Here is a 121,896-nt window from a genome sequence, read left to right on the forward strand (position 1 = left end):
GCTTACGTCTTGCTTAAGTCTTAGATTTAATTAGATCTAATTTTGTAGGTAATATTGATGTGTATTCCAATAGCTTGGAAATTTGTCGCACGATTCATTCTAGGAAGACTACCAAAGTACTTAGACCTCACAGCATTTGAGCACAGGGAAAATTTGATCAAAATTGCTAGCAATGATAGGAACCTTGTTGGTGATAAGCAGATGATTCATAAAAATCTAGCTCACTACCGCAGAGATAGCGTTTGCGTTCTATATAGCAATTAAGTAGAAAGAATTTCAAATACATTCATATCAAATAATTGCTTTGCTTGGTTATCATTACTTAAATCATTTTTGTTAATGCCAATCTACTGCCAATGGTTGGCATGCCTTAAATATTTAAGATGACGATTAGAAATAAATGTTTGTAATTATTTTATGCTTTATGCTTTAAGAGCTCTCACAAAGTTATGAACCATTAATGCCAGCAACTATACATAAAGACTGGGAGTCAAAAAATTAGAATTGTAGGTGTCAGTTATGTGCCAAATTAAGTGGCCGACCCAATCCCAAGTACTTACACATTTACGGCAAAGCTATCAACCGATATTTTTTGTAAGAAAAAGACAAGACAAGTGGCTAGGAAATGACATTCATACACAGATATATGTTTATTTAAAAAACTATAAAAACTTGTATTATTCGTAGATTTAGATTAAGTTTAATTTATGTCAACTTAGATGAAGTTTTTTCACTGCAATTGATGATTAACTTAGGACTCTTGTCGTCCATGTAGCAAGAGCATTCGTTGGGGCAATGTACCTGGGCATTGCAATTCCTTAAAGCAACTTTATATTCACTGGGATATTTTCTCTTGAGGAAGTCAAGAAATTTGGTGAATCTGCAGTCGCATTGCCAAGGATTTCCAGACAGTTGAACCTCCGGCAATTGAGATATGAAATGTGTAACATCGTCGTCCAGGTACGTTAATTTGTTGTCCCGAATATCCAAAACCTTCAGATTGGAAGGCAGTTGGTCAAGATGAAGATGGGTCAGACTGATGTTCCTTAAATGCAATTCTCCCAGAGTGGAGTTCCGCAGAGAATAAGTTGGAAGGACCTCCAATCCGTTATCATTCAGCAGAAGTGATGAGTCTCCAACTATTTGAAGTGGTATAAGGGGGAATGTTTTTAAAGATTTCATTGTGCAGTTAATTACAAATTGATTGTCATCAACACAGCAGGAGCAGGCTTCTGGACAGGGTCCCTTTAGATGATAGTAGTGCACAGAATTATCTGCGAAACGATAATGGAATCTTAAATCGACTAGATTTTGGAGGTTTGATAGATAATTCAGAAGTTGTTTATTCTCGCAGTTGCATATCCATTTTACACCAGTTTGTACGAGTGTTATTGCTTGCTTCTTTAGAAAATCTACCACTTCCGGGTCCAATGAAGTTATGCTATTGTTCCTTATATCAAGCCTAGTGAGGTTTTGAGGCAACTGGTCTAGTCTGATACTTGTTATTTTGTTATTGGCCACATAGAGTTCTCTTACATTATTATATCCTGCACTATCGATATTTGGCAATTCAGTTAACACATTATCTTGAAACCGTAAGATCGTGGTTTCCAAGGTTGGTATGGGCAACTCAGGAATACCTGTTAGTTCTTGGTCATCGCAGTTAATTAAGAATATTTCCTGGTAATCGTTTATTAAACAGGAACAACTCTCCGGACAGCGCTTGCCATTTGTGCCAATGTTAAAATAACAATCCTCTCCCCTCTTATCGCAAATAAGGAAAGATATAGTGGTGTTGGAAATCGTTTGGGCATAATCATCTATATGTTGTTTGTTTACAAAAATCACTTTAAGCTTTTTATAATTTTGAAATAAATTAATATCTATTTTCTCCTCCGATATAAAGCTTAAAATTTCCAAATTGTTTTGTAGGCTGGTAAACCTGAAAAATTTGAAGTTCATTATGAATATATTAAACAATAACAATAATAGTTTCATATTGGGGGTAATAAAATAACACCAACCTGAAAAAATCATTGAAATTGAAAGTACAATTCGAAACAATTATCATTGACAAGTTTGTCAAGTTCTCAAAAATATCTGTGCTAAGATTTTGTAAATTTATGTTTTCAAAGTAAACAGATTCTAGCTGTTTATTTTTTTGAAATATTTTCTTATCAAATTGCAATATTTTGGAATTTTGTAATCCAATTTTCTTTAAATTTCGCATTTCAGATAAATAGTTTTTTAGAAAATCTAAGCCATCTTTTTTGTTTTCCAAATTCACCAGTGCCATGGAAGGTCCGTGACTAGCATCAAGATCATTTTCCTCTATGAATTGGCCATTGTAATAGAATGATAGTTTATCTAAATTTAGAGCATTCATATAGTCAATGGATCTTTGAAACATATCTTCTTTTATTTGTTCTTTAAGTGAATATTCGATGTGTAAACTCCAGAAATCTCTTGTTGTGTTTGTGAAAAATAGTCTTTTAAGACATTTAAAGTTTCCTACAAATGATTTCCAAGTTATAGTAATTTTACGAAATTCTGAAATTTCAATCTCGTATTTGTCGGTGATCACGATGTATCCATTATTGGTGCATGTTTTATTGTTCTCATTGTTCGTAGTCTCTATTTTGCACTCATTGTCACAATAATCAAGACAATAATCGTCTCTGATTTTATCTATATCTTGTGGGCCATTATTTTCAGCATAATGCTGGCAGTGTACGATAGCCAGAAACAGGCAAAATATATTATTTATAATTTTTAGCAACATTTCGCAATGCGAACTTAGAAGCAGCTATTTCAAAAACAAACTAAAATGAACTCTTGGTGGTGCCCAGCAGCTCGTATCACATTGGATTATATGTATATTCAAAATTGCGTTGATGCTTTATTTATAATAAGTACATAGATTATGTTTGTATATAAAGAGACGAGGGTTGGTTTAATCAACGCTGTGAAATTAAGAATCATTATACCATACACCCATAGGGTGAAGTGGTGTATTATAGTCGCAAAACTGTATGTAACAGGCAGAAGGAAGCTTTTCCGACCCCTTTAGACCACGTAAAATTCAATAATACTGATTTTCTTTAAAACTGACATAGCGAAAGTCACCAAATATGGTACTTAGATTTGTTTAATACTATTAAAAGTTTTGCAACGCCCATAATTCCGCCTCAATAATTTAGAAAAAACCGATTTCCTCCCACAATTTTTGAACTGACCAATTCGGCACACTAGTTAGTCATTCATTTCTACCAATATAACAAATTTGATTTAAATCGGACTAGAAACAAGCGAAATATACGTATAAAAGTGTTTTACTAGGCGGTCCAATAGGCCGTAGTTGGCCGTTGGCTAGTGGCGGCCCTATAGTGCACGTCTGTCTGTAAGGGTGCGCGAGATAGAATATTCTATGATGATACGATACATTTGGTCATCGAATTTTAAAATATTTGTTTCACCTGGTGCATGGTATACCAAAGTCGGCGAGACGACGTACTCACTTCATTTTCTATGTTTACTTTTATGTATTAAAATCAAAATGTATAGAAACACTTTTCAGTTTTTCATCGAAGAATAGTCCGAAAGTTACAATTACGATTACTAAGAGTAAACAAGACAACATTTTCGTGAATTTCACTTTTACTTTTCTTTAGTTAAACAATTTCTGTGTCACACCTCGCGACAGTTGATTTCTTAAACTCGCGAGAAATAATTTGATAACCTTTTCACTTTAAATAGAAAATTCTTTCATTTGCTTGAAATATTTCAATGTATTTCATGTATGTATATATATATTTTCATACCGTCTATTTATGAAATAATATTTCAACTTATTTGCCCATTTGTAAATCACCTCAAATTCAGTAATATGTAAATTCAATTTCCATTGTATCAAAAGGACATCCGGACAGTAATATTTATTGCCCATTAAATAATTATTATCTAAATATGCAGAAAATGTAAATTTATTAAATCATTGCCAGTTAAAGATTTATATAAATATTTATGTACATACATATATCATCAGATATCACCCACCCCCCAGATATTTACATATGTATATATGTACATATCTAATCCCCACCTCGCCCTTTCGATGTAACACAATAAATTCCACAAATATTGATAAACTAAAAATATTGGTGAAAAACAACAAGGATTACCCAAAAGTGACAACCATAAAATTGCATTTCTATGCAAATTGAAATGTAATTTTAATAAAAATTTCAATGAATTTTATGAATTTTAAAGGAAAACTGCAACATGGGAAATTCCGGGAGCAGATATGAAAATAGAGTTGCGGGGGGCGAAATTCCATTCACATGTGTCACATTAATAGGTAAATAAAGTGAATTAAAATTAAATGTCAATTGCCAAAGGGATTATGCCAAATGCAAAATGAAATGGACAATGAACTGTAAACACAAATATGTAAATAAAATCAGACAAAAAGCATCAGCAAACTTGATGGACACCGAAGTTTGTATTCACTTGTAGATAAATGTTTACTAAAATACAGAAGGCTCATAATATTATTCACTAACTCTATAACCAATACAAACATATACGTAACAGGTGGTATTTTTTTTTAGAGGTATACAACTTTCTATAAAGATAACTGGGAGCGCAGCTCTAATTCCAATTCCAACTGAGCAGACTTAAGCCTGAATAACGTTTACAAATAGTGGAAATTTACATCGAATACGTAACTCTATGGATCGATCTATGACTATACTATATACTGCTTTGGACAATATTCATCCACTATGAGCCACGTACTGAGCAAACCATCTCCGGAAGATACAAATATAACAATTCAAAAAAGTGACAAAAAATTTGACTTATAGGATGGCCTATTGAAAACGCAGCCACGATGGCAACATGCCCGAAATTCTATTCTCTAAATGTTATTGAATTCGAAAAAAAGATACGGACAAAATTGTAATAATTGTATTTGTCTTTGTTTTTTTTTTTAAATACAATTTCTATAGCTTAATGAAAAAATATGTATGTAGGTATGTAATCGGAGAAATTAAGAGTTCCATTCAGACGATTATTCAGTGAGAAAGAAATATCTGTCTATATATTGAACCTTTATGAAATTTAAGTCAAAACTTCCCTTTAAACCGGCTCAAGGTCAATAGAAACAAGATTATTTTAAAGACTTATCTGTATGGCTATGGCAAGAACCACCAAGTTCTATCATCAGCAGATTTTACTAAAGAATTGCAAAATTGCGATTAAAATACCATAGTTTTAAGACTAAGACTAGTGATGTAAAGTTCAATAAAAACATCGATGTCTATGTTCTTCAATTGTTTCAATGTTAATAGTCGATGTTGTTTTAAAGCATCTTTTATCTCAATGCATCGATGTATGTAAGACGTTTTTTTGAATTAATAAAGTTCACTGTTTTCTAATAATCAAAAGATTTTATTATAGTATTTCAAATGAAACTTAAATGAATACGGTAATAATAAAATATTGAAAGCCGCTGGTCTCATTTCTTATTGTTAGCCTTATGTTTCAAAAACTATTTGATAATGTATTTATGGGCTTTTCTTTCCAAAATTTTCGTCTACCAGATTTGGGCTTATTCAATTTATTTTATCTGTCGGTGAAAAACTCTTTACCTTATCTTTTTTGTCTATCTGAAAGGAGTGCGCTTAAAGTTATAGCTTAAGTAAGGTTTGAAAGGGCTTTTTAAAGACAAGTTCATTTAATTATATGATAAAATTTGATGAGTGACAAATAAAACTGATGTCTTGGTGAAACATCGATAAATCGACATCAACAAAAACATCGGTAAACATCGAGAAGATGCTTCTCTCATCGCTAAGAGAACATCGATGTTCGATGGATCGATGTTTTTTTACATAACTAGCTAAGACTACTTGGGAATTGCAAATATATGAAGGGAAAAAGATAATTTAGTTAAAATGCTTGACACATTAGAATTAACAAATACCTATTTCAATGCCTAGACCAAATTGCATTGTGGAAGTGAGAGATATCTTAAAAAAAAGTAAATTAGCTTAGCAACCTCGCCAAAGTTGAGATAGTTAGGTATATTTCCACTCGATAATATACATCTTATAGAAGTTAAAATCCTGTAACATAAAAAATGTAGTAACAAACATTCTGCCAGGTCACTTTGTTGGACTATTCGAAGTGAGATAAATGAAGAGGGGAAGGAGCAACCACTAACTGTCAAATCTGTTTAGCTGACTTTGACAGCAGTCGAATAGAGTCGGGAAAATAAATTGTTTTAGTTATATACAACTTAAATTTTTGTGTTTTCAACATTTCACCACTTGACTTGTAAATGGGCGAAAACCACAACAACGACAACAACAACAACAATAAAAGGGAACAAGTGTTGACCCAGTTATTTAGCACACAAAACACAAGTCAACAAAGAAATAAAAACGATGGGAGATTTTTTTTCATCTCCTAGTCCTCCAGCTCTTCCAACTGCTTTTCTCGGGTCCTCTCGCTAACGACACGCTGAAATGTATGCTATGATGGCAAATATGCTGACATAACCATAGAGCATAAAAATTAAAGATATATGAGAGTTGTAAGACAAAAACAGATAGAAAGAGAGATAGAGAGAAAGATAGAGAGAGGAAGAGAGAGAAGTGTTGTTGACCATAAAATGGCAGAGAAAGCCAAGATGTGGCCCAGCATGATGCCCTTGGGGAAAGTTTCCGACTGAAGAAAGAAACTTTCTTTCCTCATCCTGGGCATCCTGAGTATTATGGGTGTGTAAAAGAGAGACAGAGATAGCATGCTGGAACGGAGCAGAGGAGTTTTGTGGCCAAGAAATATGATTTTGTTTGAGAGTTGAACAATTTATGAGGAAGTTACGCACATTAAACAACCACAGATTACACTAAGCAATGTTAATAAAGTTCAGACTTCAAAAAGTTATCCCCAAGTATGTAAAATAAATTGTGTGAAAAGTAAATTTTCTTATGCAAAAAAAAAAATTACTAAAATCTCAACGGCTACTTCAACATGGGAATACAATGGTCATTCGCAGTTAGAACAAAGAGTCTACCGAGAAAAGAAAACTTGGATGTCTTTTTTGGGGCAATGTAGAGACAATGAGACAACAAATTAAAAAAAAATGAGCTTATTTATTGAAAAGGAGAAAAATCACAGCCATGAAGGTTTGTTGTATTGGCGCTGGTTATGTGGGCGGTCCAACATGTGCGGTAATGCCACTCAAATGCCCCGATATTGTTATAGCTCTGGTGGATAAAAGTTCCTAGCGGATTGCCCAGTGAAATTTGGATAAATTGCCTATTTATGAGCATGGCCTAAATGAGGTAGTCAAGAAGTGCCGAAATGTGAATTTATTTTTCTCCACCGACATTGAGACGGCGATTAAAGATGCGGATCATATCTTTATATCAGTCAACACGCCAACAAAACGATGAATACCGCAATCATACCGCACCTTAAGCAATATTCCTATAATCGATACCTTATAAATCAAGGATCGAGAAAACCAACGGCAATATTAAAACCTTAACTGGATTAAGCATATATCTTCTCTACTTATGTGGTTCCAAATTTAAAAAAGAAACATAATATAAATAAATAAAATGTACAATTTTTATATATCTGTTTATGGATATTAGATGAAGATTATCATAGAAGACAGAGCAAAATGTAGAGACTAAGTTAAACGTGAATAGAACAGTAATAAAAAGGTTTGAAAAACAAAAAATACTTTGTCACAATCATAATAATATAATATAGTGACGTTAGGATTAGTAAATTTCTAACGAAAGCAAAAATACTAAGCACAGAGCGATGAAAGATTTAAAAAAAGTGAATTTGAGTAGGAAAGGAGTCGAAGAATTGGTATCCCAATTTTGAAAAAAACTGAGTGAACTATTTTTAATCCTTTCTTGTTAACGGTAACAAAAACGTAAGGTATGAAAATTGTTAAGTCAAAAGTGGACAAAATGAATAAGACCGTGGTTAAAAGGTGAGTAAATCGATTATTCAAAATAATGACGAAATTAAGACATCATTTTTTTAATTTCAAATTTAATTGGTATAAATTTCCCTTGAACTTCGGAATGTGTCAAAAGTTTACTTGTATGGGATAATTCAATTTTCGGGACAAGTGAACTTTGCAAATGTTTTTTGGTCGGACTCATTAACAACCCAAATCAAACTAAAAATAGTTAGCTGTCGGTTCAAATGTCTAAATTCTCTCAAACACATTGTTTGAGAACTGAACCTTGTTTTTGAACCCCTTGACCCTCTTGACCCACTCGACACCTTACCGACTCCTGACCTAAGCCAACCTACAAAATGATTAGTTCTACATACTGGCCAAAACAAAATAAAACAAAAAAAATGGGGAAAAAAGAGAGCACAAACCCAAACTAAACGAAACTAAACTAAAAATCTATTATAACTTTTTTTACCACACACAAAACGTCAAACTTTTTCTTCACTTTTCCTTCCTCACTTCCTCACTAGACCATTTCACGAAAAAAGTTTTTTAGTTTTGGCATTTCTGCTAGATTTTTTTTTTTTTGGGTTTTGGCCCTATGCTGGGAATGTGCTGCCAATTAGAAGTTTATGTTAGCAGAGTTTAACTTGGGGAATCAAATTAATTTCCCTTCTCTAACTGAATTTGTCTGTGTGTGCGTGCGTGCGTGCGTGTTAATCAAATTTTCGGAGAAGGGATAAGAGAAACATGAGGAATTGTGAGAGAGAGGCTTAAATTTCTTGCCTTTTGGCCATAGCTGGGCTCAGCGATAAGCCCAGAAAATTTCACTCAGTTTATAATAATTAGCTGCGTGACCAACCAGACAACCTGGCAAAAAGTTCACACTCCTCCCCTGAGGTGTTGGTTTTTGGGGTAAATCACCAACAAAGACCAAATAATCCTTAACAAATGTTGCATACTTTAGGGGTGGGGAACTTTTAACAATGGTATGCTAAATTAAAGGGTCAAAGGATTGCAAGACCCCAAAGTGTAAACAAAAAAATTAAGAAAAATTATTGTAAAGTTAAAGGCAAAACTTCATTCAACAACTGTTAAGCAATTTTTTAACGTTTTTTGAATCCAAATTTTAACTAAGCACCCATAATTTGTTTTTAAAATGTTTTTCTAATTTTATTTCAACAACTTATGCTAGAAAAATAGTTTTAAGTAGGATCGCAGTATGAACAATAATAAATATAACTTTGAGCAAGAGTAGGTATCGATAGAATATCGATATGAATAGATGTACGATGCATGAGATATCAAAGTCAGTCTGTGGAATCGAGTCTTGAGAGTCTGTCAGATATGTAAAGAGTCGAATCAAGTTTGTTGAGGAGAGAAGTGTGTGTGCCGTGTGTTAGAAGAGTGTACTGAAGAGTGAAGAGAAAACGATGATAATTAAATAATTGACCCTCATTAAATAATACTAAAATATTATAATAAAATAATAAAACAAGCAAGATTTGTGTTCTAAACAAAACTACAGACAAGACTTATAAAGTAATGCCACAACTCGGGAGACTCATTATAGAACTCCCACAAGTATATGTTACTTGGTCTTAGAATCCAAATACTAATATGATATAGTTTAAGTTCAGGTAGTATAAGTTAATAATACAAATAAGACCCGAATATGTTAACCCAGCTCGACGTTTCCATATCCTTCTTCACAATTTCTTTGCTATGACCAATTGTTCGTTATTAGATATTTATCGTCTTTCCTATCGATCTTTGAAAATCAGGTTCAGCAGGTTAAGATATGTTGTTTCCCCATTTAATATAGCTATTTTCAAAACCAATTTCCGAGAAATAACAATTATTAAAAGAAATATTAAGGCATTGACAATGGATAGTAGTCTTTCTTTCTTTCGAGATATTACAAATAGATAGATAGACCGAAAATAAAACAATTATCGTTATGTTTCTTCAAAAAATAAAACGCTAATTTCAAATGCTATGGAAACATTTACCTTGCTAGTTAATCAATCTCTTTATTAATAAGCCTAAAGCATTATTTTTCAAAAATTAAAGAGCTTAAGAACTATATATAAAATTCTATAAAATTCAAAAAATTTCTTCCGTCTCTTTTTCCTGTTCTTTCTGTTCAGCCCGTTTGGCAATTGCCTTCATTTGTGTCTGAAAACTTGGCAATGAAATATGCGTCTGCATAGCCCGACTCTGAATCACACTCTCCAACACACTCGAGTGAAACCCCATTAAATGCCACTTACTAGCTCTAATAGTTTGCTTAGGCCAACACACACACGTACACAAAGACACACACACACATATAAACATACAATATGTTGTCCGTTTATCCCCCCATTTCACCCATTCCCAGGTTGGCTAGCTCCTTTACCAGTTCCAGTTGCCATCCTTTACCACATTAACCTCATGTTTTACGACGACTTGGCAGGCCGCATGAGAAATTTATTTACATTTCATGGTCCTGGGGCAACATGTTGCAGTGTGACTATGAGGATACATACATATATTATATACATATACCATTTCTGCCTGCGTGTGTGTGTTTGCAATATTTGACACAAGTCCAAAGTGGCAAAGCGGGCCAACAATGCATAACTCAAAGTGCAGGCAAACAGCAGTTGCCAGTTGGTAAACAGTCGAACAGAGCAATTGCCAGTGATAAAGAGAGAAAGAATCAAAATAGAGAAAGAGAAGTAGAGATACACAGTGAGAGTAAGAGAGCTATTGATGTCCTATCTCAAGAACTTTTCCCATATTTTCAATTTCTTTTCTTAATGACAATTAATGATATCATAAATTTCCTTTATTAAAACAATTCACTTTGATGTGATATATTTTATAAGGACCAACCGAGTTGAAATTTAGTGCTAATAATAAATTTGATTCAGCAGAAACATTTATTACCTAAGAATTTGCGGATTTTCAGTCCATCAAAAGTATGTACATATATGTGGGAATTCAACCTTATCCCGAATGAGCCCTCAGAGTTGTGGGAAGTCTATTCACGCATTGTAATTATTAACTTATGGAAAATTATGGTTAATTATTACATAACTTTACACCGTTTTCTCTTAACTCTTTGCACACACTTCGAACATACGGCACATACACTGAGGCAACTCTATAGATCAACTCTCCAGACTCAACTCCACAGACTGACTGATAGACTCTCTATTACTCATGCATCGTATATCATATCATTTCGATATTCTTTGAATACAGATTGTTCATTAAAGTCATCTCTACTACTGCCTATACTGCGATCCTACAAATATTATTCGTGTTTCTAATCAACGTTCAAATATAAACCAGAGGGCCGGGGCTAACTTCGACCGCGTCAAAGTTTGTATACCCTTGCAACTTTTAGCCATCAAAGTGGAAAAACATTCAAGCCAAAAAGGCTAATGTTTGCGAAAACAATCTTAGCATAGGAAAAAACTAAGATATTGATCAAAGTCACTGTTTTCCACCGACCGTTCCTATGGGAGCTATATGATATAGTATCCCGATCTTTATCAAATTCAGCACAGTCATTAACAGATATACTAAACTAACAAATGTTTAATTTGAAAGCAATCGCGTCAAAAGTAACGAAGTTATTGACAAAAGTCACTGTTTTCGAAAGATCGTTCCTATGGGAGCTATATGATATAGTCACCCGATCTTGATCAAATTTGGCACAGTCGTTTATATGTGTAATTAACTCACCAATATTAAATTTCACGACAATAGCTCAGAAAATAACGAAGTTATTAAGAAAAGTCACTGTTCGTGACTTTGCCATTTGTATGGGAGCTATATGATATAGTGATCCGATCCGGCTGAATCCGAGATATACAACGCCTGCAGTATATACAAGCCTACATGCAAAATTTCAGCTCTGTAGCTCTTACGGTCTAGGAGGAGTTTGCGTTGATCCAGACGGACGGACAGACGGACAGACGGACAGACGGACGGACGGACGGACGGACGGACGGACGGACGGACGGACATGGCTATTTGAACTCGTCTCGTCGTGCTGATCAAGAATATATATACTTTATATGGTCGGAAATGCTTCCTTCTATGCGTTGCACACTTTTGACCAAAATTAATATACCCTTTTTGCAAGGGTATAATGAGGAGCCGCTTAAACAGCTGACATATCTGACACAACATATGTCTAACTTATATCCCAAATGACAGTGCCGGATTATCCATGTAGCAAATGTTACGGTTCTTTAGGGGCCCGCGTTTTCGGAGAATTGTAAAAAGTTGTTTTGTCACTAAAAGATTGATTACTTGTTCTGATCAAAATAGGATAAAGGACACAAAACTAATTGTTAAAATTGTGAAAAGTTCACAAAATTTTAAATTAAGTGTTATTTTGCCAAAATTTAACCGATTTTCGAAATTGAAATCTCTTTTTAATGCTTAAAACTTAATCAAAAAACGGACAAGTTTTCCCCAAAAAGAAACTATATTATGAAATTAATTTTTGACGTATTTCCAAAAAAAAAAAATTATACCATAAAGTAAATTTTTGAAGTGTTTGAAAAATGCATTGTTAAATTTTCGTCATAAAACAAACGTTTTTTTTCAAAGTATAATTTTTTTTTTTTTTAACTTTCAATAACTATTTTTTTTTTTTAACTTGTTTGAAATTTATTATTTGTTTCAAAAATTACGATTTGATAAAGTTACATCTAAGCCGGAAAGCTTTTATTTTGTATTTTGCTGGAGCCTTCAGCAAATTTGTTTAATCCGGCACTGCCTAATGATAATAATAAAGTTTAAAAAACAGTTGTAGATTTAGATAAACTGATATTATATTACTATATTTTCTTAACCAACATTGCCAAATAAAAAATAACCTGTACATATTTGGATTATCGAATGCTTCTTCACATGGTAAGACTGACGATTTAAATTAAAGTTTATACATATAAGGCTAATAAGTAATTCAAATAATCGTGTTGCTAAGCGATATGGATGCATTTGGGATGTGTTTGGCATCGGTTAGCCAGATTTAAATATGTTTTTCCTTTTTCTTTTTTTGGTTGTTTTCTTTGTTCCTTGCTTCAATAAAAATCCAATGCCATAAATTTCATCATCGAGCCAGTCGGATAGCCGGAAAGAGCAACGTGTGAGTCTGCCACGCCCTGATTTTGTCGCGTCCTCCCTCGCTGGATTTTTAATTGCGCCATAAATCAAATCTAGGAGATAAATGGGCCAACAGTTAAAGGGCTGCTAACCAAATGGGAGCCATAAGCTGATAAGAGAGAGAGAGCAACTGACTTTTCAGACGGAGAGACAGGAAGGAAGTGCGACAGATGAGAAAGGACGTGCTGGCTGGGGGCTAAGGCTTTAAAATATGTCAAAGTGCTGACCATTTACTGCAGAATCCACTCAGAGCCTCACATCCCACACCCCAGACCAGTCGCGACGCTTCCTACCCATCCGATTCTCTTCATTCATTCGTTTAATTTTAACGACAGCGTTCAACGTAATCAAGCCTCTAATTAAGTTGATAAACTTTGCCTCCTGACACGTCAAAAAAAGAGAAAGAATCGCAAAGCACAGCACAGCACACAAAAAAATAAAAAAAAAACGAAACCAAAATCCATTAAGTCGTGGTGGAAGCTTTGATAATACCCTGTATTGATCAGAAAGTATTGACAGTAGGTGACTATTCACTGAATTAGTTTTCAATGGCAGCTGTAGACATTAAGCTTCAAAAATTTCACAAAATATATCACATTAGAATAGATATAAAATAAAAAAAGGACTTAGTTGTTTTTTAATGATTACATTTAAGGATCGATTATAGGAAAGTTGTTGTATGATATTTCTTTCAAAGACTCTTAAAGGACCATAGATAAGTTTTACAGGGTTCAATGATTATTGAATGGGATCACGGGTTAATTTAAACTTTTGTTCATTTAATTAAACTTTGAAGCTTAAAGAGCACTTTGCATCATTTAGTTTAAAGTTAATCCATGAGTCTAGGTCAGAACAATGAATAATTACCTAAATTAACCAATGATGTAGTTTTAAATGTAACGTCAATAGACACAACCTTGACTCTATAAACCACGTTTATATATCAAATACTTTTCTATCTCTCAGCTCATTGTCCTTTAACGATATTTTACTGAGTAGCAGTTCAATTTTGTTCACAGCTATACATATACTCGTCGTATCCCATTAAGTATAGGGTATGCAAAAAAGAAGAAAAATGGCAAACTAAATTTTTCCGTCAGGCAGACGAAAGTCGTCGGCCATTTCACGCCACAGTGAACACTTTGCCCTAACCCCCTTTCTCTCTCTCACCCACTTTACTCTGCCATTCAGAACTAAAACTTTTTGGAGTTAGTTTTTTTCTATCTCTATATATACTACATATATATATGTATAATATATATATTTTTGCTGATTTCCGGCAAATGTCGCCTTCTGTCTTTTAGCGGTCGCTGCAAAGGGGAGACATGGGTCTATCGGTGTGGGGGGCGGAGGAACAGGAGCATACGGCGGATCCGCCTTCTAATTTAATTAAGTGCGGCGACGCGGCGCCTGTTTGTTTGTTTGTTTTGTGCGCCAAAACACAGAAGCAAAAATAAAAAAAAAGTTGGCTAACAAAACAAAAAAAAGAAAAAAAAAACTTGCGAGATGGCAAAGAAAACTTCCTCTACAGCAGTTGGCGCGGATTTAATTTGCTGGTTTTATACTTTTTAATTACTAGACAAACAGAGTTATATATATAAGTATAGGGAATGCAGCAGAGGGAGGAAGACAGGATTAGAGCTTAGAATCAGTCATTATATTCCTTTTATATTAATTTATTTGCCGTTCTTGGCGATGACTGAGCAAATATTTGACATAATAACTTTTGTTTGCCATCTAAAACCATGTACTCGGAATCCTTAAGGTAATGAGGTAAATTCATTCATTGAAATTGTTGTCAGATAAAGGATTATAATATTTGAACTTTAAATTTTAATAAATCAAAAAATTATTAGACTGAAGAAAACCGTTGTAGCTATTAATCTTACCATTCCTATAATGTCATTTTTATATAAGTTGCCTTATGTAATAATACTTAAATGAAATTTCAGTTATACTTTAATTCTTTATTTTGAGTTTGATATGTATTCTCCAATACATTTTTCAAACTAATAAGATCTAAGTGGAAATATTAAAGCAAAAATGTCATCATCTCTGGCTCATACTATAAGATTTTGAATATGGGCAATTCTACAGTATCAAAGGGTACATCTGTACGCGTTCAAAGTATAAAATTTCAAATCAAAGCACCTTATTATTTTGAAAAAGGGCAAAACTTAGTCCCAAGCTTGGCACAAAATTTGAATTTGGATGTTTTTGCTTTCTAGAAAACCAAAAAAAAAAAAAAAGAAAGAAGTAATTCGCAGGCTACAAACTTTCCTGCTGAATTGCCGATATAAGTAGTTTCATAATACTATTAAAGATAGGGTACGACAATTGATTAGATCGAAGAACTTTAACATATGGATGGTATAGAAAATATCGATCGAAAACTGAGGAATATCTCATAATGTAGGAATATAGAAAAATATCATTAAACTAAGCATTATGGAAAATGCATAACTCATATATAGAATATAGAAAAATGTTAAGAAACAAGACTTATTTATGAAAATTTAAAAAAAGTATTAAAGATTTCAAAATGTCTTATAGTAAATAACCAACATGATCTTCTATTATATTTTTCGTCATGATTCTATCCTATGTTGTTTTAAAGAAATACAAAGAAATTTGTCTTCACAAATACTTAAGTTTTCAAAATTTCACTTATTTAGTTTGACAATCTCGTTCGTTTGTTTAAGTGGGTGAGATTAGAAGTTTAAGTTTGCTGAATTTCAAAATCTTTACTTTATTCTAACCAACATAAACGTGTCTTCAAGTATCTGTAGAAGTTGTTCAAGCCAAGGAGGACTATGACTTTTCAATGCATAATTATCTGAGGAAATTAGCAATTAGAGATATGACACGACACACAAACGACCACCCATTCAATTATTGATTAAATTCCATACCTCAGTACAAATCCATTAGATGATAATATTTCCGTATGTCAATTGCAAAGCGCTTAACCCTTGAGGACCATTAGTTCTGCCATTAGATGAGAGTTTTGTATTACAAAGACAAGAGACGAGACCAGAACAAAACTGACCCAAGCTTAACTCCCCCCTCAACGCAGAGTTTGGTATAATTTTAAGGGGACAGAGAGAAACGGAGCAACGAGGATAAAGAAAAATAAAGTAAAATGCAAATGGAAATGCTTCTATTCGGTTCTCTTATATTGAATAATTGAAGTATTGCTATATCAGAAGAGCGTCTGCCTTCAACAGATACCAGATACTCAACAAGTTTTCCACCCATTTGACAAAGGGAAAAGCGTGACAAATTGTTGTTGGTTATCAAACCACAAGGAGAAGAAAAAGCTAAAAGAAAAAAACAAAAAAAAAATGACACCAGACGAAGAAAAATAAAATGAAAATGAAAATCCCAAAACGAGCCCAGCCCATAAATCCAGCTAGTGAAAATTTGTCAAGCTTTTTGGCCTTGCCAATTGATTTAGACCAAAATCCAATTGGCTAGAAACAAAATAAACCTAAAAGAGGAGAAAAAAAAACAAAATTCCAATAAAAAACGAGAAAACGTACAAAACGAAGCGAAAACTTACGCAAGTCCGTTTACTGGCCGTAAAAGTTTTAGCAGCACTTGCCACAACAAAACAGATTTTCCCGGCCCTAACAAGCAAAATAAACACACAACACACAGCGAACACGAATCAACAACAAAACCAATAACAACAACTCGAGAGCGAACAAAACAAACAACGAAAATGCATCTGCACGTGAGCGCATCTTAAAGATACAAATTTTGTGTTTTTGTTGTCTTTCGGCTTCCTCATTTGATGGCACTTGAAAATTTTAGTTCACTTTTGGTATTTACTTGTCTGTCTCTTTTTCTCTCTCTCTCTCTCTGTTTTTCTGTCTCTGTCTCTGTTTGTCGGAAAGGTAACTTTAAATACGCGCCAAAAAAAATTAGGTGAGAATACCAAACGAATCTTTGTTTTGTATCTTTCAGTTGCATTCAGAAGTCGTGCGAACTGTCGCACATCATTTTCCATTAACTACATTGCCTCCCCACCCATTAATAAGGAGAAAAATGCTTGAAGATTAGCAGGAAAATACCTTGAAAAGAGACAGAGGATGAATCGAATAATATATACTCTAACCGGAAAATATGTCAAAACTTAAATACAAGGCAAAGTAATGAGAAGCTTCTCAGCTGGGAAGACAGGAAAAAAGATGACAAATTGACACAATAAAAGATGGAATGTTAATATATAAGAATCTATGATCTAGAGGAACCAGAGAAATATTAATAAATATATTTGAGAATAAAAGAGGTAGGAGCCTAAATTATTTGGTTTAATTTCATTAAAAAGATTCTTTCTATAAATCATATAAATTTGTTCTATGATATCATTCATAGTGACAATCAAAGATCATTTCTATATCTCATGAACCGAATAAAATTGAATTCCTTGTCAATAAAAGAACTTTAATGAAAAAGCCATAAAGATAACAAAACTAGAAAAATTTGGAAAATTAGAGATATGTACCTCTTATTATACAGTAGGTAACTTAAAAAAAATTTCTTTATTTGTTATGGGTACAAACTAAAATATAACGTTCCTACTGTTTAATAGGAGGTAACTCTATGCGGTTTATTAAAACCGAATTATATCAAAAACTTAATGGTTTTAATTATAGACCATACTTACTTAAGTTTAATTACATTTAAAAATCTATATACAAACAGCTTAACCAAGTATCGGCAACCTTTTGAATTTAAAGATTCGAAAACTAAATTTAACTAAATTTAAAGCTCTGAAAAATCCAAGAAATTGGTTTCCCAACCGTAAGCTAAGTCGTATTACATTTTTCAATCAATTTCCATCCAAGTTACTCAACAAATTATGTAGTTTTATTTATGTATATTAACGTTTTAAATAAAAGAGTTATTAAATTAAAATTTGACTTAAGTTCAAAGCAAGTAAACAACTTTCCGTGTATTATGAGTAATTCGTTGAGATATAGAGATAGAAAGTTATAATAAAATACTTTAATTTGCTCAGATATAAAGATAAGATAATATTCTCTTATTAACATTTTTCTATTCCATTTTTTCTTTGTTATTGTACAAAATAGTTCCTAATATTATCTCATCTATCTATAAGTCCAAACGCTGTAGCTAGCTTTAAGCTAAATATTATAATGAAGTACCAAATTAAATGAAATAATATTCATTCAAAAACAAGTTGTCATTACTTGACAAAAAGGAAAAATAACTTTAAAAAAATTGTGCTTCAAATAATAACAAAGTTAAATGATAAAAATTAAGTAATCATAAGTTATCTTTGTATAATTCTTCTTACCTCCCATATCGATAACATCAAAATTATTGGCTTCAATTTCGGCAAGTTTCAATTATATTAATGGAAGTTTCAATAAGGTTAATAATAAGCTGAAGTGTTACCAACTTCATCAGAAATTCATGGTACTACTGTTATAACTTCAAGTAAATATTTCTCATGGCACACATAATAAAAAAAATAACAAATACCCACACACACACACGCACACTCACACATAGTCAAAGAAAGGAGAAAAAAGAAACAGCTAATAAATCAAGCAAATATTTGGGTCACGCTTCCGTAATTTTGTCGAAGACTGATAAGGGGGTGGGGTATGAGAGAAAAGGGGGGCGGGGTCAGGAGATGGAGTGCAAGTGAAAGAGGTGCAAATGGACATCATGGACAAGTGGTTACTTAGCGAAGAAAAATATTTGCTTGGAAAATTGCTTGTAAATATTTCTTGTATTTGGAGAGGGCAAAATGACAACGAGTCATCGATGGAGTCGTATATGGCCAGACGATGATGATTTATGCACACACACATAGACACACACACACACACTCGCACACATGCACAGAAACTTGACCTCGAACCGTTTCAAAATATATTTCTATATCAATAATAGAAATCAACTCAATAAATTCCCAAAACAAAACAACAATAATAAAAAAAAACAACACTCACAACAAAATCTGTGAGAACTTTAACAATTTTTCCCCAAATATTTTTGGTTTGGGAAAAGGGAAAGCTTTAAGTCGCTAAATGTCAACTTGTGTGTGGTTGGCTGGAAAAGTGCACTTCCTGTCGGCCATTTGTCGAAATGAGCTGCCTAGGATTGCGGCGGCGGGCACAAGGCAAGGCACAGGACAAACAACTGTAAAATGCATTTGGACATGTCCACGGGGACTAGATAGACAGACGATGGGCGGTGAATGTGGGTCGAGGATGAGGCGGATGAGGTCGCTTCTGCCATAAAAGTAAATGGAACATTCTACGAATCCAATTCATGTGTGTCGCTGTGGGTGTAGATGTCTGCACGTGTGTGTGTGTGTGTGTGCGTGTGTGTCAGCTGCTAACTTTAAAAGCTAAAAATGTTTATAGAAAACTCGTTACACAAATCGAATAGAAAATTTTCTCTCTTTCTTTTTTCACCCACATCCACACCCTTTGACCCAAGGGCGAGCAACGAGCAAAAGCAAAGTCACTAATTTCCAGTCGTAAAAAACTTCAATTGCATTTTTCAAGTGGAAATGCAATTTCTTTTGAGGCCGACAAATATCAAAGGAAATAAAACTTTAAAGGCAAAAAAAGGTTCAACAATAATTGTCTTAAGAAATTTTTAAATACAATCCATGTAAGTTCCTTTTGGAACTCCAAAAAAAAAACATGAAGAGCATACAACAAAAGATTATCTCAAATTTTGTTTCGACAATTTAGCAAAGTTTGTATGGGAAATTACAGATTTTGAAACTTGACAATTGTGCCAAAAAATTAGCACAGGGGCGAGGGACGAACGAAAGGTCCCCTGTCAAACATATTCTAAACTATTTATCTACACATAATAATAGAAAAGGAAATGAAAATATCTTCTTTATACGCAGAATAAAATGTGTAATTTCAGTATGTAGTATTGAATGTAGTATTGTAGTGGCCAATAACGACCTAACAAGCATCAAGCTGAGTCCGGATGAATTTGAATTTAAAATCAAAATCAAAAGGTAATTCTCATACAAACTAAAAGAATAGAGAACTCAAAAGTTCTCTAGATCAAAAGTTATGCTTCTTATCTTAAGAAATTTTTCGAGAAACCTTGAGCCCACTTGGCAAACAAATAAGGCTTTAAGCAGATTTTCCGAAATATTTATACATTTATACTCAGTGCAGACCTACTAAATCTACAATTCTGTTGTTTTCGAGTTTGAACATCGGAGTACGTACACCGACGAGCAAAACTGTGACACCAGTTTGCAGTCTTCAGTTCGGTATCTCATAACTCTTTTCAGAGTTAACCCATAATGATGATTCTTTTACATTTGATTTTGTAACTATTTAACTATCTTATGCAAAAGTTTGAAGTCATTTGGTCATCCAGAATATAAAGGGTAAGCTAAGTTGAAAGAAAATCCAAATGTTACAGTTTTGCTCGTCAGTGTTGGTGGCTTTTCCCCCTCCGATGAACCAATACTGAAAAGTAGTTCCGTCGGATATAATGAAAGTGATTGTGGCTAAGGAATATTTTTCCGCTTTTTTCGAAACATAAGCTAATAAAGTTCTGCCGACTACCTCCCTGCGGAGTTTAACTCTGAAAAAATTGCAATTGAAGAACAACAGCCTGATCGATCTTTATTTACAACAATTGCCTTCAAGTCTCGCAGTGCTTGAAATAAAGAACAAACCTATTGTCGGTCCTGGAGGACGATTTCACAGAAATTATATCCCATTTGCCTAAGATTCAGCTGTCTGGCAATTTTTGGCAATGTAGTTGCAAGTTCATCAAATTTCTCGGCTATCTTAGGACAGAAAATCCGAATGACAATAATTCTTCTTAAAGGAAATGGTGTGCACAAGAACATTGTCCAAAAGAATGCAGTTGCTGCAAGGACGACAAGAGCCTGGAAATTATCATCAAAAGCAATTTAAGAAACTGAAAAAAAGACTTAGCCGGCTGCTTTAAAGTGTGATTAATCTAAAATTCACACAAATATGCAAATTGCATTGCAAAAAACCATTATGATCTCATTTGTATATGTAAATCATATTTTTAAATCTGCAAATATGATGTATTTTATATATCTGCCCACTTATTTAATGGATGTCTGCTACTTTTATCGTCTAAAACTAACAAAGTTTAGTATATCTTATTGGGGTTCAGTTCTTTGTATTGCAATCTATGCAAATGTGGACTATCAGCAGAAAACATGACATTTAAAGAGATATATGTAAATAAACAAACAATAATTACATATGTATGTATATAATTTTGTGCCATAGAAACTGGGATTTGGGGAATGGGTAGAAGTTAATCCACTCCATGTGGAAGGTTCAGGTCATATTTGGCGAGTTGTTGACATACTGTTGTCCAGCACATTGCTGGCCATAGGGTTTAGTAACCTTTCAATGCTTTTGCAATTTAGAGCAATATATATATACTTACATATGAACAAGTAAATGCAGAATATCTATGAGAAAGTTTTTGAGTTATAATTTATTTAAATTGGGGGATTAATGTGACTTATTAAATCGTTTCCTGGCGTATTGTTTTTAGTTACCTGTGCACTAACTATTTTAGTTATTTCAATGGCAATTTTCTCCAATTTCAATAAAATTTTGTCATGCTTAAAGCATTTTGAATGCAGAAAACCAGATCTGCAATCAGCTTTCTGTCAACTGTCAAATGAGCGGCCAGTCCAGAGTTGTTGGAGTAGTTGGACATTTCAATCAATTTGGGGTTGTGTGTGTGTGTGTACCTGGGCTAAACGAGCACATCTAACGATGTTGTCTTCATTGCTAATCACTTCACAGAGTGACGACTGAGGCCATACTAAACTAGAGACACTAAGATAGCAGCTGCTTGTCAGTTGCCGGCTGCTGCTGCTGTTGCTGCTGTTCCATTTGCCAAATTATTCACTTTGCTAGTGATTTTGATTTATGCAACTGCAACTGCTCCACTTCTGCTCTAATAACTGGTATGCAATCGTATGTAGACCCATAAATCTTGAGGTTGTCATCGGCCAGATCGTGGCGGGTGGTGGCTTGACATCAAACTGAGAAGAAACGTGCCAAATATCTAATCATATGAATCATCATTCGGTCAGGTTGAGACTGGCTGAGAACACTTTAAACGTTTCTGAAGAGAAAATCTTAAGGAAAATGCATATCTCTCTTGGCCTCGGAAAACTATTCTCTTCTCTAACTTTCATAGATACTCTCTTGCCAAGTGGGTATAAACATTTATATCAGAAATATATAAAAAATAATGTGTTTTATTTAGGTTAAATTTTGAAAGCAAAAAAATGGCAAAAACTGGAATTTGAAGTCCAAGAAAGAATCATAAAACGGCTCAAGCACATCAAAGGGTAAGTTGGTAGGTCATAAAAAAGGTCATATAAGTGATGGATGGAGTCCTTTGGCCTACAAGCTTATCCAATTGGCGAACGTGGCCTAATGCTCATAATTACTTATGTAAGCCGTTAAAAAAACTCAAAAGAACGCGACTTTAAAAGCTTGGCAAAAGAAGTTGATTTATATAAATTACTTGGGTCAGAGAGTGTTAATTTGTACAACTTATTGTAGATCTTATTCAAAGACTTTCTAGCTGACTTTACTGGTTTTCTAGGTGCTTTTTCCAGAAGATTTATAAAACTATTCTAGAACTAGTTGTAAAAAGTAGAACCTACAAAAATATAGATTAAAAACTGACCGAAATCTTTCGATTCAAAGAAAAAGACAAATATCATACTTTGTTTTTATCTATGTAAGGATATTGTTTGGTTGGTAAGAATGTCGTCTAAGAATCAAAAAGGGTATAGAAACTACAATACATTAGAAGTCGATGCTCTTGGAATTGTAACTTTCCTTAGGTTTTTGTTCTACATGCAAATTTGATGCAAAAATATGTGGAAATTTTCTTATTTTTTTTCTTTCGATTTTTCGTAAAACGAAACTAGCCACGCTAGTGCAATGTGACAAATGCACTTTGACTACTCTGTTACTCCACTCTATCTCTCTCTCTCTCGCGCTCTCTCTCTGTCCCACTCCCTCTGGATGGGCTATTTGCAGTTACTGGTAGAAGCTACTACTGTTGGGCTGCAAAAATTTATGGCGTTTGCATGTCTGAATTTATCTGCTTGTTTCACATGCAAATGTTGCCGAGCAGCAGCGAACGGCAGAGGAACAGAGTTTCCATCTCGTAATGGTGATAAAAATAGAAACATTTTACAAGCAAAACATGCCAACTGCTGGATTCAACCAATACATACAAAGAGATGTATATACAGATAGGTAAAGGTACATATGTATGTATGTACATATGTAAATATATGTATCAAAGTATATTATATGCATTCATAGTACAACAAGTATTTGCCATGACTCTTGCGTTACTTTTAACTGATTTCTGTTTTATATGCTTTTTGTTTTATTTTTTGTTTCTTCTGTTAACGAAACCATGTCACTGCCTGGCCCCAAAAGGATCAAAGGAGTGCACGGAGTGTATGTATGTACATATGTGTGTGTGGTCATATCCACAGTGGGTTGAGTGCACAAGTAATGTGAATCCATTGGGAATATATAGAGATAATGTACTTTATTATGAATATATGGAAACTTACTTAGTATTTCATTTGTTTAGATTTCCAATCGTTCTTCATATTCACATTCATTTTTAAATTAATTGTTTATTAAAATTGTTTCTGACATCCAATTGGCTATGGTAAATGTTTATAATATGATTAAAAGTCTCTTTCTAAAATGCTTTCCTTAAATTAAAACAATTATTAATATTGCTCTAACTAAAGAATATTCTCTTCAGATTTTTTGGGCAATGATGTCTTAGACCCTCCAAGAAAGTACTTCTGATCTTGGAGGATAGTGTATAAGGTTTTGTGGTTTCGATATTTAACCATCCATTTCATGTTTCAAAAGAGATGTTCCTTTTTCATGCAGTTCGATTGACATTTTTATCGACATTTTTCGAATGCAACACTGAAAACTTGGAATTGAAAAGATATTTTGATTACGATTTTATATGCGTTCTCTTTTATGTTTCTTTTCCGAAAGACAGAACTTGTTTTGCTTAGAGACCATTTCAAAACTACAAAACTCCACAACTGATCTACTTCTTGAATTTCGAAGAATAAGAAGGTTATTTCTTACCTAGTTTAAAAACTGCACTCATTTTCGATACATTCCATGAATTTTGACTGTTCTATTCTCTATTCTACTCTCAATCGTTCCACCAAATATTAAACTATAAATGAAACAATTTATACTCCAAAAAGCATTTGAATTGGAAGAATATTGTTAAATTTTACTATTCCGTTGTTTAAGTAAATTGTTTCAAGTGTTTCATCTTCTGTAGATCCCTTACGTTTTCACCTAAAAGAGATTGAGATTGTTTTTATTTTATTTAAACAGTGTATATATTGCAGTTTATATTTTGCATACAAGTCTTGTGAAAGTCTTACTATATCGATTTCAGAATTTTATGATTAATAAAGTGTTTCATTTTCAACCATTCCGGTCAAGACATATTATCCCTATACATATTTTGGCTTTAATAAAAATAAAATATTTATTAGACAAAATTTATTTTATTTTCTCATGTTTCGCTTTGCAAAATTCCATTTCCAATTATTTGAATGCCATGGATTGTTGCTGGTTTTGCGGCTTTGTCGGTGGCGGTGGCGGTGTGGCACAGCTCGCCATGTGGCACGTTGCTCTTTCATCATACGTGTTCATTCATAAAAATTTTATATTTATTTGCATGCGCAAAACACAGACAAAAAGCCCAAAACGAACCGAACCAAACCGAACTCATGGCCTCAGTACGTAACTACCTACCTACCTACCCACCTTTCCTCTGCCTCAGCCATTCGAGGTGCTCCCCCCTCTTCTGTTCGCCCACTGAGTGTTTTGACCTTGAGCTATGGATGGAGCAGATGGATGAGTCGACCGAGAGGCAGCTTAAGTTGTTTTTTTCCACTTCCTCTTTTGCTTTTTGCCAACTGTTTTAATATTCCTTTAAGATTACGGATACGATTGCGACTCCCTCCTTGAGGGTTCTCTCTGTGAATTGTTGGCCCATTTGAGCGATTCCTTAGTACACATTGTATATACCTACGGTTAGTGTTTTCCTTTTTTTTTTGTTGTTGTCGTTGTTGTTGTTGTTTTTGGGTCGTCCATAGCCAACGGTTATTTGCTGCCACCTACGTGACTCTTCCCCTTGGCTATCTCTGACTAGGTCGTTGTGTGTGGCAACAAGTGGGGGAGACATAGGCTCCAAATCCGTATCCGAATCAGAATCCATTGGTGCAAAAGTGGAGCAAACTTCAAAAAAAAAAATAAACTAAACTTGTGTAGTTTGAGGCGGGGCTCAATATGTAACATTCACTTAAAGGCAACCTCTCGCCTCTTCTCTATGTATTTTACAACTTTAGTCGAAGTTCTTCTGAGGCTTCAAAGTTTTTTTTTTTTTGCTTGTTCGTTTTGCATTTGACAAAATCCAAATCCGACAAGTCGGTGGGCGAACAATTTGTGTAAGTTTTCAATTGGAGAGGCCGCTGCTCAAGTCAATTGGGGATTATTATGGATTATGGTGGACTTGTTGCTGCCAGCATTTTAAGTTTCCATAAAGATTTTGAACAACTTTAACACTAAAAGAATAATATATTTGCAGTAAGCACACTTAAATACACTCGGGACAACTTATTTGACTGGAAAACTATTTAGTTTTCGACAAAAATTTGACATTTATCACTCAAGATATGGAAACAAACTTTAATAAGAACATAAGTTTTTTTTTAAGAAAATACAAGTGTCAATTTTAAAAAAATATATTAAATATAGCTACATTTTTTTATTTTTTTGATAAACAATAATAAAAAAATAAATAAAACTTATTTATTTATGAAATAAATGACATAATTTGTATTTAACTCGCTTTAACCTCGAGTCGGTAAAGCGAGTTACAAACAACTTAAAGGTCGCTAAATCCATCAACTAATTTTGATAAATTATAAGTAAAGTAAAGTTAAGTAAAGTTAAGTAAAGATAAATAAAGTTTTCTTTAAAGTTTCCTGAGTTTACGAATATATAAATTTAAATATATTACAAAAATTAAATTCTTTTGAATGTTAAACTTTTCTCAACAATATTTATTTATCCTTCATAGTTATTCCGTTTTTGCTTTATTTATAGTCAAAGGCGATTCAAGAGTTAGAAAAAGAGGAAATTTGCTTCCAATGCATTGGGGCAAGTCAAGGAGTTCCGAAATTCGTTGGTTGAAACATTTAAAAATTTGTGTATTGTATTGTGTGGATAAAAAAATCTTTATAGCAAGCAATGTTGTTTGTAGCAATCTTAAAGTTATTAGCCACACCAAAATAAATTATTGAAGACTTTTCCAACCTTTGACGTACCTTAAGGGGCAAAACTCGCACATTTTAGAGTGCTTGATCTGCCTATGTTACACTGCTAATCAAACAGACATCGAGCAATAAGTAATTTTAAGCCTAAAAAGGTCACAACAAATACAATATTATGCTAAAAGGCTCGAAAAATGTTGAAATATCAAACAAAGATGGAAATATTTTCTTTAGACATGACTAAATAAGAGGCAACAAGCTTATTCCTTCTAGATACGCCAACCGTGCAAATTCTTCACGGTGTTTCAAAGCTTCCAAAACCATATTCTACAATCAAAGCGTAATTCTTCTTTAATCTAACCCTAACGCCAAAAAATGTAAAAGAAATTATAAAATATCAATCTGAGTTCTAAAATCGGGATGGACAGTAGTCCCAGAGAGAAGTATCTCTGCACCAATTAAGTACCTAAAACGAAGATTATCTTAAAAATTTTGATTATAAATAAGTTTTTAAGGATTGATTTAGTTTTTCTGTTTTTCCTTGATATTTGAAGCCATTTAAATTAAACCTTTTTAAGTAAAAATCATTATTAGGAAACAAATTTGTCAGTTTCGAAATGCTATAATTCAAGGTCGCTTAGCCAATAGCTGAATAGGCTTATAGTACTAACTAATCGGAAAACTCTTATCGTTTCCGCTTGATTTTGCATGCTCAGCTAATTTTTATGTTGCAATCTTTCGCCTTTATGAATAAGTAGTACGACATAATTAACCGCTTTCAGTCAACTTTATCTCGGATGCCTGACATTAATATCCCTTAGTCACCTTAGTCATGTATCTCTGGTCTAATCCATCTTCTTCTCAACTGTTTCACACCTCGCGTTTCAGATTTTTTTCTTGCTTTCTGCTTTCTGGTCTTGGTATCTTTTTTTGTTTCACCTTTGTCCTACATGCACTTAAAGTCGGTTTGTCTGCACTACTAGCTCTACCACCTACCTGGCACACTTTGTAGTCACTTTTTATGACAAATATAACCCCAAAAAGGAATGTTACTTGGACTGGGCTGGTCTGGGCCAGCCGACCACGCCCACACCCACACCTACACCCATGTTCCACCAAAAGGACTCTGTTGGCCTGAGACAAATGCCTTTGGCCAGGCAAAAAGGGAACCCAAGCTGGCTGTCTCGTTAAAATCAGCCCAGAGACTGACTGCCTGACTATGGGGTAACAGGGTGCGGGGTATAGGGAAAGAGAAATAGATATATATGGCTGGCTTTCCATTATATACAGTGGGGCGCTATCTGTCGGCTTACAATATCCTTGTTTCATTTTTATTTTCTTGTTTTATTTTTCATCTTCTTGTTTCTCTCTTTTTTTTCTTCTTCTTGTCTTGTTAACAACACCAGGAGGCAGACACTTCTGTAGCAAGCAGCAGCTTCCGCTATCCCTTTCCATTCTATTCCATGGCTTTGCTATTCTAAAGTTTTACGCGTGTCCTCGTTGCCGTCGTTGTCGTCATCGTCTTTGGTTCTCGTTGTCGCTGTGTGGCAGGAGAAGATGCTTTCGAAGCCGCCAACACCGCGGAGGCCGCCGCTTAGTGTCTAGTAAAATGGTTTTTAAAGATGAATGTTTAACGGCTTCTGCTGATGGCTGCGGATGAACTCAAAATGCTGCTACAACTACAATACAATGTATGGCCATTGATGATGGAGGAATCTACACACAGAGTGTAAGAGGTGTATGTTTTTTTTCCCATATTCTCTATTCTCTTCTTCGTTTGCGGAAGTGCTGGGCAGGCAGATAAACAGATTCCAAGTGCCGGAGACTTGACAGAGGGGGGTCAGCCAGTGAGAGCACTGGAGGTCAAGAAGACATGGGAAAGTTCACAAAGGAGAGACTTCAAAATCAGAACTGATACATCTATGGCAAGAACAAGAGTTCCTTTATTTAAGCTAAAGAACACTTACAGGTTTAAAGGTTTTCCTTACAAATCTTTCGATCTGACCATTTTACAATGAGGAAATACTGTCAAAGAAGTATTAAAATGATTACTGATAGACCTTAATCCATAAGAAACAACTGCATATATAAATTTCTTCTTCTTTCTTTTTGTTATTTTTGTCTTTAAAATATGCAGCCACACTTTTTTAAGCAAATTTTTAAACTTCTAAACTTTTGAAATTGCGATAAATACTTTTGATTTTTCTTTATAAATATAAACACCAAAGTCAGGCCAATTCCTTTCAATAGAAAACTTTAATAAATTCTCCAGTTGAGACTTTGAAATAGGTAGCCACACTTATTTGGCTATATAATTTTTCCGACTGCTGATATCATTATTAATAGCCAAGATTGAAGCGTAAAGTTCTGTTGTTGTCTTTTGGTTGACTGGCATGCTGCTATAGAATAAGTTTACTATATTTTAGTTCACTTTATAACAGTTTTTCTATAGTTTACTTTGCTCCTTCGTTTTTTGTTTTTTGGACGTTTTCTTGTTTGTTGTGCCACTCCCACCCCAAGGCATTCCTTCGTGGCATGGAGACAGACACACTTAGTAAAGAGATATCAGCTTGGTGGAAAATTGTTAAGACACGCCCCAAAACACACACAATACACTTGGAGTTACAGCTTCATTTTTCGAGATTGTCAAGAAGAAAAACCAAGCAAAGCCAACAGCCAAAAAACAAAACGAATAGAAAATCGCCCTCAATTCCACCCACATTCCCTCCCTCTGCCCACAAAGTGTTTCATCTACCGCTGCTCTTGACTTTGCCATTTCGTTATTTTTGCTCTGCACTTTATTGGCAAAATAAGCAACATCGCTCTTTCCTTTCCCCTTCCCCCATTGTATCTCTTGCCTTCTTGGCCTTTTCCTGATTGATTTGCCTCCATTTACAGAAATTATAGAGTCAATTATAAATGCTAATTGCAAAGAGATCAAATTTATTAGATTTTCCTTCATAATTATGTATGCTCCAAAACTTGAAAATTAAAGTTTTGCAAAGATTTCGACGTTTATACATAAATTATTTTTACTTGTGATGAAATTTAAGACAAGCAATTTAAACAATTAACAATTTTTAATGGATAATTACAAAATAAAGTAACTTTAAACAAACTCATGGTTGAAGTTGGAAAAAGTTTTAACTTTTTCCCTCCACCTCAAAATAAAAAACGAAATTTTGCAAAAGTTTCGATTCTACTTGTGTTTTGCTTTTATTTTTTTGCGTGGTTTTAGCCAAGAGCGGGTTTTTAGTCAACTTAATTAGTAAGTTGATGATTTTTTAACGCTTTATCGAGCAGAGTTAATGATTTCATTAAAATTTGTGTGTTCATGGGGGAGTTTTGTGGCAGTCTGTAAATTGCATCATGATTATTAAATTGCCTCTTGCCAGAGAGAGGGCGAGTGAGAGGGGGGAAAGGTAGCAATTTTTGAGCAGTTTTTGGTAAACTAAACTTGTTGAGAAGTTGAGAATGTTGCAAATTGCTTGGCTTATGGATAATTTTAACTTGAAGAGAGCAAGTAATAGGAATTAGGAAAATATTTATGCATTAACTAGGTTAAAACTAAAATTTCACAAACTCTGCAAGTATTTATGAGTTTTGAAACTCAAATTATTCTGCTTGGTTAACCAATTTACTAAATGCAGAGAACAGCTGAGACATTTCATTTTAAATGAACTTCCTTGTCGGTGATTCCATTAGATAGTGTCGATCACAAAATTTACAATCATTTAATACTCTTTCAAAAACTTTAATTTAGTCACATTATACCTCAGCTCTGTTATGTCTAACTTCTTTACATAAAAGTCTTGAAAATTCGAAGTCTGAAAAATTCGAAATGACATCTAGAGAACCTTTAAATAAAAGACGAGTTTACAAAAATCTGAGGAATAACACGATGGCGGAATCCGTTTTATTTTCTTGAGCACAGTTCCCGAGGTATTCGGAAAAAACTAGTCTTTAGGCGTCTTTTAAATCATGATTCAAATATTTATAAATATCTCGTGAATCAGAATAAATTTGTATTTTTGTCTATTTTTTTAAAACTCAACCCTTGAGTGTGTTTTTTAAGCGTTGAGGTGAAAGATATTATGATGACGATAAGCATAACAATATCAATATCTTAAAAAAACACTTGTCAAATTTTTCGAAATACATATCAAACTGCATTATGATTGATACTTTTGGTAGAAAATACATTGTTTTAATTTTATATATTTTATGACACATTCGGTATAACAATAACTTTATGAATTTAATTCTTTTCCCATAATGACACATTTGCTCAAAAAAACCAAATGTTAACTCTTATATCAAGATGAGTCAGACGACACACTTTTCTGACTATCAAACTCTTCATTTAATATACAAATAATATTGTATTTGTAATATTGATATTGTTTTAAAATGTGTAAATATTATATTCTTTTAATGGGTCTCGTTTAGAAAAACAAGGACAAACCGGTGCAGTTTTTCTGAATGATTGCAGGGACAAATCCAACAAATCAAAAACCATGAAAATTGGTCCAGCAGATCTCGAGTTATAAGTGTTTGAAAACTTTCTTCTTTCTTCTTTTATATATATTGATATGAAAAATAACCAGGTGAGTAAATACTTAAAATTGTATTTATAATTTACGAAAGAGATGGATTTCCTAATAGACTATATGTCTAAATTTTTTGGCTACTCTCTTGAAAGTATTTTAATATATATAAATTGTATAAAAATTGAGGTTGTTTTGCAATAAAAAATTGAAATTTAATTAATCCGTGAAGAATTGATTTAATTATTCGCTTGAGCTTAATATTATCAGTTTCTTTTGAAATAAGTTTTTTGAAAGGAGTTCAATTAGCCTTTGGCTATACATTAAATCAGGTTTCGATTTGGTTTTGTATTCAAAATATGCATTAAAAATCAAATTAATTGTTGCCTTTGTTATTATTTTTTATCAAATAAAAACTTTAAAAATTAAATGATATACAAATTGTTTCCGCAACTAAACCTTAAGCATTTGAGTAAGCCATAATACAGCAATCTGTTTAGAGAAATAAGTTTTTAATGCTATATAGAATGTACACTGATGTATGTTTGGCATTTAACCTATATTTCTAAGTAAATGGATTATAATTTCTTTTTATTTTCTTTCCATTTCTTTTTCTCTCACTATAAAATGGTTTAGCCTCATTAAGACTCAATGCAACTGTTGTCGTCTCACCAATTGAGCGTTAAATTCCACACATAATATAATTTTTATGATTCCAACGTATATAGCTTTATAGCTTACTACCTTAACGGCCTCCCTCTTGCCCGTTAAAGAGAACTCCTCCCTCCCTTTCACTATCTTTAACATCATGATATGTCGATTTTCTGTCTCTATGTGTTTTTTGTTTTCTTCTGTGTAGTTTTTTTGACTATCTCCATTCGAGCTGTGTTTGAGTTTGGGCTTAGCAACAATCAAACAACATTTAACACATTCAAAAGAAAGTATTTGTGGTAAACAGGGAGGGTGAATCCAAGGGGAATCGTATATATGTATACTAACATAAGATATATGTATATATATAGAAGAATTAAGTTAAGGTTAAGGTTTCGTTTAGTAAGAAAAATGTGATCGCTTTTGACAAATCCTATTTGCACGCTTCAAACGAAAATCAATTTGACGGGATCATAAAAATGAAAAAAAAAACAGAAAATGTTGGTTTTTTTCCGTTTTCATTATGCCGCATCTTCATTTTGTGGCATGTTGCATGTGTAGGCCTGTGTGCAACCCTTTTATCATTGATCATGCTTAAGGAATAGGAGCTGACTACATTTTTTATGATCATGCTAAGAGACACACACAGGAAATCTTATGGGTGACTCATTCTGATATGAAACCCTTTTTAATGGTTATTAGTAGGAAAATTTGTTTGCCATATACATAAGACAACTGCTTAACATTGGTTTCCCTCTGCCACATTCCATGGAAATCACACACTTTAAACAATTTTACAAGTTGTTTTGTGGTTGGTTAAAGCAAGTTTCTCTTTCTGTTCTTGAGTAACTTTTAATTGCTTGAGGTAGGGAGAGATGAAGTTCGTTTTCTGTTTTTTTCTTTATTGTATGAAATACGCAGCCTCATTATTATTATGTAATGGATGATGACTCTGCCCACACACATAAACACACACAAACACACACACCGCCACCAGCACCAACAACAACAACAACCATCGCAAGTCACCGGCAGAACTCTCGAACTCTCATTGACACAGCCAACGAAGAAGCATGCCCCAGCCATGTGGAAAGAATAGGAAAACTGTTGGCGTTTGCCAAGATAATCAACATCATTATGAAAGATGATGATGATTCAGAAGATGATGATGATGATGATTTTCCTTCTTAAAGGTTGGTTAAGTAAAAACAATTGCAAATTGTGTGGGGGTATTTCAAGAGTTCTATTATAACTTTTCAAACACCCAAAGTAATAATTGAAATTCTCATTCAATTTTAGTTATGTTTTTCAACACAATTTGTTGAAATATTTCAATCACTTTGAACAGCCTACAAAAACCTTTTTGTGGGTAAAATAGTTGGTTTTTGTGGGTTTATGTTTTGAAAGTATATGTAATAACGTTTTATGTTCCAATTGGTTCCCAGGCCATTTTGTTTCAAAAATGAAAACAAATAAATGTCAATTGGTATTAATTTATGTTTTGGTAATAAGGAAAATTAGGTTAAAAAAAAAACAAAAACAAAAAAACATAACATTAAACATTAAAAGTAGAAATATCTATAGCTAAACTATATTTATTTACAAAAACTATTAACTTATATATGTATATGGTAACAATTACAAATAAACTACTTAATAATTATATTGTCTCATTAAAATATATTACCAAAATAATGTATAAACTTTAATATACATATGTACACTTGTATTCAAAAATGCTTTAAAGTTAAAATTAAAATACTAGAAATTTGATTTAAATTCGCAGATTTAAGGCATGACTTTCATTTTTGCCTATATCTACATTAAATTGCATTGAAAAAGACAAAATCAAGTTCTTAACATTTTAAATGTCGTTATGTTTGTTGTAAACAGATTCTAACATAATTCGTATTGTCTTATCAATGAATTGTTGCTAGCAACATTTGAGGTAAATGTTGCCAGCTGCTGTGTTGTGGATTGCAACATTTGTGTTGCTAGTGTAAAAAGCTAGATGCAAATGTTGCAGAACTGGCTGACTTCTCTCAACATTGCGCATCAGTTTTCTGGCCATCAGATTTTCAGATTCAGTCTTTATCTGTAATTCGTCGTGTTTTGTCTCGTTTCTCAGTCTAGACGGATATTGCCACAAATATTGTGAACAAAATATATAGCAAGTGCTTTTTTAATTACTCATAAACAACAAAAATAAAAACACAAATTGTGCATCTTCGTACTCAAGTGTGTATGTAAGAATAAAAAAACAAAAGATTATGTGTGTGTGTGTGTGTATGTGCGTGTGATACTCTGCCTAAAAAAGAAAAAACATAAGAAAACACAAAAGAAAAAATTCCTTAACTGAAAAGCTCACTAAAAAATTAAACTGATATTTTTCAGCAATTCGAAAATATATAACTTTTAAGTGAAAATTGTTTTCAAAAGAAAAATAAGTACAAGTACTGGATAAATATAAAAAATAAAAAAGCATATTTTAATTTATAAATAAAGTGATTCTTATTTAAAGAATGTTGAAAATGAAAATGAATATTATGAAATAGAATTCTAGGATATTGAAAATCACAACTATGTTTCTTCTAAAAAAACTGTTAGTGGTTGTTATTGGTTTAAAATGTTTATTTGTTCTTAGAATAAAATAAACTTAACTTAAATTAATGACTAAATTTATTAGAATATGTGTTTGACAGAATGCTTATTTTTATGAAGATTTTCTTTGACTTTTTATTGTTCAAATATAACAAATTGTGTGGAAATTTCAACAAAAGATTGAAAACATTTTGATTGAGATTTTAATTGCGTTTATTCAGTTGGTCTTAGCATGAGTCACTAGTATAAATTAGTCATTCTAAAATAAATTCAATAGTATCGAAATTGAACTTCTATTAATTTGTTAACCCCAATAAATATATATACCAATGCCAAAGAAAAAAAAACTAGTTTTTATGAAATTATTAAAAATGATTCCGTTTCAATTTATTTAATAATGATAACTTCTGAATTTTCATTTAATTTTCTTTGGTTAAGAAAAACTATAATAATAACTTATAGTTAAATAACAAATTTAGGTTTTTTTTTTATTTTTTTCCTTTAGTTTTATTAAACACATTTTTTAATAGTACAAACAAAAAATGGTCAAATTCATTTAAAATCAATGCAATTTTAAGTTAACAATTAATATAGATCAAAAAAGCGGAAAAGTGAAAAATAAAATACCAAAAACAAATAAAAATGTAAACAATTTCAAGTGCTTTTATTTCATGGATTATGAAATACAATTTTAAGAAATTAATTGCAAAAGTAATTTTCAGTCAGCATATTAATAATTGTGTGGTTTTTGTTTTTTTGTTAATTCCATTTCATTCACAAGTGTCATCAAGTGTCAAAAGCGATTGATATATGAGCGGGATATATGTGAATATTAATTGAAACAAAAGAAAAATGTTGTAAACAAGAAAACAAAGAAAAGCTGCAAGTGAAATACAATAAAAGAAAAAATAAATAAACAAAGGCAAAAAAAAAAACAAAAGAGTGAGAGAAAACCCAAAATCAAAACTAAAATCCATATCTAAGTCGATATCAATAAACAAGAGGAAAAACCAAGCCAAATGGCAAAGCCTCCATTAAGGGGCGGCATGGGGCAGCTGCTGCTAATAATTCTGTTCTTCCATCTGGGATCAACGATGACCACCACAGCTCCGGCTCCGGCAGCAACATCGTCGCCATCTCTGATGAATCGTAATCAGCAACGTTTGCAACAATTGCAAGCAGCTCAATTGGAGGCAGATGGGCAAAATAATCATCATCATCATCAGTCGCAGCCTCATCATCATCTCAGACATGAGCAACACTTGCGTGCCGAACTGGAAGAGGCAACTGGTAGGCTGGGCAATCGACAGCCGCCAACGAAGCCAGCAATGGAGAATTGGCCACAACTTCAAGGTCAACAGCAGCATCATTTGCGTCATCACAATCGTCATCACCTGAACTGGCAGCAAAGGGTATTGCCCTCTCTGCATCTAGAAAGAACCACAGATGGACCCCTTTTACCGTCGACCCCTCATCCGTTGCTGAATCATAGTAGATATTTCGATCGAGAGGGTATCTATCCATCTTGGGCTGAGCCGCGATCGACTCGAGCCCCTAATTGGCGACAGGAATTGGACTCAAGCGATGACGACGATGATGATGATGATGATGATGATAGTGACTCATCGGAGGATTATGATGAAGATGAAGACGATGCAGAATTAATCAATATGCCACGCTATTCCCTCTTCAATCAGAAGCTCCTAAATCAAGATCATCCAGCCAAGACCATCCATGATGATGACGATGATGACTACGATGCCTATGATCAAATTGATGAGGTGACTCCGTCTCTAAGCCACAACAAGCATCCCAGTGTGGCTAATCATCAGGATAAAACGTCTTCGAAGCGTTACATCTTCGATTGGCTCTTCAAGAGAGATAAGCCAAAGGAAAAGGAAAGGGAGAAGCAAAAGGAGCTAGAAAAGGAAAGGGAGAAACAAAAACAATTGGAGAAGGAGAAAGAAAAGGAAAAGCATAGGCCAATGACCACTGAGAAACCCCATTTGGAGCTCATCGATGCCAATTTGGAAAAGGATGACAGTTTGCTGGATGCCTCCGAAATTGAAGATTCCGATTCAGTGGAAAGTTTCTCATCAGAGAAATGGAATAAAATAGAGCATGATCATCATTTGAAGCAACAGAAGCATCAAAAGGAACTCAAAGCTCTCCGAGATAGCAACAGGAATACCCCATTAATAAGATCTCGTTTGAGTGATGATGATAATAATGAGGTAAGTTGTATTGGCATTGCCCCATATATGTATGTAGACCCAATTTTTTTTTGGGGAGGTTCTAGATGATTACAAATGATGTCATTAGCTATTGTTATAGTACCCATTGATGATGACATTGCTCTCCATAGCAGCAGCAGCAGATACTGATAAGCCAAGCTGAGTCTGTCCGTTCATCCGACCGACCGACTGACCGACCCATTCGAGGCTTCGTTCAATGTAAAATCATATATATAGGTATTTCTATTTGCGTGTGCGTGTGTGTGTGTGTGCTCGTGTTTTTGTGTATTTGTGAGCCCACAAAATGACCAACCATGACCACACACATATTTTAGGTTTTCATGATGGTTAGTCAGCCAAATAACCATTGAATAAATGCCAATTTACATGGAAAGAAATTTCAACTACACAACTTCAACAATTTGGAACATGAAAAATATTAATTGACTAGAATTTGAGTTTGTTTACAATGGAAATAAAATTCGATTCAATTTGTTGAGATAGGCAATTATTGATAATACATTTGAAGTGTTATTTTAATCTGTACGAAATAAATCAACTCAATTTTTGTCAAGTTTTCAATTGGAAATATTGAGAACTTGAAGAACACTTTGGCTTAGACTTTAAAGTAAAGGGCTAATTTTATAATTAACTCATCTCTCTGGGGCCAGCTCTTTAAATTTTTTGATTATTCTACTAAAATTATGATTGTCTTGTAAAAGTGAAAATTATTTTAAAGAATTTCGATAACTTATTAAGCAACTTTTGGTACATATTGTTTTCAAAATTTATAGAAAGCTTTATCTTTTATGTTGTATTATTTTGTTTAGCTCTGTATTTTTTAATTTCGAATTTTAGACTTGATATCAAGGTTTTACAATTGAAATTTTTGTATTCTTAATAGTTTTGTAGTTTCCCTGAAGACGGAATATTCAAAACATTAAAGCCTAAAGTTAAGCCTAAGAAAGCGTATATTTAATTTATCTCTATAGGTTCAAATATTTAAACCCCATTCTAGAGTAATATTAATCTATAGAGTAATAGCTTCAACTACCAAAATTTAGTTTTTTAAAAGTCATTAAACCCATTACCAACTAATTTGTAATATCATTTGGCCCAACTGCAAAAGATTATCGATTTAATTTGGTAAATTCTGTTGCCATTCTGTTACTCTACAATAGAAAATTTTATTTATAAAACTGAATTATTAATATAGGTTAGTCAGTTTTGAACAGTAAAACTGTTAATCTCTTTCATCAAACTGTTCTAACTATTCTTATTTTACCAATAAGTTTTATCTGGTTAGATTATGACCGTTTTGAAATTTAAGTCAAACATTGCATTTCAGCTGGGTTTAGGTTTTAGTATATTTTAATCTTTCTTCTACTAAAGAACTTAATCAAAATTTATTTATATTAGCTGCCAAAATTGTTGATTCAATTAAACTTTCAAATATTCGAAAATTTGATAAGAATACCCTAAAACCAAACTTAAAACCAAGCCGAGTATATGAATAAATGTGTAAAACCAGAATAAATTTGCCTATGCTACAACATTAGTAATTTCAGATAGTATATCTAACTAAAAGCAATATGGAATTATGGTAATTTTAATTATTTTTTAAGTTCTTCCTCCATAATTGTGTTTCGTAATAATGCTTTTAATATGTTTGAGCAATTAACTTGAGTAGATTAAGATTTTTATTATTTTTTATGGGGTTGAAATCAAATTTGGAACTCAATAATTCAGTTAATCAGTTAAAATGCTGCTAAGGATTATAAACATCATGTAAATAGATAATTTTATATTCTACTAATAATGTTCAACTATGAATTATACTAATATATACTAATTATAGTCCAATATTATTGTTCAATTTCTTCGAGTGTAGATATATATAGCATATGCTAACTGACATAACTAACTTGCTGGCCGTCTCACTGACAGACTGACTGGCTGACTGGGCAAACCAACTAATACAGTTTGCATTTTGGCTTACAACAAAAGCAACACTAACAACGTCCATTACAACGACTTTTCCCCTCTCTCTCTCTTTACCACCCTTTCGATGGGTTTTCTGTTCTCTTGTCAAATATTTACACAATGTATGCGCTGATTTCTGTGCCCATGTCTCTAACCCCGCTCCCCTCTGGCTGCCCCATGGCCCGCTGGTGTTGGCCATTGCGGCTGGGGGGCTAACTAATTGAAACCAACTATGGCAAACAACAAATTGTTGCATTTGATTTGCTTTTGCCTTTTATTTCTTGCCATTCATTTGTTGTCAGCTTTTTAATTGCATTTCATTTTCGTTTAACATACGTTTGCCCAATTTTGACCAAAAAGCAAAGTTCTCAATGCTTTTCCTTTCATTTTGACCACCTCGAAGCGAATTTGGCAAAAAAGGGAAAATTTAATTAGCCCTCAGAGCAAAAGCAAATACAATGCACTCGACAAAGAGAATTGTGGAGTTGAGGGAGGGTTGAAGGTGGGGGCAGGGTAGAATCAACAGGAGAAGTTAACTAAAATTGAATGTTAAGGGAATTCTGAGAGGGGAAACGGGGGCGGGGAATGACCTTACTTTACTGAATTTTTATTAGCCTTTTATATATGCACTTCAGTTGGCTTGTAACTTCAGTTTCGAGCATCTCAAGAGCGTCTCAATGTAGAATTGGACTATAAATGGAAATTACTGTGATTTCAGTTTTATTTTGCATACTTATTGCAAACGACGACAACAATTTAAATGCCATAAATGTTAATTAAATACAAAGTTTAGTACAAAAATTTAAATAACGTTTTACTTGATGTGTCCATACACATAGTTTTCATCTCTACCCAATATTTACTTAAGTTAACCGTTACAATTTACTTCATTATTTCAATATTAGCACATTTCAACGTGTTCACATGATTATACATATTGATGACATGTTTTGGGTTGAATGACATTGTGACTTACCTACTTTCATATGCAATCCACGTAAATCATGGTACCAGGCTGTAAGTGCAGGTAACTTTGCCCACTAAAGTATGCAATAAGCAGTCATATTTTAATTTTTTCTTATATATAGAATTAGCTTTTTGAAAGATGTGAAGTAATATTGGCGTATTTTTAATCCTCTATGCAAACTTTGTTTATCAAAAAATTGTTAAGTTACTAGGCATACGGTAAAGTACAAGTTTGTTGAAAACAATGAATGGTTCTTCAGGAACTTTTTACTTAAATGGGCCAAGTTTCCCCGATTCTCAGCCCTAGATCTATTCTTTTGGCCTGGATAGTGCTACCAAGTCGGATACTCCCATATATTTCAATATCTGAATGCTGTTTTGCATTTGCATTTCCAAGCCCTAGATCCGCCTATAGCCTGGATATCGTCAGCGCGACTAGAATTCCTATATGTATGTATGTGTATTTGAAATTCTCAATGTAGCGTAAGTCATGGCTTTTCGATTACACAATGCCTTGCTCTTTAATGAGATGAAAATATGAACTCAATGTTATTTCTGAGCTTTTGTTACTCCAACTTTATCATTGAAAAAGTAGGTATAACACATTATATATTCTTGTTTGAATCATTCATTTAAGTAGTTTTTAAAAGAAGGGAGTCAAAAATAATTTTGGCTGACCAGAAGATCTTTTATTTATTGCTGCTTTAAAAAGAGCTCTTAAAATTTTCAAAACGTGCTGGTAGTTTTTCGTTTTTAAGTATTATTTTCGTTAATATTCCTATGTAGGAATATCGGCGATATTATAAAACAAGGCCAATATTTTAAGCTTTTGATCTTTTTGTATCTTTCTTTTTATATGGCCTGTTTGAAATAACTTAGTCAACGTTTGAAATCAAAGATAATTTGTATGTTTTGTTCAAACAAAATTAAATTTTGGAAAATTTAATACTAATAAATTTTTAAAGTATTTTGAGAGAACTACCAATGGTAAATAAAAATTGGTTTCCTTTGGTTTCAAATATCATTGCTTATAATTAGCAAACTCTGCGAATCGTATGAGAATTTTAAACTTAGAATATTTTTTGCAAAAATAAAATATGTCAAACTTTATTGTAAAACTTATGATTTTTCAAAATTTGCCTCGGTTTTTATAAAATGTTCTTCTGGGTCGAGTGACGTAGGTGGGGACACTGCATTTTTATTAAACGATTAATTTTAACGACAAATTTTGAAAGAAAAGTAGTCCACGAAGTAAAACGCGGTTAAAAATTTTAACTAAATAAACCTATAAAACGTATAAACGTTGCATTTGAATATATTCCTTTACTCTATTCCTACATAAAAATATATATAATTTAAAAGCTTTTAAATAATTTACAATGAAAAACAACAAGAATTTGTGTTCCACTGGTTGAACTTTTCACAGAAATATCCAGAAAGAAAAAAATGTTGTCTTAGAAAGAAATTAAAACATTTTAAAGAATGCCTTTTTTTTAGCATTCATGATTTTAATATGTACATATATAAGTTTATTGCACTTTTGTCTACTTAAAGACGTGTAAAAAATGTGTGCCATGTTTTTGCATTGTTTAGTTAAAAAGTAGAACAAATATTAATTAACCCAAATGGCATTGTTGTTGTTCATTTGAGTATTTTAAGATCTTAATCAAGTGCTGAATTATTAACAAGAAGTATTAAAGCATAATTTACGCATAATTATTATTAAAAATAATTATGAAAGTGCGTATTGAAATACTTTACACATACACATACATACATACATACATGTGTATAAAAAATGCAACACAATTAAAATCAACTTGAATTGTAATAAATTAAAATACACTCCAGAACATTGTAAAACAGCGAGAATATGAACAGCTGAGCAGCAGGCAAAGTGGCGAAAAGAAGAATGAGGAGAGTGCGATGGGAGAGGGAGAGGGCGAAGGAGAGTAAAAACAACAAATATATGTACAGCTGCTTGTTAAACAACAAGAACAACAGAAAAGAGAGGGCAGGTCACAGTCACAAGAGAGGGCGAGAGACAATGGCGAAACAGGTGAATTGCTGTTGTTGTTGTTGTTGCTGTTGGCGCTCAGCCATCAGAATGACAAGGCGCCACAGTACACACCTCCTACGGTCCCCCGCCCCTTTATGCCTCGATCTCCTTACCACCATGTTACACATGTCGGGCAAATCCGTTTCGTCCATTCCCTTCCGTTTCAGACTCAACTCTTCTTCCTGCCCCCATTTATCCCCATTTCTTGTTGTTGTTGTTTTTTTTTCAGTTTCGAACATGAATGAACATGTTTACATGGCCGTAATGTATTTTTTTGTTGCTGTAAATTCTGCATTTAATTGCAAACTTTATGTTTTTTTTTTCTTTTCTGTCATTTGCATGAATTTTAATGGGAAAGAATTGTAGATTTAACAAATAGTTTTGCAAATCCTTTTTTATGTGTTTTTGTTAGTTAAGTCTAGTTAATTCCCTTGATAGGCCATTTGTTGGCCTGTTTTTCCATTTGTTAACAATTTTCCATTTAAATGCAATTTCCTATACTCTCACGTGCCAACCCTAAATCCAGCTATCACCTCAATTTCCTTTTGCGATTTTGAGAAGTTTTTTTTGCAATTTGCCGTGTTTGCAACCAAATCCTTTACACACAAATGCCAAATGCCGATTGCCACGCCCCTTACGATGGTATGTGATTGCATTGCACTTGTCATTGTTTCTTGTTGTTTTTGCTGCTGTTGGCCATAAGCTTTTAACTGCCCATTTCTATCTGTTTGGTCTGGTCGGGTCTGGTTTGGTCTGGTCTTGTGTGTGGCGGCTTCTTCCTGCTGTTTCTTTTTGTGGTTCATTCCATTTCTCGTTTCTTTTTTTACATTTCTCAAGCTGCCTTTCGGCTAAATTCATTCTGTGTGCTTGGCCTTTTGTCCAGTTCTTGGCAGGAGGCGCTTAGCTTAGCTGTCCCTCGTCTGCCAAGATTTTAACTGTTTGCAAAGCGACCTCACAGAGGCAAACAAAAGATGACTGCAAAACAAAGCGAACTCATCAGCCCCCCATGAAGATCTCTGATGATCATTGTGAGATGCTCTGTGGAGTGGCAACAGCGGCGGTTGCAGTTGACCTTGAAATTGTGGGCCAAATGACAAAGACACAGAGGAAACCATATTAGCTAAACAATCGATTTGTCTTCATTATTTGGAATTTGTTTCAAACTACTTTAACTTTTTAGCACGCAACATCTTTCATGTTGAACAGAAGAGACTTTTACTAAGTATGAAGTGAATTTATAATAATACAACACAAATAAAGGAAAAACATTGACAATAATATCAATATTCATTAAACAAAGTAAATTGGTTTTAAAAAATATTAAATGACGAACTTAAAAAAGAAATATTTGTTTACTTTAAAATCAACAAATATTCCAAATGTTATGTTATATTGAAGTATAAAGTAAAGTATCCCTTTAAAGGATATTTTTGGTTGGCAACCTGTTTTTTAAATAAAATTATCAATTGAAAACGAAAACGATTATTGAAATGATGTTGTTTTTTAAATTAAGAACAAAGAAAAAATTGAAGTTTAAAAAAGTAAGTTTTTTCTCTGTACGTGGGCTGTTTGTAAAGTTCTCGGCCTCCACAGTTAACCTAAAAAGAGGGCATACGTTTGGCGGCATGGACAACTCACTCGACACAAGATCATCTGATTCTGGATCAATGTAATTTCTGTACCCACCTCAACAATAATTTTTACATCTTTTTTAACAAAAAGGCGGCATCTTAAAGACCAAAATCTGTTTGTTGCCCCAAGGAAACGCACTTAACTTAAACATGTACGTAAATTCTCCAACGCAACTGTATAATTACGTATACGCAATGATTTTTTATATGCATCATTTCCACTTTCTCAGCTGTTTGCTTTACTTATAAATACCAAGTTCAAACTTCTTAACAAATAACAAAATCAGTCATATACAAGGATTACATATCCGTTTCAAGAGTTTTATTATAGTTTTGAGGAACGTTTTTGGCTTATCTAATTAGATCTTAAATGCTATTAGGACTTATGATATGCATAGTTAGCTTTTTCAGCAACTTTTGGAACAGTTTCAGATATTCATAATAATTAAGGTGTTTTATTTATACCAATTTACGATTGGATTTTGAAAGTGATAATTTGGTTGTCAAAAGATTTTTACTTACATTAAGTTTAATATTAAATTTATTTGAAAAATTTATACACAATTGGCAATTGTATCCAATTTCTAGAGGCAACATTAAGTTGGAATACTTTTTCTCTATTAAGTATAGATTTCATATATACTTATAATATGATGATTGAATGGAGGAAAAGTATTTCATCTTAATATACGCTCTCCAAATTGAAGACAATTGGCAATTGTTTAACAAAATAGGGATAGTCCAATTAATTACAATTTTAAATATTTTTTTTATATGAATTATCTAAAAATTTTGTTGGAGTTTAGAATTATAGCAAACACCTATATTTTTTGTATTGAAAATCTTTTAGGTTCTGATAGTCCTTTATTACATTTTGTTCTTACTTCATTAAGTATTATATTGTTTTTAAGACGCTTTCTGAATTTCCTTTTTTTTTACTCTTGCTCCCCTATGTAATGGAATTCTTTTCGATAGAGTATCTTAAGTTCTCTTATAATTTGCAGCACTGTGTCCCCATTCACCTATACTACACACACACACACATATATACAGATATGACTGGGTGACACTCAGGTTGTTGGGAGTGTTCACGGGGCTACAAGTACTTCTAATCGCGGCTGTTAAATGTTTTTAATGGTTTTGCAATTTGGTGTCTTTTTGACACAAATACCTACATAAGAGCTAAGAGACATGGTCCTCACCGGGTGTGAGGTTCATTTAAAGGTGTCTTTTTCTTTCAGATTTATGTTAAAATCTTCTCTTTTTTTTTTGATGACCAATACATCAATGTTTAATGTACAATAAAGACATTTTTCAGACAATCTGTGTGACCTTTTATGTGGGTGAATAGAGACTGGACACAAGGGGAGGGGAGAGACCCAAAGAGATATTATCATGCCAGGTGTAGGTATTAGCCCGATGATAACCCAAAACACAGCAGGTGACATTGAAAGGGAGAAGGTCGGATCGAATGCCATCAAATTTGATGTGTTTTATACCCTCGAAAAATGGAAGGTATTCCAAGATTGAAGACATCTAGGTAATCAATGCAAATAGTTTCAAGGATCCTTGGTATATCAAGCTAAAGTATTAATGTCCTTAGTTGAGTGGAATAGTCCTGAGATACTCTTAAACACTTTTTTTTGGGGGTTGCAGAGTATCTCTTTGTCGATGTTTCAAACGTAACACATGGAGTTTTTATTTCGGTGAAGTTTTAATTTATGCGTTTCGTTTGATGAATTAGAATGCATACACAGATAACAACAACTACAACAACAACAACAAAAACACTAACTAAAACAACAATCGACAATATTTGAACAACAGTGTTTCTGTTTCTCATTTTGTTGTTGTTGTTGATGTTTTTGTTGTTTTTTTCTTCTTTTTTTCCTTTCAGTTCAATAGTTCAGTTTTGGCTTCATTAAATTTAGATGCATTTGTTGTTTTTGGCTTGTTGTTTTGTTGACCCACATGGCGACCATGACATGATGATGGAGGGAACCTGGACAGAAAATCTCTGTTGTAGTTGTGTGTGTGTTTGCCTAACCCCTTTGCCTTTCCCCAAGTCATTCGGGTCCTCCTCCGCACCTCCCCCTCCCCCTCCGTCCACCCTGTGGGCTGTTCAACATCATTCCTGACCACTGACACTCCGCCGCATAGCTTTCAATTTATCTTTTGCGGTCTTTTCGTTATATTTTTTGTCGTTTCTGGCGCATTTTACCATGCAACACTTCGAATAGCATTTCATTCGTTTGCCTGGTCATGATTTATTGTTTGACTGTTTTTTCTGTCTGGTTTTGTTTTGTTTGCCGTTTGCCTGTTGTTTCTTTGACAAGCATGTTATTTTCCATTTCGCCTTTTTCAATTTTTTTTGGCTTTGTTTGTTGTATTTGTCACTTGCAAGTGTTGCGTGAAATAAAGGCAATGTTTTGGCATCAGGAGTGTGCGGTTATTGGATTACAAACAAAGTGAGAAATTCGAAAAAGAACTGACCTTGATGTTCCTGATCCCAGCTATTGGATTTGTCTAATACTCAAAATGGGTAAAAGAAACAAAAGTTTAACTTTTGTAAATGGTTAAATCGTAGACTAGATTAATTGTTATCTCGACATTTTGGTGTTAATATAAAAACTAGAGCCAAAAGTTAATGCTGAATGCATCGGAACCTTTTTTGCTACTCTTTCATATCCCCCTGTTTGTGGTATTTCAGTTTTTCTGTTCTCAGTTGTTTATGTTTGGTATTCTCTAAGAACATGTGCTATAGGTTTCCAATTTGAGAGACAATACTCGATAATGACAAATTTTAAGAGTTTTTATGATGTTCGAAAAATTTCCAATCAATTACTTAGTTGCTGCGATTAAAACAAATTGGACTGCCGTTTAAAGGACGTGATTACGACATATTAAAAAGGAAATGCGCTCGCTTTCGACTCTTTTTTAAAAACTTTTCTCTGAAACCAAGGAGGAGAGGGGCGAAAAGGCTCCACGCCCTTGGCTCGCTCCCAGTTCCAACATCAAACATCCGCATAGCGCTCATCTGCGCCAAAAATATTTTTTGACAAGTGAAAAGTTCCATTTTAGATTCTGTAAATCGATCTAAAAATATTACTAATTGAAATAATAATGTATTTTTCACTTTTGCTAATTCAAGAAGGGTTTCTGAAGATTATCCTTATCTTTCTGATTAAGATAGAAGGTCTTAAAACGAAAGATTAACTGATATAACTGCACCAGAAACAATTCGAACAAATCGAACAACCAAAATGATTTATTATAAAAGAAGTGTATTTGCTTAAATTGAAATATTGTTGTCGATATAATAATTCCCTTTTATTGAATTTGATAGGTTCAAATGGCAACTGCTTGAGGTAGCTTAACCTTATTAATTTTAAACAAAATTGAAACGAAATGCAAAATATACTTTGTTTGCGCTAATTTGCTAAAAGTTTTATTTTAAACAAATCTTAAATGGCATAGAAAACATCTCTTAACATTTTATTAACATAATTTACATAGTATAATTTATAACTTTTTCTTAGAGGTTCTCAGAATTTATCTTATCAGTAAATAAACTACATCTAGTCGCCCAAAGACCTTGAAATACCATCAAGTGTCTCCTATGCTATACATTGAGTCATTCGATTATGAATCATCGTTGGATTTTGAGATTTTTCAGTTCTAGAAGTTGTCTTAACGCACTCGAAGTAATTATTAATAGAAACTGGCCTTGACTTTGTTTCGTTTTTAGTTTTGTAAAAATGTTGTAAACTTAAGCAAAATGCCAGAATTAATTATAAATCCAATTTATGGTCGAGATAGAAACTTTTGATCTTTATAAAATCTTCTTTAATTTATAGGTATTACCCTAAATGAGGTGGGTGGGGGGCGGTGAAAAGCGAAAGTGTTAAAGTGTCAAATAACAAATGCAGCTGCCTTTTTTATTTTTTTTTTTTTTTTTGACACACCCTGTTGATCAAATAACCGTTATAACACCTTAAAACTCTCTCAATAAAATTAAATTGTGTAATAAAGAAAAAAATCGCTGACAAATGTATGACGCGAAGAGGGGGGAAGGGGGGCTCAATCAAAATGCTCAAAATGAAATATTGATGAAATTTACTTGATGCATTGTCCGCATGTCAAACGCAGTTTGTGTCCGCCATAGCCAACTTTAACTTGAACTCCACGTCCAAGTCCATGTCTCTCTTTTTCTCTCTCCCTCATGCATAATTCAAAAGGCGCCGCACGCGGCTCAAGACATTGAAAAATTTCTAAATTGATAGAAAAATGTGAAGAGAAGAGACAAACAAACAAACAAACAACAACTGACTGACTGTGTGTCTGTCTGACTGACTACTGGGCTTTTCCTTTAATGCCAAATCTTGACATTTGCCATTCAGCAACAACTAAAAACAGTTGGAATGTCATAAATTTTGAATCGTCGCTAAAGATTTATGATGTGTCTTTCGGTCATTCTCTCGCTTGGGGCTTCTCTTGTGGTGCTGCTTATCAATAAGTTTCGTTTTAAGCAGAAATTGAGTCATAAATATCCACGACATTAATTAAGGCCCCGCATTCACATGCAAATGTTGCAGACCTCCAAGAGATCAGCATTAGGCGAGGGGGCCCAACCACGACCACGACCACTAAGTGCCGCAATCACGACTTGACTCGCTTGTCAATGGTTTTTTTTTTCTCTCCGAGAGTTATGTTTATTGATTTAGCTAGACTGTCAAAAATGCACTTTGATTTGACTCTTTTATTTTTTGCCCCCACCTGCCTGACTGGCTAAAATGACACGAACCATAATTAAGGCGAACAGTGAGGCAAAAGGCTATTGAAATGTTAAAGGATCAATAAATCAAACTTAACTCGGCTAAATGGATTTTATTGAAATATTTTTTGGAGCATTGAAAGGGAGCTGATAAGTGACCATGATAAATGAAAACAAGTTAAAGAAAAAGTTTAATATTTTATTGCATAAAAGCCAAGAAAAAGTTATTATATAAGGTATAGTCATCAGCCGCGGTTCTGGCGTGAGTAACCGAAGTTAATCGAAAAAAACAATAAAATAATTTTTGCAACGTTTCTAGTACTTCAATTTGACCACTTTATACGCCACTCGAAGCAAGGATAAGCTGGGAAAACTATGAAAATCTAGAAAGCATCTGCGATTTTTTTCAATGCTATATTTGAGATCTGTTCTTAGACTTGAGTTTACAATGAAATCTAAGATTTAACTGCTTCGAGGCTTTGAGTTTGGTTATAACTTTAAGTGTGTCCTTTTTAACAAATCTTAATTGGAAAAATAGAGTAGATAACTTTATTTAAAGCTTTATGTGTCTAAGAAATTATTTTCATTTGATCATGATCGTGTTATAGAATAAAGACCACTGATTCTCTTAATCGGTTGGATAACTTTAGCGGGAAATAGTTTAGTCGCTTTTAAATGAGTCTTTCATTTCCTGAGAGTCAGTCAGTATTAATGGAAATGTTACTCTTCCTTTAAAAATAGTTGGAACTATCGCTGGCTTAGTATTAATATTGTTAGACATGGAGTCCTAAAGGCAATATTGTAAGCACTAATCAAACAATTCCTGGCCTTCTGACAATCTTCAGTAAGCTCATAATCAGGAGGTGATAATTTACTTTCATAAATTAGTGGATAGACGACATATCAACAGGATATGGGACTCAAAAGTTTGAACTATGTATCCTATGCTGAAGAGATCCTCAATTACCACCACTGTATATTTAAGACCATTTTATTGGAATATCTTAGTCTATTTTCGGGAGTACATGATCAATGAGGATCTCTTCAGCGAATTTTTACATTGTAATTTACTTTTCTAAACAGTATTGTAATTGACTACTTCGCAACTTAACTTGTTTGTAGACACGCTGTCAATAAAAAACGTCCAATCTTTTAGAAAAGTAACTGGCGATATAATCAATATAGATATGGGGATGGAATCAACGCTGAAGTAAGTTATTACTGACAACCAGAATCCTATTAATCCAATTACTTGGTTACAAATATTTGTGAGCACTTATAAACTTACACAGAAGTATGTCTTGAAATTATTTGGCAAATATATAGACAGAGAAAACGAAGGAACACCTGAAATGATGATATCTACGGTTTTATCTTTTAAATACAATTACCAACAAAAAATAGAAAACCAAATTTCAATAAGTGATTTAGAAAGCGAAGAAAATCAATAAGCAATAAAAAAGAAAACGTCTTAAATTTGTGACCACCCTGTATATGTATTTGGATTTTTCTTATTGAAGTACTTATATTAGTTAGTTTGCAGAACTGATGATTCCACGATGAAAGGAACTGTATGATCTAATCATCAAAACATTTTCTTTGAAGAACGGCGACGTTTTACAAACAAAATAAACATAGATTAATAATGCGTTTCAATAATAAGTGAGCAATGCAAATATATTTTTTACGACTGAGGCTAAAGAAAATATTTGCTTAAATGACTTGTCTATAAAGAAAGAATTCACTGTATATATGTATGTTCATGACAGATTCAGGAAGAAATTGCCACTCTGGCAGCTGACCTACTTCATCTTTATCTCTAAGCTCTAAGCTGGTTTCAAGTCAAAAGAGCAGTTGCAATTATATTTTTTGCTCCCCTGCTGTTTGTGACATTTTCTAGCTAATTTCCACTAGAGGGTTTTCATATTGTGTCTGTGTGTCCTCTTGGCCATGCCCAGTTATTGGCAATCCGTTTTGGTGTCCCCCCCCTCTTTTTGCATCTTTTTCCTTTGCCTTCTCCCACATTTTCTTTACGCCTTCAAGGCCTTTCGCCCAATGTGTATAGTATCCATTTATTCCGTTTTTGTTTCCTTCTATTTACTTGCTACTACAATTTTCAATTGCACAATTTTGCTTCTATTATCTTACCATCTTTGTCTCCTCCATATCTTTTGCTCTTTCTGGCTGGTTCTCCATTGCAGATTGCTTCTGCAGATTCTCGGGTCGGGTCCCATAATTTATAGCTGCTTCTAATATAAATTTCAAGAAATTACTTTCCAGCTAACCGAAAAAAGCAATATAAATTCTCGCGCAACTAATTGGCATTGTCGTCATCGTCGACGTCGCAACGTTGCGATGTTGCGAGCTCTCCAGAGTCGTGCAGCTTTTTTTTTCGGGTTGCTGTTTTCGGAGGAACAGCATCAGTTATTTGGTTGTCACGGGTAACAATCTTAAAGCTCAATGTCTTTATTAGAATCTGTCGGTTTGGGAGTGTGAGTATGTTTTTTTCTTCTTCTTCTTCTTCTTTCCTCTTCCATAAAGCATATATACCACACATGCGGTGCAGAATTCTTGGAATACCGCGAAGTCTTTCTGCGTTGCTTCTGCGGCCTCGTCACTTTATAAATCATCCCAAAACTGAGATAGCAGAAGAGTGGTGAAGTGTTGGGAGTGGGAGAACGGGTTAGTGGGTGGAATTTACACTCATACACTCACACACTCACACAGTTGCAACGACAGTTTGCTAGTTAATCTGACAGAAAACTGTTTGTCAGACAATACAGCAAAAGCCGTGGAAAGAAGGCAAATGCATGATGGAGGGGGGTGGGAGGATAGAAGACGATGTGTGTACATACATATCTTTTGAATCTCTTTGCTGAAGGCATTCGCAGTGGTTTTTCTTTAAGTATTTCTTGTAACTTAAAACACATGTCTTTGGTTGTTGTCATCGCTTCTTGTCTTGCCCTCTGCCCCTCTTTCTTTCAGTCTGTCTCTCTGTGTTTGTGTTTCTATAAAGCTCAGTTTTATAAAGATGCCGACTTTGTGATTGATTTTGCTGATGATGTACCCCATCTCCATCTCTTTCTTCTTTGTCTGTGTCTGAGTTCCACTCATTGAAATGCAAGGCGCGGAACTATGGAGCCTACTAATAGATAATGGGGTCAAGGTGGTGAACCAACGATCATGTTAGAATGTCTATTCTGTGTGTGTGTGTGTGTGTGTGTGATATAAGAATCAAATTCTTTCAATTACGTGACCAGAGAAAGGTACAACAGTTGAATAATATTATGTCATATGGCATATCTTGTAAAAAATTGAAAAAAAAAATTCATTTGATTTATTTTTTATACCCTTTGAAATTATTTATTTGTTGGAAATTCCACAAATTTCTGGATTTTTAACATCGAAAATATGTCATTTTCTGACTGTGACATTCAAAGTTGCTTCACCTTAATAGTTTAATTTATTTATTGTTCATATACCTAAAAACATATTGGGTAATGGGCAAATTAATGTACAAGAAACTATAGAAAATCGTATTACAACTGTTTGCCAAACAAGTGGACCTTTTTTATGGAGATTTTAACTAGGAAATCGTATCTAACTAGCATTCCAATGGGTTGTGACTGGTTCTAAGAACAACAATCAGACACTGTCCTTGAGTGAAAAAGTAAATCTTCGAACCTTAATACTAGTAATAACTCATAATAAATGTGCATTTAAATTTTGGTGATAAAGGTAATAGAAAAAAAAAGGTGTGTTAATCTAAAGTCAATAAAGTTAAATTTTGTAGGGTGTACCTATTATTTTCATCATGAGTGTATATTATCGAGAATAATTGTGAAGATTTACGATATTTAAAAAAAATCACGATACTAGTAAAATTTTGGACTATAGTTAAACATTCTATAAATTACCACTAAATTTGTTTATCACAGCTATTTATTATTCTGGCCAATCGAAAAAGTGGACACACTATGAATAAGGGTATAAACTATTTTTAAGGCTGCCAATTTTTACTGAGACTTATTTGTTTTACTTCATGATACTACCACATACTTTTGAGAATCAATTTTCTGATCGTAGAACTTGTCATTTAATGTTTATGTGGACAACTTTCAAATTCTCATATTCACACCTATTAATCTGACCATGAGTGTATGTATTTAGCTTTGTTACTAAGTTTTAAGAAGTTTGTCTTCTGTTACTATAGGCATTATAAAGAGACGTCTTGTTTTTTAAATCTCTCATATTTTGAAAAATTTGGGCTAAACATTATAATTCTCCCAATTTGTAGGCTGGAAGACATAATAACACTTTAAGAATGCATAAACAAAATTGGAATCGCAGTTTGGAAAACTTAATCTAGAAATCTTTCTTTTATGTTACTGCGTACATATAATTAATGATCCTAGTTTTATTTTAGAATCCAAATTTTAAACTAACTCATATTTTTTCAAAGATTTACTTATTACAAATCGTAACTCATTACAATTACAAATAATAACCTATCATAAGAAATTGGTAAATTGGTTAAAAAGAATAATTTAACAGATTTGGGATAGGTAGAGCCATGTTTTAATAGCAAACATACAGTCTGAAATTGTGAAAAGTCTTAGTCTAAATCTATTTTCAGCAAAAAACTGAAATATCTTCCATTTCAACATAAAACATTTGCTTAATGGTTACGTCTTGGAAAACATGACTTCCATTGTTTGGGTATGGGATAAATTGCGATTGATTAACGTGAAGTCGGTATAGACGAATGGACTAGGAGTGCAGCTTACGATGGAAATCAAATCCTTTGCTTCCATTGCATTCTCTGAAAATTAATTCTATAATTCAAGCTATCGGCAAATTCCCTTGATGGGCAGCAATACTGCCTGACAGCATAATTTGCATACTTTGCCAAGTGCAACACGAACTCGACTTCACATTGTCTTGCGATACGCTTCAGTTGCTCACATTCTGCACCATTGAGATGCTGCACCTGCTGTGTACCAGTCAGCAGTATCATCTTTTCCATCATCATCGTCGTCATCATCATGATTATCATCATCATCGTCTACCTGTCCTCTTGAGAGTGGGAGTCGAGGTGGGGTAAGGGGCAAGGTGGGTTTGCCTCATAAACTAAACGATATCAGAAAAGTCAAATGCTTTGGCTTTAGTATTTTTTTTTTTTTTTGCTTTTGTTAATCACTTCATCAACGTCAAATTGCCAAATGCAAAATACGAAATGCAAAACTCCAACAAATCAGCCCCAAAGCAACTACATAGAAAGAAAAAAAATCTCAGCATCATCACGGAGCAAACGTTTTGCTGTTGTTGGTGTTGGCCTTCGTGTGCACCGTGGGGCAAGAGAGTCTGGGTCTGAAGAGTCTGTCTGGCAGACTGCTGCTGTGGGACCTGCTAACTAATAATTGCCAACAACAACTGCAAGGCAAATAAATTTGCACAGAGTTGCAAATCATTTGACATGCGGCTGCTGCCGATGACTTCTTTTTTGTCTCTCTCTCTCTACCCTCTCCTTCACCATATCGCACTCTTTTTCTCTCTCTCTACCTCTATCTCTGCTTTTTGTTGGTTTTTCTTGCCCCGCGATGATGTCATATGCAAATTTTTTCTTTGCTGCCAGACAGATGCCAAAATCCCATAAGCAAATCCATTGGCCAAAAATGACAAAGGTGATGCCAGTTTGCAATTTGTTCGCCAGTCCAATGGCATTCGCCCTAAATTGGCACATTACAATAATTGTTTAACTAATAATATCTTGCATCTCTATCTCATTTCAGGTGAGTCGAATTCTAACTTTATTGGAATCACAGATTATTGCAAAGTAAGCATTTGAAAAATATTATATTGATTTTGCACTTTTCAAATTTCAAGTAATTTAAATTAAAGGCCTTTTTTGTAAGAAATTGTTTTCAGTTTATAAATCTGAAAATTGTTGTGTAAAATTAAAAGAGTTCGAATCTTTTTAGATATTTGTGTATTTATTTGCTTTTCAAATAAAAAAGACTTGATAAGGTCAATAAGACACTAGAGATAAAACAAAAACAATTAGAAAATTATTTATTCAATTATTTTCCCTTTTAACCCCCAGTTTAAACTTTTCATTTTATTTTGAAGTATTGAAAAATATTTCTGATGTTTTAAGAAACTATTTGCAGCGTTTCTGATATAGTGATTCTGTTATGAACATCCCAATTAGTACAAAATTATGAAATAAACTCTTTTACATCTAAACCAAACCCAAATTTTAAGAACAAACGAGACATCAAGAGCTATCAAGATATATAACTATATATAAACTTTACTAGTCATTTTTATTTCCGCCTCTTAGTTCTTTACTAAATGACCTCTTTCATAGTCGTTTTTTTCGAAAGACAAATAAGATTGTCCAATATTTTATGTTAAATCATTTGATTTGGAATATTTTTTACCTATGTAGGACTGAATCCACTGGACCAAAATAAAATAAACTTGACCAATTAACTTTTTATATATTAGCTTGTCATATTTATTTATGATCAAAAGAAGATATTATTATCAAAAGAAACTAACCGACTTATTGAACACTTTTAATTTAACGAGACCAACACAACCTCTTCGTCGATTGTCAACCTATCGATATATATTAAACCAATATCGTTATCGGCATTCTTATATCATTATGGGTTCTCACGCAATCCTACACCTATGTAAGGCGTTAATTTCTGCCATTTTTTTTTAGAAAATAAAGTATAACTAAAAGATAATGGTAAAAATGTTAGGTTTTTTTTTAATAATTGAATATTAATGAACAAAATCACATTTTTTTAAAACCCAACAAAATCTGTAGGTACTTAAACTTAATGATTTTTGGTGTGTCAATACTATTTTGGTCCACTGTATCTAACTCTAATACATTAATTTTGAGCATTGAAAATTATATATTTAAATTAATAAACCATTTTGACTCTCCCCAATTTTCGAAGCATCTGTCTTTAATACTTAAGCTTCTTTTTAAATAGAAAAACAGTTCGAAAAAATATTCGCTTGTTGAACTAAAATTTCTTAATAGCAATCGATAGAGATAAGATGTTATCACATTATATTAATGGGCCACCTTCATTGTTTTTCATCCTTGACATCTTGGAGCAGAATATACGCACCACTCATTGTTAGGCCATGTCCTTGATGTCCTTGGCAGCAACATCTTCAACCAAGCGAACTATGCAATTTGTAACATGCTAAACATTCGCCTCATTCTTCTTTCTTTGCCAACTTACTGGCCACAGGCCTAACGACCCATTAGTCACGTCAAATCAACACAAGAGCCAACATTCGATACAAGAGTGTGGATGTAAAGGCAACAACTAAAGCCAAAGTGATCGTGACCAATTGTTGATATTGGTCAATCAGAAGTAGGAGAAAAAGCAGGAAAACACAAATATTTGCCAAATGTTGACTCGTTTCTAGTCCTGTCATACTTGGGTTAGCTATCTGACAGTCAGCCATTGTGAGTTTCTTCCATTAATTCTGACCATACATAACCTCTCTTGCCCTGTGTATTTATATCTCGTCTTGCTTCGTATAAATTATTGCAATCAAACGTGACACTTCAATCCATCGGACTGTCACACGGACTCTTCGTCAACCAAAGCAGAGGCCATAAAGTAAATTAAATTTATCTTCCATTGATTTGACAATTGAATTTGCATATTAACGTCCCACATATAGATTTTCGGCTTACATATTGCATTTGGGGATTATGCACTATTTGTCCTTTTTGCATATACAGGTCGAGACCGAGTTACGAAAAGAGCCGAGACATATGTGTCCGACAAATAAACACACAACAACGACAATGAGAACAAGCACGACAAAGTCCACCTCCATTTTTCGCCCACAAAACAACAAGCTAAAACCATTTAGCCCATACGAAATGCGAAACCGAATACCCATACCCAAAATCCAAGACCAAACTCAAACCCTCCGATCCGGACCTACTACAATGCAATGTGGCTTGGGTCGAGTTGGTTTTAGCGTGTGCTACACTGTTCAGTGCGCAGAAAAACGAATTTCAAGATTGGGAAGAGTATCAAAAAACAACCTCTCGAATGTCTATTCAACTCTGTAGATAAGAAATAAGAAGTTTAAGCAAAAAGTTTAGACTTATATTTGTCAATGACAAAAAGCATGAGTAATTCTGGCAATTGTTTCCTTGAATGAGATTCAACTTAGGGATCTACAGCTAAATATAAATTATCAACTATATATAATACCCTTTTAAGAATCCTAGAGTATTTCCTATTTCATAGTTTACCAATTTTAGCTCCTCCCATTTATGTTTTCTTTTATATTTCTGTTGTTTTTTATTTCCTTTTTTTTCGTGGAGGGTAAACTGCATTTTTTCTCGTACCAACAGAGAGCCTAGTGCATGCTTTCAGCAGAGTCCTGCGTCCTTCGTGCTTTCTGTGTGTGTGCGTGTTTTTTTCCTTCTTTGCTTTCAGTGCGCTGCGTGTTTGCAGGCAAACAAATAGAAAGCACCAGCTCTCACAGTTTGTCAGACAAACCCCTCAATGTGGAGGGGATAATGGTGGGGCAGAGGATGGGGTCAACTTGCCACATGTTAGACATTCTCGATGGCACGCTGCGGACAGGCAGCAGCAGCAGCTGGTGCCCTGCAGTTGAGGGAAATTGAGTTTTTGGCCACGACTTGGATTTATTTGCATAGCCCAAAAGAATTTAAAGCTTCATTTCGAAAAGGACCAAAACTAGATGACATGGAAAAGAGCAAAAAATGATGAAGAAGAAGAGTCTTAGGTTGCATCTGGCATGTGTGGCATGTGAGCAAACTTTAATGTCCGATTGGTCAGGTCGCAGAGCCAAGGAGTCCTTTGTTGGGCCCTCTAAGCCCCTTGCGGCCAGCTTATGAGCTCTTATTGCTAGGGAGTTTCTAGTGAGTCCTTTCTGAATCTTAAGCCCAGATAAAGCTGAAGTGTAAATGCCCCTCATAATGGCTTGTTGTACCGTTGTCATCCTTGACAGCTGCCCCCTGCATTCCCTTTCTGAAGCCGAGGAGCCACAGCGGTGTGAGAGTTTGGTCAAACAGTAGCAGCATCAGCAGCAAAAGCGGTGAATCCTTTATAAAGCCTCATGCTTATTAGTATGCAGCTCTGTTATTTGCTTCTCCTATGCATGTCCTTGTCCATGTGTGTGTATATATGTATGTGTGTGACTGCGCGTGGGTGTGTGCGTGTCCGTGTCATGTTTGAATTTGCTTTAATTAATTTTCAGTAAGCTTTTACACAGCACTAGCACACAGCAGAGCCTGTGAAATGGAAAATATTCGTTTTACTCAATTGCAACACGATTTCCAGCATATTTCGTTATAAATGCGTCACTAGCATACAATTTAAAGTTCTCAATGGGACATTCCAAAAACCAATTTCACCCTGAAAAAGTGTTGAAATTGTGTTGCATACTTTGAGGCTCGATTGTCTTATGTTATATTTCAGAAAAACGGCAAAAATAAGTTTCTATGCAACAGATATTAGACAATGTGTGTTTAAAGCAAAGTTTTTTTAAGGTTCATTCCTTTATTTGGAGGTTTTTCCAAAAAAGGCTAAAAAATTTGTTATGAGAATAAGCCAAATACTATCAAGAATAGCTTTAAAAAATTTGTCAAATGTAACAGATAAAGCGCAATTAATCCTTTCAAAGTTAGGGTACTTTACTCTTTTAAAGGGAACTCTCAATTTGCAAAAAAAAATAAGTTCTCAGTACTTTATGGGATATAAAAAAGTAAGGTCAATGCAAAGATTTACAAGTGTAATCCCCATCTAAGCCTATTGTGCTTTATGGCACAATCAAATCACCTGAATACCCTTATTTGACTTCAGCACTTTTTGAGGGTGACAATAAAATCAACTAACCCACACACAACCATTCAACCTACCTATCTATCTATATACCTAACTGCTTCACTCAATTTTTCACCCACTCGAAAAGCACTTGTAAAACGCGTTTTGGGCTGAAGTTTGCTGCACTTTGGCACTGCATTTGCCGAGCAATTTTTGATTACATTTCAATCTACTTTCTCACTCCAACTCTATGTCTCTCCGATTCCCTTTCTGTGCAATAAAAATATCTTCTAAAATGGGTCACGTGCGCATTTGAAATGTGCAAAAAACCAAAAAAAAAAAAAAGTGCAAACGCAAAGCATTTCACAAGTGGGCACAAATCACAGCACAAGAGAGCGCGAAAGGGAGACACAAAAGGGAGTTTGGGGAGGGAGACACACCGAGAGGGCAGGAGTCGCCAAAAAATGCAACTCAAAAATCTATCAAAATTAAATTTCAATTGCAAAACGAAATGGAAATACTTCGGGTATAGATAGAAAATTGTCGATTGTCCTCCATTTAATGCGATGGGAAACCTTCCTGCAGTTAGAGCAGAGCAATTGCATTGAGTTTATGTTGGTTTGACTTGATTTTTCCAATTTGTGTGACGAAAAATGTTTCATTTGTTGTTGTTGCAGTGCGTGAGCTATGGCGAAATATTTGCTCTTTCCTATCATATATATATATATATCTATATGTGTTTGAAATGCACAGAGAAAATCTGCTTAATTTTGTGTTTTTCGATGCGCAGTCTAAAGTGATGTTGCGAGAAGTTGTGATGGCGAGGGGGGCAGGGGAAAGTACAGACATACTCATTTTCCCAAAAGGGTTGGAACGTTGTAACCCAAAGGGGTAGAGGGGGCTCCGAAATATGAGTTGATTAGGTTGCCATGCTTCACATGGATTCGAAAATATGATTGATGTGTTCTGTGGACCAGAAGTTACCCAGTTACCAGTTACCAGTTGTTTATCTGGTTAAAGGAATTTCTCATCACTCTCTGGCGTTTGTATGTGGAGAAATGCTTTCGCCAGAAATGAGTTGGAAAGGAGGAAGAGAGAGTGAATCTAACATATTGATTAAGACAGCTCAGAGAAGTAAACAAATGGCTTTAATTTACTGTTTACTCTCATCTGTTCAATATGAAAACATTTACTCGTATTTATTATTAATTCTAATGGAATTTTATCTATGTTAAAATTATATGTTGGAAATTCTATTATACGACAAATTGCCAAAAAGATTTTCAAATTTTACAATATCAAATAATTGAGTGAACTTAGGTCGAGTTATTTAGATGGATACGAAATAAGTTTATTCGAATATTTACAGATAAATGTAATAAGATTATACATAGCCAGAAATGTCTTAAAGGAATGAGTAAAAATAAAATTTTACAACTTTCGAAACATTTGAGAAATGAGATACACTAATTATAAAGTAGACAGTAATGAAAGAGATTAGTAAATTTCCCTGAAGACTTGCAAAAACTTGCACATTAAGTTAATATAAGTCAAAATAGATTCACCTCACATTCATCTTCTTCGTTTGAATACTGTTTGACATCATTGATTGGTCTAAATCTATTCTATCTATGAATCTATCTATACTCATTTATGAATGTCTCAATATCCATTTGAACATACCTATTCAGATTTTTAATATTAATGCAAATGTACCGCGGAAATTATAAGCCAAAATTTGAATTGCAATATGGATATAACCATAAAAATAAATCGAAATAAATTAGAACTAAGAAAAAAATTAATGACAAAAAATGACAAATTTAAATGTATTAAGTAATGATTTAGTAGGGCGTGATAGTTAGTTTATTAAGGTCTTAGATTTTAGAATAATTTGGATGATACCTAAGATGATACCTAAGGTACAAAAAAGGTGAACTTGGTTATTGCTTTTAACTTCATTCATTTGTAATTCCCAAGGAGTTTTAGCGCTAAAAAGCGAGAGGTAAGGTAACTCCAATTATGAAGACTTAAGCGTATTCTGCTGATAATGATGTTAATCATTCATTTTTCTCGAAAAAGTTAGACAGAAAGCTTGTTTTTCTTATGAGGTGCCTCTAATTTAATAAACTTACTAGTAAAATTGACGTTGAACGTGCAACTCTCTCAATTGTTCTTTAATAGAAAACGTAATCAAGTTGTTGATTGAAACAAAGACTTGATACTACTTGAATAGCTTTCAATTCAGAAAAACATCTTCATCTTTATACTTGCTTAATTATACTCAGTTCTTTTCTTCCCTGCCAACTTATTGTTTATATCTTTTGTTGCCACTTTTGCTTGACTGCTTCTATTATTCATAGTATCTTGAAAGATTTCATAAATAGATGCCAATCTATTTGTATATGAAATGATTATTAATCTCCTTGAAGACTACCGATTTTTTTTTGTTTATTTCTTTAGATAAGCTCTCTGAAGGTTTGCAAATATTTTTATATTTTGTCTCCTTATCTACAAGCTCTTCTTGCCCTCTGATAAGTTATCAGAAATTCCATTTCTATTTCCTCTTTAGAGCAGTTTGCTACTCTTTTCTTTTTTCTTTTGGCTTAAACTCACATGTGTTCTTGGCCTCCCCTCCACTTGCCTCTTAGAGTCAACAAATCCTTCCTAGTTGCCCACTTAAGTGGGTGTGTGGGTGTGTAGGGAGTTTGCGTGTGTTTGTGTGTGTATGTGTGTTGTCAGACTTAGCCCGTTTAGGGTCCATTTATAGCAGCTCATTAATCAAATTGGTGGCAGAGAAATGAAAGAAACGCAAACCTAGTGGACATTTGCCCCAGAAAGTGTCAACTATGTGGGTTAGCCTTTTGTTTTCCTGGTGTCTTGATTAATTATTTAGTTAGTCTGTATACGGGAAAAAAAAGAGTTGACGAAACTCTCCAATTAAAAATGCTCACGAAATACTTTTCACGCCCCAGCGATAAGAGACACGCGAATTGTTTGGCTGTTTTATGTCTCTTTCGATTTTCCAATTTTACTTCTTCTGTTTTGTTGTCGGTTTCTATGAGGAAAATGTATTGAAATGCCCCATCGATACACGTTATTGCCACTTCAGTGATGACAATTTCCTCTCGTCATTGTTTGTTTTCCCCCTGACAGCCACTTGAACACTTTGCCCCCCCTCGCCCAACCACTTTTCTCCAGCGTCTCATCCAATTCATTTCTTGTTTTTTTTTCGTTTCGCCAAACTTTTCTGACTGCATGTGACTGCAATGGCAAATGCAAGTTTTTCTTCTTATCATCATAAATGTCGCGTTTCGTATATGTATATATGATTTTCTTTTGAAAAGAAGCGAAATAAATGAATGGCAGGGAAAACAGAAAAGTTTGTTTTTCTTACTTTTCAAATGAGTTTTGTTTAAATATTTTAAACAAATGCATGGAATACATTCATACATCTATGGTAAATACATACATAACAAAGGAAAAGTTTTCACAAACAATTTTTCATCTTTATTTGCATTTCAAATATTTTTAGCAATTTTGCTTAAATTTTTCAACCACAATCGAATAAAATAAGTTTCAATGACGAAATCGTTTCTTTGGTTTTCTTAATAGGTAGTTAAACGCTAATACTAATTACAATTACTTTGATAATTATTACTATTAGTTTTGGAATTAAAACTCTTGATTTGGTCATAGACTGGAATTAACTTATTGGAATAAAAACTCTCGTTTTGGTCTTAGACTCTTAGTCTTAATTCACACACAAATTGTATTTTACTTAATGAATAATTTTGAATAGACAAACAAATCATCATATGAATCTAATGTTTTAAGTTGTTTAATCACAATTCTTCTGATAATAAAATGTTTTTTTTTTATATTTTAAATAAAGTTTTTCAATTTAATGAATTCCAAAGGAAGTCCTTTCAAATTATTGCTTCAAAAGTCGTGTATATTTTCTTACTTCCATTAGTTATTTTCATAGAATTTTAATAAGATTTTGTCCACTTTTGAATTGAGCTAGTTCATATCCATGAAAACGATAGTTTAAACCGTTCTAAAGGTCTGAAGAACCACAACAAAGCCAAAAGGAAAAACAAGAAGGCTACCCAAAATTCGTTTTCAATGATCAAAATTTGTAACTTCCTATGGCTAACAGTTTTGTGTGTTTATTCTTTAAATGAATTTTTATTAAATTTCCAATGAAATCGTTTCGTTTGAATTGCACTTAATGAAAACGATTTTAATCGTCTAATAAAAAGGGAAAATTGAAAAAGGGTGCCACACAACACACAACACAAAAAGACGGCCACGAGGAGTAGGAGGATGACTTGCTTCATTTTGTAAAGATGTGTTGTTTAGTTTGAGATGTATCCTGTGTTTATTTTTACAACTGAGCTGAGAGGACCTTTTCTCCTCTACCTGTGGCCCATTCAACCGCTGTACGCTGTATGTAGTCCATCACTTTTGGTCTGGTCAGGCATCAACTTTAATCCAATTAGTTAAACAATAGAAGACAAAGGCATTTCATTTTAGGTTCTTCTTGGTGTTTTTGTTGTGCCTGTGTGTGTTTGTGTGTGTCTGATGGTCTGTTCCTCCCTCAAAACAATTCAACATACACTTTTTGGTGGTCATGTGGTTGGTCTCTAACAGTCGTTCAGTCTCGTGCCCCTTTACATAAGGCCAAATCAGGCAACCAGCTAGCAGGCAGGCAGCCGCAAAAACCGGCTTCAATCTATTCTAGACAAAGGAGAAGAGGTAGTACTTCTGCTGGCTGATCGTTTCGGGCAGATCTTTTGCCCTCCTTTATTGTTCGCCATTTTGCTTAACTTAATTAGGACAAATTTTTTGGTTTAGCATTTGGCAGCAGCTGCTGTTGACTTTGGCTCTGAGCTTGGCACGTCTTCTGCCGAACCAGTCATCAATTGTGGCCCAGCAGCAGCAACAATCAGAATGATTACCGTTAACTGGGATATTGGCCAGATTGTTGAGAGAAAAAAGATCTTACATGCTTCTCGATTATGGTTTATAGTGTGGCTTGTTTATTTAGGAAAAAAGTTAAGTGTTTGCAGGGTTAACCTAAAGATTACTCTATTAGTTGGCCAATTCGTAGGTTAAGTGAGGTGAGCAAACTAAACATTGGTTTCTCTTTAAACAAAAAATGAAAACCAATTTCCCTCATCTTTATGTTCCTGCAATTCTGAGAAGGCAGCTGTCTGGCAAAATCCACAAAGTTTATGCACAAAAATATTTGCGAAACAAATTTAATTTTGTTCTAAAAGTTGGCAGCCATCATGTGAGTAGTAGGTGGCATACAAACATGTCTAGAACGGCGGCATTATGCTTCTGACAAAGAAAGAAGAATCCTTTAGCTATATATATAGCGTAAGTATATATATAGTATATATATCCATCCACCCAAAAACTTAATTGTGTGAGAAAAAGTTTGTGTTTGCCGCCACAAAAGTGTTGAAATGGTTTGTCAGACAAATGTGAAATATAAATGGGTTAAATGGGCAAAGACAGACTAAGGCCAAAAGAGTTGTTTGGTTATGCGAATAAAAAAAAGTCTTCTATGAGAGGAATTGCAATTATTTTGGAAATTGAACTATGTTAAATGAGTATGAAAAGAATTTCAAGCAAGAAATTTCCTTTAGATATAATCTGCAATTTTTCACCACAATAAAGTTCTAAATTTAAATGAATACCCAAAAGGGATTGACGTACATTTTTGTATATAATGGAAATTTAAAAATTGAAGTTGTTTCAAAGTTTTTCACTTATCGTAAGAGTTGAAAATCTGACTCAAACTGGAATAAAGAAATGCCTTTTAGATATATTCAAAAACTTTTCCTTTACAATGAAGTTCAAGTGTCTAAATGAATTTACTAGTTCCAAATTTACTAGTTGCCAAGTTTATTAGGTGAAATTCAATACGTAAAAAATAATGGTTTCGAGTTGTCTAATTGCGTAATAATAATATAAAACATTGCAAATTTCAATTTGTTTAGCTTAAAAACGAGACTACAATTATTTCATTTCCAAACTAGCTCCTAATGCAAAATATAACATGATCAAAAGGATTTTCAGTCTGTTCGAAATTAATTTAGAAGCATTTTAAAGACTTCTAAGAAAAAACTCAATATGATTTAACTTTAGAACCAAACTAACCTTCAAGCATATTGCTCAAAATCCTCCCTTTTTACTATCTTTTAACTTGCTAAACCATTTCTTAGTAGTCTCCAACCAATTTAGAATCAGTTCAGCGCCTTTTCGATGGTCTACAAAATCAGTTAAAGGTACTTAATAGTCAAAACCAATATCTACACACCTGTTTAGCGATAAAGTTTGATTAGTGTTTATTTACGAGTCATAAAAGATGAACTGAAATTTAATTGGCTTTGAATTTTCATCGAACAAAGACATAATTTTCCATATAAACCACCACAGCATGTGAGCTTTAATAAAGGAACGAAAAGTTTATTTGAATATCCAACAAATAGTAATTTGGCCTGGCAATATCTATCTGTTCTCATAACTATAAACCCGGCGGGCTGGCAGGCATTCAAGCTGCCAGCGATTTTCTTGCCATTCTTTCGCTTAGTTTGCTTTGGCATCACATAGTAACTCAATTACCTGGTAACACCATAAAAAAAGAAATGGGGGGAACCCCCACCACCTCGTTTCCTCCATGCACTACCATTTTTTATGCTCACACGCACCATGGTTAAGCTCCCCAGCCGAACACAACCCAACCCAACCCAACCCAACCCAGTCCATCCCCTGAACTAATTGCAGCCATGATGCGCCTTTCAACACTACAAATGCCGCTTTAATAGTCTTTGGACTTTTCCTTCTCCAGCTCCAAAGTCTTGGCTGCTGCTTCCTTTCTATGTTATTCGTTAAAAATGCAAACTATGTCATTGGGTCTATGGGAAGAATCTTCCCCAACTGCATACGGAAAAGTGCATTTTCCAATTTGAAGTTGCATTTCGATGCTTTTATTGTATTTTCATGTTTGCCTATTTAGATTTTCGGCTGAATGGAATGAAAAGAAGCAGCAAGAACTTCTGTGGAATGAAAACATTAAAATGTTTGTGCTCCATTGAAAATCTTTCTTCTGGCCTTTTACCTTTTTTGTCTATCCGTTAAAATGGTTGCTGTGCAAAGATTTGGATAATTTGATTTTCATTTTTTGTGTGGGGGCGCCGTGGAGGGGTTTATGCAAATTTGATTTTCATCTAATCTTGCTCTTTCGTATCTTTTTAGCATATGTCATAAGAGGTCGGTCATTCCTCTTCCTCTAACTCCCACTCCCAACTCTCTCTCTCTTTCTCTCACACACATTTCCTCCTCCTGACCTTTGACTATAACTCATGTCTTCAGCCGCTTTTGGTTAGCCTTCGAAAATGCCCTACGACCAAACAATGTCAAGTTTTCCTTCATTTCATTTTGTTGATGACAAATATTTGACTGCCGGCTGTGCCTCTGACTGACTGACTAACTGACTATCTCAGGCTATGCATCTACCACCAGAAAAAAAAGGGCGTATCTCGAAAGGGGGGGTGGCTGAGGTCAGACCTCAATAGCATTTTGTGGGAAATTACATTTCAATTGCAGTTTTCCGTTGGCAAATGAAATTTATATATTTATTTTATTTTAAATCCTCTTTTAGTTGCAACTGTGTTTCTAAAATAAAAAGGAAAATGGTTTTTCTTGTAAGTAGATTGAAAGAAGAAACTTTATGTACTTTACTCTTTACTTATAAAGGTTTATGTCTTTGGCGAAAATATAACATTTAAGTTACTTTAAAGATTAGTGAAGTCACAGCTGACACTAAGAGTTTTCCTCGGATTACTCTTTAAGGTTAGGAGTATTATTATTTTTAGCACATTATTATTAGAAGAAAGCAAAGAGTAAGGGCATAGTATCATTATATCTAGCAATCTAGTCCAGTCGTCTCTTTCTCTTAATGTGTCTAAGTCTATAGAAAACTTCATTCAAACGCATAAGTTCATATCATATTTTTAATATTCCATATCTAAGCCCTTTTGTTTATTCCAAAAATTATATCAAAAGTTTGTGTTTTATTTATTGACCTCGAACCACCAAATTAAATGGGGTGATATCAATCAAAAAGGTCGCCAAAAACAATCAACAACATTCTATATGTTTAAAAAAAACTATAACAAAATAACAATTAAGTTTGTTTATATTTTGAAGTATTCATTTATTTTTTAGAAGATCAAAGTTTATTTCTTTTTAAATATTGACAGTAGATGTAGAAATTTATACACCACAAAGAGAAGTTCTCCAAAAGTGTGAAAACAATAATAGTTTAATACTAAAGTAAAGCAAATCAAAGCTTAACAGTTTCTCTATCTGAGAGGGGAAAATCCTAAGTATAAGATGTAAAGTAAGAATCATTCCGACTATTTAATGAAATAGTTTATGACTCCTCTTAAACGATCCTTATAAAACTTCATTTATACCCATTTAGTTAAAAGGGGATTCCTTTTGGGTACGCCCCTGATTTATTTGGCTGTTTTCTAAACTAAAACAAAACCGGAAATTGCGTTGCCTCTAACTGGGGTTAGGCACCCTTTTTTCTTTCTTTGTGGTGTGTGTATATTTGGCCTTGGGCCTTCATCCTACTGAGTTTATCTTAAGTCAATTTGAGTTCCCCTCGTCAACAACAGCATCGTTTGTCGTTTGTTGTCTTCGTCTTCGTCATTCAACATCATCAGCCATCAGCGTTATAGAGGTAGTCACAAAGTCAGTCAGCACATTTTGTATTATTTTTTTTTGTTTTGTTTTCTCTAAGCGGTTTACAGCATTTGCCATAATTTTTCATAGTTAAGCAGGTCACAAAATGTCATCAGATGAGGCAAAAATTTCACGCTGTGACCTCGGCAATGAATCAAATTGGTAGCCAATTAGCCAGGAAATGCCAATAGTTTTTTGTCTTTCGATAATAGTATTCTCTCCCTCCTGGCGGTTAAAAATTGTCCATTTAATCAAATCCTCCAGTTTCGGGGATGATTCCATTGCAGATGCTTCTGTTTCGTTTTCGTTTTGGTTTCGATTACATTTTTTTTTTCTGTGGATATGTCAATTATTTAAAGCTTCATTTCCTATGCCATTTGATTTTTATGATTCCTTTTTTTTTCTCCTTCTCTCTCTTTGGTTATCTCTTTTTCTGTTTTGTTCTCATTTGCATATTGTATTGAAATTCGTTTTCATTTCCTGCGGTTTGCCATCTGCTGCCGCTGCCTGTTGTATTTGCCTACTAAATGGCAACTTAGGCAAATTGAAATGCGGTTAGAAGAGGCTAAAACTTTGAAATTGAAAAACGATTCTGCATTTCGAGAACCAACAACAATATGGGCGATGTCGACCAGAGACGACCTTGGCTATAAATACAAATTACATTTCCTCTTTTTTTTGTAGCCTATGGAAAAACATGAAATTTTCCACTTTTTATATTCTATGGGAAAATTCATTTTAATTAGCCGCATAGCCTGGGTATTGTATGAAATGTAGAAAAACGCGGCCAAATTGCAGTGTGGAGAAATAAAATTTTTAAATAAAAATGTGTGCAGAATTCAGGTTTAAACATTGTGTGGACCTTGATTGTACCCTGTTTTAAATAATTAAATTGAACTAAAAATTTTAAGTGCCCAAGGTAAGGTAAACTTAGTAGTTAAAGTTTATATTTATTAGTATTGTTGGGTGTTGAAAACGACTTTATTATACCCTTTATTCTAAGAAGATAGACAGGGTAGCTAGCTAGCTGCTTTCACCCATCCTTTGCACTTTGTGCTGGCCTGGCCATCGCTTGGGTGGGCCTCCCTGGCGCTGCAACATAATAATTTGTAAACATTTATCAATTATGCAGCAACACCAACAAAAACAACAACAACAACACCAACAATAGCCGTAGCTACAACAATAAAGATTCCCCCTTTTCAGCTTTTAGCCATCCGAAACTGGCCACATAAATTTCAGGCACACTCACGCACACACACACACACGAGTTTGGAGCTATCCCAGCTGGAGTGCGCATTCCAGAGGCATTCAATGTTGATGGCGGTAGCGGCAATGCGGTTGGGGCCTTTGGCTAACTTTCGTCTTTGGCGGCAACTTGCTGCCTGACTGGCTGACTGCCTGCCTGGGCGTTGATTTGCCAGACCAAACATGCAATTAAGTGCAAGTGGGCAACACCTCATCATCGGCAACATCATCATGATCATTGTTGTCGGCATTATTATCTTCATAGGGAGTCCATGCATTGCCATAGCAGGTGCTGTCTCCTAGATTTTGGATTTTGCAAGTGCGTAGAGGAGTCACGAGTCAATCAATCAACTTGCTGGGACACGAGCTGTTGACACCACCAATCCGACCAACCAAACCATTTAGCCTACCAACAACAACAACAACAATTGCTGCAATAACGTGACTACCGACTAATCCCAGGCATCTGCTCCCCACCAGAACCATGCAACCAGGTGCAGTCAGTGACTGACAACAAAAAACCAATGTCCTTGAAAATGATCGATGCGTAAATGAGTTCAAATTTGTATAAGGAAATGTCAGGACTTTCTGTTGCACCTTAAAGTGAAAATTTATCTTTTATGACGCTTGTCGAAAACTATCAAAATAATTTAGATAAAGATTATGCTGAAATTAGACAATTGTGCCTAGAAGTGTTGCTGAGGAACTAGTTCAATGCTATTGCTAGTCTCGCCAGCAACATCTTGACTAGAAACACTTTAGCAACATGTTGCCAGCTGCTGCTGCACTCACACGTGCGCATAGTCGTGCATTCTCTCTCTCTCTATTTCTCTCTTTTTCTTTGGCTCTCTCTCTCTTCAGTAGTTCGGCGGGAACGTATCCACTCTTTTGGTTTCATATAGCGGCTGCTGTTTTGTTTATGTTTTTCACTTGTGTCAGCTGTTTTTTCTTACAATCCACAGAAACACAAACACACTGGGTGTGTGTATGTGAGTGTGTGCAGCAAATGTTGCTAATGTAAGCCGAACGAATGCAACATTTATATGTTGCTTGTCTCCTTGCCGTGCTGCGTGCGTGTTGTCAGTTGTCGCTGTTATCTCGAGGCGTCACCATCCGGGCTAATAGAGAGGCTTGTGTATTTGCCAGATTGCGTGTACGTGTGTGTGTGTATCTATGAGATAAATGTGATGAAATTGAATTGAGAAAAGACGAATAAGAACCACAGACAACTTGGCATGCATTTGGCAATCCAATTGTTTGTCTAGCCGATTTCCGTTTGAACACCAAAAAACGTGAACGAGACGAACCAAAAACTATATTAAATCATTCATTAAGAGTCGACTCATTCACAAATTGTGCGTTGGACCAGCTGTGCGCGTTGTGACACAGAAAAAGAAAAAAAATAAACAACACGATTTGGCAATAGTTTTCGGTTTCGGTTTTTTTTTTCTATTTTAGTTGTTGCCGCTTATGATTTATGCCACTTGTCACATTAGCAACAAGTTGAAATACTCTTTGAAAAATCTTCAAAACAATTAATTAAAATTTATACACAAAAAAACAAAATGCATACCAAAATTTCAAGTAAAATTTGCCTAAGCATCAACATCACATTGATGATGATGATGATGATGGCGATGCTGTTGCTTAAAGTTCAGGCTAATGACCAGCTACCAGATAATGATCTCAATGGAATATCAATGCTAGAGGAGCAGGAAGAACAACATTTGCTACAGCCTGAGGTTCCTCCGACTCCGTCTTACTATTCAGTTGATGATTTTCGCAAGGAACGTGATAAAAGTGCTACAACTGCAGGCAAGTTGCCGTCGTCTTCGCCGTTGCTCCATCTACGACATGAGCAACACCATTTGCGGCACCGTCAACATTCAGCGTGGGAGGAGATGCAACAGGAACAGAAACTAGTTAGAACTGTGCGTCATCATCAGCATAAATCTCAGTCAGGAGTAGGCATTAGACATGGCCAAAGTTTGCCCCAAGTCGATGACATTGATTACACTTACGCCAGTTCCTCAACCACCACCTCGTCTCCCAACCATAAGGAGTCGAACAATTTGGAAGCAAACTTCTCTCCTCGGCAATGGCAACAATTTGAGACAACTCACCGTTGGCAAAAGCAGTTACATCAAAAGGAAATGCAATCTCTACGATTACGCAATCGGCACACAGAAGCATTTAATGAGGCCAAATTTTTAGTTAACGATGTAAGTTTTATACCAACAACAACAACAACAACAAAAATTCAAAGAGACACAAGAATTTTAATAGGATGGTAGGGAGAAAGAACGTTAACGCAAACGACAGCCAACTACAGAAAATAATCCTCAAAGTCCATATACTTACAAACAACTGCAAAGATATTGCAATTCAAACAGATTTTAGCTTTCTCCTAGACCTAACTTAAACAAGTTTATAGGAATTTGAAAGACTATTAGGCTAAAATCAAAATTAATATTGCACTTTCAATAAACTCTTTTAACATACCATATGATATGATTATTCTTTTCAACACTGATAAATCCAACTAAATTTTTGTGTTTATCTATCTTAAAAATGTTTCTAAACTGGCTAAGAAAATTGAGTTCTTCTTAGAAAGAGATGATATATCCAGAATTAGAATTTTTTAAACAAATATAATGTTTATAGAACAATATGGGAAAATGTATTAAGAGAAGTGTTATATTTAAGACAAATAATTATTACAGATTAAGGTTTAAAAAATATTATTATTAGTAAAAGGATAGAAAATTTCTAAGATTTATTAAATTTTAACTCTTTTTTTTGGTGACTCCTGAACAATGAATTCTAGGAGATTTCTTTGCCCTTTCCATGTTGTACAATAATAACCCTTATCTCATATGTTACGCAATTAATAGATCATTAATTTGTAAATTTATGTTTTGGTATAGTAGATTCTCAACTTCTTATGATGTTGAACGATGTTGTCCATATCTACAGTAGATGCTACCGCAAAATCTTAAGAAACAGTTTTCTGATTGTAGAATTTGCCACATTATTTTTATATAGGCAGTTTTTAAATCCTCAGCCTCACCTTTCGACTAGTCGACTCCAATTAGTCGTAGGAAAATGGTCGACTAATCGACAAAAAATTGAAAGTAATAAGTAAAAGAGAAGGTCCAAAAATTATTTTTTTGCTTTTTATTCTACTATTTTTTTTTCATTGCAATTTTAATCAACATATGCAATTTCATTTTAATCTGCAAAATAAAATAATTAAACAAAGAGAACAAAGAAGAGAAAACAACTTCTTTGGCGTTCAATTTAATGGACCTTTTCCATACCTCGCTTCGCTGTGGAGCCATTGAACTGATTGGTCTATTGTGCGGTATAATTAATTAAGGATCCATTTATTATAACTATTTTAATCTTAACTTTCGAAATTATTTTGGTATCAATAAAATTCACATAATATAATAATCGTATTGGTAATGTGCCAGGTAATACATCGATAATGATGACGTAGACAAGTTAAATGGTACGGCTAGGTTTACAAGTTATAAAAAAAAACTTTAGTTTTGCAAAAATAAAAACAGAAAAAATTGCACATTATATGAAAAATGAAAATTATTGCTCATTTTAGAAGCAAATAGTCGAATGGAAATGGTCGACTAATCGAAAAGATGAAAGGAAAATGGTCAACACCATTTAGTCGACCTTTTTCCGAAATTTCGACTATAGTCGAAACTTTGACTAGTTGTTTCATTGCAAACTATGCCAGTGATCTATGTAATTACTCTTTTAAAATTCAGTTTATTACTAATAGTAATCCAGAATTCAGAATAGCATTTCGATAGCCCTCTTATTTTAATCACAATGTGTAAGCAAGGGCAAGAGCATAGCCAGTTTTAGAAATTCCTAGAAGTGACTAATATAATTTTATTCTTTCTTCACGTCGCCCCCTTCTAAAGCTACCCACACTTTCTCATCATCGTGGCTTTTGGATTTCGCAATAGCAATTGATTTCAGATTAATTTAAATTAGGTAGCGCCGTTTCAGTTACATTCAACTGATAAGGTCGCACTCAGTCAGTTGTTGCCACCCTGTTGAGCTTTACCTCCCTTCCTCCTACTCACTAACCCTCTCACCCGCATTTGGTGTTCACTTGGCATACAAATTAATTTGTTTGTCTCTTTTTTTGTTTCTTGTTTTGTTTGTTGTTTTTTCTTCTTGTTTTTGTGTAATTTTGTTTTCTTCGCTTTTGCTTTTTGCCTCATTGCCCGGCACGTTTCACTCGAAGAGATCTCAACAAGTAGATTAAACTTGGCGCATTTTTTTGTGCGTTCATTTTATTATTAATTGCCCTGGGTAATTGTTCAGATTCAATGGAGATTTATGTATGTAGTCGCAGTCGGTCGATGCAACAAATATCAAAAAACGGGTAGAGGAAGAAAAAAAAGTCACATGGAAGTATTACCAATTAAAAGCGTATTAAGTGCAAATGGTTCGCTCTCATTCTCAGTCGATGACTCAAAAGATTTGCCAGATTTATAGGCAAACATTCTAATGCTCATTCATTATGATTATTAGAGGGGGGACATACATACATGCTTAGTGATTTCATATAATTTACGATGCATTATGAAACTAATTAATGTGGGACAGCGAAAAAGCGGACCAAAGAAAATAAATGTGGGAAAATGTACATTGGCTTAGGAAAATGATTGCAAAAATATATGGAAATTCAATATAAATCTGTTGAGACCAGAAAAATCTGTTAACATTCGATATATTATATATAAGTGAGTATTTATGTCATTTCTGGCAATGTCTAGACAAAAACAGGATTTATCTTATATAATTTTAATATTTCTATGTGTTAATGTATTAATCAATCAAGCCAATTTGCCATAATTTGATACTTTAAATTGATTTGTGATAACCAATTTGAGCACTTATAACAAATATTGACAATTCGATATAGATAAGATAACGAATAAACGAAATAATAAGAAAGTATTCATAAACACAAAGTTCAAGAGATGGAGCCTATTAAAAGCCTGTAAAAACAAAAATATTGCCTAATATCATTGTAAAAATGTTTATTTTCTTAAATACTTACAGTATACAAAAGTTATAGACCTTTTCAAAATGAAAAAGTAATCATAAATGTGTACAATTTGAAAAATTTAATAGCAATTTCTCACCTTTTCCTCGTGGAAACTCTGTGGGAGAACCGTCTCAACAATCAGCTTGATCGATTCTCTGGGGCTATTAACTCCAATTTAAATGGTTTGAAGAAATGCATAAATTTCCTTAATTGCTATAATTAGTTAATTTCGGGCACTTGTTTTGTTTATACCATTTCTTGGATTAGATCATTTCAAAGAGTAATTTACATTGAAGACAAATTAGTCGACAGGATTTGGTCGATTGTGAATAATGTGAAAAATAAATGTATAGAATTTCCTTCTTAATGAAAATTGTTTCATTAAAATGCAGTTTACCCGTTTTTTTTCAGTTTCATTTTCTAATAATTAGAAGGAAACAAACATTCTTTCATCTTTCTTTGCTTTTCGGAGTATTTTTTTTTTTTTGGTTCCCCAATGATTCTTAACACTACATTTAACGAATTGGCGCCCAAAAGGCAAACCGCCAGTCAATTTTTATTATTATTTGCTTTTCATAATCATTGATCCCAAACACTTTCACTTAACCAAAAACTCAACATCGCTCCTTTGTGTAACTCCCTCTTTCTTACACCATCTCATTGTCTGTCTTTCTTTCCCTCTCTCTCTCTCTCTCTCTCTGTGTGTGTTAAACTTTTGCAATCAGTCTATTAGCTGGCATTCGTTCTGCTTCACTGGTTTCATCTTCGCCTCCATTTCCATCTCGTGCAGCACCTCCTCCTCCTCCTCCTCCTCCTGCTCCTCCTTCTCACACTGCACTTCTCCTTTGGCACTTCAAACATATTCCTCCCGCCCTCTCAAATTTGGCGCAAGTAAACATCACAGCTGCAGCAGCTTTATACATAGACAAATTAGATGTTTCTTTTGAGATAGTCGACTGCTAGATACCCTCTATTATGGAATACTCAAAACATCACAGTTGAGACTCGATTACCTATCATATTCCTTGGAGTATCTTACAAAGTATTTCGATTTGGCCAACATTTGTTCAGGTATCAATTATTATTATCAACTATTATTGTCATAGCAGTTTCTTACATCTCATATAAATCCATAGGAGGGGCTACTCTTGCCTATAGTCTGTCTAACCTAGGGAGATCTGTTAAAATCAAGATTAAGTAAAATCCTTATCATAGTTTAGCTTCTAATTTACAAACAAACTAGTTAGTACTTTGTTTTTGCCATTTAATTATGAAACTAATTTATCGATTAGGGCATACACACTTTACACTCTTGCATTAGAGGGTATCAAATGAGGTGGCGCTGTTGGTGGGTGAAGGAACGGGGTAGGTGGGCTCAAGCGAGACCGAACGGGTGCTGCGCTCTATTGTAAAAGTTTTGCCACTGCCTCTTGCACATTCAATTAATTCAAAGCATTAAAACAATTAAACAACTGTGGCTTCATTGACTTGGTAAACGCCTCTCGACACGCCACGCCCAATTCACAACTTCATCGCTTACATACCGCCCATCCACCCAACAGAAACCACTTGTGACCCAATTTTCATCCATTGCACAGAAACTACAAATACAAATTAGTGCAGCTAATTTTTAATGACTCTGATGATGATGATAATGATGATTCTTTTCTCTGTTCCTTCTTGGCATTTTTCATAATTTTCATTTCTATATTTTTACGCAATTTATGATGTTTTCCCCCCTTTCACATTCTCTTCCATTCTATAACCGAGCCGACAAATGCAATTGAAATAAACATGGAAAGAAAAACTCGTGGCAAATGAATTTATTTTTATTTTTTTCTTTTAATTTTGGGGCAAATGCTTTGAAGGCAGAGCACAAACTACTCACTCGTAGGAGACCCAACAAGCCTTCATGAGCCAGAGGATTTTTCTGTGGTTCTCCTTCTTCATTTCTTTTTTTTTTCAAGGGCCACCTCCATGCGTTTTAACTCATTTGCACCTAATTGTCATGCACGCGGGCCGGGAAAACGAGAGGAAAGCAAGGCAAGACAGAAGTGTGTAAAAAATGTGAAAAAAAGAGACCCAGTCTCCCCAGATGTTGCCGGGGGGAGCTTTCCACACAGCTGGCTACGCTTTTCGCATTCTACTTTAAAGTAATACCCTGTGTCTATGCGATGAGAAAGGTATTAAGTAATGGAAGAGGTTAATTTGGTTCACTAAAGCTCCGAGAACTAGATAAACCTGTATTTGTTCCAACGCCCCCACTACAGAGTATTCCCAATTCGGTTCAAGAATCTAAAAGAGTCTCTCGTTTCTTTTTCTACTGGCATTAATTCATTTGGCCAAGTCGTTGGACTTAATCTGCATTTTATTTTTTTACCTGAAAATTAAATGCAATTTGCATAGTAAAATCAAGCAAAAGAAAGCTACAATGAATAAAAGGGAGACAACTGATTTATAAATCATATAAAATTGGAAATGATATTTAAATAATATAAGTATATACATAAGTACTTTAGTTAAGTTTAGTTTAATAAAAGTCTTTTTTTAGATGTGAAGCAAAAATGTAAATTCTTTAAATTATATCTCATTTAGAGTGTACTTTTTCAAAGGATTCTCATGCACTGTATGCGGATCCCTCATTATATTGGGATACATTGAGGGTATGTCCTTACTTACGAGGGCAAAAAAGGTGCTTTCGCTTATTTTTAAGGATCCTTTGTGCGATATTTTTGTGACAGTCGAATTTTTACTTTTTCAAGCTGATATAACATTCAAAATTTAGTAAATTTCAATTTAGTAAATTTTAATTTTAACTATTACACAATACCATTAATTAACATGCTTGAAGTTAGCACCATGAACCATTGAAATACATATTTATGAATCTGTATTATATTTATGCATTATATCTTATGGTGTTGGGATAAACGACTCATTTCGATGAACAATATCACTGTCTCTCTTTTTTTAGAGTTCACAAATTCATTTACTCAGTTGCTCACTCACTCACTAACTAACTGACGCTTTTTTAGATGACTCTATGATTCGTTTGTTCAGAGTCTGTACTGACTTTATATTGTTATTGTTTTCTGAGGTGCCTGATCACTTCTTAAACTCTTGGGAAAAGAATGTATTAAAGGTAGTCGAAAGTTTGTAACTATTAAAGCATCTTTGATGTTATTCTTCATTTATTGAAAAAGTAAGAAATAAATTATTCAGTATCAATTCAGTAATTTCTATTCAGTAGTTAGCTTGAGCATTTTCAAAAATAGAGAAACTAGTAACTTTAGTTCATTTATTTAGTAAAAAAAAAACAAATGAATTTAAATAATTTTGCTTGCACTGTGAGAAAAACTTAACCAGTAAGTCACTGAACAAATGATTCACTGAGTTACTTAGTGAACAAGTGAGTAAGTCAAAAAGAAACAAACTAGTGAACATATTCTGCAGGGAGTCCTTTAAAAGAATTATAAGTGATCCCATACCAATTATCTATAAGTCATTATCAGGCAGCAAATGTCATCACAAACTTATAAAATCGTTGAAATGAAGTATAAAATTAATATGGATGAAAAGATAAACTTCACTTTCTAAAGCATTTTTTATGTTTGCCTAAAGCTCTGCAACTTTAAGTAGTTTTTTTGAAAATTTAGTTTCATAGTAAACTTCATTTAAAAGTCAAAGTGGAGATATGCATACATTGCAGCCAAATGGAACTCTTTAAGGGATAAAACTTTGCTCTCTCTTTTTGTCGTTCAACTTCCTGTATCTGGATCTAACTTTTACTTAGGACCCCTCCTCCTCCCGAATGTGTGCTCCTGTTCCTTTCAGCGTTTTCAGCCACTTGCTATTAATTCTTTGTCACCTTAAAGCACAAAGCTTTGTGTTTGCCTCTTCACACTATTTTCCCTCCATCAGTTGCCTTACTGCTGCAGTTGCTCTTTGTTAACTGGCTGTTGTTTTTCTCACAATTCCCTCTGTATACTGACACACCCATTCACCACCCACCCACCAGCCAACACCCGTGGGTCCTCTGTCCACTTTAGGTATGAGTGTTCAGGCAAAAAACACAAAAGCATCGTGTTCTTTTATTTTTTCTTGCCAACATTATTTTCTATGCGTTATATTTTGCACAGTTTTTCATTTCTGCCATCAACTAACCAGCTAGCTAGTCTTTTTTAATGCCCTTTCATCAACAGGTTATATTTGTTTTGACCAAAAGTTTGTTCATGGCCATGAGTCTCATATATATTTTGTAGATTTTAACTATAAAAATCACAAAAAAGAAAGGCTTTGCCTATATTTCTAGTTCTTTTAAATCTTTTGCAAGTGTATAAGAAAATTCGACAATGTTTTTCTCCTATTCGGCACATTTTTCTGGTATAATTTCTGTTTTATATTTTCTTGGTTTTTTTCCACCATTTCGCTTTTTATGTCTCTCTTTCGTGTTTTTCCTTTTGCATTTCTCTTGTTTACTTTCCTTACTTTCGTTTTGTATGTTGGCATTTTAAATTGCATTTCACAGCTGCTATTTATTTCGCTAAATTTGGAATCATCATCATATTGTTTGTTTTCTTCTTTTTTTTTTCTCCCATTTTTATTTGAAAATATTCTGTCATCATTATCATCATAATGGTCATTATCATCGTGTCATAGTCGTCTCCTGTTTCACCCAGAGTCCCTTAAGCGTTTTTTTATTATCCACAAATTTGCGCATTTTCACTTTTAGTTTTAATTAACTGAAAACTGTCGGACAGCAAAAACAAGACACACCCACTTTTCGGATAGAGAAAATGATTCCTTCACAATGAATGAAATATGAGATGGAATTTTTAATGAAATTCAGCTTAATCTGTCTGAATCAGCGAGACAAGATGTGAAATAAAAATGTTTTGCATTAACAGAAAACTAGTAATTTACTTTCATTTTGGAAATTTTGTATTTTTCTCATAATTTCTGATTGCTGGCAATTTAGTTTATTGAAAAACTTGGAAAATATATAAGTGAAACATAATAAAAGTCATAGTTTTAAGTTGGCACATAATTTCAATATTAAAATTGTGGTTATTACAAAAATTCTAATTCCATTCTAACTTTGTTTCTTATATATGTAAGTTATACATCTTTTAAGTGCCCTAAATTTGGCAAATTGGTAAAAAAAAGTGGCCCAGAATATTTTAACTAGGCTAGTTTCCCCTGATGTCCTCATTACAACATTTCATTTTTAGTTTAGTTTTTGTGTTTGTTTCATTTTTTGTGGTTTATTTTTTTTGTGCATTTAATTTGTGTTTATGCTTTTGCCCTGAATTTTGGTGGCTTTTTTCTTTAAAATTGTTGTTTTCATTTTTTGTTTCTTAATCATTTGTTGAAGTGGCCTGAAAAGAACAGAGGCAGAGATCTGGCCAGAACTCGCATTGTTTATGGCTACCGGGCACTCTGTGGGGCTGTGGGCTTGAGATTGCAATGAAAAGGCAAAGCCGAAATGAAGGCCAAACAGTTTGCCCTGTTTGTCTGAAGCTTTGCTAAAGTTCAAAGTTGAGAGACGAAAGAAAGAGTATGATGGGGAAATGGGTGGTGGGGGTGGGGAGTAAGAGAACAACTGCTTTAGTTCTCTACTGTTCGTCAGCTGCTTTGTGGCTTTAATTAAACCGAAAAGAAGCCCAGAAACAGCAAAAGGATGAGGCAAACCTTTCTCTCACTCGATTCTATTTTTTTTGGCTTTTGTTCTGCAAACTAATTAAACATTGAAACTGTATTCTAACCCCCCCTTCCCCATTTCGTTTTCCATCACCTGTTCTCCATTCTCTTGTAACTATTAATTTGTTTTAAATCGTTGCTTTCTCTGCCTCTCCTCTCTATCACTCTCTATAGATATTTCTACTCCAATTACAAGTGGAACTTTGATTAATGGCCCATATTGGACGTAACTTCATTTTGATTGCCCTGTCGAATTTCGGCCTGGCACGAACACATCATTTGTTTTCATCCCAAAATTGAGTATTTTGTTTTTCTTTTTTTCTCCTCTTATTTTGCCGGCTATATCAAAACAACAAAATAAAGTACAAAATGCGTTTTTTGGCTTTTCAATTTTCCGACTCTGACTCTTTCGTTCGTTCTTTCTCCGATATTCTTTAACCATTAATCACCTGTTCAAGTGCTTGTTTTTCCTTCATGTTTTTTGTGTGTTCGCTGTGCTGTATGGTCTTGCCTCTTTTATGTTTGCTTTTAGCCAAGTTAATGCAGGCCAAGTTGATGAAATTTCTAAAATTTTTCATTGATTGCTTAAGATTTCTGAATTTCTTTGGTTATTGTTTAAACAATTGAAGAGTATAAAGTTCTATTCATGTAAAATACCAATCAAATTGGATAAATTTCGAAATTATGGATTGGCATCATTGGTTAGTCAAACATGTTCACAACATGTTGAGCTTCATTAACTTTCTTCGTTACTTTTGCCAACTTTTAGCTCGTCTCTTTTTCTTTCTTGGGCATATTTAATGGTTGCCGGAAAAGTTTTTCGGCTCTTTTTTTTTGTTTGGTTTGTTGACCTTTGGCTAAAAATGTTGTGAACAATTCAGGCAAATCGCACAAATCGGCTAAATCTTTTGACTTGCTCTTAACGTTTCAATGGCGATTACCTACACTTGCTGCCGCCGCTTTTCCTGCCTCTGCCTGCCTTTTACAGCCTTTTGTTTATACTTTTTCCATCTCTCCCTCCTCTCTCTCTCTGCTTTTTATTTTTGTTGGTTTTATTATTTCTTCTCTGGTTGTTGTTGTTGTTCTCAGTGTGTTTATTACAAGTAAAAAGTGCCACTTGCACTGCACTCAGTAGAACAACAACAACAGCTGGCTGAGATCGGAAAAATCTGAAGGGAAAAGGGAATGGCATTGATTCGAAAGGGCAGTGAACTTTCATTTTTTAACACATATCTGGAGAAAGAGTGTAAAATATGTAATTGAAAGTTCCATGTTCTATTTTTCAAGGTGCCATTTGAAGTCAATAATTATAAACCAAACAGAAAAACGAAAAGCAATCACAGAATTAGAACAATGTTTACAATTTTACTTTTCCAAATCAATTTTCATCCAAAAAAAAAAACTTGATAAACTTTTCTGAAAGGGAAATTTTTTAGAGTCAATGTTTTCAAGGCTAACTTTTAAAGGGCAGTACCCAAAATATTAATGTTTTTTCTATTTTTATTTATTCAGTTAGCAACTACACAACTTTGGAATTAATTTTTTTGAATTTAATTAAAATTCAGTATTTTTAAATGGAATTCATCACCAATTTGGGATGGTGAGCTTAGTTTGATATAAAAATATAATAAACAATCGTTTTGCCAAAGTTTTTTTTGACTTCGTGTCATCAGTTCTAACCAATCACAGAGACAAATTTTAAATTGTTAATGTTTTACTGCTTATTGAAGTACTTCCTCCTCATTTGCCTGGGGATTTAACAAGATATTTTGCATACTTTAAATTACATATAAATACATAAATACATATAAATACATTTATACTGCATAAAAAAAATTTATAAAATGCTAACATTACGATAAAATTTGTTTTTTTATGATAGATAATGAAATAGTCTTTTTAGAAAAAACGTTTCTTCCACAAAGAAATTGTTTTTTATATTAAAAATTAGTCTTGAAATTTACCAAAATTCAGGTTTGTTAATCCTCGTAAGGCACTTGAATAAAACTAAAGAAAACCGAAATATAGTAATTTATACAATATCATCAAATAACATTCCAACAGTAAATTGAACAAATAAAATGATTGATAACAAACGATACATATGGCTCTGTATGTGGTAGAGTGTTAAAAGATTACTATACAATTTCTTTTTTAAATGTAACTATTTTCTAAACGTGACGTTTTTAAACCAATTAATATTATTTTTGTCTAGTTACTTTTTTCATTTTATTATTTACCCTAAAATATTTTAACTAGCAATGCCAATGGCAAATATTCCATTTTAAATAATTAATAACTTTGACAGCAATCAGGTATATAGTTTTTTGTTTTTAAAGTGTAACTACCAATTAATTTACTGTCAATCACCAATTGACAAGCTGAAAATGTTCAACTCACTTTACTTCTAGAGGCAATATTAAATTTCCTTCCACAATTTATTAACCAACTGAAACTAGTTTTTGAATTGAACATTTTGAATTTAAACTCACTCTGTATACTCCCCCCCTTTGACTGTTGGAAAGTTATGAAAATTCTCAGAAATTTAATTGACTAACGAAAAATCTGAGGAAAAAAGAGCATAGAGAAAAAATCTTTTAACCACTATAAACTGATTGAATATGCGGGCTGGCAATGAGAATGGAGTAGAGAAAAGTAGGGAGAAGGGATAGGAGCAGTCGATTGCAATATATAGAGATACAAACACATCAGAAAAATCATCATCATCTATGTATGTGTATACACATACATAACATAGACAGATCCCATAGACCAGTAGCCAATTGCCAAGTGCACGCATTGAGCCGTTCAGTCATCCATCCATCCAACCATCCAACCAACCATTCATCCATTCAGTGTGTGAGTGAGTCATTCAGTCATTCAGTCGTTCGTTCGTTCGTTCATTCAGTCAGACAGTCAGCCAGGCATGCAGTCAATTATACAATGTTGCCACAGCAAAAGCTCAACCACGAAGCGTATGTCTGAGTGGTCATATCATGATGATATCTATTAGATATTTTTTTGTATGCATCACAGCTAACTGAATTTATGTCAGTTTTTCTTTTGCCTTTTTCCTCACTGATGTTGGCTCTCTGACATGTTGTTGATGAAGTTGCATGAACTTTGCTGCAACAACAAGTTCATGCAACATCTTCTTTTCTTCTCATCTCTCTCTCTCTGTTTTTTTTCTTAGATTTTTTTTCCGTGTTTTTAATTTTCAGCTTAATTAAATCATTGCCCAAGTTTGCAAAAGAAAAAAAAAAAGCGAAAAACGAACAAACATTTCTGCACTTTGCGTCTAATGAATTATGGTTAAAGTCACTCAGAGAAACACACACAATTCTGTTACATTTTTTCCACATCTTTTATTTTTCTTCTTCCTTTTTATTTTTCTGGGTCATATTTTGACCAAAATTTATGACAGCTTCTAGCTGAAGATTTCGTAAATTTTTTTGTTTTTCCTTTTTCTCTTACTGCTAAGTAAAGTTAGCCATAAATTAAAATTGACTTTAGACGAAAGAGAGAAAAGCTGAAAAATAAAACAACAAATGTCTGCTTCTATTGAAAGAGAAGTTGAAAAGTATTAATTGAAAATTGGAAACGAAGAAATATATATACAATGTATGTAGGTGTTGCTAAGAAGCTTTCAAAAAAAGTAATCAAAATGTATAAGAAATCGAAGTATGTATACAATTTTTGCTTCATATAAATGTAGAAAAAGTTCTTTCTCTAATATTTGACTTAAGTTAACCCAACTTTATGTATCTTTTATTGTCTAATTACTAATCTAATTATAATTGGTTTATAACCAATCAAAAAATGTCGTAAACTTCGTGTAAAGTTTATTTTGTTCCCCCTTTTAAAGAATTATTCCCTTATCAAATAGCATGAACTCTGACCTATTGCCAACACCATCATACACATGTCAAAATGTAAGCAAGAAGAAGAAGAAGAAAAAGAAGATTCCATCAAAGTGTCTAACTAGATTTCTAACCAACTCAACCCTCCTCCCCTTCTCTCGACCGCCTAAATAAAACCCATTAAAAACACGCAAAAGCGTGGCACGAAACGAATCTAAAGACATCAGACGTGGCAAAGAGGGGACCTAGAAGCGCTGTCGGAGTCTCGTCCATAATTTGTGAAGAAATGTCCAAATGCGCTGTGTGACACACTTCAAACTGACAGTTGGCTATCCCCGCTCCTATCTCCTCCTCGTGCTCCTGCTTGTTTTTCCTACCCAATTAAGCAATTTGTGTGTGGTTTGTGGACGGACACGCACATCGTCATTATCATCGTCGTCATCTTTGGTCGGCATTGGCATTCAAAAGAGGAAAAAATAAACCTCTAATCTTGGCTAGGCATAAACGAAAAATGTTATACACCGCGAGACACTTGAATAGCTCAAGTCTAAAGTAAAATACGCCTCGAATACCTTGAAAATCAATTTTAAATAACATAACTTATTAGAATTTAGCGAAAATATTTAAATAAGAGATTATTAGTTAAACAAAATAATGGTTTAAAAACACGAACGATATATTTAAAGTTTTTGAATTCACAACTAATCATTGGAATATAAAAAGGAATTGTTATCAAATTGTAGACTTTTAGAATTATAATATTCTAATATTCTATGAAAATAGCTTTTAAATTATTTCCTAGTAAAATCATTTTCTTTAATATCATTTAAAGTTGAAAAATAAAAGCTATAATATAAAAATATATATAATTTAGGATGATGTTCCTTCTCAAATGCCGCGCATTGTATTCCGGCTTTATGTGTGTGGCGCAGTTTGATGACATATTTCTGACAGCAGAGAAAAAGAGTTGAACGAAAAACGTCTTATTATTTGTATTTTACTATCAATAATAAAAAAACAATTTTCTTTCACTTTGGGTCAAATTGTAGACAAACTCTGTTGACTTCTGTCCGCTGCTGAACTGCTGTCATTAAAGAAAAAGTGAAGATTTTATGGTCGTTTGATAAGTTTCAATTTGAAATCAGATATCAAACAGTAATTTTGGGGGAAAATCCCAACGTTTTCCAAACTGGAAATGTGTATTTTGGGTAATTTGAGCAAACGTGTCATTTGATGGGAAGCTTAAGCGAAGCTTAGCAATCATTAGGAAATCGAAAATTAGTTTATCTTATCATTATGTGGATATAAAATAAGCAGATTGAGGTCATTCAGAAATAAATTCCAAAAAATAAAAGTTGCCATATATTTGCTTGATCTCTATTTAATTTCGTAAATGGTAAAGCAAAACAAGTAAATCTTTTTACTTATTTGTCTTAACTCTAAAGAAAATATTTAGAATTTTTAAGCTAATTTATCAGAAAGTTGTAGGTTTGATACAAAAATCGATAAATTTCAATTTTTATAGTTTTCACACTTATCAACATTTTGAATTTGAATTTTTGAATTTGTTTAAGTGGCCAATAAAAGAAAACGTTTTTGTCTATGGTCACGAAAACGTAAAAACTCAAGGTTCGATAGTTGTAAGTTTTGATTGCTCCTCCAGATATATTTCTTTCAATTTGCATAACACTTCAGTTTACTATATTTATGACTTGTCAAGTACGTTTTCGTTACGCAAGTGTGGCCAATGTGCCGCCCAGTGATCCGCTTTGGACACTGAGCCTTGTCCAAAAAGGTCTTATAAAAGTGCCTTGAGCCACAAACACTCACACACACACACACTCAAAGAGTCGAGAGGGAAACCGAATCAAAATCAATTCAAAGTTATGAAAAGCGAAACGATAAAGTGGGCGTTGCTAATTAGTAAGTATTTGTCCACTTTGACCTGGGTTAAAGATTTATTGTCCACATATTTGAGTATCTTTTATGTGGGTTTTCCCTTCGTTTTCACTCTACTATTGCCTTTTGTCTGTTAATCGATATTTAAATAAAGTTAAATTGATCAGTTTCTTTTCCGTTCTCCCTTTTGTTTGAATAATTTTCCGCTCTTTGGATATGCAACTCGTTGATAATACAATTTTTTCCCTTTCTTTTTATCTATATATGTATATATACATATATATCTGTGGATATTTTTGCTCTATTGGCCATTTTTCATTGCCTGAGCTCATAGATCATTTTAATGGCAGTTTTGGTCTGCTCTCTGGCCCAGGGCCATCAATGGCAGCCGCCGCCTCGCCAAGAGTTAGTGGCTAGGGGTTGGGTATGTACATATGTATATATACGGTGGAATGGGTTGGCGGTTCAAAAGTTCAATGGTTTCAGCAGAGTGCCGGAGCACTTGAAGCATTCTCGGTTCTTGTTTTGTTGTCATTGCTGCACATTGGCAGCCCATGTTGCAGTTGCCGCACTTTGTTGTTCAATGACAAACGCGAAGGTTGAACAAGTTTTTTTCCTTCCTATCTCCCTGGCTCACTCAGTCTCTGTTTCTGTGTTTTTTCTTTTCTTGTGCAGGTGAAACTTGACTTACTTGATGGTAAACACAACTGTACAAGCATCATTGTAAAGAATATTTGATAGAGTAACTAAGTAAGGGGAGGGACGAGAGAGAGACCCACTACAATAGGGCGCCATTAGGAATGATTGTCAGACAACTAAATTATGTTAATAATGATATAAAAGGTACATGGCAACTTGTAGGATATACGATTGAGAATAATCTTATTAAGGAGATGCATATTTGATTTAACTGAACGCAGGAGATCATTACCTTTTAATGTATATTGAAACCTTAAGAAGTAGTCGGAAGAGTTTGTGTTATGATTAAGCTGATTGTAATGATTGTGTCAATCATTCGTTATCTTATCTAATCAGTTGTAACAAACACACATTAAATACTTAATGTTTGACTAATGATTGCATTTTTCAAATCTCTAAATCTATGTTTTTTTAACTTTCAACACGTAAACGAATTTGTAAATTCGATTATAATCTCTGATCCATCTGACAATTGTTTTTGTAATTTTATAACAATTGATCTAACACGCCTACTTGCATATCAATTCCCATCTAATTGCCTATATCATTTGCATGGGGCTTGAGGTTTGGCCTGGGCTCATTCATTGAAAACTGAGCTCAATGCTCATTGTTGGTTGCTAGCTGGAACTGGGGACTGTGGACTGGAGACTGTATGGCTTATCGCACATCACTTGTAAAAATTGTCACGCTTCTCTGCCACAAATGACACTTTGACTGTGACGCCTCCAAAACAGAGAGAGAAAGAGAGAAAATAAACACATAAATACACAAAATTATGACATAAAACACATCCACAAAGAGCAAAAGAAGGAAGGAACGACACATACAAAAAAAAGTCATTATCAATTACGCCACTTAATTATTTTTATTGGAGCATAAAATGCTCCATTTCTTGGCGCAGAGCATTTCTCCCTCTGCTCTGCCTCCAGCTCCTCCTTCTACTCTCTTGGCCGTTACCCATTTCCCTTGGCTTCCCCCTTGACCTAACAGCCACTTGCACTCCCTTCCCTCAGCTTGCGCTTCAGATTGTCGCCCATGCGTCGATGATGTGCTAATTGTCGCGTGCCCACTTTTTGAATGACACTTTTGGTTTTTCGGTTGGGGCGTTCCGTTCTTTCTCCCTCTCTCTCTCTCTTACTCTTCGGATGCTGCAGTGGAGTCCTGTTGGAGTGGCACTACCAAGTGGTGGGGCACACTGCATGGCACTTTACATATTTTGTTGACAGTTTATTTGACTCAAGGGGCTTGGCTAACGTTAAAGACTTGCACAAATTTGGAGGCGTTTTATTTTTTCAGTCATTTTTGAAATTCAATTTTTGCATCTGAGAGACGCCATTTAAAAACTTTTAGGGAAGAGATTGTGATTTCTAAATTTTACTTAAGTTTCTGCGTCTATTACTATATATGTATGTATGTATATTCAATGAGCTTATTGAATTAAATGGGTAATAGACTTAAAAGATTTAATTTTTATTGCGTATCTAAAAATTATTATAATCTAAAGATGTAAAACGTTGATAACTTGTGATCTTACATCAAGTTCGAACTTATAATAATAAAATTTTTTTTTTTTTTTTAATTTTTTTTATGTTTATATAATAAAGTAAAGTAATAAGTTTATATAATAAATCAAAATTTTAAGTCAATCCGACAATTATTTTTAAAGTTCCACGCTTAATTGTTAATTAATTGTTAATTGTTTTTTTCTAAATTTAATTTTTTGGGTCTTCTAAGTAGATGTAACTCTTCAATATTTGCAAATCTTATTTCAGATTATAAGTTTTAAAAATATATTAAAATTTAAGACTTGAACGGTCCACACACTAAAGGTTTTAATTAAAAATACTTGATTTGATTAGGATAGTAGAAAAACTTCTTAAATATGAGGGAAATGAAAGCATTTCCATTATTTTTAATGGATTTAATGTCATGATAGAAGTAGTTTAATAACTAAACGAAACAACGATTTAACTAGTTAATGCACGTTTTAAATCACATTTGTTTTAATGAATATAAATGTCATTGTCTAGAATACTTTAGATTAATTTAATTAAAATTAACAAGTAATTTTATATATTTTAACATTTCAACATCACTTAAAAAGTGACTGAAAGGCTTAAACAATATTATGGACTTTCGGCAAAGTGAAATAGTTTTTTTATTTTTGTTTTTTATTTCGCGATAAGCAATTAAAAAATAATTTCAACTCCCCCACATTTTATTGGCTGTTAATTGCTTTAGATATTGCTTGATTGAAAACTATTTCAATTGCGGCAGCTTAGTTGACTTTTTTTGAACGTTTTTTTTTTTGTTTGCAATAATTAAATTAAAGCTAGACCACCCAAAAGGAGATAAGATAGACCCAGGGCAAAATGGTTTTTCCTTTCCTTCTCTCTCTCTCCTACTCTTGTTTTGTTTGGTTAGCCAAAATAAAATGCAGCAATTTGTTAAACAACCAGCAAAGTGAATTGTTGCTGTGAAAGTTGTAATAATTTATGCAATTCGTCTTTAATATTATACATTACATTAACTCTGACTTATGGGGAAGGAGTAAGAGATTGTGGCTCCATTTCACTTGTCAACACGCGGGCAACATTCATCTCACTCAGTTGGCAACATGTTGCCAACAACAAGATGCCGGCCAAAACAGTTTCGATTGTGTCTGGGGGTCTATTTAGTATTGATGATTGATGGCCACGAAAAAAAAAAAACAAAAACAAAACTTTTAAGCTGGTTGGTTATGTGTTATGCCCATTGAATACTAAATTTTCAAATGACTCAACAAGTGGCAAGTTGCAACCACGAACTGAAAACGAGGCGCACCCACACACACACACACGGAGAGTGCAACAATGTGGGCACCTTTTTGCACCTGAGCTGATTATGGTTATAACCTGAGTGCTTTCTACATTTGATTAGGATCAAATCGTTATTTGTTGACTTTCGAGAGTAATAAGAATTTTATGTAGTACATTTTCATATCTAAACAGGGAGGAAGTCAAGCTTAAACATTGCTGGCCATAAATGTGAGCACATTAATTCCAAACTTCAACTCCAATCGGGATCTCTTGAAGAGAACGAACTCCACAAGAGACAATTGCAACATTGTGTGCGGCTAAGCACACAAGAACTGCAACCCACGTGAAAACTTTTCTGCTACCACTACTAACTTGGCAAAACAGGAGCGCCTTTAGCTAAAACAGAGTTGGGGCCAAGTTTGTCAGTAGACTTGGCTGTTCATATCCTTTAAAATCTAAGCCTTTGAGCACTAGATCTTACAATTTCTAAGCTAGAAAATAAGAGCAAAATACTTTTAGATGCTTGGGTGTAAAGGGGAGTAAAGCTGGTCCTGAAAGCACAGTAACAACAATTGTAGTAATTTTTATATTTTCTTCTTTCTGTTGCAGGTAAGAGACGCCAGTCCAAAGACATTAGAAGAAGACAACTCAAATGGTCGTCATGTAAGTGGAAGTGCTTACCACTTGGTGGTGAGTACTAAGAGTAGCATATGTTTGTATGAGAAGAAAAAAATACGCAACTAGGCAACCAACAAACTAGTATAGACTAAGCCAAGACACCCACCCACATGTGGCCACTCCCAGAAATATAAAAACAACTGACAATTGTCGGCACTTCCGTTGGCAAATGGCGAAATAAAACATTGAACTTGCTGGTTTTCCACACACATTTATAAAACGCCCCCATCATAAATGTTGCCCCCCACCACCTACAATAAAAACAAAAATGTTTCCTTGGTCTCCCTCTCCCTCTGTCCCCAACTGTAGAGAGGTAAATGACCCAAAACTATTCACAGGCGTTTGCTTAACGATCGTGACCAATTTGCGTCTGGTCAAGTCAACAATCATCATCATCATCGTCGTCATCATCATCGACACAGGCAAAAGAGGAGGGCAAACCGATTGCAAATATTTACATTATGAATAGAGAGCGATCCGTCTCGGTTTCTATTTTATCGGCTGTTTGTTCTCCCCCAACTCTATTCATCTTCTGCATCAGCATCGACATCGGCATCGGCACAGGCACCGGCAATTGCAGTCTCCGGCTGCCATTCATTCACCCCGTCATTCTCCTCCAAAAGTCCCCTCTATGGCTCGCACAATGCCTGTCAATCAATGCGCGACTCATTGTGGCGTCTGTGTCTGATATATACGGAATATGTGCCTGGAATATTCAATTAAATGCCAGCCGTCGATGGCAATTGCAAAAACTGAGAAAGGGGCAAGGGAAGGTGATAGATGTAGAAAACTGTAGTAAGTCTTAAATACTCTAGAAGTGTAAGCAAAGACTATTAATAGATCTAGATTAGCAATATTCGAGACTGGGGGATAAACAAACATTTTTATTTTGTTATAAAACTTTGAAATGGTTTAATCAAATCTGATTAAATCTGATATATATGCATCGGGAGATGTTCGATATTCGATTAGTAGTAGCTTTAAATAGTTGTTAGCTAATGATAAATTTCTAAACAAAAACTCTGAATTTCTAATGATAAATTTCTGAACAAAAACTCTGAATTTCTAATGATAAATTTCTGAACAAAAACTCTGAATTTGAAAACAAAATGGAAAAAATTTGAGTCGTAATTTTATTGAATTTAAATTTCGGATTTCATTCGATTTTTATATAATGTTAGTGAAAAGTTGTGACACGTTAAGAAAAGCGGTGAGTTGGTAGCTTTATTGGGATGATGTGCGGAAAATTATTTCTTAACAAATTTAAGATTTAATTATCCACATATTTTCCATACTTTAAATTTCCGACTGTTGAAAGCCAGATAACTATTATAGAGGACAATTTTAAATCAAAACTACAAAACAACTAGCTTAAAATAAAAATTGAATTCAGATTTTGGTTCTGTGATGAGAATAAGACCCAACTTTTAAGACAAATCATTAAAAAATTTTAATTCTTGAATTGAGAAAAACATTGAGACAAAAATTTGGACTTTAAGAAACAATTGAGCGATTGGGTCTTAAATCAATAATCAATTTCAAAAAGTGTTTCTAATTTCAGAAAAGCTTTAAAGGTTTTTAAATGATCGAAAATCCAGTAATAACAAAAAGCAAATCTATTTCAACATTTCACATTCGAGATATTTCTGATAACATTACAATAACAATTTCTTCAGTTCAAGAAGGCTTTTATGAATCATCAAGATTATTATATCATTATACAGGAAATACTGCATATCTTTAAGTGCTGTTTATGATCCTGTCAACCAACTTCTTCCATATGGGTTGCTGATTGATTTATTAGCCAAAGAACTCTTGCCATAAAGGGTATTAGCTTGCCTACTCAATCAATTGCGATTGGGTCTTGCCATATAAACAGTTCTTGACTCTTGGCTCTTTGGATTGGTGGCGCATGGTGCCATGTCTCTTCCTCCTCCTCCGCCTTCTACATACAACAAACTTGCCAGACAGCTGAAATGCAAAGAGGCAAACAAAAAACGTGACTTTGTGTGGCATTTCTGTCTGTTGACAGTCTGGCAAATTCATTTATTGTTGTTGCTGTTGTTGTTGGGTTAGTTTAATTGAATTGTTGGGACTCGGAGAACTTGACGCTGATTTGACTGGAAATGGAGAACATTATCTACATAACTTAGCTGCTGCTTTCCTTTACTTTACATTTGACCTATATCCTGAGGGCCAAAAACCAACAAAAAAAAAAAAACACAGTGGACGTAAATTTATGAGTTTCATTTGTGAAAACAATAGGAAAATCTGGGTCAATGTTTGTGTTGTTGTTGTATGCTGTGGCATTTTTATAGTACCAAAAAGATTTCCGCATATTAAGTCACGCCCTCGAACTACCCTAGAGTAACTTAGAAAATCACTGATGAATAAGTTAATCAATTGGCTTCGAGTAAAGAATATACAAAAAACTATCTTTCTTAGCACTGGTTATTTGAGGCTTGAGTTGGGAGTCTGTGATAGTCTGTCTGATAACCTTTTATGATATTTATCCTTGCATAAATATTGATACATTTTTGGTCCTTAACTAGAATAGGATAATATTTCTTGGTCTTCTTGATTCAAGTCTACCCAAACTATCGTTTAGTTTCACGGCAGAAAAAGGAGTATAAAAACAGGGAATATATAAAATACCTAAAACTAGTAAAATTTATGTTTTATTTCGAGCTTCCACCCCCCTTAAAATATAGTGTGTATATTGTATTCAAAGTCGCCATTTTGTTTGCCAATTTATTTCGAGGCAAAAACCGTTAACTGTCAACTGCAGATCGGAATGGGCTGAAATTCCATAAAATTTCAACACATTGCTATGGAAGAAGTGTGTAAAAGGTCAGAGGTCAGTGGTTAGGGAGGCGGAGGGTATGCATTGTGTATCATGGACACAACACATAAAATGTTGAACATGGCAAGAAACAAACGAACAAATGGCAAACTCAATTTATTTTATCCGCAAAAACCTCATGTAACTTGGCTTTGAATTGTTATGATTGCCAAAAGGAGGCGGATGGAGGGGGTCGGGGCCTATTCATACTTTTGCCACATGCCACATCACATCAAATTATCAGAGCGCATATTTTGGTCAAAATGATGAAGCATTTTCATTAAATGATGACTAAAGCATATTATATTTTTGTTGACATTTGCCATTTTAATTTAATCCAAACATTCATGCAATAACATTAATTATTAAAGCAAGAGTGATGAAAAGAGAAAGATGCTGAATGTTTAATTACTTTTTTGTGTGTTTATACTTATATGTATGTATATGTATGTGTGCATATCATATAGCCTACGGGGCAAAGCATCATTATCGGCTAAGTGAGCAGTTCATCTTTATTTTCATTCGGGCATAAATCATATTAAATAATTGCCACAGAAAAAATAAACCATTGCAAATGTATCTGTTATTTGTTGCTGTGGAATAATCTCTTTAGTGGTGCAATGATTTGTTTAACTTATATTTGCAATAAATTTAAAGATTTTCTATAGAAGAAATACAAATACTTGGATCTTCAGATTCTTAATAGTTTTCATTTGCTAGTAGAGAGTTAATAGAACAGGCAAACTAACTTCTACGCCAAAAAATTAAAAAGTTTGATACGATAATAGCAATTAAAGGGTACACAAAATTGTCATAGGAATTGTATATACTACGAGAATTTGAGGAAAGTCTAGTCAAACGCTAGTAATTGCCATTTCAACGGCCATAAAGTGAAATAAAAGATTCAATGATTCTAATTAGTTCTTAAAATGGAAGAGCGAAAATAACTTTTGATCGCCATACTATAAATATGAATAACATAACATTTTAGTCGAATATAAACTTACATTCACTTAGCTTTACTTTGCTTTAAAAAACATAAAAGTGGGTATATCGAAATGCATTTATGAAAAGAATTCTTAAGAATGTCTTTAAATTTATTAATTATAAAGAAAACAACAAAAATCTTGTGACACAGCCATTTAAAAAAAAGTTTTTAATTTTCATTCCCATAGGCAGCACAAAAGGTGAGCAGGTTGTCCGTATAGCTATTTCAAGAACCACCAAGTTCTATCATCAGCAGACTTCCCTAAAGAATCCACAATTGTAATGGCCATACCATATCTTCAACGCTAAAACTAGCTGGGAATTACATTACCAACTAAATGAAGCGAAAAAAGAACGGCAAAGCTTGCAACTGCAGATTCCACCTTTTTTGTGTGCATACCCATGGGCGCCAGCTGAATTAGTGTAAAGGGCCCTGTAAAGGGCCCTGATATGGTATGGCAAATTTTTTGAATATTTGGAAATTTTAACACAATTTTCTTTAGAAAATGCCGAGCATCATACAAGTCTATTTAATTGAAAATGTTTTGATACGAATAATTTTATAATTGATGACTATTTTCTTGTGAGGAATCCTTAATACACAACTCTTACAAGCCAATTTTTATATTCTTGGAAAAAGGGTATATTAGTTTTGGCCAAAAGTAGAAGTAAGCATCTCCGACCATATAAAGTAGATATATATTCTTGATCGGCACGTCTGCTCGTCCCTCTGGATCAACGCAAACTCTTCCTAACCCGTTAGAGCTAAATGGCATATCGCGTTTTGAAACGAACAGTGACTTTTCTTCATACCTTATTTTCTGAGCTCTTTTTACAAAAGTCCGTATTAAATTACATCTGTTAATGACTATGCCAAATTCAAAATCATGATCGGATGACTAAATCATAGACCTATCACATAAATATCCCATAAAAGAGCTTGTTACTTGCATCGCTTTGCTCCAGCCTAAGATTGTAGGTTATTCTTTCGCAAACATTTGACTTTTTAGAGAAAACGATTTTTCACTTTCAGAACAGAAACAAACAAATTTTTAAAGGGTATACAAACTTCGGCGCAGCCGATGTGAACACTGGCCCTCTGGTTTTATGTAAGAATCGTCCTAGTAACCATTTTGCTGGGGTAAGTTAAATGTTAAAGAAAATTTCATCAGAAATTGAATTCCAAATGGATTTCAATTTGAACATTTTCTGAAAATTTCAAGTACGTTAAGCAATTGATACGTAGTCATAAAACCTAATTAAATAGATACAAAGAAAAGCGGAGAGCGCGGAGGCAAATCTACCTGCTTCTGTTCTCACAGTTCATTAGCCTCCATTAGGGAGGCGGCGGCAAACAACAATCGGCCAAAGGGAATCTGTGAAAATGAATAGGAGGAGAGGGAGTGGGAGAGGGAATCGGAGTCGTAGTCGTAGTCGGAGTAGAGCAAAGGAAAAGCCCATATCTTGTGCAGCATTTTCCCAAACAGAATTCCTCGAGTGCCAAGCTGAGATAATTGTAAGACCCTGCAACATTCAATTACTTGTGTTTGCCGCAGAGCCAACACCCTGGAAAACAAGAGAAAAGAACATAACAGAAAAGGGTAAGATAGGGGAGGGAGGAAACAATTTGTTGAGGGTGAGAGGGAACCTCAAACACGGCCGTGGATTAACAAAGACTGCACTTGTTCCTTATTCTCTTCCTCGGATGCCAAGTTTAATGTACGATAAGAGAAAATGCACTTGAAATGCCAAATGATAAGAAGAAAACCCGAGTGAAAAGAAGAAGCTGCTGACAATGTCATCTACACTTATTAACCATGGGGAAACAGTTGATTATATTAGCCTAATTGTATTTTGAAGAGACCAAATCATAAGCCAATGAACCTTAAGTCAAAACCATTTCCAGGCAAAGACACTATTAAGCCTTTGGAAATCAAACATCATCAACAATCATCATCAGTCATTCACAAAAACCCATCCAACCATAAATAAATCTTAAGCTCACTGGCCTGGGATGGTTGGGAGGAGGGGGAGTTGCATGAAGTGGACATACTGGAGCCTAAAAAGAAATTATGAAAAATTAAATAAAACACGAAATCAATAAATTGCAATATCATCCCAAAAGAAAACGGCAACTTGAAGAAGAACTTCAATAAACTCGCATTAAATATGTATGTGACTGGCTCTGGCTTTGGTTCTGGGCAAACTTATATCTGTATATATCATTTTTAAAGCAAAAGCATAAGAAATTATGTGCAAGAGAGATAAAATAACACACACCCACCCACACCCAGAGACAGACAGAGAGAGAGGAAAAGAGGGAAATATATAGAAATGCATAAATTATATTGCAAAAAAAATAAAGTTGAAAATGTGCAGTAATGGATAAATGGGTAAGAGAAGCTATGCGGAAAGGAGTATTCAAGAGACATATGGTTTGTGTTTGTGTGTGTGTGTGAGTGTATAGGAGACAAAATTTATCAAATGAATTATGATTTCGAATGAAGTATTCAAATTAATCGAAATGACTTTAAACAGACAGAAAATCTATAGAAGGAAAGAAGCAAAAGGAAGTTGCTGATTTATTCCAAGAATGATTTGTTAGGTATTTTTGTGAATATTTACTTTAAACTTATGGTTCCATATTTCGTGGAATGAAAAAATGTTCTGAATGAATACAAATTTAGTGACATATACAATTGTTGGATTGATGGAGCTGATGTGGGTAATTGTAAATTTTAATAAAGTTTTAGCAAATCAATCCAAGATAAGACACACAATTTTAAAGATATCAAACAAAAACCGTTTAAAAACAGAGTTATAGCAAATTCAAATCAAAAAGCTTCAGTTTAAAGTTCGACTTCTTTTCAAAATCTCTTAATGAATTGCATTTAATATTTTGAAATCTAAGATTTATTTAGCTATATCTTTGAATGGCTCTAAATCCATCAAATTAAGTCTAATAGGAGGTGAATTATAAGCTATTCAGAACTCCAAATTGTTGAAAAAAATATCAAAAAAATGTTAATAGTTTTTCATGAAAAGAACATCCTAATTTTCCATAATCTAACTTTTCTGACTAAATTAAATTAATTACTGAGGCTTTTAAATAGTTAAAGTAAAATGCATTTTTAATATTTTGTTAATTGAAGAGGGTTGTTAAATACTTTTAATCAATTAAATTTCTTAATTACTATATTAATCCAATGTGAATGTCGTGAATACCCTTAATGATGGGAAGAAAAAATGTACGAAACGAATTAATTTATTTTCAATCAATGCTATAGCCACTGCTGCCTTTTTCTCTCTCTCTCTCTCCACTTCCCCCACAACCGCTTAATTTCCACCCATTCCTCCTCAACCCAGATCTCCCCTCCCATGGCCACGCGCTTTCCAAGTTTGTCGCGCTCGTTTTGCCACTTTTGCCAAGCGGAGCGCGTGCCTCTTGGAATATTTATGAGCTGTGGCGATTCTACCAAGTTGCAAGGCAATGGTTTCGTCTCAAACTGACGGAAATCAATGTTGACCCACTTGGCAGTGGGCAAGGACAGGCTACTCCAGCCCCCGCCAGCTACCCACTTGAACTCCAACTCCAAAGCGGTCTCGGGTCTCGGTCTCTGGCTGGAAGCATGCATTGTTGATGCGCCACGTAGACCGGACCAAGTGAAAGTCAAGTGAAGAAATTAATTTTCCCGGCAAGTCATTAATATTAAGTTATACATCAAGCAGTAAAAAGGCAGCAACAGCAGCAGCTCAAGCCCAAAACCAGAAAAAAAGGCCATAATGAATGAGTCTGCCACCTTGGTAAAGAAATGTTGTTGTTGTTGTTGTTGTTGCTGCTGCTCCTGCTGCTGTCGCTTTAATTGCAACAAAATCCATCGTTGAAATTCCATTTCGTACTTCGATTTCCGTTTCCATTTTTATTTTGCTCAATCCATTTCGAACAAATCGAGAAACCCTTTTCTGGCCACACCCAAAGAAGAAAACACCGCCCACTCAACATAAATGTGATTTATTCTGCCGAATTACAGTAAAACCAAAAGTTACAGCCAGCAGCCCTCAGCAACATCAATATCCTCTGAAAGTAGACGTGAGGAGACATAGGAAACTACTCAAACGACTTTTTGTGGTTAAAATAAGGAATCAACTAGAAAGCCAAAAAGCATTTCAGAACGCGATAATGATTGAGGTTTGTGTTCAAGAAGCAGAGCAGAGTAAATCTCTAAAAATTGTTCAAAAATACGAATTGAATGTTCCTATATTCTATAAGTGTAAACACATTTCAAGCATATCCAACGGAAAATATAAAACCATTTTATCTTTAGTCAATAAATAACTAGAAGGAACTATGTTTACAATTTCCTGCCGCCATTTTTAACGACATGTCCTTAGATATTCAAACGACTCTAGTATTTTGATGTTCATACAATCTGGAGTTTAGTATTATATTAATAACATATTTTGTGCAACCGATTCAAAACCAATTGAAAAGAGATTTCTATACTACTATATTCCTAAACTTTTTTTTAAAAACCAATCTAGATTAAAAACCAAAGTCAAATGTCCATTACAAAACTCAAAACTACCAAAATATATATAGTATATATGATTACTAAAAAGCAGTTAAACTCGTTTACTTCGATAAGATTCTTGTTAGCAGCTCGTAGCCCCTTAAGGATAAATTTCATCTTGTAGTTACCGTAACCCTTCTTTTAAAGGATGTGGGGAGAGAGAAAAAAAGAAACTATTTTATCGCTTTTGGCATTCTGACTTTGTTGTTGTTGTTGTTGTTGGTGCAAGTTATTCTGGCTTTGTAGTTGCCATAGCTTAGTTCTTTTATTCGCGTCGGCGGCAATCGATAGCAACGAAATTTATGGTCCGTGTTGCCCTTTTTCGCTATAAATGAATTTATGGCAAGCGTTTAGCTGGCAACTAGTTTATGGCGGTTTTGGTCCAGTTGTCCTAAATAATATGCGTACATTTGCCCGCACACCAGACACACCCTTTCTTCCTTCCGGATGGCCGACAGCCCGTTTTCACTCTGCCCTCTCTTCCTTTTTAGTTGCCTGCAGCAACAAGCCCGCAAAAAGTTGGCTGAACACTGAAAATTCATTTTGGTTTTTTGGCTACACAATATTTTTTTTTTCCATTCACATTTTGATTTTTTTATTTTTGTCGAGCAAACTTTTTGCGGTTAGTGTTTTTCGCCTAAAAGCAGGCTTTAAACTTTGCATAACCCGTAACCGTAATGCTACGGCCAACCTTCCTATTCCATTCCATTCCATTCCTTTCATTTTTGGTTGCAGTTTTAAATTTTTGAGGCGTTCATAAATTTGACACTTTTTGGCAACATTGTTTTTGCTGCTTTTTTTTTGTTTCCTTTGCTTTCTCTGTTGCTATGACCAGCTAGTGGGAAGTTAGCCAAGTATTTCTGTGGTTTTATCTCTTCTATGCAAAGTAAACTAAACTTTTTGGCCAGCAACTGAAACTGAAGAATGATTTGACTTGACTTTGAGGCATGAGACATACACAGAGGTACAGTAGGAAAAGGCACAGCCAAAAGCCAGAGGAGCCATCTCTTGTTGTGGTTGGAGAATCTGCAGAATCTTGGCTAACCACCAGACATGCATACATATAGCAGCAAAGTTTTATTCGGCTTAGTTAGAACTAATTAATAGGAGTTTTAGTACTTTGGACATAAGTAGGTTACATTTTATGGTCATAATTTTGAATAAACTTGAATTATTTTCCAGTCATATAAACGGAAAATTCTGTTGGTTAAGCTTATTAATATATAATTAGAAAATTGCAGACAATCTCGTATTTCTTAGCTTAACTTGGCTTTAATGTTGGTGAATAGGGATTCCCGGAGAGAAGGAAAATAACCCAATCTTCATTCGTTGAATTCAAAATATGAACTGATTTTATTTACTAAAGTACGGAGTTTATATAGGAAATCTTAGGCTCTAGGAGGTAACAATTGTTCTTAAGGAGATCTTATTCTAGTACAACTCACACCCACGCATTCGGGGGTTGAAAAAATATTATTATTTTGGGCACGGCGTCGGCCACTTGATATCCTGCCGTTGTGATCGTTTTGGGTTAGTTTACAATTACAAGTGTTTGTTCCCACAACATGTGTGGCTGCTTGTATTTCTAGTCATATGCTAGGTTAGTTGTTTGTGACAAAGTACAGTTGTATTATATTTTCTTTAGTGCATCTGATTTGGTGAAGCCGCTTCAGATGAACACGGTGTTTATTCTTAAACAGTTGGCGAATCATGCTTTAGGTGAATTTGAATTAAATTTCAGCCTTTCATTAATGTTTTCTCATCATTTGACTTGACTTATGACCTCCAAGCTTAACAAGTTTCAGTTGCACTTGGCTTTTGCATCTCATTTGTTGAATGAAAATCATTTGAATTCTTAGGTACTTCCGGTCGTCGACGTTCTTCACTCTAAAGATGCCTTACAAATAAATTTCAGTACACTTCTGTTCCGTCTATCTATCTAGCATCTGTCTATCTGTGTCTGTGTGTGTGTGTGTGTGTGTCTCTGGATGACACTTCAGTCTGTGATGTTAGAGAATTTATCACCTTTAGCGTAAAGGCTGGGTGCCACGCCTCGTTTGTCAACTTTATTCAATTTTGAGCAAAACTGCAAGAGGAGAAGCTTCACTTGCTGACTGACTGACTGGTTGATGGTGTTGCTCTTTCAGTTTCAGCTTTTGCTTTTTGCTTTCATCAAAGTTCTTGGCATTTGCTTATTAAAAAAAACGCTACTCCCCGTGTTACCACTCGCCGTTACCGTCTAGCTGAAGGCAAGGCACTTGGCTGTCGAGTTGAGTGGTGGATATATTGCCAGACCTAGGTCCCAGAGCCTGCTCTGGTTTGCCGTTTGTCATATTTTTGCCGCCAAAGTGTCAAATAGCGTCAGCCAGTCTGTCACTCAGCCATTCTGTTCTTTAAGGGGGGCGAAATTGACTAGGCAAAATGAAATATTTGATTTTCGCTGCATACTTTGAGGCGTCGCTTAAATGCTAAATTAAGCATACGCCATGTATGATTTGCTTTCTAGAATCACCTTGCTGTTTCCTTTTTCACGATTCTTCTTTTTAGTTATTTGATATATGAGTAAAATTTTGTTAAAAGTTGAAAACTCTCTCCATCTATTTCTCCCTTTTTCTGTTACTCACGGTAAAACTTTTTCTAGGAGAAAAGTTTTGACAAAAAAAAAAATATGTATAGGGGAAAAAAACCTCGGCCACAACAATTGGCAAAGAGCAAATGTTCTCTGGTAATTATTGTTTACACACAGACTGACTACCATCCATTCCCATTTCCCCTCTGGCCGATTTCTTCACCTTTCCGCGGCAACTTCTTGCTATTTACCTGGTTTGTCTGTGATGCATTTTGCTGTATGTTGTTATTGTTGAATATAAATTTTATTTGTTGAACTTTATAAATGGTAAAGAAGTTGATATTGTTAGCTTCGTTCTTATTTTCCTTCTCTTTGTTTCTTTTCCATCTTTTCTATATTCTCTAAAAGTTTTCTTACCCTATAATGATAGGTCTGGAGGGTATAAGAATAAACGATGTGGAATTTAAATAAATTTATCCATAAGAATAAGAAGCTGCTCCTGTTGAGTGATTTTATTAAAAACTAATTATATTTCTGTCAATTTTTATTGATATTTGCGTAGTTTAAGGTCATTGAATTTGTTCAGTGAATCATTGCAGTCAATTTGCCGATTTTGTCCTAATAATCATCACATGATTTAAATCACTTGACCACTTGTAATAAAATTGATTTATTTATTCATATTTGCGCATTCAAAGGTCGCTGGGGATTGCAATAGCTTAATTTGAATGAGCATTGACAAATGCATTAATTGCTAAAATATAGATGCAATTTAAGTCAATAAAGTTAAGTTTCAAAATAAAATTGTTGCTTGAAACAAACATTTATTATGAGTTTAAAAAGTGTAAGTTTAGATGGTAATCTTTATGAGTTGTCTGACTACTTAGTCGAGCACTTAGTCGCCCTTATATTTTCATCTCTAGGGTATGAAAGTCGTCTATACGTCTAATAATTTTAAGTTTTTTTTTTTATGTGTTCTATTCTTCTTTGAGGCCTGAGCGCATAAATTTTATATTATTTAGCGACTGCAGCAACCATTTTAGTTTTTTTTTTTTGCCTTCTCTTTTTAGTTTGTGGTTCAGTGGAGTGGTTCAATGTGTATGTGGGTGGGTGTATGTGTGTGTGTGTGTTTGTGTGTGTATATGCGTGCGGTTTATGTGGTTTTGGCAGCTTAGTTTAGTTTTTTAGGGGCCAAAATATTTGTTGTGGCATTTGTTTGATTGTCGAATTCGTTAGAAAAGTTAGTTAGTTAGTTAGAGGGGAGAAAGGAAGATAAAAGCTGCCGTCTGTTTTTGCTTAAAATACCATAATATTCGTTATATGCAAAATAATAATTTATTTCTGTACATGTTTTTCTCTTGACTTGTAATTAAATTATTAAACCCACACAAACATATATCTCCGTCATTTTACATTGTTATTTCTTTGTATTTCTTTTGCCTTGGCCTTGGGTTATTTATGAGTTTATCTCTGCAACATTTACACGAAATTTCCCAGGTGTCTTATTTTTCATTTACCATAACAGCAAATGAGGAAAAAGCCGCTTTAATGCCATCAAATGAATAATAAATGTTAAAACTCATTTCACTCGCCCACTGAATGATTCACTGCCCGACTAACTAACTGACTGACTGACTGACTGCCTGACTGTCTGCCTCGATGAAATTCGTGAAAGATCCTTTCGGGTTAATCGGAAAATGTGTGTGCGTACTTAAACGGTTTACAAAGCGCCTTATTTCTGACCAAAAAATAAGGGGAGGGAATAGGTAGAGGGTCCCCATGGTCAGGACACAGATAGGAGAAGTTCCCTGTGTGCTGGCTCTGGCCCTGTCATCTGCAGAGCTATGATGAAACGTTGGCCTGCATTACGCTGCATTTACCTGTATTCTTCTACCAAATTGCCGCCTCCAGTTCCCCTTTCACTTGTACCTCATCTATCACCTCTTGTTTAAATTAAGTTTGCCACACCTCTCAGTGTGTGTGTGTGTGTTGGTTTTTGTGCGGGTGTTTGCGGATATGCGGATGTTGCGGGTGTGATATGATGACCTCACCTAACAATGACCAGCCCAATTTAATGTGCCCTTTGCGATGTGTGTACTTTGGTCTAGTGCAGATAATTGTAGAAAATATTGTATAGAACGAACCAAACAGAAAGAGAGACAGAGACAGAGTGAGTTTGTTGTGTTTGCCCCCATTCGACCGTCACTTTCAGGGAATGAGGAAAAATTTCAATCAACAAAATTTATCTAAAGTAACTTTTGGACAATTTTCTTTGGTACAAAATTTGGAAGATTTTATGAAATATGTAAATATCAACAAATATCAATCTATATTCTTAAAAAGAATTATTTATGTCTCGTTTTGATTTTAAATTCTGGCCAGATGTGTTCTTAAGGTGTCTACAATATTTATACCACTTTGACCTAAAACTAATAAGTTTTTGACCATACCAGAACTAGACACAGCTGCTTAACCCCCCTGAATGGATTAAGAACTTCTACATAGGATATTCCGTAGTCAGCCAAGAACTTAAAAGAAGAATCTATCCAAAGCCGTAACAAGGACTCCAGTTTCTTATTCTCTTTACATCGTTCTAGTTTCTCTTCTTTCTCTTATTCATCGATATATACAATAAATGGGACTACACAGCTTTAAACTTTAAAATGCAGTCCATTTAATCATTTTTATTGGTTATCTGCTTCGTTGGTGCCATTTAACTGACTTCAGCTCTGGCATTTTTGTAAGAGTCGAAAAAAAATAAATGTAAACTAAAAAACATTCCACACAGATTCACAAATTTTAAGAATTTTCGATCTAAATTTTGGAAATCTTACGAAAATCAATTTGGAAATTAAGAATTGTGTGAACTCTATTACTCTGGGTTATCGTACAGTTCAGTTTCACTATTATTAAAGACAATTTTCCTTATGTTCTTTAAACAACGGTCGGAATCATAGGAATCCTCAAGCAACACCGCTTTGATAGAATCCAAAGTGGCTGCACACTCTCTTTGCTGTTTGCGTAAATTGAGAATTTCCATCTCTTGCTTACGAAAAATGTCTCTTCTACCAAGAATTGGGCCGATCTTTGCAGTCCGCTTACATTCTTCTTTTTCAGTCTCATGGACTAGATTTTCGCAAGAGGTGTCCTTTTGAAGCGTCTCTGGTTTATCTTTATTATTGGCATATTCATGGACAAGATTTTTCGAAGAAGAGTCCATGTGAATGACTCCAGGTTTTGCTTCATGAATGATCTCATTGTCAAATTCACGGCTCTCACTGTTTGCACTCTCTGTATCAACTTCTGAGTCTGGTGGTAACGGTACGTACCTACTTTCATAACAATAATACACTTCGGGATGAGCCATTTTGCAGTTTGCCTTCAGTGCAGCGTGGAGAACACTGCCATTCCGTCGGAGTATTTTAGTAGACTTCTCTTCCTTCACAACGAAAATCGATTGGCTTCGCTTCAGGTTGATCACAAACCTAAAACCATTTCGATTGAGTCCAATTGGAGCATTATGACGCATCTCTTTGGCATCATACGATCTACCAGTATCGTTCGCCACATAGAAGTGATAGAGCCAATTGCAGAAATCGTAATTACCAGGACCCCGTATCAATTGCTGCATAGGCACATCGTGGTTGATCTGCAATTTCCCAAAAGAATTTGCTAGCAAACGCAAATTTATCTCGAATTCGAATTCGTACATTGTATACATTCGTACTTTCCTCAACTTTATGGACTCTGGGTAAATTCTATGGAGTATTTGACAATACATGGCGCCAGTACGTAAATCTTCAAAAGATTTCAGATCAACCTCCAATATAGTTGATATCCAAGCAATCAAACCTCGTACCGACTTTACATTCCATTTGCCAGGACATACATTTTTCACCTGAATCGCGTCAAGCTTCAGCTTTTGATTAGTTTTCTCCTCTATGAACGACTTCATGGTGCCCTTAGGATTCCAACTTTTCGCGACTTTAGAAATATTTCAAAGATATACTTATAAAATATATATATTTTTTTTTCACTAGTGGAAAATGTATATAATGTAATATTAAAAATTACAAGTAATATACAACCTACTGAATAGTGTACAATGTATACTGTAGGTAAAACTGTACAATACTAAAATATACATACTAGAATATCTATAAGGTAGACTTTCAAAGCTATCAAAGCTTGCTCAGTTTTGTTCTTATGTGTTTGAAATTTTCTCTCAATTTTTCAAAGCCAACCAAAAATACTTTAATACAGTTTTTGTTAGATGAGTTATCTGAGCAAATAAGAACTGAAAAAATGACACTCTGGGTTCAAATTTTAGGCTAGTGTATGGATGGTAGTTAAGCAGATGGCCACAGTTGCTAAAGCTTATAAAAGTAGTTAGTATGCAAACTCAGAATTTCTCTCGTTCTCAACCAATTGCTGGCATTAGTTAAGGTTTGACCAAAAAAATCATATTCGTTGAATGTTTATATGTATCACATTTTTCACCTGAGCTTAGCTATTTTTGTGAAAGCAAACGAATTAACAGTATTTAAAGTACTACAACATTTGGCAAATCAAATTCATTATATTACATTTTGTTATAATTCTTTTTTAGCTTGCATTACTCGATAGATTCCTTCACTCACTAATTAGAAGCCACTTCACTATGGAAAAATTAACGATTAAAAATATAAGTGCATTCACTTTCACATCTTTATGAAGGGAGAGACGTTTTCTTTGAATGTTTTTCCCAAAACACTTTAAATATATGTCCTTTAAAGTATACATTAAATATGAATATTATTGTTGCCCTCTTATTTGACTCCTCTTCTAAGCATTTCAATCAAATTGATTGGTCATTTAATGCCCACTAAATTGCCACAAAAGAATCTACCTATCTATATACACAGATAAATAAATACAATGGACATTTGTACATATAAGAAATATAAAAGTCAAGCATTAACGCCAACATTCCACTAGATGGATAGATGGAGGGGGATGGGGGAACAAACAATGCTTACATTTGTATGCCATTCAAGCCTGGCCAAGGTTAAACCGCTAAAAATCATTGACTAAACATCAAACGAATGTCCAATTGTCCGATTGTCTGACTCTCTGTCCATCTGTCTGTGTTGGCCCATTGTTTAGCCACCAAAGTCGAAATTGTGTTTAAGCCAAATGAAATGAACACCAAAATGAAAATGAACTACACAATAAAATGCCAAAAGACGAAGATTTATGCCAATTGAAGCTTGGAGCACCTTAATGTTCTATATACCAGTGTGTATTCGTGTGTATGAGTATGTGTGTGCGTATGCGTGTGCGGATATGAGTGGGTGTGTGTGTGTGACTAATGAACAGCCTGCCGACTTTTATTTAGCCATTGACCAACATAGGCATCTCTCAAGGCCCGCTTAGCCATTCCATTTACCCCTCCCCCTTCTTTTAACACATCGAATTACTGTATTATTATTATTCTTGGTTTTTTTTGCCGCACTTACCAACACTGGTCCATGCTTCAGCCTTAGAGCCTCATTAATTTCGCTTAACTTCACAAATTGCCAATTGTGCGCATTGGTCAACATTTTTTTTTTCTTTCTTTTTTGTGGTCTCAAGACTGTGTGCTCCAGTCTAGGTTCCATGTCCCCACATTCATGTCCCCATGTACATGGTCCATGGTCCATGGTCCAAATGTCCAGACATTTCTGCTCTATTGTATTGTATTTTCTCGGCTCGTATTTATTGCCTCGAATGTTCAATTTGTTTTGTGTGCAGGTCATTGTTATGATGCTGTAGAATAAGTTGGAAAAATGTAAGGGTATCAGTATAGTATATGGACAAATCAATGAAAGAGAACAGAATATAACGAACTCATCTCATCGAAAGAATATATCGATGATAGTTAATGTTGGAGGATCTCGAAATCTATGAATTCCAAATAAAACATTCAATAAAAATATATGGTGAAGTCGTTCGTAGTATTTTGCTTACAAGTTATTATTGTTGTCCAGACTTTATTATCAAATGATACCGATTTGAATGATCGCTATTATAGGAGAAGGTGGACCAAAGTTAATTCTCTGATGGTTTAATCGATATGGGATCTAGTATAAATGTTATAGTAAAAGATCTCAAGATGACTGTATTTTCTACCATGATCTAAAACCTTTAAAGTTATAATGCCAATAAAATATGGCCTTGAACTGAATCAATACTTCTTAGTTTAAGAGATTATCACCTTAAAGTTTGGATTGTTAAGACAACATATTAGCTATATGAAACATTACACGCAATAGCGAACTATAAAGTTAGTTTTCATTGGAGATTCTTTTGTTTTCTATCATTATACCACTTGCAGAGTGTATCTTTGCTTCGGTTTCGTGAGTTTTTTTTATGTTTCATGTATTTGCTCGTGCACATGAGAATTCCTAGTTTATGAACTTCAATTGCTGGCAACATTTGGTTGCTGCTGCTAGCTCTCGATAACTATTATGTTCATGTGGCACGTTAGCTATGAATCTGTCGTTTGTTTGTTTCTCTACCTCTACCTTCACTCATTGGCTGTCTGAAGTGAACCTCACCTGTACAATAAAAATTTGTGACAAATTGTTATGACACCATGGCACACAAATGTCGATTTTATGCCATTTGCCAGAATGTGGGTCTGACTTTTATGTGTTGTCGATGTGAATGAAGTTCGAGATGTAATGAAGAATGTTGAATGAAGGATGAAAATTAACATTTATGTAAATGAAAAATTAATGAAAAGTTTTTGGCGACATTTTCATTGTGTGTCTTGCAGGATGCTAAAAACATTTACATAAGCAACGACGATCCAGGTAGATTAACTGAAAAGAAAAACAAAGAGCTGGGCACACTGGAGGATGTGATAGAGGCACAACGTCAACATGCTAGAAAACAGAGAACGGAAAGCGGTAAGTTACAAACTACAACAGGAGCCACTACAATATGGTTTTCCTCACGTCACGTCACTTCACTTCATTGTATTTCAACAGCTTTGGCCAGCAAACATTTCAATCAAGTAATGAAGGAGGCCAGTTGCCGGATACCCCAACGACGCTGTAAGCGACTTGACCATGATTCGTCGAAAAACTATTCCCCACACTGCGCCATATTACATAGATGCAGCGAGGACAGCGGCTGCTGTCATTCACCTTCCCAGATTTGTGCTCCAAAATCTACTCGAAATGTGGAATTATACTTTTACGTAAGTACAAATTAATGACAATTACATATGTAAAAACTTCTACACCAACTACTACTAACAAAAAATTCTCATAAATGGAAAGAATATAAAAACTAATATCATAAGAATGTAATACAGTGAAACCTCGATATAACGAATCTGAGGGGGATCGCAAAATTATTCGTTATATCTATTGATTCGCTATAGGTACTGAAATGTAAAACCTTAGTCCTTTCAAGGGACTTAACAAAAAATTCGTTATATTGGGTTTTTCGTTATAACGAAGTTCGTTATATCGAGGTTTCACTGTATTTGAATTCGTAAAGGCAGTTTTATTTAGAAACTAGGAGGTTTTCTATATAAATGCTTCTTATAATTTTTTTCGACTGGATTTAATTCCGATTCCTATTTATGCCCAAACTTCTGACGCAACCTTCTGTGCATTCAGTGTAAGTTAAATAGTAATTTCCTACAATTTCACAACCTAAGTAATCCCACTTTACACAATCGTCGACCTCAGAAGCATAGCTATATACGGTTGTTCCATTGTCACACTTGGTTTTCTTTGGCATTGGTATCAGTGGCAATTCGCATAATGCTTCAAAAGCTATTGGAGCATACCAATTTTCTTTGGCCACACACTTATCAGCGCATTCATCTTCAGTGCGAAAAGCTCCCTTGGGGAATAAACATGTCTGATACATCTTAGGCTTACATTTATTATCCATGGAGTCATACATCCAAGCATCAATTGAAGGACAGGTTAAATTGTGCTCGACCAGAACTATTTTAAGACAGCTCTCTGTTAAGAAATATCGCAAGTGAGATGAATTCTAAAGGTTTGGCTAATTCAATTACCGTTTTCCTTAAACCAATTCACTGTAGTGGGTCTATTAATACAACTATATTTGCAGTCTAAATATGTATCATAAACATTTATACCACGAACACATCCATAAAAATGCCAACCAATGCATTCGTTCTTTTTCGGGTCATAACTCCAGACCTTTTTCCGAGGGCAATCGTTTAAGAAAAATGATGGTGCTAATTCTGTTGGTATAACGCAGTTATCTAAAAGTAAAAAGACATTTCATTCAATTCAAGAACCTCAATATTCGTAGGAGCTTTAATGTAGACCACTTACTGGGAAGAATTCCAGACTTGACACATGTTTCGTGACAGGATTTTTCACTTGGATAGTGATTCTCAATAATTTTCCTGCATCCTCTGAAAAACCATTTGTAACACTTATCATGTCCTTCGTCATAGCTCCATACCTCCATTCGCCTGGCTTTTTTACATAATGGGTCTACTGGTCCAAATCGAACTACAGAACTGCACTTATCTGCAGAGAATAGCAAATTTAAATACAGCTTTTGCTTTTGCATAGCCATAGAACTAGTAGTTTTTCTTTTACCAGGCTTCTTATAAACTACTAAATCCTCATCTGAAGACACCAAAGGAATTATAGCATATATTATCCAAAGTACTTTCATTTTGATCTAAATTTGAAACTTATGTCAGTCAGTGAAATGTATTTATACCTTCAACTCAAACAAGTATCGAATTAAAGTGAAAAATTTTGAATAAAAGTATAAAGTTAATTAAATTTAATGACATTAGTTTTGCTATTGTGCATGTAATCTATAGGAAATCAATTGTTACATCCATGAATTGGTCTTTATCCTTCGATACTCATGGGATAGGTTCAAATCGACAAACGATATATATCCTGATCAGCGTGAAATGTCGATATAGCCATGTTTGTTTCGTCTCTACCTCAATTGGAAACCTAGTGATATAAATACATAATAGTATGTAGCCATTTTATTCCCTAACTGAGATCAACTTTGACCATTTTTCGGAAAGGATCTCCAAAGACCTATAGCTGCCATAGAAACATGTGATCAAAAAGCATTCTTTAACATAATCCAATCTGAGTAAATACATAAAAAAGTCTTCATAGGGTAGGCTTAGTGAGAAATAATAAGGAATATTTATTATTTCTTGAATAACGAAACTTATTCATGCAAATTTTTGTTTAAAAGGTTTGCACTACAAGGGTATTTAATTCTAATTATTCCAACTCAGAGGTTTATATTATACAGATTTTTTTTTTATATCAAATAAAGTCTTTAAAGAATTTTAAAATTGTGTAAATTTACAATTGATCTATTTGATAGTAAGGATAGTCAAGGATTACATCAAGTCATACTCTTATAACTGATGAGATAAATATTACTCTTAATAACTATACAACTTCAATCATTTTTACTTACTAACTATTAAAAAAAGAATAGCAGATGTGATTCTTTAAGTACTCGAAAACAGTAAAAACTTTTGCTTTAGTCTCATAGCTCTTACTTTTAAACTCCAGACTTCTTAATAATTTTTCATTTAAAAATCTAAAATTTTCATGTGCATCTAGTTTCTTCTATTTATTTTGTATAAATGCTTCGTTTTATGATTAGTTAAAAGATTCAGTTATTACAAATACCACCGACTCTTATGGCTCAAATCTTCAGTCTTGAGTTTTGCCCAACCTTTTGACACAACCCGCTCGGCATTCGGCAAGAGTTGGATAATAATTCCCCAAGATTTCGCATCCATAGTATTTCCATTTGACACAATCGTCACCATTTCGGTTATAGCTATATACAACAGTACCTTGTCCACATTTAGTTTTCTCCGGTCTAGGATTAATTGGTCTTTTGCACATGGATTCCCAATTTATTGGCAATAACCAAGCCTCAAGTTCATAACACCTTCTAACGCACAAGGCATTGGCCAGCGCGCCCGTGGGGCCAAACTCCTTCGTTGAGAATTTACAGGAACCCCAATAGCTTGGCTTGCATAATTTCTCCAATTGTATAAAACTCCAAGGTTCATATGTTTGGCAATTCGGTTTGGCTAACACTTCTATTATTCCAAGACAGTCCTCTAATTTAAAATTTTGTACAATAAGTAGCTACTAATATGGTTAATTGGGAAATTATAAATCACCTTTTGGCTTATACCAATGAACTGTAGTTAAAGCCCTAATGCAACGATGTTGGCAATCCGGATAAGAGTCATAAATATTCCCACCGCGCATGCATCCGGCAAATGACCAATTAGTGCATTTGTTCGTTATCGGGTCGTAACTCCAAACCTTTTTCCAGGGGCAACCCTTTGACTGCTCTGGCGTTGGTTTATCATCTGCCCTGCAGTGGTCTGAAAGTGCATGATTAACGTTTTGTATGGAATGAATTGACTGGACGAATGCCTTGTCACTTACATCCTTTAGTCACACCCAAATCAATTCCAGACCTAACACATGCTTTGTGGCAGGACTCTGCACTTGTGAAATTATTAATAAGAACTGTTTTGCATCCTGTGTAAACCCAATTCTCACACTTGTCACGTTGTCTGTCATAGCTCCATAACTCTCTCCTTCTATTATTACAGCCAGGTTCTGTTGGTCCAAACTTAATTCTAGCACTGCAGACAGCTAAATGAAGAAGCAAATAGTTATTCTAAATTTTGGGCTTTGACTCAGGGCCACCTACGCTTCGTATTAATTACAAAACCCGAATCTGAAAACACCAAAGGAATTGTGGCAAATAGTATCCATAGAACTTTCATTTCGATTTTAAACTAAAGTCGGTCAATGCAATTTTATGGGTATTTATACCATTCCTCAACAACTCAATGGATTGTGATATTTGAATTATAAGTAAATGTAGAAACTTAATGACATCAGTTTTGCTCTCGTGCATGTAATCTGTAGGAAATCAATCTTTAAGGTGGGTTTTAACATTATTTTACTTAGCGAGTGAAACGATAAAAGTATTGAACCACATCATATAGATCCATATTACTAGTGCTAAAATTGGGTAGTATGTACTTACATTCTTTTGACTTGAATGTGGCTACTTATCTTGTGGGTGAAGAAACGTTTTTGAAGGGTATACAAATAAATATCATTCAAGTTAAAGCTTGATATATATAATATCTCGAGGAGATATTGTATGTGTATTCTTTTAAGCATTTTTTGCTTTAGGAAAGCATAATTTTTAACCACTTTGGGCCGGGATTCATCTCCTCCAATTCCTAGATATGCCCACACTTCTGACGCAACTTTCTGTGCATTCAGTATAAGTTGAATAGTAATTTCCTAGAATTTCACAACCTAAATAATCCCATTTTACACAATCGTCGATGTCAAGTGAGTAGCTATATACGGTTTTTCCATTTTCACACTTAGTTTTCTTTGGCAGCGGTAGCAGAGGCAATTCACATAAACCGTGGAAAGCCATTGGGGCATACCAATCTTCTTTAGCCACACATGTGTCCGAGCACTCGGCTTCAGTGCGAAACGCCCCCTTTGGAAATACACATGGTCGATAGAACTTACACTTATTATCCCAAGAGTCAAATATCCAAGCATCAATAGGGGGACAAGATGAATTTTTCTGGACCTCAACTGATTTAAAGCATCTTTCTATTAACAAAAACATTATGTGAAAAGAAAAAATTTAAATTTTATGGCGAATTCAATTATTCAGTTACCGTTTTCCTTAATCCAACGCACTGTGGTTGGTCCCTTAACACAACTGTACTTGCAATCTGCATATGTAAACATTAAATATAAACATTAAAGCCACAAATACATCCGTAAGAATACCAACCAGTGCATTCGTTAATTGTTGTATTATAATTTCAAACCAATTTTCGAAGACAATCGTTTAAAAAAATTGATAGTGCTAATTCTGTTGGCATGAAGCAGTTATCTAGAAGTAAAAAGGTAACATTTCACTCAGTTCTATAACCTCAATATCACCATCTTAAAACTGAAAATATCAAAGGAATTATAGCAAATATTATCCAAAGTACTTTCATTTTGATCTTATGTCGGTCAGTGAAATTTCATGAGTATTTATACCTTCAACTGAAACAAGTAGCGAAATTAAGTGTGATATTTTCAGTAAAAGTGTAAAGTGAATTAATTTTAATGACATCAGTTGTGCTCTTGTGCATGTAATCTGTAGGAATTCAATTTTTAAGGTGATTGGATAATTAGCTTCGATATGTGTTTTGTTATCTAATGAAACGACAAAAGTATCGCCCCACTTCATACAGCTCCCAAACCAATCAGAAGTAATTTAGTTTCTTTTGCTGACTTATTCCGATTTCCTATTCGTATTTAAAATAAAAACCAAAATCTGATTTAATTTCCACTTGGACCTAATCCTTAATATTCAAATACCAATCTTTATTAAAGGCTTCGCCATATGATGATAGTTGTTATGGATGCATTTAATAGAATTATATGTGAACCAATTCGAAATAAGTATTTTGTACATACATATATTCGATGCATAAACTAGTTCAGAATTCTAAACATCTCTGGATTCTTGACCAAATTTTACTGTTGATAGAATTTGACGGTTCCTAAAATAGCTAAACAGACAACGTACTCACTTTTTGTGCTATATACGATTCTTAATTTTATATATTTATTACATATACTGACTTCAAGCCAGTTTTTATATTTCCATTCCTACAATAAGCAGAACGTTTAGATGCTTAAGGAATATAAATTAAAGACATCAGTTATTTTATTAAGCAACTTATTATCATAGATCGTTTCATATAATCAACTTTGAGATGGGTTGTTGGAATATCGTTGTCTATATATGATTATACCACCTCATTGAAACGTTTTCCAACACATGCACAAAAAGCTTTGGTTCGGTTAACAGACCAAGCAATTCGAAATGCCACACCCTTCAGAGTGAGATATGTGGATGGTTGGAGTCATAATTGAGTGACTCTTTAAAGGTTGCCCCCGAAAATCATACCCTCTAACTACATATCTGTGTAGGAACACAATTTGAGCTGCTGGGCGACTTCTAATTGTCTTTTATTTGTGTTGCATGTTGCCTCGTAATTGCTCTTGTTTGTGCTGTCTCTGATTGTGGGCGTAGGTCATGCTTGAGGGCGCCATATTGCAACATAATTATATTGTTTCACCTTTATTTTTATTTGGCGTTGTTTCCACGTTTTTTTTTTTCTTTTTCCATTACATCTTTTACCCATTTTGTCGACTGTGTCCATGTGCGCGCGCACCGAAAATGACTTTTTAATGACGCAATGATAATTCAATTTGTTTGGTGATTTATGCTTTATGATATTTCATTTTTTGTTCATTCATACAAACACACTTACATCCATATATGTTTTCTGTGTTTTTGTTGCTATTGTAACGAGTTTTCAATACACAGCCCACACATACATACATACATATGTTACTTATAATGCCCACCGAGCACAATATGTTGAAATTGAGAATGTAATTAGTAAGTAAAAACGTTTTAAAACCCAAATCAAATTATCACCAACTTTGGCTTTAACTTTTTAGTAACCAAAATTCCGCAATTTGTTTCCCTTTTGGCTTATTTGTTTTTCTCCTTCTGTGGATTTTTCCCCTTTCTTTGCATAGTTCTTTCTTTTGTGAACAGACTTTTTCCATTTTCTTTTTTCCATATTTCTATATATATATGTATGTGATTTTTTTTTTTTGTATAAATTTTTTCCTCTATCGCTTGCTAAGTGGGTGGCTTTTAATTTTCAAATATTTATGCTGCGCTTGCCGCAAGCCAAAGTAAAAAAACAAAAAATTTAACTTGCAAGATTTATGCACACACATAAAGTGAAGAGGTGCGGTAGAAGAGTCGGGAGGGGTGGAGTGGGGCGTGTGCAGGAATGCAGGAGGCGACTCTCATGGCAAAAACAAAGTTGGGCCAAAGATGTGCTTACACCAGAAAGCCAAACATTAACACATGAAAAAGCTGATCAAGAAATAACACAATCTTAACAAAAATAAAGAAAAGTTCACTTAAAACTGGCTTTATTAATTTAATAAGAAATATGCAATTTTTAAACAAGAACAGCCAGCAAAAATATACATATATAAAACAAATAATTATGTTGTTCTGTAAATAACTTTTTGACTTCCATCTTCTATTCGAAAAATCAAGCAAATAGTAGAGCAATAAAATCAAGAAAATTGTTTACCTTCTCCGTCGTATGTTTTTTTAAAAATCTATTAAAAATTTGATTCTTTCCTAACACGTTGTCAATATTTGTATCAAAATTAATTAAGAATATATAAAAAACCAAATATTTTATGATCCCAGAAGATTTTATTCTATCAAGTATGACATAAAGTGCTCAGAATTATCGAAACATTAAAAAGTTAATTACCAATCTAGATTAAAGCATCACGAATCTTATTTTAAAACTTGCTAAGCTTAACTAAAAATTTTCAAATTTCTTTTAACGATTTTAAATTTTATAAATTATTCCACTTTTTAAGTCGAGTTATGTATATAATATAGAAAAGCTCAATGGATCAGGTGAAAGGGTCTTCATTCTTATAACAAAACTTTGCTAAATGCTTTCTTTGAACAAATTTCTTTCCAATTTTTAAATCAAGCTAAATTTAACTGAATTTTCTATAATTTATATGCTTAATACTTTAAAAAAGGGCTTTAGAAATGACTTGTTTAACATCCCTAACACTCAAAAAAATAAATAATAATGATGGCCTCCAAACTTAATCTAGAATTGGTCTATAAATAAAGACATGGAATGGTTCTAGGAAAGTTTTTCTAAACATCAAACTCCTTGAACGCCAAAAAAACAAAAAACTTTGACTTTAAGTCATAACCAATATTTAAGCTTGAAATATGTTACAGGAAATCCAAAATAAGTGCATATTTTGACCAAATGTCTGCAGGCATTACATCTAGGGAAGCCTGAAAGGCAGAAGCCAGCAGTTAGGACTCCATGAGAGAGGGCACCCTGAGTAGAGGCAGAGGGAGAGGCAGGCCGGGTCGACTTGCAGGCTGCCAGAAGGCAACTCAGCGACTGTCACTGGAAGAGGTGTCAAGTGGCACAGCTTGAGAGAAGAGATCCAGCAGAAGACCAACGACGATGACGACGAAAACGACGACCCGACCTGATGCTGGGCACAAAAAAATATTCTTACAAAACATAATTTATGTTGCGCAAATTTTTAGTGGAGCTTCTCCCTGGTAACTCTGCCTCGGTATCTCCTGCATCCTCCTCCGCATTGTTAACCAGAAAGGCAAGGGCAATGCACTTGTCCCCCCGCCTTGCGTTTGTTTCGTCCCTAACCAGCAAACTCTCGACACATGTTGTAAGCATTTTTTTACTGTGAAATTTATGAGTTGAGTTTGAGGTTGGTGGTCGGTTGGTCTTGGTCTCTCCAGCTCGGTTCTGGGTTCAATGCACTTCTTTTGCTGCTACTTTCACCGAGGACCACTACCAGCAACAACAACAACAACAACAGCAACAAGGAAAAGAAGAAGAAGAAATTGCGGCTAGAAAGAAAAAAAAACGTCTAAAGTAAGCAATGTAAACGTGAAAGCCAACGCCTCCACTTCAAAGTCTGGAAATGCCTTCAACTCGGCCTCTCCCTCTTTGATAAAAAGTAAAAGTCAATTGGCTGACAGGCACAAACTAACTCGCTCGTCCATGTCCAATCGTCCTCAGAGTAGACCGAGATACCGCTAGGCAGTCGGGCAGGCAGGGAGAAAGGAAGCTCGAGCATTTAATTAATTTACCACAAAATGTGGTTTTAGGCTTAAGGCTTATGCATAATCAGTTGAATGAGAAGGTGCACAAGTACAAGGCGATGGCCCAACAACGGATTTGGCCAGCTGCAGGAGACGAGCGAGGGCCAAGGATAGGAAGGAAGGAAGGAAGGAAAATGAGTTGAGCGCGAAACTCGTGACACATCCGTTGCAACTGCTGCTGGTGCTTTTACTGCCGCTGCGTAATGCAATTTCCCAAGCATAAATCCCCAGGCTGATGACAACATGTGTGTGTGTGTGTGTGTGTGTGTGAGTGTGTGTAGAAGCAAATGCAAATGCTGAACACGTAAACAGGTGGAAGGGAGAGAAAACTCAGCAACATAAATGCTGGAAAATCTCCACCTAATGCCCAACTGCTGACGTGAGATGAGAGAAAAACTTTCAACTTCAACTTTTCAACCATTTTTGATGACAGTTGCAGATAATATAGTATATATGTATCTATGTATATATATGTGCATATATTTTCGGGGGACCCTTGCGCAAAGATCCATGCAAAATTCTCAACTAATTTGCTGTGTAAACCATGCAAGGATGCAGAAGACGAAACGTTGATGATGACAATGATAAACTGTTAGTTAGTCACAAGTGAAAAGTTACAACTTTCATAACCAAATTCATCAGGCCGCAACAACCGCAACGTGCCAATGCATCTGTGCAACATGCCAAAGGTTAGGTCATAAATTGAGTTTCTTGTTTCGTTCTATCCTTAACTTGAAATCAAACTAATTCACACAAACTGAAATAACTGAGCAAATGATGGCAATTGGAAGCATTGCGTCTTACATGATGTATAAAGATTTCGTCAATTTCGTCAATAGGTCATTAGGCATTTGTATTTTTCTTTATTTTATTCCAAAGAATGCACTAATATTGTCCTTGCAGGGCGTTTAAATGATTCTTATCGTTAACGGTATTTTCTTTCCACTGGCTACATCAAAAAATATATATCGAATTTCTCAAATAAAGTACATTTAATTCATTAATTTTCAAAATTAACCTTCAACCTGAGTTAAGTTTAAAGGTAATAGAAATGGAATTCCCTATATTGTAATGTACAAGGTGGCGTAAAAGAAGTCATCCAATGTTGTTTGGCTCTAATTTTTTTTTTTTATAGAAAACTTTGATTCTGTTTTTAAATTATGTTTATTTAAACATTGAGAAATTTATTGGCCAAATAAACATAAGCTTTTTTTATTTAGAAAAAAGTTTTGAAGAAACAATAGGCTTAAGTTAAAACAATGTTATTATCATTAACTAAAATTAATGTGAATCTTAATCCATAAATTTGTTTATCTATAAAAGTCAATAAATGAATGAACGAATGCATACGAAAGTGGGATCAGTTCGAAACAAACAATACTCACAATATTGTTGGAGCCCAAACCCTAAGATTGTTTGAGTGTTTTATCTAAAACAGGGTAAACTGAACTCTTTAAATAAGTGGGTTAAATCTCAGAATCTCTTTGTATTATTCCAGAGGAAAAATTTAATTGGATTGAGTTGAATAATCCAAATTTTAGACTTTTTTACTGGAGATAAACAAATACAATAATGTTTAGGAAATCGAAGCAAGTGTCTAAGCAAATTATAAGGATAAGTTGCAAAAATATATAATATTTGAGTCCATAAAACCAATAATGTTCAAGAAATAGTTGGCAAAATGGCGCATTAAAAAATTTCTGGATTTTAAGTCTTCATTATAACTAATTGTAACAAATACAGTGGTGATCTGATTTTCTCCAATACCAAGTATCTTAATAATTTCATAATTTCAGTTATTTATTGATTATTATTGCAAGATAATGTTTCCCAAATTTGGTGATCCTAGCTCTCTCCATTTTTCCGCGAAGGAAATTTTAACACAAAATTACTCCATTTAGGCTGGTCAATTATTTAGCACATTTTACAAATTTATTGGACCAATACCAAAATATAAGCCTTGTCAAACTAAATTTAACTGCTTAGCTAAAAATGTTAAATTTCAAGTTTTCATTAAGTTCTTTGATCCTTCGTCTTGCCGTCTTTTTGTGATAATGGTACATAAATCCTTTTTATTTTTCTAATTAACAACGAAAGGGGACCCAAACTACACTTCGAATGAGGTGTCTTTCATTAAGATCAAGGAATAATAAGTTAGACTTCGTGGCCTTGCTAAAACAAAGGCAATTTCGAAAACAAACCTACTGCTTTTCTTCTTATCTTATCTTGTCTATATTACTTTCTACAATTTAACAGAATTTATCATAGGTTGACATAAGCTTCAAAATGATTCTAACTCAAATTATCCTCTCCTCGAAAATCTTTCCTTTTTTCTTTTTTTTGGTACTTTTGTTTATTCATCCACTTTTCAGTGATTTTTGTAGTACTTAAATTTCAACTGAGAGAATATAATCGCATGGGTAGTTACCCACTTCTATGGCATTTCACTCATTTCTCTAAGCTTTTCTTCCAAGCAATAACTGACTAATTGCTTGAGTCCAAAATGTACACACACACACACATACACAAACATATTTGCATACCTAAAAACCTAACCTCAATTAGAGTCTCTCCTAGTTGAAGAACTTAAACCACATACCAAAATATGGCAGACGCTATATTCATACATACATATATAGTCATATATCATGCTATAGGCACATTTTGCCATCATCCGGATGTAGGAGGCAAATGTGGGCATGGTGCGGGGATGTTTACCAACCACTTTCATGCAATTTTAGTACAATGCCAACGAAAACAACAACAACAACAACAGCTAGGAAAGAGTAACAGCAGCACTTTGCACTTCCGTTTCCGGCAATTATTGTACGAACATAGTTTTTAAGTTCCCCAAGGTCTCACTCTTTTACCCCCAAACACACACACACTCTTTCCATCTCTCTCTCTCCCGCTCTGTCTCTCTAAAGGCTCAGGTGGGGGCAAGTTTTGCCTGCTTAGCAATTTTCTTGAATATTATATGTTTTTTTGACGAAACACAAAAACCCCAGGACAACAGCAACAACAAATAGAGGCAGCAACAGCAACAAAAGCAAGAGCAAGAAACAAAGATTTATTCAAATGTCAACTACAGCATCCCAACCATTGTATACCCTTTCTTATTCGCAGTAGGAAGATTAACTGGAGTAGTTAATTCTAACTAATTCAAATGGTATTATCTTTTGGTTAAACTATGTGAAATATTTTCAAAGTTTAAGATTTAAAGTAGTTACTGACAATTTATGTTTAGGAAGATATATTCCATGGATCTTTTTCCAGTACAAAATCAGGACAAAATTAGGACTAGAATTTTCTGTCTATTAAATTAATCAAATTATGTTGTCATTAACTAGAACAGAGCTTAATTTTGCATCTTTGCCTACCTGTACTTAATTTATTTCTCAGAGAAATAAAACAAATTGTTTTGAATTTCATTTTATTACTATTTTTTAGAAGAGACACACTTCTAAATTGTCAGTATAAACTTTTGAAACTACATTCAAATTTGAAGAACCTAAAATACGTACTATATATAGAGCAAAAGTTTGTTTTGAAAAGAACCAAATGTTAGTTATCCCAGAGGTTCTGGATTGTGACCTGCAACTTAATTGTTCTTTAAAGCACATTCATAATTTAGTTAGAATGTCTTGAGTTTTCAAAGTTTGTGTCACAAACATATAATCAATATCCAAATACCCTCAACAAGCAAGAGGACAAAAGGAAAAAATGAGCCATACAACATAACAACCTTATACATAGAAAATTCAGTGTTGTCGAGCATGAAAAACTTTTTCAATTCGTTGCATTTCAGAATTTGCATAAGCATTTTCACTGAACCCTTTCCATGACTTACCCCGCTTTCGCTCTCACTCTTTCTCTCTCACTCTAAACTCAATTTACACATTTTTCTAGTCAAAAGTTTGCGAGAAAAAAAGGTTTTTCTCTACTATTTTTAATATGTATATATTTTTAGTTTTCTTTGTTGTTGTTACCACTTATTGAGTGCCAAAAAATGTTGTATGCTTTGATGCTTCCAATCAAAATTCAATGCTCCAAAGGATTTGTTTCAATTTATTGTCCAGCAAATGAAAGAAGAAACTACAATCGAGAGTCTCAGAGAGAAGTTGGTATAATTGTAACAAATATTTCTGTTATTTTGGCATAATTTTATGTAGTTTTGTGTGTGTGTGTGTGTGTGTGGGTGGAATACGCCCAAGCCGCACACTTTGATTAATAACCAGCTTGTTATTTTAATTAAACGAATTCTCTCAACTTAATTTATGCAATTCATACGCAATTTCATCATTTTGCACTTGTCATGCAACACAAAATCAACAACCATCTAGGGAGCATGGAGCAGAAAAGGAGGGCGGCATGATGATGACAGAGACAAGGGAACAAGCTGGAAACACTTCGAGTAGCTTGTAAGCTTGGAGAAGTTTGCGGTCTGTGTTAATGTTTGGTCCAAAAAACAGAGGCGTCCTTAGCAGAAGGAGATATTTTAAAGAGAAGGAAATAATAAGAAGAGTGATCTAAAGTTTGAGAAAATGTCGAAGCTCCAACTAATTAACTCCAATTATTATAAACCAGTGCTGGATAGACATGTTTACTACATATGTAGCTCAATGGATCAATGGATCAAAGGCGAACTAGTTTTCAAAAATGATCAGTTGTTTTTCTGTTGCCAATACTTGCAGTGTTTTTTGGTTATCGGTATAACGGATTGAAGTCATTGAAAATCTGAATCAGTGAACAATTGAGCTTAAGAAGTTTAGTTACTCAACACTACCAAAGACAATTATGGCTCATAAAGGTGTACCTTTAAACTTTTATTTAATTTAGCAATTAATATTTTGGAATTTATCTGTTTTAAAAATTCATAAATTTACACTTCTCAATTCGGAAAAAAATAGCTTTGAGAATTCACTGTAATTTTTAATCAAAAGTAAATGTTTTTATTTCAAGGATTGTTGTTCATTGGTTCCTTTATTTCAGGAAAAAGTTTAAATGTTTTAAAATAATATTTTTCACGTTATATTATAAGCATTAGCAAATCTTTACATTTTTCTAAAGATATTAATTATGTATCTTCTTGCTTTTTTAAGTACTAATGGGAGTTACAGTGTTGGAAAATCATTTATACATCGAATTTTCAAGCAGTTTTATAATATATTTTTAATAAATCCATTCGGCCCCTTCTTGATTTATGCCTACGTCTCTGTTTTCTTAGCTTGACAACTGACAACTCATTTTGAATTACAACACAACTAAAGCAGTAAGATGAAGAAGAGACAGACAACAGACAATGATGACAAGTTTGATGAGCAGCTACCATAAGAAACTGTCAGCAAGCAGTGTGTAACTCGACTCATGAACTCTCATTAATTGAAAGCCATGTGTAGGTAGATAGAGGCAAAGAATGTGGGGGAGGAAGAATTGTCAGTGACATGCAAATCCATTGAGTTTAATTAACAAACAGTCAAACTAATCGAAAGCAAGCCCATTCAAAGAGACGCCAAATGAGACCAAGACGAAACTAATTATACATAGACTTATCATTCACTTTCTGTTTCGACACTTGCAGGTCAGCAGCAATAGGCAACCGAAAGCCGTGGTCGAGAAGCGTACATTTGCCAATCACACCGAATGCCATTGCATTGAACGTGCCCGATACGAGGAGAACGAACAGATGTTGACCAAGGAACATGCCACCATTTTAAATTGCAATTGCCCTGCCCATTTCGAGAAGATCCTGCAGGACGATGGACAATGCCGCTGTGATTGCAGTTCGGGCAATGCTGTTTGCAATTCCTTCAAAGAAGGCATTGAACACTTTGCCATGAAGGATCGCAAGTGAGTTGAAAAATCTCAAAAAATCCAACCCCTTAACTCGACCACCATCCCTTGTACCACTCTCTTTTCGTTGCAGGTGCATAGTTTATGGATTATGTAAGCCGCCAACTTGTGCATTTGGCAACTATCTATTGAAGCACGGCCAATGTCCCAAGCAGCCCAGCTACAATGTCATGTCCTAAGGTGTGACGTCCTTTACATACATACAAGTAAACACACACACACACAAATAAAAACCGGATATAGTATTAGTCTCCTGATTATTCAACCAACCAAGGCAGACGAACAATTCGAACGAATAAAAGCAAAAATATGATGAAAAGTGAATTTAGTTGCATATCTCCTATACAAAAAAAAAAGAAAGCGAAAAACAAAAAAAAAAAACAAATTCAAATATATATTATTATATATGTATATGTATATGCTGATCGAAAAACTAATTAGCAAACACAACACACAGATTTTTGTCCTAAAACAAATAATGAAGAAAGAAAAAAAAATAGCTGTAAAAAAACCACATAAAAACAACCAACAATTATAAGACTTTTTCGTGCATGTTTTAATCACAAAAAAAAAAAAACACAAACAAATGAAAAACAAAATAAATTATGGTAGCATTGTTCATAAATGTTTAACAAAGAA

The 121,896-nt window shown here is 34.1% G+C and overlaps 3 protein-coding genes and 1 long non-coding RNA gene across 7 annotated transcripts; 2 read left to right on the forward strand and 2 right to left on the reverse strand.

The window, feature by feature from the left end:
• Window positions 1-35,286: 35,286 nt before the first annotated feature.
• LOC6644297 (protein PRRC2C) lies at window positions 35,287-121,633 on the forward strand. 4 transcript variants are annotated; one of them, XM_023176772.2, is made up of 6 exons: window positions 35,287-36,588; window positions 88,518-88,598; window positions 106,355-106,487; window positions 106,569-106,780; window positions 120,986-121,254; window positions 121,331-121,633. In XM_023176772.2, exons 1-6 carry the CDS (start codon window positions 35,374-35,376, stop codon window positions 121,434-121,436), a joined length of 2,016 nt encoding a protein of 671 aa, XP_023032540.2. In that variant the 5' UTR covers window positions 35,287-35,373; the 3' UTR covers window positions 121,437-121,633. The 4 variants fall into 4 exon arrangements, with proteins under 4 accessions (XP_023032540.2, XP_046866626.1, XP_023032537.1 ...); XM_047010670.1 differs by having other exon boundaries at window positions 88,518-88,571; XM_023176770.2 differs by lacking the exon at window positions 35,287-36,588 and adding an exon at window positions 69,482-70,088.
• LOC124460215 (papilin-like) lies at window positions 107,060-108,169 on the reverse strand. The gene is made up of 3 exons (XM_047010672.1): window positions 107,904-108,169; window positions 107,618-107,830; window positions 107,060-107,561 (listed from the first exon to the last, which is right to left on the reverse strand). The coding sequence occupies exons 1-3, from the start codon at window positions 108,151-108,153 to the stop codon at window positions 107,152-107,154; spliced, it is 873 nt and encodes a 290-aa protein (XP_046866628.1). The 5' UTR covers window positions 108,154-108,169; the 3' UTR covers window positions 107,060-107,151.
• LOC111518841 (papilin-like) lies at window positions 109,171-110,437 on the reverse strand. The gene is made up of 4 exons (XM_047010671.1): window positions 110,308-110,437; window positions 110,037-110,249; window positions 109,763-109,972; window positions 109,171-109,699 (listed from the first exon to the last, which is right to left on the reverse strand). The coding sequence occupies exons 1-4, from the start codon at window positions 110,381-110,383 to the stop codon at window positions 109,281-109,283; spliced, it is 918 nt and encodes a 305-aa protein (XP_046866627.1). The 5' UTR covers window positions 110,384-110,437; the 3' UTR covers window positions 109,171-109,280.
• LOC124460216 lies at window positions 110,825-111,428 on the forward strand. The gene is made up of 2 exons (XR_006954151.1): window positions 110,825-110,966; window positions 111,019-111,428. It is a non-coding gene; the product is annotated as an uncharacterized LOC124460216 (long non-coding RNA).
• Window positions 121,634-121,896: the final 263 nt, after the last annotated feature.

This window comes from Drosophila willistoni (assembly GCF_018902025.1).
Source record: "Drosophila willistoni isolate 14030-0811.24 chromosome 2R unlocalized genomic scaffold, UCI_dwil_1.1 Seg167, whole genome shotgun sequence".
Taxonomy (NCBI): domain Eukaryota; kingdom Metazoa; phylum Arthropoda; class Insecta; order Diptera; family Drosophilidae; genus Drosophila; species Drosophila willistoni.

Coding starts and splice junctions, on each gene's coding strand:
- LOC111518841 (XM_047010671.1), bottom strand. CDS start 110,383: ATGAAAGTTCTATGGATACTATTTGCCACAATTCCTTTGGTGTTTTCA. Junction 110,250..110,307: donor TTTTGTAATTAATACGAAGC/GTAGGTGGCCCT, acceptor TTCTTCATTTAG/CTGTCTGCAGTGCTAGAATT. Junction 109,700..109,762: donor TCATTGGTATAAGCCAAAAG/GTGATTTATAAT, acceptor ATTTTAAATTAG/AGGACTGTCTTGGAATAATA.
- LOC124460215 (XM_047010672.1), bottom strand. CDS start 108,153: ATGGCTATGCAAAAGCAAAAGCTGTATTTAAATTTGCTATTCTCTGCA. Junction 107,831..107,903: donor CAAGTCTGGAATTCTTCCCA/GTAAGTGGTCTA, acceptor TTTTACTTTTAG/ATAACTGCGTTATACCAACA. Junction 107,562..107,617: donor GAATTGGTTTAAGGAAAACG/GTAATTGAATTA, acceptor ATTTCTTAACAG/AGAGCTGTCTTAAAATAGTT.
- LOC6644297 (XM_023176772.2), top strand. CDS start 35,374: ATGGCAAAGCCTCCATTAAGGGGCGGCATGGGGCAGCTGCTGCTAATA. Junction 36,589..88,517: donor GTGATGATGATAATAATGAG/GTAAGTTGTATT, acceptor TTTCTGTTGCAG/GTAAGAGACGCCAGTCCAAA. Junction 88,599..106,354: donor GAAGTGCTTACCACTTGGTG/GTGAGTACTAAG, acceptor TGTGTCTTGCAG/GATGCTAAAAACATTTACAT.